Source organism: Drosophila willistoni (genome assembly GCF_018902025.1).
Source record: "Drosophila willistoni isolate 14030-0811.24 chromosome 2R unlocalized genomic scaffold, UCI_dwil_1.1 Seg167, whole genome shotgun sequence".
Taxonomy (NCBI): domain Eukaryota; kingdom Metazoa; phylum Arthropoda; class Insecta; order Diptera; family Drosophilidae; genus Drosophila; species Drosophila willistoni.
The window spans coordinates 5,109,542-5,237,296 of NW_025814050.1; the positions used below are offsets into that span (position 1 = coordinate 5,109,542).

At 35.0% G+C, this 127,755-nt stretch overlaps 1 protein-coding gene across 1 annotated transcript; it reads right to left on the reverse strand.

Moving 5' to 3' along the window:
* Positions 1-19,440: 19,440 nt before the first annotated feature.
* LOC6644256 lies at positions 19,441-68,839 on the reverse strand. Its single transcript, XM_002066765.4, has 4 exons — positions 68,308-68,839; positions 57,590-57,634; positions 36,750-36,791; positions 19,441-23,987 (listed from the first exon to the last, which is right to left on the reverse strand). Exon 4 carries the CDS (start codon positions 23,280-23,282, stop codon positions 20,544-20,546), a length of 2,739 nt encoding a protein of 912 aa, XP_002066801.2. The 5' UTR covers positions 23,283-23,987; positions 36,750-36,791; positions 57,590-57,634; positions 68,308-68,839; the 3' UTR covers positions 19,441-20,543.
* Positions 68,840-127,755: the final 58,916 nt, after the last annotated feature.

Here is a 127,755-nt window from a genome sequence, read left to right on the forward strand (position 1 = left end):
TCTTGTGGAATGTGGAATGTTTGTTGCCCTTGTTGTTGTTATTCTTGCATGTAATTTAAAAAACAAACAAAAACGAGGAAAAAAGGCGAGGCGCTAAAATTAAAGCAACAGCAGCTAATTACAAGGCGACCTAATTTTATGGCAAAGTGCGAAAAAAAATGAAGAAGCAGCAACAAAAAGCGAAAAAAAAAAGAACGGAAATCTCGTAGCACGAGCGCCAATAAATGGCAACGAGGCCAAGCACCTCCGAAATACAAACAGAGAGAACCACAGGGAAATGTAACATTTTCTCTCCTCCCATCGGACGGAGTGTGTACGGGTGTGTATCTGTGTGCTTGTTTTTTGCTAATTAGCGAATAACCGTGTTTAGATTGCAAACACTCATGCCGAGGGAAAGAAATAACAGACGCCGGCAAATTAATTGCCAAACAAGTGAGTGCAGAGTTGGCAACTGGAAATTGCCCCTGTCGACCCCAACTGCCGCCCTTTTGATGGAATCAACCCAACAGGACAGAGGCCTAATGCCATCTCCTGCAAATACATTTACAGAAAACAGGAACAGAAAAAAAAGGGAAGACCAACAAAAAAAAATATAAGCCCAAACGAGGGTCGAAATGCCATTTTAAATTTGTTACAACAAAATGTGAAACTTAAATAATTGATTAAATGAATCTCATATTCTATCAAATGTTCAATTATAGTTAAATACATTTAACTTCAATCTCTTCTCTTTAGTATGGCGTTTAGTATTTTTAATCAGCTCTAAATTAGTCAACAATAGGCTGGGATCTTTGTAGCACATATTCAGTGTAGTTTTACTGTTGACCTAATGTTATCTAACTGTTTATAAAATAGGCTAATTGATTCATAGATAGGCTAACAATTCATTTTCATTTCTGTTTGTGGCTATAATACTAATTACTAGTCACGAAACTAGAGATTTGAAATTCGGAGTTTGAATCTATTCCAGAAAACTGAAGCTTAACCAAATGTCCGACTTATCGGTCGGACTACAGATTCATTTCCCAACTGTTTGGTTGATCTACCCTCGGGCACTTGCATCACGCACTTATAAAAGCGCGACAAAAAAAAAATGAAGTAAGTAAGTCGTCTCGCCGACTTAGGTATACCATACACCAGTAAAGCAAATATTTAAAATTTATTAAAAAAAAGCATTTTCACATGCTTTTTACAAGCATATCTTAGTATCTCGCTCACTCAATTATACGAGCACCCTAGCGCCCCCACCAGCTGACGGCCAACTTCGGCCTTATGGAAAAACGTTTATATGCATAACTCGACTATTTTTTGTCCGATTTTGATCAAATTTGGTATTTTGCTAGATATTAGTATTAAATTTAAGTGTGCCAAATTTGATTGCATAAGGTAAAAAAATACGGGAGATAATCAAGTTTTTCAAATTACGGGGGCGGAAAAGGGCGTGGCAAAATTTTTACACATACAAAATGTGTGCATTTACTAGGCGAATATACATACCAAATATGGTGTCTCTAGCTGGAATAGTTTTGGAGATAAACGCTTTTTTTAAATTGCGGGGGCGGAAAGGGGCGTGGCAAAAATTTGAAATAAACTTGATCACTCTACATACTACACGAGTCTACATACCAAATTTGGTGGCTCTAGCTCTTACAGTCTCCGAGATCTAGGTGTTCATACGGACAGACGGACGGACGGACGGACGGACGGACGGACAGACGGACATGGCTAGATCGACTCGGTTGTTGATCCTGATCAAGAATATATATACTTTGTGGGGTCGGAGATGCTTCCTTCTGCCTGTTACATACATTTTGGCGACTTTAATATACCATTTCACCCTATGGGTGTATGGTATAAAAACCAAAACGAACTCAACCAATTCGGACCCCCTGGCAACTGACATGAATGCGGTTGCCGGCCACGATGCCATGTTGCTGACGACAAGGACTGCGACAACGATGGAAAGAATTAGGAATGAGATGGCAATGGGAATGGGGATGGGGATGAGATCGTTGCCACAGCTGCGCTTAGTTAATTAGTTTAGCAGCATGTTGGGCCTCAATCTCTGTCAGCAGTCGGTGTGCTGTGTGTGTGTGTGTTTCTGTATGAATGTGTGTGCGGCACAGTCTGTGTCTGTCATTTTGCCTTTTGGTTTTGGGACACAACTATGCTTGTTCCTGACATAGAAGCTTTTCGCGGGTTTTTCCTGCCAACGGTCGATCACGAAGATACAGTTTCCTACTTTGGTTTTATTTTTTCTCTGTCATCAGGGCTTTAATTACAGCTAAACAATTGAAGCAAGGTTTGGGACATTAGGACATTTTTGTATGTATAGGTATCTAGTTTAAAGACAGATAATGGCATCGAATAGTGTCGATAAGTGCTAATTAATTAGGAAATATCTGTGGCAGAGACTTTTTATTGGGCCACGGAAATGAAAATTAAAACAATGAATTGTTTTTTGCTTTAAGCATTCTCAATGGGAATGAATAGTTTTATTGTATAAATGTAAGATGTGTGCTGGGTTGCTGGTCGTTATTGTAGCCCTGGCGAATAAGAGAAGAGGCAGAAAGTTGGCGAGAGTCGAGAAGTAGCATCGTCGGTGAAAAGTTGTCTGCGAGTGAAGCCGAAAGTCGTGGGTAAAATAAGTTGAAGAATCAAGTCGGTTTAAACGTTGTATTTAATTAAGCCTAATTTCTGAACCCTATTGAACTAATTTGTTTTTGTAAACTGATATAGCATTAAAACTCTCTATTTGTTTTTATACAAATAAAACCATTACATTCTATTACATAAATAGGTGCTACAAAAATCACACATTCAATTCCGACCAGAATACAATTCGCTACAACAAAAAAAAACCATATGCCACATAACTTCGAGTAATTTCATTTTTCCGAATATAGTTAGTTGGTTTTGGTAGGGTTGTCATTATATATCAATTAATTTTAGGTGCACTTATAAAGCTTTATTAATATATTATTTAAGACATAGAAAATGACTTATTTATTTACTTTTTATTAAATTATCATGAGATTAATTCAAGAAATTACAAAATTTTATTGTTTTAAGAAAACAAAATTGAATTTGAAATAGCGGGCTTTTATTTTGGGCACACGGCAAAAATGTCAAGTGTTTTCCTGTAACAAGTAAACTTTGCCGCTTCAGAGAAATAGTTGTATGTTTTTTTTGTTGGCAAAATGGATGAAAACTACGCGATTTATTAAGAAACTAAAAGCGTCACTAACTTAACAATGCTTATATTTATGTTTTAACACAATAACTTTGGGATTATAACACAATAATTTTGATTTCCCTTTCGAACTGAACTATGTGGCAATCATGTTGTTGCCAGTGAATTTAGGCCTGATACGAATTTCTAGTGGTTTGCTAAAACGTAAAATTAAACAAATAATTGCATCAAAATTATTATTTATTATATTATTTAAATGCAGAATTATCAGTAAGTAACAACTTTTCCTACGACATTCATTTTTTGAATAAAAAATTGTAAGATCCCTGCAATCGACCATCGCTCAAAATGACAGTCAGTGGCACCTAGATTTCAGTTTTCACTAAAATTGCACAGTTCTAGAAAATTTCTGTGTGTCTAGTGATGAAAGCCTTAACACTAATAATCAATATAAATAATTTTCCGATTTCGACATGAAGAACCTAAAGCATCCAGTATATCGAAGGGGTAAAGTTTCGATATAATCTTAGATATTATTGGATATTATTTAAATCGAACTTAGCCGGCTCGAGGTCAATCTTTCTGGAGTTCTTTAGCAATGTCTGCTGATGATAGAACTTGGTAGTAATTGAAATAGCTATACAGACAACCTGCTCACCTTTTTATACCCTTGCAAAAAGGGTATATTAATTTTGGTCAGAAGTGTGCAACGCATAGAAGGATGCATTTCCGACCATATAAAGTATATATATTCTTGATCAGCACGACGAGACGAGTTGAAATAGCCATGTCCGTCCGTCCGTCCGTCCGTCTGTCCGTCCGGATGGATCAACGCAAACTCCTCCTAGACCGTTGGAGCTACAGCGAAATTTTGCATGTGGGCTTGTATATACATACTGCAGGCGTTGTATATCTCGGATTCAGCCGGATCGGATCACTACATCATATAGCTCCCATACAAATGGCAAAGTCACGAACAGTGACTTTTCTTAATAACTTTGTTATTTACTGAGCTATTGTCATGAAATTTAATATGGGTGAGTTAATTACACATATAAACAAATTTGATCAAGATCGGATGACTATATCATATAGCTCCCATAGGAACGATCTTTCGAAAACAGTGACTTTTGTCAATAACTTCGTTACTTTTGACGCGATTGCTTTCGAATTAAACATTTGTTAGTTTAATATATCTGTTAATGACTGTGCCGAATAGGAACGATCGGTGGAAAACAGTGACTTTGATCAATATCTTAGTTTTTATCTAAATCTATGCTAAGATTGTAGGCCGTTCTTTCGTTTTTTCACTTTGATGGCTATAGGTAAGGAAAGAGTTAGAATAAAAGTTGCAAGGGTATTCAAACTTTGACGCGGTCGAAGTTATCCCCGGCCCTCTGGTTGTGTGTTGCCTTTGAAATAATCTTCTTTTGTAAGATTGACCTCGAGCCGGCTAGGTTCGACTTAAATTTCAATAGGTCGTAGTCTAACCAGATTGGATATAATTATTAATTTTATGAGGATATAGTTGTAAACTATCAACCTAACTATATTATATTTTACAATCATCGTTGTTTAGTTGCCTAAATGACTGGGCCACATAGACAACGCATTTACCGAGGACTGCAATCTTGGATATTTTTTTCTCTGTGTCCCCTAAAAATAAGGTCTTTTCCAAACGGCAAATGGTTTCGATGGTTCATTCACAGCATTTCTTAATAATGTGGTAAGATTGGGATTGTTCTCTGTTTGGACGGAAAAATTAGTTTTATGCTTTTTATGCATAAAAAAAATACCTTGGATAATGAGCCACCATACTCAATTAGTTAATGTTTATTATTTATAATAATATTAGGCCGATTCAAATAGTTTCTCTGCTGCTAATTCAAAATCCCATTTTATTTGTGTTGTGTATGCAGCCCTGTCATGCGTAAGCCATCTGGCAACGCTATCTTGGCGCCCCCAATAAGACAGTGCAGCCCTGTCGTTCGCAGCAAACACACGCGTTTTAACTTGCGATATTCATAAGTAACTCTGTATCACTTAATCAATAAACATTCTAAGTACATATTTCAACATTTTTATCCCTGCTTCTCTTACACAACAAAGTCACTTAATTTACTTGCTTGGTAATTTAAATCATTGTTGGCCAGGAGGAAACGAAAAACGGTTTCGGCAATATGCAAAGCAATCTCTTGCCCTCGATATGGACAATAAAAACTAATATGTTATTTAATTGGAAATCAACCATTAAATCAATAAATCATTAACAAAAAGCAATAATGTGCGTCACGACAGGCACATTATGCTACTCATAATTAGCATTTTGCGAGGTACGAACAAAAAATGTCGAATAATAGCCGAGGGAAACTCCGGTGACCTCCCCATTTTAGGTATTGTGAGAACGTAAATAAACCGCATTGTTGTTTGAACTAATTAAATTTGAAAATTAAATGCGGCGGCAAGCTAATTATAAAAATGTTATTGAATGAAAACATAAACTTGCGAAAATTTCGCGAGTTCTCCATAATTAGCACGGGCCAAAGCGTGGACAGTCAATAAAAATTGAAAACAAAATTGTTAATTAAATTTTCAGGATACGGTCAGGTATAAACTGAATACCGATGAGTGAATCCAGAGTGATGCCGCTGGAGGCGAGGATGGTGGAGAGGGATGAATGGTTATCACGTGAAATGCATAAAATCAAATCAAATCAACTGCTGCAACTGCTGGCTGTTAACTATGACCAGTAAATCTAAATCCAAATCCTATTCTGAATACCAAATAGTCGCACCACAAGGCAATCTGTTAAATTTACCTTGTGCACATTTTTGTCATGGATAAAATTGCAAACGTAAAACGTTGTTGGACGAATTTTGACGAAAATTACCATAAATAAATTTTTGTGTTCGGGTTCCCAATTCGCAAATTTGTCGAATGTTGCATGTTAAATGTTCATCTGGTTGTTCTTGCTGTTGTTGTTGTTGGTCTTATTGTTGCTGCTTCTGTTTGCTGTCCTTCACACTGGGACAGGAAAATATTATTGAGTTTTCGAATTTCGACTCCAAAAGGATGCGAATATGGGGATCCATAAATTTTATAACATTTTTGCGACTGCTGCTCGCGGAAATTGCAATTAGAGTCTGCGTTCAGCATAAATAACTTAAAAATGGGTTTTTACAACGAAATGGCAACAAATATAAAGAGTCGACCAGTTGACACTTTATAACACAACATAAGTAAAATATTTAGAAACTGTACTAATAAGTATAAAGAAGAGTTGAAATTGATTCGATGCACTTAAGAGGTAATCACGAAATTAGACATCGTTCCGTCCAGGACGTGAAGCTGTTGGAGGACCTTAGCTTGGATTCTCGAAAATGGATAACCAAGTTTATTTCTAGGCATTTTATTGACTTTCATTGATGATAAAAACAGAGTATGTTGCTGACCCTTAGTTATGGGAGGCGCTGCCCTTCCTTTAGCTTTTAACAACAAATCTGTACATATTCCAGAATACCCTTTTCGCCAAATTCTAAACGGTATGTGAAAACAAAAAAGACAAAAAAATAGAGTGTAGACTATGGACAGTTGGTCCTGGGCATCAGTTAGACACATAAATTATACAAACAAACTGAACGCAAAAGGCAAACAAAATTGTTACGGTCGAGGGCAAACAGCTATTGGATTTGGATATATATATATAACATTATATATATATAAATATACATATACATATATATGTAGGATAGGATAAGAGTAGCAATAGGGAAATGGAAAATTGGAGGGCAGCGCGTAAAATGAAAATCCAAAGCGGCCCTTGTCAGCATGATTAATGATGACGTTTATAAAGGCAACTCACACACACAGACACACACACATACACGCACACCGAAGGGAACTGCCAACGGGCAATATCTACTTGGGCCCTGGCCCATCTCCTTTAGAGTGTTCGTGTTAATCCACATCATGACTGCAAATAATAGAACTTAATCTATTTTCAATATGGCAGCGGCAGCGGAGTTCTCTACACAAATTAAGAACTCATCAATTTTTAATGCTTACTCAGTGGGGGCCAAAAGCAAACAACAAAAGCGAAAAGCAACAACAACAAAAAAAAAAAAGGGGTTGGGTTAAGTCCACTTCAAAATACACCCCAGGGAATTGCTGGAACCTACTTCTACAGAGGATTTCAACTCTCTCTCTCACTTCCTCCTTGTGTTTATGTATGTTGGGTGTGTATGTGTAAGTGTTGGCCGATTCGCTCTCTATTGGCCAGTTGTGAATTCTTGTTAAAATGCTTTAAAAAGCATGGAAAATCTATTAACTTTAGTTAACAAAACACATTTTTTAATCTTTATTTAGTTATAACTTGCTTTCTAGGGCTTAACGCTTCAAATCATATCTTAAATCTCATATAATTGGAAATTGTATATATTGAAGTACTTCAGGTGTTTCCCTAATTCTAAATCATTGGAGTTCCAAATACGAATAAAACAGAAAGTTTGTTTTTGGCATCATAAAAGCAATAAAACTTTCTACTATATGCATTCTCTTCGATGACTTTTAGTATATGATTTTTAAAGGCTATAAGGAATATAAAGAGCTTCTCTAAATAACATTGTTAATCAATGATCATTAACTTGTAGTATTTATGATTGAGGGCCACACATATTTTTGTCATTTATTTTGTTTTGCATAAGCAAATGAGCATAATCCTCTCATGTCACATTGGCAATTCGAAACACATTCTAATTAGTAAGCAGTAGATCTTTCCGCACATCCTTCACCCCCGTCTCCATGTCTTCTCAACGGCCATCCATACCCTCGGCTATGCAATAAACGTTCGTTCAAATGAGAAACAAAAGAGGAACATAGAGGAATATATGTACTTTCAACGCCCGGAATGAGGCATTGCGTATGGTTTAAGCCTTATTTATTTGCGGCCATAAATAACGCTTAACGCATCTAAATCTTTAACTTTGTGCGAATTGGTGCGTTTGTCCGATGGTTGGGTTTTGGATTTAGATTTTTGGGTTCGGGCATGGGTTTGGCTTTGACTTTGGTCCCGGGTTTGAGTTGTTTGGTTTGGTTTCAACCGTAGACCAAGGCTAACTCGACATTGGCTTAAACGCTCTGCCAGACAGTTTTCAAAAAGTTAAAAGTTAGAAAACAATACACGAAAATTGCTCTTGTGTCGAGGTGGATGTTTCCTTTTTCCTTGCTTTAGATTTATGAGCAGAAACCTTTTTATTTTTTGCTTCAATGACCTTTCCAAATGTGAATTGTTTCATACAAATACTTTAAAAATGATATTCTCTAACAGAAACTTTTTCGTTTCTCCATTCTGCTTAACTTATGCCACAAATGGGGCGGTTGTTGGAAAAACAAAGAGATAATACTGAACAATATGTCAGTGGCAATAAGGTGGCAGAAGAAACTTTTGTTGAACTTCAACTGGACTAGCGTTTTCCCATCTTCAAAATGTCAATATATTTTATGCCATTTTGTTAATTGAATAGAGATTGCATAACCTTTTGAAATTCCAGTTGAGTTTTTTCTTCAAGTCAAATTATTAATCTCTTGTATTAATATGTTCTTAAGCAATAATTAATTTATAAGTAAATAGCAGGATTTTGAATTGTAAAATGAATTGAAAAGAATGCTCTTTCCAAATCATTTCCGAAGTTGTATTAAAATTTGTCCATGCAGACGGTTGGGTCTAATAATGGTCTAATGTATTTTACGATTATCGAGTCCTGTGATTAATCGAAGGATCGTGCATATTAATCTCGATAAAAAAACAAAAATGCATGACAGATAAAACGTAAAATATAAAGCTCTTCCAGAAATCATAAATTATCATTGAACTTACAAAGGTCTCCCGGCTTTATTTTTGTTTCTACTTTCTAATATCTTATAGCTTTTTAACTGAATCCATGATAATAGGATCTTAGAAAAAAATTAGAAGTGTGGATGTACAAATATAGAGTACCAAAAGGCGATGTTTATCAATTAATGGATTAACGATTTGATTAATCGAAAGTTATTTTTCGATACAATTAAATCGTAAGGTTGAGAAAAATTGTATTATTTTATTTTTTTAAAAATTTATAATTATCGCACACCTTATAGTCGTTTCTTTACTGAATATGTATATCAAATGAGAACCATTTAAACTCCACAAATTAGTTAAAACACTATATGACATCCGACTGCGGTTTATAGGAATATACTTAGTAATATTCTGTTGAATATTTAGGCAATATTTAAACAATTAGAGAAATACATATTTATACAAACATATAATAAAATTGGGTACACATAAAGCTTCGTTTATATATTTATAGGTTCAACTATATTTTGGGTCTTTAGTTCAAATTTCTTCCATTGTCCTTAATTGAGTTGGTAGTGGGCTGCGAAAGCTTTTACTTTTCAAAGGTGCAATGCACTTGTAATGTAATAAAACGTCCTTAAGCCTCTTAGTGTTGTTTTTTATTTATGTGCAATACTCATATTTCCGAAGGATCCAATATTTATTTCAACCTTGACTGAGTTCAATAAATGAATTGGCAATTTGACCTCAACTAAAGGGAGGCATAAGTTATTTCTACGCTACAAACATCGAGTTAAAGAGTCGTCGGCTGAAATACTGAGTTCTTAAATTTCTCTTAACGATTACAAGTTGAAGTTGTGAAGTTTGTCCTGATATGCAAATGTAGAGAACTGAAACTTAGAGCCAAATATAAAAAGCGTCAATAAATAGTTATTTTAGTCATTATTTCGGTTGTTAAAATTTAGGTTAGAAAAAAATTTTGATTAATTATTTTATCAATGCGCATAGTAATCAGCAAAAAATTAATTTTTGTTGGTAGATATTTCTTAGTAAATGACCTTATACTATTCTTAAACCCATCTTAGACGATCTGCAAACTTATTTTTACTAACAAGTAATGGGTTTTGAATTCAGTTCCAAGAGTTACTATTGTTAAATTTTGGGCGACCTAAAAGCCAAAGACCTACTGCCCTTCTCTTGATTGAGTGCGCCTGAGTCGGTGTCTGTATGTGTGTGCATATGTTTGGGTATTCATGTGTGTTTAGATATGTTTGGGTGTGTGTAGGAGCTGTTGATGGCCTTTCATTGCTGTCATGTTGTTTTGCCAACTGATGGCTTACAGCTGCCAGCTAAAAACTTGTGCCACCCACGCACCAATGCACACACACAACACAACACAAACATACACATACAGATACGCACACATACTTACACACTCGAACACTGTCAGTTTTGGCACCTCGAACGTTTTGTTTTTGGTCTGTTTCAAGGCAGTTTTCACACACTTTTCCCTCGGCGTTTGCGGATTTTTGCTTACAAATTAACATATAAATTGATTTTTCTGGCACAACAAAAAGCTAAAAGTGTTGAGTTTTGTCAATGGTTTTTTTTTTGCTGTTTGAAATTTTGAGACTTAAAGCTCTAAACACAAAAAAATTCATCTACTCGAAATATTTTTACAAAAATTAATATCAATTTGCTCGAAGAGATAATTTTGCAACTTACGACTAGCCAGAAAATATTTGTGGCAAATTGGTTAGCCGGTAAATCTTTTCTTCTCATTTTATATATGCATATATATTTTATTCTTTTTTTTTTTTTTTTGTTTTCTGGAGTTGTCTTGCAACTAGGTCAAACGGAAATTGTATGAAATTAAGGAGCCAGGCAGTGGCTTAGTTTAGGACTCAAGTGAGGAAGACTAAGGACTGAAAGACTGCAATAGTTATCTTTAAAATAAACCATAAAATCCATTTAAATTATACAACAGAAGCGAAATAGGAAACAAAAATAAAGAGAGAGAGAGAAGAGGAGAGAGAGAAACAGAGGAAAGGCAAGATTCTCTCTCTGCTTAGTTTCAAGTTAATTACACTTAATACGCATGGAGAAGTCCTTCGTGTGTGTGTGTGCGGTTTGTCTGTGTGGATGGTCAGTGTGTGACCAGAAAACTGTTTGGTGATTTGTGTCCTATAAGATGCTGCGTAAATTGTTTATAGTCTTAAAGATAATGACCAAAGGCAAAAGATGGGTTAGGGTGACCATAAAGGAAAACCCCGAAACAAATAAATAGAGGAAAACAAATATTTGCCATTAGTAACTATTGAAGTCTTTGCCGAATTATAAGAAGCTCGAAACCTTCCGCAGGCGGATTAGCCCTTTAGAAATTCAAATTTACAAAACCTTTTGTTCATCTATCGTTGACCATGTAGACAAGAGTGTTTGGCCAAGTTTAAGAATTTAATTTAAGTCTGTTTTTAGGGAATTTACAGAGACGCACTTTCTGATTTGGAGGATGATAATTAACAATTAAACTACATCTTGAACCATCTTAAGTAATTGAGTTGTATTTTTGTAGTCTATCTAGTAAAAAAAAGTCAAACTTCAACCTCTTAACCTTGATTAGACGTTCTAAAGGATAATAATTCCATGCTGTAATTTCAAGGCTACAAAACAATGATATTCTTAAAGTAGATAACAGAGTATAGATACAAGAAGTATGTATTTAACTGGTCTATTAATGAGGATGAAAACTTTGAAACTCATCGCCTCAGACTTTTAGATTAGAACCGTATGAAAATCGTATATGTACCTATATATATTTCTAGCCTTTATCACTTAATTAAGGCTACGCATAGAAGCCTTTTCATTACGACCCTGTTTGAGTAATGAATATCAAAGCGTTCAATCGATGTGTAAATGTGTCTTTATCACTTTTAATTGTCTTTCTGTCAAATATTATTCTTTAGTGCCCAAAGAAGACTTAAAACAAAGAGCTAAACCAATTGACAGCAGCAGCTGCTAAAAATTTATTTTAATTGCATGTCAATGGACAATTTCGACTGGCAAAACAAATTTAAAATTCCATCAATTTGTGTAAAATAGTAGAAATAGGTAGCTAAGTGTGAATGTGTGTGTGTGTGGGGGGCGGCGAGAGATGGAGATGATGGGAGTGGCACATTCACATTGCCATTCGAATCAAATTATTCTTAAGACGTTGCCTTGTTTAGTGCGGAGGGAAGAGGGGGCAAGAAGGGAAAGTTTTCCATTTTCCTTTGTTCGGGCTAGCACAAATTGATTTGTCAAGCAGCCACATTAAAAATTGACAACTAGACAAATAGAAGTTGGCACAACACGTGTTGGCAAAAGGTTTGGGCCGGTTTCAGGCCAAGCCTCTGGTTCGATAACGTCTTCTCTTTTTTTTTGGGACGATCCTAATACCCTTTAGTAAGGGGATCATAACAAACCTATTAAAAGAAAACGATTCAGTGACTTCTACAAATCGCAACTTGTTTCTGATAGGCTATAAAAAAAAGAAATGAAAAAATATTACACTTATGTATTTTTCTGATTCGATGCAACAGATTTGACAATTTAAGCATGTTTAGTTATAAATTTTGTAACAAAATTTAGTTTTAAAAACATTTTTTAAAGAAAGCTTTACAATTTTTTTTTAAACCAAGACCTTATAGCTTGAAGTATACTTAAGTTAAAAATTAGTTTTAAGAAATATTAGAATTTTTACTACTTAATGTTTTACATCGAAAAGATTTTTTGATATTTTGGCCACATTGAATCAATCAGAAAGGCAATATATTAATCTTAATATAAATTTATATTTATAGTGCATTTGTGATACATAAAAACACCATTTGGACAGCTTTATTTCAATATTTCGATTAATGTTTTGGCAAGAGAATGAGTAGAAGTTTGACTTTATTAACCAAAACATACATATATATTTCTCTCTCTGTGGTTAATTTGGTAGATGACGGAGACCAGGTTAGGAAAGCCTTACTCACTTCTTATAATAATCCAAAAATATATTACATATCGAAGTGCCATGATATTAATCGGTACAAAACAAAAATAGAATTCCAGAACAAGTTTTAAACTTATTTGTCAGAGGGTATCTTTTAGTTGATACTTGTCTGATATATATTTTTGGTTGTTTTGTTGTATAGCTGGCAGCTGGCAAAATAAAAAGCAAAAGTCTGTTTTATAGTCAATATTTTATGAGTTTGAATTAATTTCGAGAAAACATTTCGTTTCATTTCCTTCTTTTTTCCATGTCTCTCTTTTTTGTTTGTGTTTTCGTTTTTTGGCCCTATTTTTTGTTTTTTTTTTTGTCTGTTCAAGTTCTCTTTTGTTTGTTGTTGTTGTCATCATGAAAAGTTTTGTAGTTAGTTTGACATATTCTTGGGAAGAAAGTTTTTCGTTTGTGGGATAATGAAGTGGGTTTTGTAAGGGAAAGGGGGTAGGGTGATGGCATTTATAAGTTATGCAAATTAATGTGCGTCCATGCATAGATATGTATATGCATATTTGATTTTTCAATATGACCTACAAACAACAGGATGATTTTATAAGGCCTTAGGTCAAGTGGCTATAAAGATTTCGATAATTAAGTTAAAATCTTGCCAGTTGAATATCTAAATATTTAATGCGAGAGATGAAAGTTTATTTATGCATAAATTCCATTCCATCATAGAATGTTTCTTTTGTCCTTATGCTTAGACACTTCCTAAATACATAGACAAATTTTATAACAAACATTAATTTTGGTTAATAACTTTATAAAGGAGACTAAGACATGACCTAACATGCACATATTCATATGAAGATATCAGCACAAACACAGCCACACACACACATACATACGCAGATTTATCCTGCGGCATTAATGCCACAAACTTTGGCTCAACATTTTTCACACAATGTTTCTGCCAACGGGTTTGAGGAGAGAAAATGAGGGAGAGTGTGTGTGTGTGTGTGTGTTTGTGTGTGACTTGGTGAAGGACAAAAGACAGTTGGGCCGAGTTTTAGCATCAAATAGAATTGAAATAACCATACGATAAGCTCAATTTGTGCGCAGCTTTAGTGGCGCATTAGCCATACATAAAGTAAAGATAGACAACGACGACGCCTACTGAACGACGCCGCCCCTGTCTATCCCTCTCCCTTCCCTTTGCCCACCATCGCTGCGTGTGTGCGTTGATGTGCGTCACTTCCGCTTGTAATTGTAGCTACAATGTCACAATCACTAGACCATATAAACGCAGGCAAACAACATCAGCTGGACGAACCCAGTCCAAGTGAACGAAGCCCATGCTCAATTCCAGCACCCACATACAATAAACAACTCACATGCATACACACACATACACTTACACATTGTGTCCTGGCTGGGCTGGTGTTGGCTTTTGTGTGCGCTTTTAAGTGGCTCAGTCCCGTTGTCTTTTGCCTTATGTGTGTGTCTTGGCCAGGCCCACTTGGGCGCGCTTTATTAGCAGAGTGAAACTTAGACTTGGCCACATTGGCCACAAATATCAAAATTACAGTGGGAATATGTTCACGAAGATATTATTGTAGCATTATCTTTCAATACATTGTAAGAAGTCTAGAATTCAATTGGATCTCAACCTATTCGTTTGCAGTATCGATTGTTCAAGTTCTAATCGTATACATTTTTTTTAATTGTTCAATTGACTCTTGGATTCAAAATTTAGACGACGAGTTTCAAAATTGTATTGGAAATTTGCATTACATATTATAAAGTTTTTCTTGGTAATATTTTTAAATGTATGCAGATACTAAGACCGATGAATCTCTTTACCCAAAAATACCAAAATCCTAAAACTTCATCCTTCGCAGCAAGGGCTGAGAGTTCATCTAAAGTTGGTAAAAGTTTCTTAGAATTCTTTGCATAACGGCTTAACCTTTAGTATACTGTTTTAGCTCCATGTCTATTGTAGACGCTTGATACATTTTAAAGATTCACACTTATAGAAACATCTTACAATTAGATTAAGCTGCCAGTAAAACAAATTTCTATATATTTTCTTTATTTGAAACTCCTATTGACTATTAACTACCGATTACTGAAACTGATTAAAGTGCTTATAGATTTAAACGACTAATTAAACTGCTTATAGACTTAAACGACTAATCTATCTGTTGAAAAATAGAGATTACGGAGATAAGCAGATTTGAAATCTACTGCGATTTAAAATATATATTATTTTATATATATGTACGAACCGTAAATATTCAGATTTCAACCACTGTGGTTAGCTCAGTAGCTTCAATGTTGGTATACTTGCAGTCAGTTGCCACTTTGTAAGTAGGCACACTCAATCGCACACACGCGCATACACACATGGACCGCACACACACGCATGGATATCAACTCTTACGCCGATATCCTCCGTCTTTGCAGTGAGAATTGCCTTGGCAATATTTACAAGTCACTTGTTTTTATGCCTACATTAATTATGCGCGCTTCTTCCCCTTGTGAGAGTTGGTTTTTCTGGTAACTTGGAGCTTGTCTTTGATTTTGATGCCAAAGTTGGCGTTGGCGTCGGCGTTGGTGTTGCCATTGCCACCACAATTCCAGCTAGACTGAGTTGGCTTTGGTTTCTCTGGCTTCCATCTTCCTTCATTTACACACATACACACTCAAGCTACGTGGTCATATTTTTCTTGGGTTTAAGGGCGTTCTGTTGTCTCTTCCATAAATTTTTGACACTCATGTGGTGTTGGCTTTCCATTTAAACCTTGATTTTAATTGCTGGGCGTTTAAGTTTTTTCTCTGCCCTCTTCTTTTGTGTTACGTGATGCTGTTCGCTCATAAATGTCAGCTGGGAGGTAGCAACTGGCTGCATTAACTGACCCAGTTCGGCTGCCACAATCTCCCACCAGTCACCGTCTCCTCCGTTTTCGGTCCGCGCTGTGCATCCTCTGCTTTTGCCTACATTGGGCGCTCGTCTTCCCTTTGCGCCTTTTAATGACATTATTGCGCAGTGAGGCGTATAATGCGTCAGTCCGGGTCCGGGTCTTTGTGTGTAAGTTCTCACTGCTGCTTTGAGTTGACTGCAAGTAGTTTGCTGTCATTTGTGGCCTTGCGCCTTGATGTGCACTTGGTTTCATTTTGCTTTCTACATTATTCTTTTCCTGTTTTCGTTTCTTTTTCCTTGCCGTCACACGCTGCGTATGCGTAATCTTCAATCTGCTAAAGGTGGCCGAGTGTGTGTGTGTGTTTGAGCTTCCGAAGGAGCCGCATGTATTCCTGTGAAATGAACATGAACTGGAAGGATAATTTTAAAGAAACACCAAAAACAAAAGCCAAATTGAAAATTTCGTTTGAACAAAAAAAATTTCCCGAGTCTGCAATGGAATGAAAGTCACACTAATTAACTTATTCCCTGTATAAAGATATTTTATATCACGCAAATGAAGTCAGTTGCAATAGGCTATGCCCTTAGATGTGACACATTTCAAAGTATTATTACAATTTTTGAGATGACTAAATGAAAATAACGACAAGAAGAAATTCAATAAATTTTAATTGTTTTCCGAGATATTCTACCTAAAATATACAGCAACTGGGCAATAGTAGGTTAATAAGCATAGTTAGCTTAGTTTTCAATACTTACAGATCTAAACCAGCGGTCCCATACAGTGACAAATGAGGCATTTGCATTTGTGTATGTAGCAATACACAAGAAGTGCGAAAGTAAGGAAGTAGTGTAGCTTAAACAAATAATGCAATGGACATCGTATCGTATATGAAAGAGAAAAATTAAATTTTTCCAATTGTCAGCAAACATTTTTCTGACGTGTACTTTCATTTTTTTCCTGACAAGCACGAGTCGAGATGTTTTCGAATTGTGGTGCATGTGAGACGGCAGCGCTGCGGCAGAGCTAGGCATTAGTCCGGGGTATGAGCAGTGCCGTCCACTGATCTTAAGCTCGGTCAATTGATTGTTCACATATCTGTTTTGATATTTATTAAGACAGTCTTCAAAATCGGTTTTAGGAAAAATTATTATCCACTATTTAAAACCTTAAAAAACAAATAAATTTTGATCTATAATTTAGAGACATTTTGTAACCTAGATTCCATATTATTCGCTAGACCATTGGCAAAATAAGAAGCAGTCAGCATTTTTAGGTTATACTGAGGAAATTTGTTAGGATGACTATCACAAATTTTTGATCAACTTGTACTATGCTTTATTTCGATTGTGCTATATAAAAGTCCAACACTTGTCTTCTTTAGAAATTTATATACCCTTAAACTAATATATCATTAATTCAACATTCAAGCCCGCTTTAAATCTCATTCCATTAGTTTGCCAATTAAATTACTTGAGCCTTTTTTTTTAGTTTCGCTCTCAATTCCAGTACTTTTCAATGCTCATCCTACTTATATTTCAACTTTCGTTACGTCTCATCTCACTTAGTTCTACTGCCTTGCCTACTTAGTAAAGAATTTGCATTTCTCTAGATTCCTCCGCACCTCCCAGGCCCAAAGGCATAGACAATGATGACGGCGACGTCATGGACCATTAACATTTCTTCTTTTCTTTCCTCAGAGCAGTGCATTTGAAATGTCTTTATTGGAAGGATGAGAAAAGCTGCAAGTTAGAAATGTTTTAGCTTTCCTTTAATATTCAATCGCTTGAATTGTTCTTCTTGGGATGTGCTTTGCCACCAAATCTCCCTGCCATCTGTATGAAAATGCATAATTTAATTTTTATTAAATTCTTCAGTGTAATGCGTTTTATTTGGTTTTAATTTTCTTCATTCTCCATCGTCATGTCTTATTCTTTTTACAATTCTTCTTTAGTTTTTCTCATTATTTTATTATCATACTGCATTTCCATTTTTCATTTGTTTTTCTCTTTTTGTTGCTGTTGTTGTTTTGTTATTCTGTACTTAGAATGTATAGATTACAACTAAGTTAGATGCTGTACTTTTCCATTACTTCCAATCTCTCTATCCCACATTTTGTTAGTAATACTCTGTGTTTGTTTCTTTGTTTTTCTTTCTCGTATTTTCAAATGTTTCGTAGCCGTTTTAATAGCATTTTGTATTCATTCATATTAATATTCATATTCATATTAAATGTATTCATAAATGGTATATTTCTTGCATTTACCTAAGGACTAACTTATTCTTAAACTTTTCTTTTTTTTTAATATTATACAGCTAAAAGTATTTATATGTTTTGTTTTTCTTTCTTGTTGTAATTTGTTGGTTTTGTTGTTGTTGTGATACAATATTTAAAATTACTTTAGTTAAACAGTTTTTCCTTTTGCTATGCTAAAATGTTTTTGTTTTCATTATTTCTGCTATTTTTTAATGCCTTTTGGTGTGGGTGCATATGTTTTTTAGTTTTTGGTTTGTTTTATTTTTTATGTTTTTGTTATTTTTTATTTTTTTTTTTTTGTTTTTGTTTTCTGCCAACTAACTCACTTGGTGAAATTAAAACATAAACATTTTAATTCTTACTTATGTTGTTTGTGTTGGGGTTTTTTTTTTTTTAGTTTTTTGATTTTTACAACTAATGATTTCTTTATGCAATTTACATATATACCATAGAGTGCTTAAATGATTGCTTCTGCCTATGCAGTAACTCAGTTTTTTCCATCTATTGCTAATTGTTGATTTCTCGTACATCTTTCTCGCTTGCTTTTCACCTTCTTTCAAATTTTTCAATTGCTTATATTTACATCAACACAGAGATCCTTCTCCCTTATCGCCCTTTGCTTCTAGTACAACATTTTACATAAACTTAAAACTTATTGTTCGAACATTAGTGCTAGTATCTAGTTTAATTAATACTCTAGATCTATGTTATTTGCCATATCTACTTGTTGTTGTATGTTAGCCGGAAACTCTTGTTCTCGAATGTCCGTTGTTACTTTCATTCACATTTTTGTAACATTAAAATCAAAAATTTACTCAAGTCTTTGTTGTAAATTATTTAAATGCAAATAGTAAAGAAACAAAAGACAAAACCCCAACTGTTCGAAAGTGGAGCGCATAGCTAGGAAAGAGGAAAAACCCTTAATGCCCAGCCACTCGCAACATTTGGGCGGAACTCTTTACTTGCCCAGGGCAAGCAGGAGAGTGAGAGTCAACCCACTAGGAGAAGGCCACTTCAACTAGGCCAGATCTGGGAGGAGTTCTTTGTGTCAGCGAGCAGGTGTCGTCATGGCGAAAACACATGCCACTTGAATCCTAAAGAGCAGCACCACTGGGCCAAAGGCGTGGCGGGAAGAGGCGGGGGCGTTGACACTGAGAATGAGGTTTGGGGCCGGGTCGAGTCAATTGTCAACTAACAACGCCGCCGAGAGCAACTCAATCGGCAAACAAACAAACAGAAAAAAAATATACTTAGTAAAACCCACACACACAGACACACACACACACACACCCACAGCATACACACAAGTACAAATAGGCCCAAGATTTCCTTTTTGCCTTACAGCTTTCTTCTAGAAAAAAAAAAACATTTTTTTCGTTTCCTTTTTTGTTTCTTGCCTTTTTTATGGTCTGCGCCCAAGCAAAGACGCTGAAAAGTTTATATTAAATGAAAAACTTTTTCAATTACATCAACGGAAATAAAATGCTGCCAGCTTGCCACTCGAGGCACGCATTCTAGGAGGCTCGAGAAGGAAAAAAATGTGAAACACTGCTAGAAAATGAAAGGGGAAAGGCAGGAGAAGAGTTGGGGGCTGGGAGGACGCACAGTGGGGAAGAGACCAGAAACAACAAACAGGAGAAAAGAGCCTTTTGTTTAGCGACGCGTCTTTGTTTTTTGGCTTTTATTAGGTTAGGCCCCCCAACGACTGGCCGATGACGACGACGACGACGACGACAACAACGGCGGCTACGACTATTGTTTTCCACTCTTCTACTCTTTCCCACAAAAACAGCGTACAAAGTGTACAATTGTTTTCCAATGAAGCTTGAGATTTTTGCTTTAAAATGTTTACTGGGAAACTAGAAACCAGATTGCCATTTTTATGAAGTAGAAGGCGTTCCAAGAAAAACAAATTTCCGAATTTTACCAAAACCTTTTGAACTCTCTAATAAGTTAGTAACCAATTTAAGAAGACCGCCGCCTATGATTTCCCATTAGGAAAGGAAGAAAGGATACTGAATTGAACAAGAGTATTTTCAATTCGTATATATGAAAATTTCCTGTTTATAAAGTTGTGTGTTCCATCTTGTTGCCCCTTTTTTCTTTTGTTATCTTCCACTTCCACCAATTATTGGGTTTCACTTTGGTCTACCTTTTGTTAGTCTGTTTGTTTGCTTGTTTATTGGAGCAGTGAAACAAAGAAATACTCACTTTAACATAACCACATACACACACACAAACACATATACATACAAAACAATAAATGAATCTAAGTCTAGTATGTCATCAGCTGAGCCAATTTACAGAGCCACTGAATCATCTAAGGCAGCATCAACCTGGTCCTGACTATTGTTGTTAGGTCCTTGTCATATATCGCTAGTCTCCTGACCATCTCCCACATAACCCTCATCAGGACTATCGGCCAAAGGGCCATTCAGTTGCTTCAGTTTGGAGGAGTCACCATTTGCAGTTGTATGCTGCTCGTCTGTGGTATTAGATGTGGTGGATCCCGTTGTCGCTGTCGCTGTCGCTGCCGCTGCTTCCGCTTCATCGGCTCTAGGCTTGGGTGAAGTGCCTGCTGCTGCCGCCTCTGTTTCATCCAGTTCGGGTATGGTGCTGGAGCCAGTTGATGGAGGTGGAGGTGGAGCTGTCAGCTGGGTGGGTGATTGGCTAGCCGTTGCCTGGGTGGTGGGTGATTGAACAAAGCGCATGGGCTGAGCATGATACCCCGGCAAACAGCTAGGCCACTGCTGGAAAGGAGCAGACAAGGCTTGAAGATCGCTAGTTTTGTAACCTTCTGGTGGAGAGGGGAACTGCTGTTGCAATTGAAGTTGCTGCTGCTGTTGTTGGGGATAGCCCTCGGCAGTGAAACGGACATTGGGCAACTGATATTTCTCATAGCTTACAGGAGGAGCGGTCCTTTGGATGAACTCCGCCTCCAGACTATAACGTAGACTGGAGTTTGGCGGGATGGCTCCTTGGAATTGCTGATGCTTCTGCAAACGATTGTGGGGCAGTGTTCGATAGAAATTCGTATTTGGTGGCAGCTGTTGTTGCTGCAACTGTTGTTGGTGCTGCTGTTGCTGTTGTTGTTGTTGCTGCTGCTGCTGCTGCTGCTGTGGTGTCTGCTGTATCAAATGGGCACTGCTATAGTCATATGCGAAGCCATCTTGACCCAGGAAACATACAGGATTCAAATGAACATCCACCTGATGAGGGGAGGCAGCACCAGAGGCTGCAGCTATCGATTTCAGCTGCATACCCCTAGGCAAGGTGGTCATGGCCTGGGTAAAACGTCCCATGAGAGGATGATGCGGCTGAGCTGGATGCAATTGATAGCAGCCTTCGTATTGGCCGCAATCACTTGAGGTCTCATAGACATCTGCTGCATCTAAGGAGACGGCAGTCTTTAGTTTATGCTTGACACTTTCCGCATCATTGACCAGATCTGGATTCTTCTCTTGGTAATTTCGCAATGAGGCCGGCGGCGAGCAATATGCCGATGCGTTGCCAATGAGTAAAGGTGGGGAACCAGCTCCTCCATTGCCCATGAGATTTACATTCAATTGTAGTTGCTGTGGTTGATTGGAAGCAGGATTGGGTGTGGCATAGAGCAGAAGATTCTGCTTCATCTGTCCACCGAGTATAATGCCACCACCTGCACCGCCATTTGTGACCTTGGTTGGAGTCAAAGTGTCAGCCAGTAGAAGACCCGCATTGCCATTGAGACTCTCGGAGTTGTCATTCAATATCGAAGCGCATTTCATCATACCCAGGCCGGTGTCTTGTGAACTAGTTGTATTGGAATCTGATCCACCTCCAGCTATGCTTGTGACCTGATCACATTTCTTGCCCTGCTTGGCCGGCTCTGAGGTGCGCTTACACTTGACCACAATTGTGCAGAGGAGGACCACAAAGATGATGCCGCCACCCGCACTGCTGGCCACAATATAATTCATGTAGTCCCTGGGAAAGGACACCTCATTGACCACTGGAGGCTCCTTGATGATCACCCTTAATGTGTAGTTGCTAAATGTGGTTCCAGCTATGTTTTGACCCACACACGAGAAGGTGCCATTATCTTCGGCTCCCACATTATAGATGAAGATCTCACTGCGCTTCTCCTCCGCTCCACTGCCTCCAATGCTCTCGTCAATGTAGTAGTACATGTGCAGGTTATCCATCAAACTGTCATTGCTCATCACCTGACCATTGAAGAGCCACAGGACCTTTGGTTCTGGTATGGCCCTAACCAAGCATGTGATGGACATATTTCTGCCCTCACTCACCTCAGTGTAGCTAGACTGAGGACTCACCTCCGGCAGACAGGCCAATTGGGGCCGCTGCAATTGCTTGATCACTTGGCCCTTCAGTCTCGCCGGCTCCATGCACTTGGGCTCCTCGGCCAATGGAATATTATAATTGGTTAGCCATGAATGGACGTCCAGCAATCGGCAATCACAATTCCAGCGATTGCTGTGCAGGCTAATGCCATGCAGAGACTTGGGCAATATATGATTTCCCTGAATAAAGCTAATGCGATTGCCATCCAAACGCAACCACTCTAAATTATCCATGCCCACAAATGCCTCGTTCTCGATGCGCTCCACCTGGCAATTGGACAACTCCAGGGTAGTCAGAAATGACAAGTGGCGAAAGGCTGAGGTTTTGAGCTCTCTGATGGGATTCCCACTCAACGAGAGACGCATCAGGGAACTGTAGTCCTGAAATGTTTCGCTCGGCACATGCTGCAGAGCATTTTCACTGAGATCAAGTTCCACAAGATTTGTAAGACCTCGAAAAGCCTTCTCGTGGATGCGTATCAATTGATTGCGCGACAAATGGATCTTTTGCAGATTGAGTAAGTCCATGCGTAGAAATCTCTCCGATTGCAGAACCTGCAAGGAATTGCCACTAAAGTTCAGAACTTGTGTGCCAGGATCCATGCCCTCTGGTATGGTCGATAATTGCTGGCCACCGCACTCGACTGTCTGCTTGCCGCCCTTCCACTTACAAACGCACACCTCTGGGGGGCACGCCAGGCAAGGGCAGAGCAAATATACCAAAGGTAAAAGCACTACAACAAGTTGTTTTAAGCCGACCATGGTTAAGAATATTCTTTTTCCTTTTAAATGAATCGTTCCTTTTTTTTTGTTTTTTTGTTGTTTTGTTTTGTGAGATAACCTAGACCCTCTTCTTCTGGTGCCTTCGGTCACGTTTGCATGTCAAAATTATAGAATTTTTTTCCTTTTTTCAACAACAACTTCCTTTCCTTCGTTTTGGGTTCTTCCGCTGCTACTTATTATTATTATTTTTACGTTGATCGGCCACAGACGAGAGGAGAGTTACTCTTCTTGCTTGTCACGTTCCCTTTAGTCAAGTGTCAGGCCATAAAAATGCTTCGCCCGTTGTGGGCCAGCCATTATTATCAAAGTCCTGCTGCTGCTGCTGTTACTCATCATCATTGTGCTATTGTTGCTGCTGTTGTTGTTGTTGTTGTTTTTGTCATGGCTGCGCCACATCTCCCACTTCTTGTTCTTTTGTATTAATTTCATAAAAATGCCAAGAGCTTGATTCTTTTCGTTTTTTTTTTTTTGCTTTTGCTGCGGCTGCTTGACAGTGCCTAGAAGTAGGCAATGCTTTTGTTAATGTCGCCTTTTGCGGCTTACTCCTCTCTGCGAGACTTGGCAAAGAAAAAAGGCTTATGTCCTTAATGAAATTATAACATAATGCATTTGATGCCTCGAACGATGCTGATAATAATGTCGCTGTTTCTGATGGACATTTTGTTGTGATATTCAAACATCAGTCTGCAAGTAAAAGAAAGTAAAGAAAGTTTAATGATTAGAAGGTAGCCAAATACTTATAGACCTACATACATATATAGTAGAATAGCTAACTATGATCATAACTTTTCTCACCACTTGCAAAATCTGAGCTTCAATTACAAGCTAAGCACTAGACATTTGACTAAAAAAGCCAGCTGCGCCTCACATTATGCCCATAGACAGAACATTTGGCCAAGATTAATGTTTGGTTATTAATAATGTCCCACTGCCGAACAGAGAATAGAGCACTTAGAGTAGAGGGAGCCAAGAGTTCAGGTGGATGATGGCAACAAAATCAAGTCAATTTGTTTGCCCATGACTAGAATAAGTATCCATTACATAAGAATTTGCATGAGAATGGCCAAATGGATGGTAGGACTAATAAAGCTCGTCTTTTGTTTTCGCCTTCGTTTGTTTTATTACACAATTGCCATTGTTTTTTCCTTAGACCAGACATTGCATTTAGCTTAATTTTCATGTAATTTATTTCTTATTTACCTCAAGTTTCAGTCATGGGCAATATGTTGCATGATTTATTCTTTGACAAATTCAATTTACATTTCTCCAAAATTATTTTGATTAATTTGCAAATAAATGCAATTCTATTTTCAAATAATTTAATGAACTCGACTCAACACAACATCTGTGCTTGAGAGTTAATGAAAATTATTGCCTTCAATTACTTTAACTTTCTTATTAAAGAAACTTCAGCATTCAGGCTAAATATAAATACGGAATGTATGTATGTGTGTATAAACATTGTACATATTGCACAATGAAAGAGGATTCCATTTGGCATTCGCCATATCGAAAGCTTATTTGCATATCTCGTCATTATTTCTGATTTTACTCTTAAGTTGAAAAAAGCCGTTGAATCAGCGAGTCAGCTGATTCATTATGCATAAATTACTGTGGAGATATGGCTCGATTGTTTTCACTGAAAAGTTATTAAAAATAAATCAAGAGTTCATGTACTGCACAAAAAAAAGGCAATATAAATATTACACGTAAATTGGTTCGAGTTGATTATCGTAAAATAAATTACTTGGAGTTATGAGCATTCTTTTAGCTGTAACAGAAATTTCCCATTACAATGTAAAATACGAATAAATGGTAAATGATTTTCATTTGTTTGCTTTAGACAATTATTTTGTTTTTAAATATACATTTATCTATGCTTTTGTTGATTTGTCTTTGATAAATTGAACGTTTCAATTATTTTGTGGAAGATATTTAAAAACAATTTCTCATTGTGGTAGAGTTTGAGAACAAAAATTCTAATTAAATTCTAAAAATACTTTTGCACCCATTGCCAAATGACAGCAGCAGAAAAAAGGAGACAGCAGACATTCTCATTTGAGAACAATTTTTTGACATTTTCATTTGTCAGTTATGAAGCACACACACACACATACATGCACACAAATTCTCGCACACACACACACACTCACATCGACATGCAGGGAGAAACGAGCTTATAGAGCTCAGGATGTGTGCGTGCTTAGACACTTTTGTGTCCTTATCCTTATCACAAAATGATTTGACAGACGAGACCAACAGGCATTTGAACCTCTAAAATGTATGTCTAGAACTTTATTTTTCTACTTGTCTTGGTTTTTCTAGTGTTTTTTTTGTTCGTTTCGTTTTTGTTTTGTTTTTTCCCCCTCATTTTTTGGTGATTTAATAAGATCCCAGCAAGAGATGAGAGAAGGCATAAAAAGGAGAAAAAAATAGCCCTGGGGCTCTTGTAGAGATTTGTACGTTTTCATAAATTGTCACTTTAGACAAGCGAGAGACAGAGAGCAAGAGAAATGTTCTCTAATAAATAAACCTTATTTTTTCGTATCCGTGAGATACATTTTCTAGCTGGTGATGGTGAACATTGACATGTCTCCTTTAACTGGGTGTCATTGGAAATGTTTTCAATTTCAATTCGTACGTTCGAAATAGAAAAAGAAAATCAATAACCTTGCAAATATTTTATAGAATAATCCTGGCATAAAGCTTTTTGTATGCAGCAGATAAACTTTCTCACAGAATCTCCGTGTAACATCTTGCGGCTAGTGGCTAAGTAAATGAACTTTCGCTTGTTTTGTGTTTTAAAGAAGAAGTCAAAGTAAAACTTGAAGTAGAAGCAACAGCTGCTTATGGAGCTAAAATAACATTAAGGAGGGGCTGGCTAACCATATACTCCATAATGATAATCATAATATAAAGCTGAGTGCCTAAAAGTATGCTTAATTTTGTGCAACTTTAGTGCCTTTAAGTTGAGTTTGAGCTGAGCAAAGGACTCAGAATGTTGGGTCTGGACTATGGTAAAGTTTTTTGCTCTTTCCTTTAAGTGCACACACGCCTCAAACAACTTAAGCTGCTAGGCAAATAACAACATCAACACACACATACGCAGATACACACACACACACACAAGCATATACAGATATAAATGCTCAGTAAAAGCAGCAAGCAAAGTGCTCAAAGGAATGTACGGAAAATGATGGTGGAAATAAGGCTATAGAGGCTGCTGTTGGCGTTTATTTGCGTTTATAATGTGTGAGCTATTAAAATTTTTTAGGGTCTGTTAGTGTGTATGTGTGTGTGAATTAAAATTGTACTTAGATTTCATTTTTGCTTTTTATTTTTTTTTGTTTTGCCTGCATAAAATGAAAATTAGTTGATTTTTTTAAAGCTTTTAGCAGCAGCTGCCAAAGTTGTAAAACGACAGACGTTTGTTTCTTCGTACGTTTGTTTACTCTATGTGTGCTGAAATGTTTGCTCCGCTGACGCATTCAAAAACGTTTTCATTTTCTTATTCAAATTTATGTTTCGGTGCACTGCAACATCGAAGGATCGAGGCTAAGGTGGAGGCAAAGAATCAAAAACGTGTAAAAAATTAACATAGATAAATACCTTGCATGAGAAATTTAGAATGCAAAGAAACCGACTTGGTGATTTAGAATATTAGTTCTTATAGTTTTAGTCGAAATTAACTAGAAAAACTTAGTTTGAAATAGTATTTCTCGCTGGCTCACAATAAATATCTTAATAGTATAAGTGAATACAAATTCACATGTTCAAGTAAATTCATTTCGTATTCCAATATAAACTAATGGACTAGTCGCACAACTGCAGTATCAGAAACCAGTAAGAATTCCATTAGCGAGTGGTAGTAGCGAATTCCATTAGAGTTAGGTAATTTTAAATTCTAAAATATAAAATTTTAAAACCCACATAGAACACCCTTAAAAGGACAACTTAATTGCATGGACGATTCTCTTGCATGGAAAAATTCACTGCGATTATCATCTTTAGAGAAAGGCAGAAAAGTCTAGAATTTTTGACAAATAGAGCAGATTTCTCTATGAAATTGCATAATTATGCAATTATAATATATTAGGATTGTTTAAATTGAATCATAATATATTATAATTGCATAATCATATTCTATATTTTGTTGTCGTTCTTAAATTGTTTCTTATTTTCCAGTAACATGGCCTACGAGTATACTGCCCAAATGAAATACATTTTATTTTAAATTTAATTTTTTGAGAGTATTAAGCTAGAATTAAGTATCATGGAAATTAGGCATGAAATGAAATAAATTTGTTTGGGATTTTTTGTCTCGCAATCTCTACCATCTCTATAAATACTTTTGCTATACTTTAGTAAAGTTATGGTATTACATTAAAAGGTAATAAATAAAAAAAAAATGTTATGATATGATATTTAGAATTGAAATAACAGTTAAATAATTTATTTTTATAACAAAAAAGTATCAAATTTTTCAAGGCCAAACTAAATTATTTGTTTATCGACCTACATACATACAAAGATGAACATTTTTTATGTCCATTTATGAAATATTTATAAAAATTTTTACTTCAAATTTTTACATATTCAGCTTACAATCTTGCGAGTTCCATATAGCCTAGGCATAAGCTCGTAATGAACACAAGACGTGGCATTTTTATTTGCGTTTTAATGGCGCCGTTTTGTATGCTATAGTTTTTGCTGTTGCTGTTTCATTTTTTTTTACTCTCTCTCTCTCTCTCTCTCTCTCTCTTTATCTCTCTCTGTGTTTGTTCAGATTTTGCTGCAGCTTATTTTTTATGCATATTTTATTTTTTTGCCATTGCATGCGTAATGTTATTTGCTGCCACGCCCTTAATTTTCAGTTTTTCTTTTTGTGTGTGTGTGTGTGTGTGGTTTTTTTTGTCTAGTTGCTGCCTCGTAATTCGTTGTTGTAGAAAGTATAAGTTTTATGGCCATGGCTGAGGTTATTTTTTCTGCTGTGTTCGGCGGTAAAAAATTTATGCATACTACAAGAGAATGCCACTTGTCGTGGTTGTCCTTTTTTCTGGTCCTGCTAGTCCTGCTGTCGCCACTGTGGGTCCACCTGAGCGAATTGTTGTTGTGGCTGCCGTCTCGGTACCTTAGCCACGGCAATGTGCCAAATTAAGTGGTTTGCCAGCCAAAAAGAGCAGCAAACGAGAAGGTGCATAGGGCGGACTGCCCCGCCCACCCAGACCCAATGAAAACCTGCGCCAGGTCGTCGCTTAAGTTGTCATGTAAATTTTAATTTTCACATGTTATGACATGTCTGCAACGCCGCTTTCAAGTTTTGTCTGTTGCCCTCCTGCCTGCCTGTTCCCCCATAAATATCATGTCTATATACGTGAATCATGCGACAAAGGGAAATACCTTACGACTGCAGATGAGAATCAATACAGAGTTACATGTTGTGTTAACTATGATGCCTACTTGACATTGCAACTTAGTTTCAACTTATTTAAAAGGTAAACATTATGAGTGCGTGTTACGTGAGGTGCTCTCTTTGAAATACTCTTTAATTGGGCATGAATTAATTTCACTTAATCAGTTGTCAGTTGTTGCAAAGCTGTGTCCTTTGAATCATGTATAACTCTGTGAGCAAACTAAAAACTTTAACATTTTGTTCTTCTTTATTAAGAAAAAGGTACATTAATTCTACAAATAGTTAGAGAGCATATAATACAGACTGACCTCGGCAAGCTTGTCAATAGTTAGCATGACTTTAACGATTGCAAAAACTATCCAAAAATAATGTTATATAAAACAGTTTTATCGATTTCAAATGAATTGTGTCATGGACTGCGAAGACCTAAGTTCCTTAAACTCCCAATACTTCAATAAATAATCCTACAATTTTGCACCACATATACTAGTCGTTAGTTATTTGTCTGCTGCTTTGCAGTCTATATACATAGATATATCACAATCTTGCTATAATCAAACTCTCTCTTTAGCTATAAAAAGCTCACTTTGTTGCCATAAAAAATAAGCTTAAAAAAGTAGTTCACTGTGTGCAATGTGGTCTCGTTGTTGGTCTGCGGATCTTGGTTTGAGCTAGTCAGTGGGGGCTTCTTGCTTGTTTCTGTGGTCTAACTTCGAGAGCTAGTTGGAGTTATTTACTGGTTGTTGTTTTGTTGCCAACAGGAGAACTATACACACAAACATACATAGACCGATAAGAGAGGAATTGAGCGAGAGGGAAGAAATAAAATGCCAGCCAAATTGTTTGGCTCAGCTGTTGATAAGTTTTTAATTAAGTTTAAGCGTATTAGCAGAAGGCACTTTAGTTAGTTAGAGTTGGCTGCAGAGCCAAGTACCCAAGTATACCACAAAAGTCTATAAAATTGTGCAGCCGCAAAGAAAGTGTCATTATATACGCGAAGATGTTAAGAAAGAGAGAATAATAGGGGGCGGAGGGGTGTAAATTAAGTGCCACAGCCTAAGGCTTACAAAATAAAAAATAAATTAAGCAAAAGCTGTGCCACGTGTTGAAGCTTTCATTAATTTTCCTTCTTATGTTTCGTTTTTTTTTTTTGGTTCTTTTTTGACTGAGATTTGAAGCCTTGAAGGCGTTGAGCTTTTCAGCGGAAGTAAGAACAAAACCGAGGAGTTTTTCCTCAATACATTTGCATGTGTGTGTGTGTGTGTGTGTGTGTGTGTGGTCGTGTGACAAATGAAAATTGTTACGTTTTTGTTGCTGCTGCATTTTCATTTATCATCAAATTATTTGCCAATTTTCACCATAAAGAATTGTTTCCCTCAACATCAATTCTCAAATTTATATAGACCGACTTTTTTATTGCCCTTTTGCCTAATGTTTAATTATATGTATGATGGCCTTTGCCATCTTCTACGTTCTCTTCATCTGTGTGTGTCGCATAAACATAACGCAGTTTATATTTTATTTATTTTGCTCTTCCTTTTCCCTGTTTGCCCCTTTTGGCTACTCAAAATACAACAACAAAAAAACCAATCATAAAAAAATGAAAAGGAGATACTCCAAAATAAAAACCCGCCCAAAACGCAGTCTAGCAAATGTTTTTATGACATTTTTACCCCAACCCCAATAGGCCATCATACAGAAACACACACACACACATGTGGCCTGGGTAATTTGCCATAAAAAATTGGAGCATACACACACACACACACACACACACACACACATAGGCGGCTTGTGTCGTATTTGTGCAATTTCACAGAAATTGTCAATTTGCGCCCTCAAGCCCGTAAGTCTAAGCCGAGAAGCAGAATGACAAGGCGAAGAATGGGCAGAAGCAGAACGACAACGAGGACATAAGTAGATAAGAAAGGAGCACGCAAATACGCGTTGATATTTTTATGTGTGCTGCAAAATCGACTGTTAACATTTAACGCTGCAAATTTAACCGCATTTATGTGGTCTCGGTCTTTTCTACTTATTTTACTTTTGGTTTTTGGCTCTTTATTTGATTTTCATTTAATTTCGCATACAAACAGAAAACTGCCTTAAAAATTGGCATAACAATTACGACGGAAACAGAAGGTGGTCTGCGGGTGGTAAAAAGTACGGATGTAAGGACAAAAGGTGGATAGAACATTCAGACGGACTCTGACTCTGTAGTTGCTTCTCTCCTATCTTGTTGTTGTATTGCACTGACAATGAAACTTCAATGGCTCGTAATTGCAGTTCCATCCAACTGGCGGGGGATGCATCTCTAATGCACAGTGGGCAAAAAGTTTGATGAAACAGACGAAAAGAACAATAAATGTAACGTTATACCGTCACGATTGTCATAGAATAAGGAAAGTGACTGCTTGTAACTCTGTTGAGAATTATAACTGAATTATTTACAAATTATTGACTTTAATTTTCCATCACCCTTAGTATTGACTCAAAGTCCTGTATCGACATGATATCTAGAGATAGCTAAAATAGTTTTCATCATTTTTGTCCCATAGTACTTAGGATGTGCCAACTGCATTGTGCGCAATTGCAACATATCCTTGCAACTAACGCTTCCGTTTCCGTATGTCAAGGAGACGTTACTTCCTTTTCTCCTTACGTCTGCCTCTACCTCTACCTTTACGTCTCTCTCTCTGTCTCTCTCTCTCTTTGTTTTCCCCTCTCACCACATCGGTCTGTTCTTGGCGTTGGTGCTGTTGTTGGGTATCCACTTTGGAGCCAGCTTTGTTGTTCGCTTTTGGCGTGTGAATGAGTGCAATTAGCACTGCCACTTTCTCTCAACGATGCCGTTCAGTTTTGTTCACTTGTCCAGGCTGCCGCCTGCCCCTTCCTCCCTGCCACTATACTTTAGATCTCAATGTTACTCTGGTCGTGAGAGGCGCATTAAAAATTAATTGTCTTGTGTCTGCGTACATTTAGCATTATTATTCTTCTTGTTCTTGCTGCTGTTGTTGTTATTCTTGATTGTCAAGCACAAAAGTTGATTATATTCCGAAAATGCTTGCTAACTTTTAAGAAGAAAGGGGAAATAATCTTTCTCCCAGTGGAAATATTTGAGTTTTGGGCATTGTGTGGGAGTTAAAACATGTCATTTGACTTCATTTAGGGCTTTGGTATGGAGTTTTAATTGCCTTTTTCTCATAGATGCAAGTGACTAATCAGACCTTTAAGGTTTAATCCCCTCTTTCAATTTGATTCAGCTCACCGAATTTTAACCACTTTAAATCCAAAATTTATTCCTTCAGGCTCCTTGTCTTGTTTACATTTTCACAATGTATTGGAATTTTTCCATTTTTTACCTTTTCTTTTCTTTCGTTTTTCCTGAACTTTTTTTTTTTTTCTTTTTTAAGCTTGGCAAATTTTTGATTAAAATTACATTTTGTTGCGGCAAATTGAGTCCTTTGAAGTGTCCGAAAAGTGCTTCAAGGATTTCGTCAATATTTGCTCAACTTAAGTATCTATTCCAGAGAGAAAGTAGAGAGCACGTGAGTAAATCAAATTGTCGATGGACACGTTCATTTCATCAACATTGCTGTAAAATCTTTTCAAGACTTTAAGTTTCAGTTAATTTGGCTCAGTTATGCCTTATTATGGCAATTATCCACGGGTTGCTTAACATTTCGTATCGTTTTTTTTTTTTAGTGAATAAAATTAGTGTAAAATAATACTTGAATCTTTCGAGAACGATCAGTATCTACATGATGATTGATTAAATCAAACGAGAAAACAACAGAATTCCCTTGATTCGCTGTAATTTAAGTGTAGACTCCGCGTCCCTTCGGAGATGTGGCGCTGCTTTTTGCTTTGATCTCTATGAAACGTTGTGTTTTTCATTTAAATTTCACTTGAAAACTTGAATGCAAGGGCCGCAGCCAAAGTCATCAAAAATTATGCGTCCCTTTGGAGAAAGAGGGAGGCAGCCATTAAAAAAAAAAAGCCAAACAAAATATGAGAAAACTCAAAAAGTGTACGCGAAAGTCAAGCGTTTGATCTGAGCCCAGGGATTGGCAGACCCAGAGACTAATTAGTGCTTATGTCAAGCAAATCGCACAAAATGCAAAAACAGCCTTCGCTCTTTCTCCTCTCACTCGATGCCAACCGTGGTCTCCACTGTGCCGGAGCACTTTGTTCTCCTGCTTTTTGTCATGCGGGTCAAATGCACATGCGTTTAATTAGTCAACAATATGCTAAACTGTCAAACTGTAGAGACACTATGCGATTTTGATAGAATTTGCTTGCTAACAAGACAGAGGCAAACACTGCAGAGAAACGACAACAAAGTACACACACCCAGAGAATTCGAGAACGAGAGAGGGACGAGAACTGAAGAGATTTAGCGGGAGAAATGCTTCATTTCATTCCATTTGATTTGATTTAATGCCACCTTCTTGTTTCTCCTTCCATTTTATCTGTTCCTTCATTTTCTGTACATACAAAATCGTAATTTGCAATTGTAGAGAGAGAGAGACAATGGAAGAGGGAGACAGCCAATTCAGATTGCCGAAAAATGAATGTCGGAAATGTATACATGTGTGTACATACATACATCTACCATACATATGTATCTCTATATCTGTGTATGTGTGCGCTTGATTTTGTTTGCACAAAAATTTATTTCCTCTTCTTTACTTCTTTATGGGTATAACTGATTTCTGACAAGTTTTGCTTATCCAAAACTTATAACAAAAAACTCGAAGAACTTTTTCGGAGATGAAAACATAATTTCTAACATCTCTAAAGAACTTAACTATCACAATATTGGAATTGGATATTTAATATTTGGAATATTTTCTTTTTACTATCAGAATATTGAAACAGAATTTTTAATATTAAATTATGAAAGTTGTAATTACAAAAAGTTCCTAGAATCAGTTTTAAATGAATAACAAAAGAATAATTGAGTATCAATTTAAAAATTTCAGAATATGGAAACAAATCATAATAGAAAAAGCCAAACATTTCTTTTACCAACTTGAAGAAGAAAATTCAAATGCTTAGAATCTTCTTTTAAAAGTAATGTGCTTAAGTTAAACTAAATCGTGAGATACTAATAAAATAATTAGCAAAACTTTGAAAAGATTTCTGATATGGAAATGGATAAGCTAACATGGTATTCCAAAATTGTCAATAACTTCCGTAAAAACGGTGAAAACAAGATGGAAAACAACATTATTAAGTAAAGTAACTCATGGTCGGTGTGTTTTCAGTTTCCGTCAATTCTACTGCCTTTGCCGCGGTGGTTTGTTTACCCAGCAGCTAGAGTTTCATTCTGCGGTCTGTGCTCTAATTGCGCCTTGGCAATATATCAGGGAAAACGCTGCACACACACACACACACACATAGGCGCACATATACACCAGCAATACATACATAGATGGCCAAATGTGAATGTAGATACTTATATTGGTATGTCTTTCCACCTTCACGGTATTCGCCTCTTATTTTTTGCCATTTGGTTACGCGTTTAAGCTGACAGGTAAAATGGATTTGTTACGGCAATAGAACAACTTGTCGTCTCAGTGGTAAGGGCACAAAAAAGCATTTCAAGGCGGACAAGTGCTGAAGACAACCCAGAACCTGATGTGAAGATTTGAATAGAAAAAGTAAGTCCAAGTTCTTATATAAAATTGAATAATTTGCGTGAATGAAATATTTTTTTTTTGTCTTTTTCTGCCAGAAACTTCTAAATTTTTGATGATTTGCCGGTGGATTTGGTTAACAATTGGACTATTAATTTGTCCAGCAGTGATATGTACAGAGATAAAAATACATTGCCCACCCTGGCCAAGATGTCATAAAATGCATGTCTGCTGTCAGTGAAAGATAGTTGCAACACCATTTAAGGAGTGCAAGTGCTCAATTGGTCCTTATAAATTCAGTTTGTATCCTATATACATATGTATATCTACAGCTCAACCTATGTGATTGCAATTTTAAGTAAATGAAATGTTAGATTTCCGTCGTGTCAGCTAATTTTTGGTTTGGTGATGACATCCTCTACACACATAAATCTTTCAAAAGTCAAGAGCAACAACAGTAAATATTCACGTATTGCACGCACGTGACACATCAATTCGCATTCATGTCCAACTGCCTGTCTCCCCCTGACTCTGTCACAGAATTTTCATATTCATCATCATTGCAATCGTCAGTTTGTGTCACTGTCACCGCCACCGCATGCAACGTCGCTTATCGCACTCAGCTCTATAATGATTGCAGTACCCCCAAACCCAAGCCCAAACTCGAATGTCAACCCCTACCCCAGTCCTACCACCAACTGCAACTCATTCTTTCTTTCGTTTTTCCAAGATTCAGATTTTGTTCACACTAACATCCCTCAACTCCCTCAAAAAGCAGCATGTCTGCTATACATTTTTTATAAAGCAATTCATGTTATTCATATGCAGGCGACAATACATACATATGTATGTACATGTATAGTATATATTTTATATAAATGTGATAACCACAGTGGCACCAGATATTAGGAATACTTGTCACAATCTTCTTGGAGTCGTCGACAAGGCCTGCTAGACATTTGATTAGTTATATGGGTTGTCTCTTCCGTTAAAAAATTTATATAGTCGACAATAGACAAAATTTTTTAGATGTTTTCTTAAATAATTTTAACAGAAACGACAACAAAACGATTACAACAAAAAGTCTTCTTAAAATTGCCGAAAAGTATTTCAAAAACTTTGAAAAATTTTTAAGCAATGAAAATGAATATCAAGACTTGCAAGAATCTGTTTATTGGTTATATAATTTAAGAGTTTGATAATTTTCAATTTAATATTTCGACAATGTGGTGCACCACGGTGCCTTGTCATAAAAAATTGTCTCATTAATCATCACGCCACATGCCGTTCATGTTTTCCCCCCACTCCCCTCACTCGCTGCTCTTTACCATAATTTTCCTCCCCCTTTTTTGTGCTGCTTGTGTTTGGTGTGTTATTTTTATGCTGTTTGCAGGAAACATGGACTTAGTATGAAAATCCAGCGAGCAATTAAATTGGCTGGTCTTGGGTTTTGGTCGCTTCGCCGAGGACAAGTGCAGGCAGCATAAATCAAAGGCGTGCGGCCCGACCCATTCCATCCCATGTTGGGGGGAAAGAATCCAACAGACTTTGGCTGGCAGATATTAGGCAAACTCTCACGCACTTTCCAATCAATTTGAAGTTTTATTTTTATTCCCATTCGACGGCCCCTACACAGATGTGATGTTAAATTGTCTGCGCCGAATTTAAAATAGCAACTAATTAATTTCTTTTTTCACACCCAACAACAAGAGCCCGACTCGTGCTCGAGAGGGAAGTGCGCATTAATAAACAATTAAGCGCTCTTAATTGCATTTCCATTCTGACGCAAAAAATTCTCAGAAATCATAAACTACTTTTCGTTGCTAAGCTGCTTACCGTTTTTCTCATATGAGTGGCTGGGGGTTAACTAGGCCGTAAGTTAATGCTATAAGCAGTTTCTTGTATCCCATTTGATTGGGTGGTTATTAATCAAGTTGGCTTTGTTGAACTGACAAGCTTAAAATTGACTCTAAGGTTTCATTTGACTTGGGGGAGGAAAACAGTTTTCCACATAATTTTTAACGCATTCTGGGGAAATGAAAACTCTCAAACCCCATCTAGAGGCTAATTTTTATAAAAATTTGTTATGATAAAAGGAAAACGATAACTTAAAAAATTTAATAAAAATATGTATCAACTAGAGGGATCAAAATTGGCGAATCATAGAGCAGAAGGATGTGGGTTATAGAAAAACTAATCAATATAATGATTATTTATTGTTCTACTGAGTACTTTATTTGAGTTTTATGTACAGAGCCTGTCTCAAAAAGAATTCAATTCTAGAACATAGAGCAAATGAGCTTTAAATCTCTACTATTATTCACATAATTTTAATATTCCCCATAATTTGTATTTTTATGGAAAAACAATTCGTAGAATTATATTACACACCTGCTGAAGCCACCATTTGGTATATCCATTACGTGGAAAAATCTGTAAAATAAAAGAGAAATACATAAATCAATAAATTTTTCTTGCTTAAAGATTCAAGTATAGAATTCTCAGAACTTATTTCTCACACCCATGTATTTGTGTCTGCGATGACAATTCTGTATAGCAAAATTCATAAAAGGGCAAACAAAAACCATTCACAGGAATCGTGAAGAAAGTTAATAAAGAAGGAAACGTTAAGCAGGCTTGAATGATGTCTATCAAGAAAGAGAAAAAGGCAACAAAAAGCAAAACAAAATGTTGCCAACTGTGTTGGAATAAGTAAACCAACACCAAAAACATCAACCACTCTCTATATGTATGCAATATGGTCTAGTGATGGGAGAGAAGACAGAAAAAAAAGGAAGGAAAATGGAAATGACGATAGACATTGAACACAAAAAAGGAAACTGGAGCGAAGACATTAGCCTGAAATGACAGCAACAAGATGCAAGATAGACACTTGGCTTATAGCTACATAGTTGGTTGAATTCATGTTTTTTTTTTTTTTTTGTTGCATGGATCTCTCTCTCTCTCTTTCTCTGTTTTCCATCTTGTTTTCCTTCATTTGAAAAGGCGTTGAAAATGCGTGCAACAAAATGAACAAACAAACAAATACCCAATGACAGACACTACCATAAGATTATGCATAGATGTAGGAGCAAAAAAAAAATAAGAAATTTAAGATATGCATTGGAAGATTATGTTTCTCGTCATTAAGACATAGGATGTTGACTGAAACAAGAATTAAGCCAAAGGGTTTTTGGCCACAATAGGCTTTTCTCTAGGTAATGGAAACTCGACGTACATCAGCTAGGATTTTTCACAATTTATTTCTTTAATCTGTCATTGGTTTCCCCTCCTTTTCTTAAGGATCATCTCTGTTTTAAATGAAAGTTCATCACAAGATTTAGTAAGACGCAAAAAAACTGTAAACGGTAACAATTTGTTCGAGTTCATGTTTAAATAATTCATTTTGAATTCATCAGTTCCTTTGTGTCACTTCGTGACAATTTACGCATTTCGAACAAATGTCCATTTGGATTGGTAGTGTGAGTGAGCTGTAAACTGGGCTAGTGCCAACAAGTTTTTTGCATGTTTTTTGCTTATTGAAAAGCGCTTTACTAGAGCAAGGACAGCAAGACCCAGAGCCTAAGTTGGCCCACATCCTTTTTCTCACACATACGCACAAACAAACATACTTATTCATCACTCACTCTATGTATGCATGGAATAAGCACGGACAGAGAGAAATGGATTGAGCTAGATGCACCAGGACCAAGAAAATGGCGATGAACGTTTTCCTTTCTTCTCCTTCTTGTATTTTCTTTTCGTTGTTCTTATGGGTCTGTGGCAAATACTAGAGCGCTAGCTGCTGTGGCATAGAGCTTTTATTTTTCGTTTCTATCAACGGAGAAGAAGGAGTCTGAAGTGCAAAACGAAAGAGAGAAAATACTTTTCATGCCTGCTCTTGCCTTTGCCTTTAGTTTAAATATTTATGTAAGCGCGGGTATTTTATGAGAAATATTTTTCAATTGCTTCTAAGGCCTGCCTGCTGAATGCTGCTCTCTTCAAGTATTTCTCCTTTTATTATTATTGAAATAGGCCAGGCCAAAAATGAGTTTATGCTAAGCATTTTCATCCAGCTGCTAAAGATGCTCCAGATCTAGATCCTACTCCTACTCCTGCTGCTGCTGCACTCTGGCAATGAAATGGCATTGAAAGTTGTTTTCTCTCCTAACTGAGAGTTCAGGCATTCAGCAGCAATACACACAGCTGAGCTCCTAAGCAGGCCATTTGCTATGGAATTTATGAGATTGCTTATGGCAGTTTTGTTGTGAAGGTTCAACAATAATGGAAATGGCGATGTTGATGATGATGATGAGGAGGAAACAGATGATGAAGGTGGTAAAGATAAAGATGTAATGTTGATAATGACGCTAATCAGGTAAAGATTTGGCTACAGTACAACTTACACTTTTAAGCTTTGAATCCAGAGTGACCAATTTATTTTTCATAACAATTAAGTTTAAAAAAGTGAATATCAATTGAAAAGCCTCAGGAACTTATTCTGATTAAGCTATTATTAGCTTTGGTACTTAATACCTTGTGTTATTTATTTTGGTAAAAGAAGGACCAAAAAGGACAGACTTTTTTCTTGGATGTTACGTTAAAGCTCAGTTCATGGACTCAAAGATATGAATTTACCAACTATTTTTTACTGTAATATTCTGAAGTCACATTTCTAAGTAACAACTTTAAAATTTATTCAAGAGTTTTATTTTGCTTTAAACATAAATTATTTGGGTTATAGGTAAATAAATAAATTAAAATAACCTTGGTCTAATTGTTGGTCTAATATACATCTAACACACATTCCAAAGAGTTTTTTCTTTACCCTTTTTTAAGAAAACAACTGATCTAAATAAGGAGTATACCTACTCGATATAGTAAAACTCTTTTAGTTGTTTTAGGCGTTTTTAAAGTCACCATTTTATTTCAAACTTCTAACACAAATGAGATATGAAATGGAATATAAATTAAAATGAAAAACCAAATTATATCTTTGCCTCAATTTATTTCTTCATTTAGCCTTGGTTAGAATGACACGTCATAAAGTTTACTTTTGAAAATTTTGTATAAAAATCATCTAATTATCACTTTGTTTTGTTTAAGTTCTGTTGAAATTGAATTTCGGCTCATCTCGCTTTCGGCTATTAAAGTCAAACAACTTTGTCCCAATATGGCGCCCTTTAGGAAACATTTGTTAACTTTCAAACAAAAACTTTCAACTTAGAATAACAATTAATTAATTCCGAAAAAGTTGCGCCTTAAGCCAAAAATTTTTTGGTCTCAGCATATAGATACAATCGTAAGCCCATTGTATATAAATTGAATGACTTTAATTTTTGGTTGAATAAATCATTTCGTATTAGGTCCAACGATTCAGCAATCACAAATATTTATTTCGCTCATGCCAACGCCTTTTCGCATATTTTTTTTCTTTTTATTTCCTGCAAAACAATTTACAAAGTCATATTTTATGCCATCAAAGGCATTTGTCATTTATGCACAAAATGTGTGGCAATTTGGCCAGAATAGCCTACACGTCCCTCATGTCCTTCCGTCCGAAACTATGTGACGAGCACTTGATGTAGCAGAGACTGAAGGCTTGTCATAAATATGTGTAAAAAGATGGAAAAATATAGGAAAAGGGTACAAAAATATATTATGTGGAGTGGGGCGGCGGGATATATGGATATTCGTTTTGTTGGGGCCAAGAAACGAGGCCACCACCAGCAGCCGTAAAATTGCTAGTGGTAGAAGTAGTAACAGCAGCTGACAATTTAGCAAACTTGTGTTATTTATCTCGCTATGCTAAAATGAAATAAAAAGAACATTTTGTTACGCAAAAAAATAAAAGAAATGAAAGAAAGTTGACAGGACGGGCAATTTGATTTTGCCTTTCAGCCTTCAGCCTGAACTGTACTGAACTAAACTGAACTCAACTCAACTCAACTGACTGTCTGACAAATTCCTGCTTCTGGCTAATAGTAAAAAATATGCGAGCTTCAACGTTTTTTGTTTTTTTTTTTTTTTGTTTTGGCTCTGGTTTGTGACAGCTCTCGAGATTGCCATGAATATATACATACATATAAGCTCTTATATAGATAGATGCTGTACAGAGAATACAAATATGTGTAGAGTTTCGGTAGAAACAAGCTAACAGATAACTAACAAAAAAAAAAAAAACCGAAGCATGTCAAGCATTTGAATATACAAATGTAAACTGAATAGGCGTTTGACAGATTGGATGCGTTGAGGTCACAAGCTTTGAGACATTCAGGATAAAAGGAAAAGCTATAGAAGTGATCGAGGATAGTAAAGGAAAAATTGTAATGCACAATATCAGTACATAAAGCCCAAGAAATTCCAAGATTTTTATTAATAACAGCTATGATGTTCAATGACTTATTAATCTGGAACCAGAATCGCAAAAGAAATGGCACAAGTTTTCGAAAAATGTGAAAGATTCTGAGTCTAGGGTATTCGAAATTTCCAACAGCTTATACTTTTCTGGTCTTCAAGTCTCATCAAGTTATGTTTTGAATAAACCATAAGTATAAACAAACTAAAGAGCATTTAGACTCTAGGATAAATATTTAATAACTCTCAAATCAATCAATTTATTCTTAGGGTCAATATTTACTACAAGTATTATAATTACTTATTGTTTATAATAGCTTCAAATGAACTGCCGCAAAATATTTCAACTCTTTATGATATTTTATGATTATTAACTTACATATTAGAAACTTTAGTACAAATACATAAATTAGTCGTTGGTGTTTATAGATTTTGCTTCCTGTTAAGAAGTAAATTTTATTCGACTACCTTAAAATTGTATGTTTTGTTTATGTCGTTGTTTTTGAAGGCTGTTTGCCAGTTGAAATGTTCCCTGTTACTGTTGTTGCTGAAGGAGTTGTTGGTACTCTGCCAAAGTGTATAGTAAGTATTGTCATAGACGACGTAAACTCACACACAGAGCAATACACTCACTCGAACACACAGACACACACACACACCACATACCATTGCAGTTTTTGTGTGTTTGTTTATTGTATGGCAATAAATTCGTTGGATAATAATTTCAGTCTGGCGTCATAGCAATGATAAACTGTAGATGATATATTATTGCGTTTTTAGTAGAATAAATAGCTACGACGACGCGACTCTACCGCATAAGTAAGCCACCCCTTGCCCCCCATATCTCTCACAATGCCAGTATATCTCTCGTATAGTCTCTCTCCCTCTCCCTCTCTCTCTGTCTGTCCTCCCCAAAAGTATGCAGATGTTTGTGTAGGCAGTGAGAAGCACTTAAGTGCGTGGTTGGATTTTTGGTGGCAACTCGCTTATTTACCACAAAATCCAGCACCAGAATCTAGAAGCAGAACCAAAGCCATACCCAGATCCCGATCCCGAACCCGACCAGCACCGACTTAGACCTTTTGTCTAGTCCAAGCCCATGGCACCCGTTAAGCTTTTTAAGAGTACATAAATCTCATTGGTGGGCCCTTTCTTAGCATGCAAAGTGTGTTGTCTTGTCTTGTCTGTCTCTCGTGTTGGCTTGCCTTTAAAATTTCTGCTTTATAGTATGCCAGAATTTCATTTTTTATGAGTTAGTGCCATAAATTGCGATGACAAGAACAAAAGTAAGCAGGCATCAAGTCCTGCCCTTCCTCCTTTCTTGTCCTACGGCAAATAAACCAGAAAGAGTAGTAGTAAAAATTGCCAAGTAGGTACTTTGATGTAAGTGTAAGTATATTCAAAATTGAGGACCGTGATGGGTAGAAATTTAAAGCCAATTAAAAAGACAAATTTCACGATTCTTTTGCCAATTTTCTTCATTTCCCATTTTCCATTTTCAGTTTTCACCTATGTGAAAAGCGACAAAGTGCTTGGCAAACAATACCAGGCAAGATGCAGAAGGCTGACAACGAAATTTGGCTGGCTGTCAATGTCAGGCACATGCCAAGGCATACCAAAAGTATTAAATAAAAAAAAGAAAAGAAAAAGAGACGACAAAGAGAAAAAAATGAAAAAATATTTCATTGAATATGCAAAAATTGCGGAAGTGGAAAAGTGGATAGGAAAAACGAGTTCGATATGCGTAGCTATCGATTTACGCGAAGTGCCCGAAAAAAAAGAAGGAAAATCATTCAAACCCAGCCGCACCCTTTTCCTTTTCCCTTTTGGTGCTTTTTTTTTGTGTCAACATCTTGAATAAGTATCCTTTGTTGTACTGTTGTGATGTGATGAGATTGACTTTAAGTTGTATGTGAGTGTGTCGGTGTGTGGATGTGTGTGTGTGTGAGAGTTATATGCCCGAAACGTAAAAAATTAAAAAGCTCTCGAGCTTGGTAAATAAGCAAGAGATTTTCCTTCTTTTTTTTTTTTTTTGTTACATCTTGTGCTTGGATTTTGGTTTTCTTCTTTTCTCATTCGCGTTTGGTCAATGGAGCGTTCAGCTGACTTATCCGGCAGCCTCTCCCGTCGTCTGATGACTACGGACGTAACCTGAAATGAAAGCACGTAGCATTTTCATTTCGGTCAGTGTGCGGAATGCCAATTACATGATGTGGCGGCCACAGAGGGACTAACAGAGACAGAGAAAGAGACCGAAAACAGAAAGAGAACGAGCTGAGCTGAATTTGAGGCACCGACAGTATTTTGGCATAAAAATGCGTCACCGGGCCGAAACTGAGACTCATTGAAATGAGTCCCGCGCACTCACATACGGCGGATGCGAGTCGTTGTTGCCCATAACCTGATGGATGCCTCGGGGCGAAATTTTTAATAATCTTACATAGGTGCAAGGGTGGAGCTGTAGGTATGCCAAAAATAAGGGTATGTTTGTGTGTATGTTGTGGATATTAGATCGACCCGAAATGAGACCAGTATTGGTATCGGGCTTGGCCAGTCTTAGCTCAGGTGCACAGTGGTCGGAATGTAATAAGAAATCTATGACAAACATTTTTTTAAACGACAAACAGTGCTTTTCTTAACATTAATCCACATTTAATTAACATAACTCAGTTTTGTATGAAAAGTTTATTTGACCACATATATTGCAATATTGAACCACTGTAACTTCTGCCTGCAAGCGAAATAAGAAAAAGAATGTAAAGGTCTCTCAGTGGCAGCATCAAAAGTGGCACCGGTGCGGCACTTAAAAGTGTTTTATTATTGAGGTTTGCAATTGGAATTTTAATTTTTATTTTATAAGTTATGCGGTTGGAATTTTAAGCATCTCCTAGAGGAAGAAAAACAAAGATCTAACACAGGAGCAACACAAGAAAAAGGAACTTGTCCCAGACTGTCTGGCTTTGACTTGATTTCTGCAAGTTGAATTCAAGTTCGAGTTTTTCGGGTTGAGTGTTTGTTGGTTTTGCTTTTGTTGTTGTGCGTCTGTGTGTGTATGTGTGTTTGTATGAAATTTATTATGTTTGTACGTGCATTTATATAGCTAAATCTGACTGGTCTACTTTGCCTTGTGCAGGAGATGCCCCAAAAAGCAGGCTACACTTTGACTTTCCTTTTTCTTAGCATTCTTTACATAGTCTAAGCATACGCGGCGGCTACTTAATATGCACACCTGGCCAAACAAAAACAAAAGCGAATGAGTGCTAAAGAAAATTTAAAGCCCAACACGCACTTGAAGCCAACTAAAATGAGAAAATAAAAAACATAAAACAGAAGTACTACAGACAAAAACAAAAGTAAGCATCTTTTGAATACACTATGGATACAATCGTAAAAGAGACACCTGCGAGAATATTATGATACTGTAAATTTTAGACAAGGTTTAACTTTTGGTTGGCAATTCAATGAACCTAAATTTGATTCGACAACTGAAATTTTCTTTAATGAGTAAAGGGAAAAAGTACATTGTAAACATTATTTACTTATTAACTTATTGTTATTAATATTATTACATTACTTATTGATCATATCATTGTGGCATAAAGCATGGAATATTCATTGTATACGTTTTTTTCGCTGCTTAGAAGGGTAAAAGGAAAAAGACTATAATATATCACAATGTCAACGCACTTAACATAGTTTATCCTTATGTTCGAGCCCTACATAGTGGCAGGGTTTGCCACCTTAACCATTATGCACACGTCTCGCATAACCATAACGATTATGTTAATGCTCTATGGGAGAGGGAGGTAACTGGTAAAAAAAAAAAGCAAAGGTAGGTGCCACCATCTCAGCAGGTGAGCACGGTGGGAGTGGGTGTAGCTTCTCTGCCAACGCTCTTATGATTTGCCTTGGCTTATTTTGAGCGCTCGCGTACATAGCATTATTTACATACCATAAGTAGTTGTAATGGGCTACCCACCCCCCTTTCGTTCTCTTTGTCTGCTGTATAGTCTCTCATTTGGTGTGAGAGCACGACAAAGTGTGCTTGGTAATAAAGGCGACGCATCCTTGGTGTCCTTGGTGGCTAAAGACAAATGCTCTAGTTGTCAGCTAGAGCACAAGAACAGAAACATGTGAATAGAATAAGCTACAACCACACGTAGTAACATACTTGCTAATATTTTTTAGACTTTACTTTCTTCTCGAAAGGGAAAATTAAAAGAAATAGTTTACAACTCAATTCACATTGAAGCTCTCATTTAATTTCCACACTGGGCACAAAAATATCATAAAATCTCAACGGCAAAGTCAATTGCGCATGCAATGGACAGAAGGCAGAAAAAGGCTGAGAAGCGTAAAACTTTCAATTTGCGTTAATGGCATTAAATAAAGTCACCCACACACACACACACACACACACACACACACACAGACGAACATATACGCACCCACACACGACTGAATGCACATCCCCTGACATAAGCCTAAAAAAGAAGAAGGAAAATAGCAACAGAAAAAACCTTTCATTGGCCTGGCCACTTAAAAAAGGTTTCGCCATGCGTTCGTGTTTGGTGTTGGTATTGGAATCTTAAGCCGCTCAAATGGCAACTATATATACTACCACCATCCGATATACATTACAGGGATCTAAGAAAAATATATACATTCAATCTGCTCTTGATGTTGTTTTTGCTGTTTTCGCTGTAAATCGCATTAAAAATCATTGGCGCCAGAGCTGAACATGAGAAGCAAACATGCAGGAGAAAAAACAACTGTTTCATTTGCCATTTTAAATACCCTGTAATAGTAAAAGCAAGGGATATGCACCGACTTTAAGCTTCGGACTTTACAACAAATCGATGATCAAATAATGTCGGGAAGTTTTAAAAGTGTAAGACCGAATTACTGATAAATTAGATGGTCTGGAAATATACCCACACTTTCTAAAACTATATCAGCGTTAAAACTTTTGAAAGATTGTGATGAAGACAGTTTAAGAATAAATTCGTGTAGGTCTTTCGAAAATTATAATGGGATTAGGTAAGAACATATAGAGGAAAGTAATGAAAAAACATATTATATATATTGATTGCGAAGAAAAGAACAATTTATAGAGATACGATGCTTAAATTTGTTGCTGAAAAAGATTTCCAACTATAACAAAGTATATGAAATAACTATAAATTAGGCCTCTAGGCTTAAGCATAAATATATGTAGGTACACAAGGAAAACCTTTCACTAATTATTATACAATTTTGAAGAGTTCATAACCATTTTGGTAGTAGGTATCTGAAATGTCGGCACTTAAACTTTTTTAACGTATGGGAAATTTTAAAGCAGGTAACAAACTTAAAAAAAAAGAACAGGTAAAAGAGAGGCAACAAAAAAGTTTATACTTTAGATAAAGTTGCCTCTGGTATGTTATACAGTTGTGTTTTATTCTACTTGTTTTTCCTTTTTTGTTTTTACAAAACATTCGACATGCAATGCACGTAACGCCACACACGCAAACACACACCTGACAGGAAAGTTTCTTCTTGTTGTTTTGATATTTTTTGGCCTGATTTCTTTGCCTGCATACAGAGCATGGGAGCAAAATTATATGGGTGCGAGGCTGGATGTGGAAGGAAGAGGAAGGCCCAAAGAGTCCCCTGTGTAAGCGTTGAAGGCCATATCGAACATGATTTGTATTTTACTTACACTTATTGTAAATCACACATTCAAATAAAATAAAACTCACACACACACACACACACCCGCTTCAGAGATACAGAAGAACAAAACAAAACTTTTTTTTGTGGGCACTTAGTCAAGAAGAAAAAGCTGAATAAAATAAAAATACAAGAACAAATCGAATCTCTTCCTTTTTTCTGTCTATAGCTCTGTTTTTCTCTCTATCTCTCTCTCTCTCTGTCTCTCTTTCCCTCTACGGACTGAGGCTAAAACTGAGTCTGAGCCAAGTCTCACTGCAGTAATAATAATAAAGGGAATTGTTATTGTTTTCTATTAATTTGAGTTTTGTTGTTTGTTTCTTTCGTTTGTCTGGCATTAGATTTGATTTGCCATGTGTGCGTATGTGTTCGTGTGTATGTGAAGGAGTGTATGTGTGTTGGTTGGTCGTGATTTTTATCTTTTTACAAAAATTATCTAAGCTTTAAATAGATTTTATGAGTCTTATGAGAGAAGAAAAAGTATTTATGTTTACCTAAACCCACAATATCTTTATGTGGGTTAAGCAATTAAAACGAAATATATTTAATTAGAAAACAGAAGCGAAATAATAGTTTAACATAGAGTTTTGGAATTTAATCTAAACAATATTAAAGTCATACTCCCCGACTTTAATAAAAATGGCTTATTTAAAGACTTTATATTGCCCAAGGTTTAATTTTAAGCGAGGAAATTGCCATTTGAAATTAGCGCAAGTATCAATAATTGATCTAATTCCATTTGCCAATTATAATATATGGTTAGTCTAAAAAGCAATACAATATATTAGATATAATTTCATCATACGATAGTGGTTGACTTTTCAGATAAAATTGCTTGTCAATTGAACGTAAAGAAAAACGATTTAAGCGGAAAGCAGCTTTTCCAATTAGATACAGAGCTTATGCTGTCAATCCTCATTTAAAACTAATTTAATATTATTTCCTCACATATCAGTGACTGTCCTCCGCCTCCGGTACCAACCCACGCCCATAATTTTTCCTCTTTCTCTGATTTTCACACTTCTCAATTAGCTGACAATTGACTTGTCAAGATATCAATTATAACTGACTGACAGCCAAAGTTTCCCCGCCCCAATCACATTTGCATTTACAACAACATGGCCAATAAAGCCCAAATGTAACTTTCTTGTTGAAGATGGGTCTCACACCCCCATTGCTTCTTGATTTCTCCTATATTCAATTTCTTCATGCATATTGAATTTATACGCAATAAATGTGGCATGTTAAATATTCAAAAGGAACAACAAAATAATGTTGCCTTCTAATCATTTATTGAATGCAAAATTCATTAGCAAAGCAATCTTTATGCGTGTGTGCGTATTTGTATATCTGTGTATGGTGTGTGCTTGTGGGGTGTGTCGATGTGAGTGTGTGTGGGTATGGGGATGACTGTTTTCAACGCAATCTGTCAACATGCAAAACCTCAAAAACCTCCAAAAACTAAAATCCTCAACCGCCATGTGCCACGTGCAACCAACCTTCCCTTCTTTGAACCGAAAACCCTGTCCTTCAGCTGGTGCTGGCACTCTGTAAGCAAACATTACACAATTTTGATTGTATTTCCGTTTCGTATGCGGCAAAAGGCAACAAACAAACACACAAAACAACAGCAACAACAGGCGGTGACAGCAACAGGAAGTTTCGCTTATTTCCGTTTGTTTACCTTTACGCTGTGCCTTGATTAAATGTCAGGTTATGAGGTTGGTTGGCTGGTTGGTTGGGTGGCCATTTAGATGGGGGAAGCCAAAGTGGAAGCCAAATGCGGCTTGGTAGGGTTTTGGATTTGGTTGAGTTATGTAAGTGAAATGGTTGGAGTAACAGTCTGGTTCAGGCTCGCTTAAATGAAGGTACAACTTTTTTGTTCGATGATTTTCAACATTTTGGGTTTTCGTTTTTTGCACCTGTGCCAATTTGGGAAATTTAGATAACTTTTTGTTGCCTCTATTTTTTTAAATCTTTGCGATATTTAAGCTTTTGTTTGTATAGTTTTGAAAATAACCAAAACATTTCAAAAGAAGTACATTTTTGGAGTAAGAAAGTAACCAACCAATTTTAAAATATTGAGAGATATCCTTGACAGACATTGAATTTCTCCGCTTCCTCCTGTTCCCATTGAAAGAACTTTTAAGTTTTGATTCATTGGTAATAAACGCTACCTATGTACGTTTAAAAAATTGTTTATTTTTATTCGGCATAATAATATTTCACATTTAAATTGAATTTTCAGTTGCCAGTTTCTGAATTGGTTTATTAAACAAAGGAAAAGTTGAACTAATCCATTCAATTGACCCTGAAGCCAAATAAAAACTAAACTTCTAATTTGCATTTACTGGAGCATGGCAGATTAAGTGAATTGATTACTTAATATTAAAATACCCAAATGTAAATTTATTACGTCGGGCATATCTCCTTGGTCAGTCGCAATCAAAAATCGAACAAATTTATTTTCATAATTGAAAATGTATATGTTCATTTATAGCTGGGCAAAGTCCTGAACAAGCTCTCCCATTTATCATTTGCTGGTGGCTTAACAATGGCCACATGAAAGAATCAAATTGAATTCGAATTCCCCTCACAAAAGGCGAGAAACCACAGCAACAGCAGCAGCAGCAGAAGCAGCAGCAGCAACAATGACATTCCCTTTATGAAATATGAATGCCCAAACACTTGGTCAATTATATATATAGACATATATATACTCGTTTATATACAATACTCGTATATTTATTATTAAGAGCACTTTGTTGTTGGCTGATGCTGTATTTGTTGCTGTTAAATCTGTGGTGGGAAATTGGTGTGACAATTTAAGCCATGTGAACAAATTCTTAAAGCGACGAATGGATTTTAAATTACATTAACAGGACACAACGAGCGGTCGACGCGTCTTTGTTGCAGCTAATTAATGGCCGGCAATTTGTGTGTGGGCGTGCGCCAAAAAAGTATGCTATGGAAAATTTGTAGGTCAGCCAAGGAACTGCTCTCCTACGTGTACGTGTGTATGTATGTATACCTAACATCGTAGCTACTCTTTCTCTTTCCATTCGGTGTTGATTGTTTTTCTAGCTGTTTACTTTTGGCTGCCTGGCGCATGCTTTGGCATAATTTATGTCACCAATGTTGCAAATAATTTGTTATTTGCTTGTTGATTTGTTTTTACATATTTCATTTCTTAAAAGCGTTCGCAGAATTTGTTTTATTTACTTCCAGCATCTATTTGCATAATTGTTAAACACACACATTTGCACACACACACATACACACACACAGCCGCATAGATACAAAGATAAATGAGTACATTGACTTTTCATTTCAGTATTAGAGAATAATTGAAATTTCACATACATTTTGATTTATTACTGTGAGCTCAATAAAACATTTAAATTTTTGGACAGCAACTATTAAATATTTATTTTATTGAAGCTGTAAACCAATCGGCATATATTAGCCAGAACCAGCACGGGTCATACCACATAGTACATGTATTTATGTATGTATATGTATATAAAAACTCATTCAAGCATTTCATAATGGAGAAAAAACGAAAAAAAAAAAACGAGATGAGAAAAAATCGCAAAAACCCAACACATTGCCTCAACTCATTTTCGCATAAAAGGACGCCAATGTGTCGGGCTGGCAAAAGGCCAAAAATGAGCGCACATGTTCACACACAGAACCACATATACAAACTAATACATACACATATACATATATAAGTGGATATGTGTTTTGGTAGTATATAGAACCATTGCTATATAGCAAACAATAAATGTATGCTGCCTTAGCACAAGGGACCAACTAAATTATCACTAATATTGAAGCCGCCGCCGCTGTTCAGGAGAGGCCTAGTATGTATTGCTTGCGATGGCTACCAATGGGTAAATGTGTATATGTATAAGTCTGTGGGGGTTGTCAGAGTGTATGTGTGCACATGTATATGTATGTGAGAGAGAGCTTGGCAAATAAACACATCAGCTAAAATGCTTTTTACTTAAATTAACACAACACATCGAGACATACAACAGCTTGCCTTCGATTTTTTGGTATACCCAAACTAACGGCAAGTCATTAACTTTCATGCGAATCTCTTTCAGTGTGTGTGTGTGTGGGACTGAGTACTGGTAAGTGTGTGTGTGAGTGTGTGTGCAGCATAAGCCGCTTGCATATTGAAAAACGCAAATCGCCTGGCTAAAAGAGATGAGACAGAAAATCAATGAAATGCTCGTACAAGCAAATAAAATACAAACAAGCCAAGGACGACATTTAAATGCTCTTGGCAAATTGAAAGTTTTTTCTATTCTATATTCTACAATACAACTGTCTAAAACAGATAGAGCACAAACAATACAATTGGAAGTACGGTGACCATATGTATTTGAATAAGGACAATTTCTAAACAATTTCTTTTTTACTATGGTCAATACAATTTTTTAAACCTCTGCTTCAGTTATTTCACAGTTGTCGTTTATTCCAGTTCAGTTCTATATGATACATATATACAGATTCGAGTTTCTTTCAATTATCCATCTGACTTCAGCTAACTATTAAATTGTCTTTGACTCACAAAACTTTTATCTTTTTAAATCATTTTTGTTATAGTTTAAGTTTAGTCATTTATCGGTAGTTTCAATTAGATATCCAGCATTTTCAATTCATTGTGTTTTTTTCCTTTTACAACAAAAAGTCTTATATTACATAATGACACCATTTTACCCTACTCGCTAGGGTATAGGAATAAGTGGAATGCTGTCTCCCGTTGGCTTCATCTCCTTCCACTTCAGGCGTCTTTTACTCGTCACTCCCTACTTATGCTCCGCACTCACCATTCTCCCGGCATACTTAAGCAATCGAGGCAAATGTTTTATCGTCACTTTACTACACACACACACAGACACACACACACTTATACGCACATACATATATTCTCATATGTGTGCTTGGCATACAAAATGGCGCCAAGTCCCCTTTTATTTTTTTTTGCTTTGGCTCAATCTCCAATCTCTTCTTTCGGCAATGTCTATCAATGGGAAAATGGAGAGAACTTGTCAGAGGCGGGTGAAGGGTTTGCTGAATGGGAAAACTTAGGCAAATGTTTAATAACATTTCACAAATTACGTATACGACAAGCTGTACAAGAGCCATTGTAAATTTAATAAAGCTTTTCTACACCAAAATCAAGAAGCCAACAATTAATTCGGTTACGCAATTACCACCACCAACAAAATCCAACGGAAACCAGTAGCAACAACAACAATAACAGGTTCAATGGGCTTAAATAATTTTCTCAAGGCACAAAACAAACAAATAAATTCAATGCAAAAGAGCAAAAACTTTTGCTCCTTCCATCAGAAGGCAAAATACCAATGGCAAATAGTGAAAACTTTTCGAAGGCAAAGCGAAATGAAATTGAAGCCGCCAGCGAACATGTAATGACACGAGGGGCATTTGCTTAGGTGCGGAGGAGAAGACATGGGAGTCCCAAACAAGAATATTGTCTAAATTAATGCTAAATTATTGTTTTATAGAAAGAGACAAAGCAAAGAACACAAAGAAATTTGATTGATGGCATCCCGAAGTTTTGCAATTTCTCTATTTATCTATATTAAAAGAAATTTGGTGAAATTTTAGATGAAGATCTAAAGAGATGAAGAACTATAGCAACTATTTCAGTATTTATTATCTACATCGATCTTTTTAATAGTCTTTAACTAGGATTTGGGTTGTCGTCTCTGGGACGTTATACTTAGAACTTTTGTATCACTATTCAATGTCTTGTAAACTAAATAATATGAATGTTTATTTTAAAATAGAATAAAAGAAAGGCCAATAACAATCTTTTCCTCATAAAAAATACCAAAACTTTTATTGTGGCAATTCAAATTTCAAAATGTGAAAAACATGGCAGGCGCTCATTAATTGTAACATGTTGTATAAATCATTTTTGTATTTTAGATAAGATCAGAGTTGCGGCTTGTAACCAATATTTAATTTTGCCTATCCTACTACCACCTGGTGAAGTACACGAAAAACAAACTAGTATGCATAAGGCACACGAATGGAGAAACTTATCAACTAAAGTCTGAGGTGGAGAACTTTGTTTGCATTTAACTTATATATATTCGATTTCAATGAAACTTTGTTCAAGTAACTACATATGCTCACTTTACAAAGCTCTGCGCACTTATTTTTCGTTTGTTTGATAATTTTTGTACTCATTTACTTAATTTTCGAAGAAGAAACCACCTTAAAACTCATTAGCCAGAGCAAATTCTATGAGGTTACCAAGGTGGATATAAAATGGAAACGTTTTAATTTCTTTTTAATGCAGCACCCACTCAGAGAGACTTAACTTTTTGTTGGCGACAAAAAGGAAAGAAACGAAAGAAATTAATTATCATAGACAAACAGACACACAGCCAACCCACAAAAGATGGAGGGAGAGGACACGACGAAGGGAGTGATAGAGATGGGAATGGATGATGGGGAAAATCATTGCAAGTAAAATTGTAAGCCGCTCGCTTTAGGCCTTGAGTATTTCATTATATGAGGGCACAAAAACTCGGGCGTTGTTAAGCTAAAAATAAATTGCTTATTAAAAAGCAGCAGTAGCAATGGCAGGAGTCATGGCATGGCACATGGTTCAGAGGAGTCGAAGCAAGTGGAGCCACTCATTTACACTCGAAGAGGCAGCAAAAGCGAGAATTAAGTGAGAGAGAGAGTCAGAGGCAGGCAGACATAGAGACAGAAGTAAGAAGAGACAATGCCGCCTGGGTCCTGGTCCTGGTTCTCTGGTCCTTGAAGCAATCGACTTAATGCGTGGCTCTGCCTACTTTTTTGGTGTATATATTTAGTTTGCATTTACATTACACGCAACAACAGGGACATCACACATACATACACTCATGGGTTTCATCCTAGCACATTTAATTTTCTACACATTGCTCCATGTCCTGATAGATTAACTAAGTATTGGGGGATGCTTTTGCTCATATGGTAATGTGTGTGAGGATGTGTGTGTGTGTTAGCGCTTTATAAATATGTCCTTGTCAGCGTCCGAGGTGCAGACAATTTGCCATTACCATGACTTTTAGTCCTTGCTGGCTCTATGCCTCTATGGCTGATTGGATAGAACCAACCAAACATATAAGCAGTTCAAAAGTCAAGGTAGTATCAGCCTGGACAGCCTCCTGTGAGTTCCTATTTATGTTAGTATACGCTCTATGTATATGTGTGTATATGCGGGTGACTGTGTGTATCCTGCATGCTTCAATGAATTTTTGTCAACGTGATTCGCATTAGAATGTTTATTCAAATGAGCACATAATTTGTTTGTCTGTGGCCCTCTGTATGTAACGACTTGATCGCATGCTAACTGAAATGGTTGCAGATATTACAAATAGGAGGCAAAACCAGCTTATAGTAACCTTGTATGATTAGAATGTGAACTAAATTACGGCATAGAGGGTATCAGGTTGGTAGTTTAGTTTGCTTATGCTACATGAATCTAACTAGCAAAATGAGTTCTTTAAAGAAAGTAAGTGTATGGCTTTATTTGATTACCTAGAAAAACTTATGAATAAATACCAAAACTAAAGTGAGAAAAAAGCTACAGAAACAATCATTAAATGATATAAATTCATTCATTTTTAAAATATAAAAAACAACCTGAATTCTAAAGTCATAACAAAGATATAAGCTATGCCGATTCTAAATTTTAACGACCTCTATTTTACACTGCTTTGAAATCGTTATCGTCCCTTTTGCCCTTATTATCACTTGTAATCTTGCAATTTTTCTAAGAGATTTCTCAATTTGTCACAAGTTTGATGTGAAACTGATCAAATCCTTATCAAGCTAATGGGTATTTCGCATAAATATCGATGTGTGCAAAAGGAAAATGAGGCCTGAGCTCTTGGCATTTTATGAGTGCAATTATGTGTGCGTCTGTTGGTGTTTGTGTGAGGCTGTATGTGTGTGTGTATAGCCTTGTGTATATGTGCGGTTTGGGAATTGCTCTTGAGGGAGTTAAGAACAGAGAGTCGGAGCGAATGAGAGTTCCTTTTGATATAAATTTCAAACAAATTACAAATAAATTGGAGTTGTCTTGGCGTCGCTATTGTCAACCATTCCTCCACTGTCAATGGCCGCTCGGTCGCCTAGTGAGGGCCCCACAAGTTATTTAAAATATGCAAATTTCCACTCTGGTTGTCTGCCACGCCCTTTGCCAGCATCACACTCCTTTTTGGCATTTATTGCTTTTCGCTTTTTGTCGACAGTTTAAAGAGACATTTACCGCATCTTCCATTCCACTTAAACTCCCTCATCGAATCCCTGACATTTAATTTGCCCAAGTTCCCTAAGCTTTCAAAAGCCAATCACATTTGCTTTAGCTTTTTTTATTATTATCCTTTTAATTAAATAAATTTGTACATACACATAAAGTCATGTTAAATTTATATAGAATATACGCACTATATATAGAACCATCTGAGATGAGTAGGATGGTTAAGCCTTTTGTCCGGCTTCCCCTCGATTTGCCCGCTTTTTGTGGCATCTTATATTTGATTGATGTGTTGCGTGTCCAGTGGACAGTCATGCCACATGGCGCATGCCACCCAGCAGCCGCGTTCAGAGAGTAATTCGCTGGGTTTTTTTTCACTTTTTGAAAGTCAAAGCGAGTTGATTTAATGTGAAATGGGATATTTTATTTTATTTTTTTTACCCCTTTCCCGGATTTATTTATATATTGTATTGGTATGTTTGAGTGGTTTTCTTTTTGTCTACTTTTATGCGGGCAATGAATATCAATTGTTTGAAGTGTTCCAATTTTACATACAGCAAATATTGTAAATGCTGTCATATTGTGTTTTTCATATGGGTAAATAAATCAAGGATACCCCGAGACCTTTTGCAGTTGACATATTGCAACAAAACAACAAGAATTTATCCGTTTCATTTAAGAAGAATAAATGTTTTTTAGTGTTTTTAAGGGTAATTTGTTGGTTTTTCTTTTTGGGAAATATTGGGACTAGTTTATTAGCTTCATGTTTAGATAAACCCGGCTGAATCAACATTAGTCAAAGAATTTATGGTAATAAATAACTCATAACTATTAATATATATGTAAGTATATATTTATGGGAGTTAAAAACAAACTAACCAGTGTATTTGCTAACCAACACTGGTGCCTTAAAGTTTAAGTTTTACAATACTACATTTGAAACAAAGCATGAAACAATATGACATGCAGGAGAGGTACTTTGAAAGTTAACACACTGAATGCCCTGCGAAATCAAGGACCAAGATAAATGTCCTGTTGTGTTATTAGGAAAAAATATAAAGTTGAGATCCGAAGATTGATTAATGTCGTTAAGTTATGTTGACTATCCTAATGTTAAGTCCTTCATAGTTTTAAATAAAATCTCTGATCAAGGATAACCATCACGAGACAAGAAAAGCCTTCATCTATGTATTCTAAGAAAATTTACTTTATTCCCAGAAAAAAGGCACAAATATTTACGTTTATTTTAAAAGCTGATAACCAAAGAATAGTTTTTAGTACCATAAGTTTACTGAACTAAAAAGTCCTCCTTTTTTTTTGAATTTCAAAATTTGCTGGCAAATGAAGAAGAAAGAGAATATATATTCATAGACCAAAAGGATACAACAAAACCAAAGCCATTGGAAACTACGATTTAAATGGAAAATTTCATTGCACACTTTATGACACATTTTCCCATTTTGGAATAAAGCGCCGACTACCGACAACCTCATATGGGAGCATTTAATAACTTTGGTTAACTAGGCTTAATAAAGTGTATGAAACCGTTTTAACCAATACAAATTGCCCAGTTAAAATTGTTGTGTTTATCTTTGGGGCGATGAGAAGGGTTATGGTTATGGAGTGGGATGTGCTCATGGATGGTAGGTACTAAAATCCTGACCACACGCACCACCTGTTCCTGGTCGACACTTGTCAAAAAGTGTTGACAAAAACTCTGCTTCATTTTTACCCATTTGTCCGGTTCACCCTTATACCCTTACCCTCTTCTTCCCTTGAACATAAATCAATTTCGTTTTTATTGCGTATGCCGTTTGTATCTCTATCTCCCTCTCTGTCCCCTCTTTCCCGCACCGACACTATGCTGGCAACTTTTATATGGCCATTGCCAACCATTTTTTGTGGCAATTTTTATGTCGTTGAGTTAATAAACCAAAAAGGAAAACCAAAACCATTCAAATAGTTGAATGGTAAACAAAAAAAAAAAAGAATACTTTGAAATATTTTTATAATATTTTTAAGCCCCCTATGAAATATTGCTTGCCATATTTGATGAATAAATATAAATAAATAAATATATTGCGACAATGAAAAAATTAAAAGTTATTTTAAAAGCTGCCTTTGATTTGCATATTTAATGCCATTTGCATAAAATTGAAACCCTTTCATCCACACCTTTATGCAAAGCGGAAGGGCATGTGGCAGTAGAAGGAAAACGTATTCCAAGAAATTTTTTTCAACAAAAACACCGCTGGAAATCAAATTAATAAACTGAAAAAAACATTTTCTTTTTAATAAAAATTAACATAATTTTCAAACAATTTTTGCAAGCGATTTTTGAAAGAGTGAAAATCGTATTTAATTATTGTAACAAGCATAATAACATGAACATTTCGTAAACCCATTTTTCAGAGGTGCAAATAATTGCTCATACTCATATTTATAGGGTTCAATACCTTTATTTGAGCAATCTAAGAAAAACGTTGTTACTTAATAATTTTACTTGATTTTTTACACAAATTGTCAAGTGGTAATTAAGTCAGTAAGTACTAAACACCCTTGAATCTACTTAAGGCAATTTCTCAATGTTTATCATCTTGAATTATCTTAAAAAACGATTTTCCACAAAGAATATCCGGTACTATCACCAATTCATTTAATATTTTTCTTATAACAAAACTTTAAAATTATTTTTCAGTTCATTAAGTTGACAAATATCCTCCAGCCCATGACTTAAACTACATTATACCGTAAAGTTTGTTTATTTGTTGTGATAATGCAATGTGCATTATTATACTTTAAATTATTATTAAGAATGTTTATGGGAAATTTTTGCATTGTGTATTAAACTTTAAGAACATACCTTTTATCATTTTAATCAGCCGCAAATGCCATTGCCCACAGTGAGCTGCAAAAAAATGTGGAAAAAAAGAAAGGAAAATGCAAAAACGTTAAAGGGTTTCCATATTAGAAATGTATAAAAAGTTGCTCTCCTTTTATTTTTATGCTTTTTTCTGGTCTGCGTGTCTGTCTTTTTTTTTGTTCTTTTTGTTTTTTAATAAAAAATGGCTTTGGACTTAAAAATTTGGTTGGTTTCTGCTGCTCAACAACAATATGTAAATATGGAACCTAGATGCTGGCCATGGACAAGGGTCATGGGTGTGGACGGGGGGGATGAAGAGGGATTGAGAACTGGCCATGGGCATGTTTGGAATTTAAATTTGTTGTAGAGACTAAGCCTGGAAAAATGCGCGTCGCTTCATTTTGCGACCCAGAGTGACCCTTTTTTCTTCTGTATGTATTTCGCCTTTGTTTTTCAGTGTGACGTATCTTTTGGGCGAAGGCTAAACAATAAAATTAAATATTCTATTTAATGGCGTCGTAGTAGCACGGCCAGACGAAGCTCACTCTATTCTCTTTGTGTCTTTGGTCTGGCCTTTTCAAGGCGTTGCATTCTTTTTTGGCAGACATGGGCGTAGCTATAGGGATAGATGTACAAAGATTGGTAACCTTTCAAAATTGCATTTGCCATTATATCAATTTTATGATGTCAGTTTTACTGCCTTCAGGTTTGTTTCTCGGTCCTGGCCGAAGGCACACAAATAAAAGAGATTTTATTGACACAAAAAAAGCAGAGGGTTCACATCCTTTTATATTATATATATGTAAGTATATATCTTTTTCTCTTTTTTTTTGGTTTTATTCTAATTTTGTTCTCGCATTTCGCTTTCCTTTTTTGTGGTGGGTAAGCTTATCTTGCTGGTTTTGTTTTTTTTTCTTTTTGTGAACCCAATTTTCTTTTTATACCCTTGCCAAAAGGGTATAATTATTTAGACCATACGCTTGACACAAATAAAATACAAGTCATTGCTATCATTGATGTACCCCAGAATATTGCATTTTCATTTATATGCTATAGTACTGTATTTATCAGATAAGTTTCAGAATAAGAGACTTGAAGCATTCAAATGTGTGCTGTTGCCAAAGGAAAAACTCTGCATTTAAGGGAAGGTAAATAAATTAAGCAGCTAAGAGGGTTTAAGCCGCATTTAAATTACAGCAAGTCGTTGGTTAAAATAGTTTCAACTTAGTATATTTATAAAGGCTCTATATAGTTTATTACTATCACGAATTAAGTTGGCATGGCCATAGCTATGTTCTATTTTATTTTTCCACTACTAAAACTAATTATTTCTGGTTCTATTCTTTTCCCTCCTAACCACGTTAGTCTTTCAAATTCTTCCTTTCTATAAAAAGACTTTGGCAAGGGTTTTTGGGTATGCTCAACACACATTTCAAACTCTTTTGGATTGGTTGAATATATTATATAACTTGTTTAGAATCAAAATTTACACATATGACTTTAAATTTAAAGTGGTAGTATTTAAGATAACATAATAAAGTGCAATATATGTTTCATTATATATACAATTACTTTAAATGTTATATGTAATTCAAAAAAAGACCACTATATTACATTTAGTTAAATCAAGTCTCATCAAAAGTTACTATACTAAAGTAAAAAGGTATCTTGGCAAGAGCAAAGGGTAACAATAGTTCACTGTAACCGAAATTGGACCAGAACATTGGTTACACTTATACTAAATGTATATAATTTAAGCAGATTATTTAAATTGCATATGTGATCAAAAGGTACTATCGAAATTTGTAGAAAATCAAAAACAAAATGCGATGACACAGATAATGCCTCAATTAAGGTACAGAAGAAAATCGAAAAAGTAAAAGTTCTAGGGCATATTGAGCAACAGCATTCACAAGGATGCTTCAATTTATGCCACAATATTCTTCTACTCAATAGATATTTAATACTCAGCAAATTTCGTTCATTTTTTTTCCTGTTTGTTAATGCGCCCTTAGACTCGCCCCCCACCCGGCCACACTCCGCACTCACCCACGCTCAGACCACGAGTCCTGACGACCGCAGCGCAGGCCGCGCAAATATTGCCTGAAAATGTTCTTCCTTCTTTTTGCTTTTTTGTTTGTTTCATCGACATCGTTGAAGGTCGTAATGAGTGCGGCTCGTGGGGGTTGAGGCTACTTTGGTCTTTGGAGGGGATGTGGCTGGGGGTTCATTTTGTTTACCGAATATTTTTCATGTATATTTTGCAGATTTTACATATTTTTTAATGATTCGCCGTACATCAATTGAAAACAACGGCGTATTCATATCAACTTTTGCCACTAAATATTGTATACTAAATTTTATTACATTGTTCGTTTCGTGGTACTTAAAATTTAAAATCATTTTATATATAAATTTTATAACCATATTTCTTGATAGTCAACTTTTGAGTAGGTACTACACATTTAATAGTTTTTATTAATATCTTTTTGCTTTATTTTAAAAATGTCTCTATTCTTTATGAACTTTTAGGTAGGTACTAGACTTTTGAGTATCCAAATTATAAATATTTACTTCTTTGACTTTTTTTTTGACAACTTTCTCAATTCTTTTCTGTGATTTTCTTTTTCATTACTGAATTATAATGCAAAGTCTACGTTTTATTGACATTTTTATAAATGGGGGAAATTTTTGAATAAGCAAATCATCTCCTATGTAAAAGAGGTAACTTCTTGGTCGATTCTTTTGTCAACTTTTTGTTTTAAAAGGGAAACTTTTCTCAATCCCTCATCATTTTTGGTTCATTCTTAGCGTATTACAACTCACTTTCCACTTCTCTCTTTCTATCTCTCTCGCCGTTCTTGGTTGGGGTCAGGTTCTGGGGTTATAACTTGGGGTTGCCTGGTTGCTGGTGGCTGAACGACCATGTCTGTGGCAAGAGGGTGAAAGCGCGTAGAAAGTGTGGCTGCTGGAGAAAGGGGCTTGTTTTTGGGGGAGAGCGAGCGCTACATAATTGCGCCTTCGCGCTGGCAAATGAAAAATGCTCAACAATATTTGAAAACTGGGCGAGAGGAACTTTTCAAGTGTAAGAAATTTAATTTCGAAATGTAGGTTTAACGAACGGAAATTGCTCTCGCGCTTGTGGAGTAAACCCATAACCATGGCCATGGTTATTCTTGTTCTCCGTTATTGTTGTTGATTCGGTTTTCTTGGTATTTTACACCCAACAACATTCAAAATAATGCAGAAAAGGAAGAAATTGTATACATGTATATCTACTATATATGTATGATTATATATACATTTATATATTTAAATTTTGCCCTTATTTTTCAGTTGGCAATTTGTTTGCTTAACTTTCTGATTGAGTGCTCATGGCTCTGACACAGGAGGGGAAATTGAAATTAAAGAGAAAAAAAAAATTACAAACACGACAATAAACATTCATTTCATAGCCAAGTATGGGCTATAGAATCTCACTTGACTTATTTCTTAAGCACTTTTCCCTATTCTGTATATAACAGGCTCTGCATAGAGGGGAATGAATGTAAATGGTAAAATTTCTTTTGAAAATAATTAAAAGAAAAGTAGAAAGTATCTAGTTACACACGTACATGCAAAAATATAACTCCCTAACTGGATCCTCACACTATCAAACCATAATACTCTCATTGTTCCCTCCTCTAATCTAGAATAATGGATCTACTCATCTCAGTTGTTTATACATACATAAGTAAGTGTAAGTGTAGTAAATACCTAGAGTAAGCTAGAATAAACAGAGAATAACATTTTAAAATAAGGGGAAGTGAAATTAAATTCCATATTTAAAAATAATATTACTCCGATTGAAGATTAAGCAAAAATTGATGTCTCCATAAAACTATGCTCCATTTTCCAAACCAACATATCCAATTATATTATCGAAACTACATTATTCTTTATTTGTGTAAATATTTATGAGTCAGGACTAGCTGTTCCTAAAACTATAATAAGCAAGAGAAAAGTTATAAATTTTTAATGGAATTCATACAACTTTCTAAAAGATTTGCATGAATCTGCAATAGTTTTCACTCTATACTCTAATTTGGCGTTAATAATGCAGAATGTGGAGACGTAGCCAGGCTTTTGTACACATGGGAATAAGCCAAAGTCATGGAACCTCAGCCAAGGTTAAAGTCATGAACTTTCTCTTTACATTTTGACTTATTACCCCCTTAAGTTTAGTTCACGCAAAAACCCGCTCCACTGTCAAAGTGCAGTTTAAACAAACCAACAAAAAAAATGTTGGTAGAAAATGGAAAATTTTCGAACTAATGCAAAAAGGCCAAAAAGCCATTTGAGTTGGCTCAGTCTCTATGCAAAAACGAGTGGTATGATTTAAGGCTTAACAAATTTTCGTGGTCTGTGAGTAGGGACAGAGCATCTAACACATGCACACCCAAACACGCAGCTGAAAATTGAGCAAAACTTTTCCAACTTCCCTCTCACTATTTGAAATTCCCCGTAACAAAAAGAAAAAACAGAAAACTTTTTACCAAATATGTTGCAAGTAAGCTTTCCAGTTTAGCTACGTTCAATAAGCTTTGTATACCCCAACCAGCATATAGAATAAACATTAATAACATTAGTTCCATACAAACACACACACACACACTCTTAGAGAGGGGAAATATAAACTAATAAAAGTTTAGTGCTTGAAAAATACTCGAAATAAATTACTTTATTTTCCGAACAAGCAGTTGGAAATTTTTCAAAAATCAATTTTTGTTAATGTGTCTTTGGCCCCCACACACACACACACACACACACACACACACACACACTCGCACCCACACAGATTCATAAGACATACGCACACATGGTTCCATTTTCCGCCCACTATTTTCTCCTGCTGCTGCTGTTGCGTCTCTCTTTCACTCTGGCCTGCTCCTTGGCTTCCTCTAGTCTCTGGCATATTTTTGCATAAAAAGTTTTTATGCAAACATTTTTACTCCGAAACCCGCATAAATTATGGCATGTTCAACACTTTTTGTGCCCACTGCCACTTCCACTTCTCACTTGGCCCACCCTTTGGCAACGCTTCTGTCCCAATAATAAACCGTATCGCTGCCCCTGGTAGCTGCGCCCAAAGTAAGTGGCCCGTTTGGCTGTTGCTTATTTTGCATGTCATTTGAGAAGATGCCACTGACTAGCTGGAGACTGAGAATTTGGTCAAAAGCATAAGAAATGTTCTAGCCTGAAGAAGTGCTCCAATGCGAAATAAATCATAGAAATTCTTGGATATATTTATGGTATAAATAAATTTCAATTCTCATAACATAGTAAGCCATGCCTAAATCTGTCTGTTTCGTTGATTTTAAGGTATGCTCTAACCCCTCACTTTCATTTTACGTTCGGAGCACGTCTAACAAAAAGATAAAAAATATATATTTTTATTAATTTTTTCCAACCTGCTCTAGTCTTCTTTTCACAAGAATCCTTGGAAGTATAAATATACTCAGACATTTTATTAGTTTTCTCTTTCAAAATTTGCACAATTTTACAACATAATGCCTAAAGTATCCAAAGCACAAGCAACTCAGGGGAAATTACTAAAGGACCCGTTTCGCGTCTTCAAGACCTGCTTCAAGAGACAGAATCCCAAGCTGTCCAAGCGTTGTTTGAAATCCAAAGCTTATGAACTTTGGGCAGCTTTGGATGATTGTGAGCGTGCAGAATTCAAAGTCCCCATCAGAAAGAATCGTACCCGGCAATTGGAATTGGCAAGCTTGGAGCCAGAAATTACTAAAACTGAATCGAAAGAACGTGCAGTCAATGTCGACAATACGGGCATTGGCGCCATTGTAGATCTAAGCGAGGACACGCCGACTGACACCCCGTCTAATTTGTCCAAGGAGCCCTCGTCTCAAACTTTGGCGAATAGTTCATCAATGGGTTTTTTTAATTCTTTTGCTGAGCCTGCGGATCAGGATATACCTGATAATAGTATCATAGATTTGGATGAAGAAAATTCATCGGTGGAGTGCCAAACTGATGAAAATTCTGACGACAAATGTTCGATTCGCAGTGATCCTTACTTAAACTTTTTGAATGATTTCAACAGGAACAACTCAGTGGATGCGGTTATGCGTGAAGCCACCAATGTTTGGTCATTAATGTCACCAAATGAACGTGGCGCATATAATCCAGAGAACTACAGTATAAACGACGATATGGGTAATAGAAATAGGCCATCAGGTTGGATGACTCAAGCTTCAGAGAGAATCAAAATCATTCAACCAAGACGTATTAAAGAGCGACCGAAAACTTTGCGACTTCCAGGACGCTTCCGCCGTCCTCCGGTACCGCTAGCTGCTGCGGGACGACATCGACAGCAGCCTGTTGTGCAACGTGGACGTTCGGCTTATATGAACTTCTTGAGATGCTTTAGAGAATCCAACCGTGGTCGAGCAGCAGTCGATTTGGTGACTCGTGGCGCAGCAATGTGGAAGCGCATGACGTTGCATGAGAAGAATCAATTTAGATCACCAAGTAATATGACGTATATCGGAGTACCTGAGGCAGCCAAAAGATCCATCGATAAACTTAATATCGAGCTAAGCAAGGAGTTAAACGCCCAAGTAAACAATAACAATCAACAATTGAAAAAAGATGGTGCCAAAACAGCTGTGACAAAAAAGGAATCAAGTGATATGCAAATCCAGACTGACTTTACAGATGCCGAAGCTTCGTACCAGCCAGAAGAGAATGGAACCCCAGCCAAAGCAGAGAATTGCTGGACCAAAGCAATGAAGTATTTTAAAAATCCCTAGATATCAACTATTGAATCTGCTTGTGTATTAGAAATGTTCAAATCTGTTGTATAAGTGTTAAATTATTTTTTTGGCCAATTTTAATCAATAGAAATAACTAATAATCGTTATCCGTAGAAGAAATTGTACATTTTCTTAGGAATAGGGTTCTCCGCATGATAAAAAGTTTAAACTTCAATGGAGTTTCAGCTTTCAAGCTACAGATACCTTTCACATACGGCAACCACAGAGACGTGGGCCTTTTCTTTGACTGTTGAGCAGAGCTAGTGAGTTACTGAATTAATTATTGGAATTGTCTTAAGCATTTCATAAAGGTTGAGTTGCATTCAAAAGCTAAATTTTCTCTATTGTCTACATTTGGAGTGTGCATTGAGTTATTTCAGCCGTCTGAACTCTCATAGCTTCTTCCGTTTCCGGCATTGTTTTCATACGCCCTTTTGGCACACTTTTATACTCATTCCCATTTCCATTTTCCCAACCCATTTCCACCTTCCACCTCACCCCATCTTGATTTCACTGCCATAGCCGAAAAACCCATTCGCTACTGGCAACCTTTAGGGGGTTGGACCTGGGCTCTCTCTCTGGCTTCGGCTCCATCTCACATTTGGTGTTTATTTTATTGTACATTTGCCGGGAGGCACCGCTGAGCCGTGAATTGAGTGTGGCATGTCATCAGCAGGAACTGAACCATCATCATCATCATCATCACCATCATAATCATTAACATTCCCATCTCTGCATCATCCCGTCGTCATTATCATCATCTTCATATAAGAAAAGCTAAAATTTACACGCAAACGGCAGTCAAACAGAGAGACAGCCATTTGTTGGTGGTTGTTGTTGTTGTTATTGTTGTTGGTGTTATTGCTGTTTTGGTTGCTTTTCATGTTATTTACTTAACAATTTACTGAATAATTTAAACACCTTTTTGTGCATGCAGCACCAACATCAGAGCCAACAGTCGAGCAACAACATCAGATTCTACATATCCACAAGTAGAGCAAACTGTGGCGATATTTGTTCAGAGAGGAGGTACATATATGGGGTTAGTTGATAAGCAAATATTCAATTTTTGCGAATTTCAAATAAAACTAACTGCTAAATAAAATATTGAAAATTTGAAAATAAACAACAAAACCAACGATTCACTTGCGGCATTTAGTGTGTATATTTCACATAAAAATGTTCTTTATGTTTTTATTTTCGCAAAGTTTTATAAAGGTAAAGAAATTCTCAAATAGATGAAAAATTTGTTTAATAGCATCAATACTTGATTATTGTTTTCCTTAACTTGTCACCTTTATTCGGCAATATTTTAGTGTAAAATAAATTTAAAAAATTTTGAAGTCATTTAGTTTATAAAAATTAATTACAAATGACTTTGAATCGTGCTTTAAAGAATTTATAGCATACGAACGTATCTTTAAATGAAGTAATCAACATAAATTAGTTAAATTCGCTTTGTATTCATTAAAATTTATAATTGCAAAAGATTTCTATGTCAACACTTTAAAGTGAATAATTTTTCGAAATAATTCTTTTTTAGAATCTAAATTCTTGGGATGATATTAGAAGACATTTCGATTGTTGCAAAACTATACCAATTTTAAAGCAAGTCTTCAGTAGTTGCCATTTATCTTACTACTATATACTATCCTAAAATTAAAACAATTATGCATAATTTATTTGGCAGCTTAAATAGCCAGAAAAACTTTTTGATTGTAGAAAGCCGATTACTTGGAGATATATACTGCCTATTGTTTGAAACTTATCTTATTCCAAGATCGGGGGAAAAATATAGTATAAAGTTTCTAGTACGATACATAGACTTGGTGCTCATATTATCTACAAGGACTTAAAACAATACTTTGTATTAGAGTTTCACCAAATGTTGTAATGATATAATAGATTTATAACTTAATAATAAAAATAACGTTTGATTTTTCTATATTTAGCAAGGGTATAGAAAGTTCGGCATAGGCTAAAGCAGTGAATACGTTTTCCTCTTGATTTTTTTTTTGTTTTGTTCCTGCTTTCGTTGTCTTCTATTGCTATTCCACTTCCTGTTTGTGTTTTTGCTTTGTCCTGCTCAATGGGCGTTAAATTATGAACAGGTTTCGCTTCTATGCCTACACTTCCCTTCTGGGGGACTTGGTAAGTAGTGCTCTAACAAGGATGTGGGTGATAGTTGTCTACAAACACACATACACACATACAAGTACACATATACACCCACAGGTACATGTGATACACTCGTTACCTAAGCAAAGTCTCTGACTGACATTTAATGTGGTTAACATATGGGTGTTCATGTGTTTGTGTGTGTGTTAGTCGGTGTCTCTTTCTATCTATATCTCTGTCTCTCTCTCTTTTCTCTGTGTTTTTCTGTATCTCCATCCTTTTCTGGTGCTTGTATCTCTGCGTTGATAATGTGCATAATAAGCCTTAATTAATGTTAAATAATGAATTTTCTCATTTACACGCCGTCAGCGTTGAAAAGGCAATATGCCTTCCAACCAGACAGACCGCCCGACAGCCCGCCCAACTGACTGAGTGACTGCTACCTTTACCTTTACTTACTTGTAATATGCTCTTACCATGAAAACAAACATACGCAAAAATACATCAGCGTGTATACGTGTGGGTGTTTGTTCACGTATGTATGCATGTATGTGGGTAGAAATCCCCAAAAACATATTTACAGGTGCAAACAAAAAAAAAATGTATCTTCAAACAAACGTCGCACAGAAGTTTTTTCAGTAATTTCGGTTGTGGTTAAAAGGATTCCTACCTTGCCAAACAAACAGAGTTAAGTTTTTTTGTTCAAAGTTTAATTTAAAACAATCATACGATTCTGAGTTACTCTGGAGTTCAGGAGTTACAAAAGAAAATTATTTTTTAAGAGCTTATTTTCTTACAAGATCTTTCATCTTATTCCAAAGATTTCGTGTCAAATAAAGCTTTTATACATATTTACATAGATTTTTAGATGCGAATTTAGTCCGAAAAATTTCATAAAACTTAAATAAATATTTATGCATTATCTTTTCTATTATTATTCCCTCGTGGTGCATAATATTTTCCGTTCCGGATCATAAATAAACATGGATCTTTAGAATTGTTATCGAGTCTTATTATTATCTTAAACGTATAAAATGTATTATCAATTTCGAACTCCTTTAAAGCCAAAAATATATGAAGTTTCTTCTTACTAACATACAAACGACAAAAAAAGGAAAAATTTATTTAAAAGAACGAGAAACCCCAATCAAGCATCAATAAAATGTATATATGTAGATTGTTTTTCAAAGAATTAATATTGAAAACGGCAAAATGTTTAAAAAAAAGTTAAATTTGTATTTTAATATACATAGTTTAGTTATCAAATGCGTTTCAAAAGTGGCTTTAGATTCCATATTATATATTTGTATTGACAAACTAGAAGATGTAATTTCAATATAAAAAATTAACAAATCTAAACTTTCTAACTCATTTTGAGAATTTCTTATATAAAGATGTATAAATTATATAAAATATAAACCAATTAAAGAGAGTCTCTTAAGTTTTCCTGCTCAACTATTTGAAGGTTGGCTTGTAATTAAATAGGAAATTAAAATGCTTTACAATTAATTGAGCAAAATCAAGAAACTACTGAAAAGCAACAGTTTGTTAACTTTTCTTATCGATTTATGCAACATACATAAATGCTATACTCTAGACCTACACAAACATATTGCATAAGTATAATAAAAGTTCAGAACTGTCAGAGAACTTTGACAGCAATATTGTTGAGTTTTATGTACTACAAGGATGAGCAAACCAAGGGAGAGAGAGGTAGGGTGGGTGGGAGTGAGAGGGAGAAGAAAAGTCTAACTAAAACAGTGGAAAAATTAGAAGCAAACATACCCGAAATAAATGTCAGCCAGGATAAGCAACAACACACAAAAAAATGAGTAAAGAAAAAGTTTGTTTTGCGTGTTTCTTTCTTCTTTATTTTTTTTTAAGTGAACTGATGGCTCAACTTTTCCTGTTGTCGATATTTTTGTTGTTCTTGTGCCGATGTCCTGTTGTTCCGTTGTTCTGCCTGCTGCCTCTGCTATGCTCCTTGTTGTTGTTGTTGGTGTTGTTGTCACATCAGCGAGAGAAAAATCAATGCTGATATATTTTATCCTTTTTTATATGTCGCCCACTCACACACTCACAAACATGCCCACACACTCAAATACTTAGACATGTTACACTAAGACACTCTCACATATATGTGTTTGTGTGTGTGTGTGTGTGTGTGTACATCTAATACACATGAAGAATGATGGCCGGCAATGAAAAGGAAGAAGAAATGTTGCTTATCTCAGCGGTTTTCTTTTTTTGGTAGTTGATTAGCCTCGACTTTCGTCTCTAGATTTTTGTTTTTATTATTTCAATTTTTTTTTTGCTCCTTTCAGCGCGTTTCTTTTTCTTTTTGCGGCAAATTTTATGGACTTTGATTTGATTGCATTTCGGTTTCTTGTTTTTTTTGTTTTTTTTTTTTGTTATTGTGGTCGTATTTAATGGATTTTGGTTTATTTCTTTTCAGCTGCCAGCACTTGTTTGTTTTTTTTTTCTTTCTTTTTTTTGTTGCTTTGGCTTAAAGCAGTTTCAGGGGTTTTATCTAGATTTGTATACAAATTTGTTTGTTTCTGCCCTTAAGGCTGTGTCTATAAACTTTTGGGCAACTTTGTAACATTTGATCAGATTTCCAGATATTTCACTTTGCCTATAATCCTAATGAACTGTTGCCGCATTTCAGTTGCCAGTTGGGTGGCCCCTTAAACGTTGAGTGGCATGTCAATCAAAATCAATCAAAAAAAATGTATTTTTTTTACTTCTTAGCACTCTTTTAAGTGCCACCCATTCCTCTATCTCACTCTTACTCTGTCGCTCTCACTTTTTGTTTTCTCTTTTCCTTATTTTTTTTTTTTGCTTTTCTTTCTTGTGGTATTCACACTTTTCGTTTTAGCACTCTTACGTTTACACGGTCGTTAGCATTTTACACATGTTTCCTGTCTCAATTTGCGGCAAATGGTTTACACTTTTACGTGTTAAATGCACACCGTAAAATGGCAACGTCGTTTTGGCTCTCCGTCACTATTTCTTGCCACGGTTCTTAAGCGGTTAACCGGCAAAAATAAGCAACACCGAGTATTTTGGTTAGCTTCTTCTCGGGTTTGACCTACTGGCCTCACTTTTTGCACGTTTAGAGAAGGATTCTAATTTGTTTAGGTTGTTTTTTTTTTTTATTTTGGTTTTTTTTTTAGATCGTTTGAATTTCGCGTCGCACTCCACCGTGGGGTGTTTGATTGAGTAAGCATGTGCGTGTGTGTGTGTATACAGTTAAAGGTGTACGGCGGCGGGGGTGTATCTACCGTATATACCGTTATGTCTGACGTTTACGGCGTACGCTTTAAGACTGCCAACTGGGTCTGCCATGGTCGGGCGACTTTCCGTTAGGCAGCAGCAGCGGTCCTTTGACGCTGCATCGGCAGCGAAATCTTCTTCGTTAAACTGTTATACAAGCATGGCAAACTGTTATACATTCACGACCAACACTAAGAGCGAGACAGAGAGAGAGAGAGAGACCGAACACCCAGAGAGTAGCAATCTCTTTGTCTTTGGGCGTCTCTCTCCTGCTCGCGCTCTCTCTCTCGCTCTGTATAGCTTTGTCTTGTTTTATTTTTAGTTTGATTTATTTAAGTGTCTGCACAATGCATAATTTAAAAAAGTTATAATTTTTGATAAGAATTTTTAAAATAATACCATATTTTAAAACAAAAGCAAGTATCAAATATTAAATCAAGGTAAAAATATCTTTCACTATTTTTAAACTGCTGCAACGGTATTTTTATTGACTTCCCAAATTGATATTAATTGCTAGAAATTTACAAATATTTCTAAATAAAATTCTACATTTTTTATCTGCCAAATTATAGTAGGCGACTGTGTATTTATGCTTCAAGACATTAAATTTTTATGATATGTAATTAACAATTTTTATTGATGAACACAACAGACAAAATTTGAAACTGGGCTAAGAATGTTGTTTCCGAAGATCAGAATAAAAAAAGTTAATCAGAAGTATAAATAAATCATTTAAAAATGCAGTTTTATGATTAAATTTACAAATAACTTAAAAATTTAGTAAGAAACAGATTTGACTTTTATTAATACACAACTGATATAGACAATAGACAACTTAATAGACAACCGATATAATTACCAATGTCCCAATGTTCCATTTTTCCGTAACGCATTTAACTGATAGTCCTTATTAAATACTACTGAAAGTTTCGTATTTTTCTTTAATATCATTAATTCCTGTACTTTGAACTGATAAAAAGTAGTTGTAATTATTATCAGTAAATTAAAGAAGTCAAATTTCTTCTTTACCTGGTTTAATCGATTCATTTTCTTTGGACTTTTGAAGTTGCTAAGAGGCTTCCTAACTTCTTGAGCAAATTTCTAAAAGGCATTTTGTATTTTCGTGTTAATCAATGTAAAAATCAAGTTAGTCTACCTTTAAATAAACAAAAAGTTTTAACGCTTGAGATTAAGATAAGTCATTGATTCGATTACTAGCAAATCGAAATCCTGCACTTTCAAACTAATGTAATTTATTTTTTTTATAATTTAATTAAGGTTGACTTACTTATATTAGTCTTTATATACTTTATATACGAAGAAACAGATGTTCTGCATAAATTTAGGAAGCTTTTATTTTTTTAAATAAATAAACGCCACCTGTCCTAGCCTTCTCCCGCCATATTCATAAATTCATACATCATATATCAAAGTTTCTTTTGTCCGAACGTTTGTTTTTTTAAGATTGTCAAATTTATTTTCTTTATTTATTCCATGTTGCTCCAAAGGATAAATTTGAATGTAATTTTTATCGTTATTTTGATAAGCCCTATCAATGCCTTGTTTACCTTGATTTCTACTTTTCTCCCAAGCCACTTTCCTGCCAGAAAGTATAAGAGTTTCCACACCACTAAACTGTTCCCAATCGAACCGGAGAGAATTTCCCTAACCAGACTGTGCTACACGCTCTTCTCTTCTATTGCCCGAACTTTCGCTCAGTGAGTCGGCGCCCAAGATGTCCAGCTGAGACGCCACAACAAGACAAGCACTAAGGAAGGAATATGAAAAAGAAAACCTTTCACCGCAAACTCAAGTTGTAGCTGAGCGTAACCTGTCAGAAAGTGCAGGATATGCTTGGAAACAGGACTTGATTAGTATTTTAAGTTAAAAGAGGGGGAAAAAAAGATTGCCAAAGTCTCGAATTAACCCCAAGGCAAGTCATACCCAAAGCCATAAGAAAAAGTCACAAGGCAAGAAAAGAAAAGATTGAAACGCGATGGGGGAAACAAAACCAGCGAAAAAATATCGATTCAGTTCGATTGGATATTGCCCGCCTCCAGCGTTTTGTATATATTGCTTTATAAGCAGCGTCTGTCCCGCCAATACCATTTGTCCCTCCATCACACCTTCTCCTCCAGCTCCTCCGTCTATCGGTGCGGTTACTCACAATATTTGGCTGCTGCTGCTTTAGTTTGCCGAAATTTCTTTTTCATTTTTTTTTGTTTAAAAACCAAAGTTTTCCCGGTTTTTCTTTTATTTTGTATACTCTACAGCAAGGAAAGACAAGATACATCAACATTGTCAACATGTTTGTGACGTAATACGAAGATATATTCATATGAAATTCCAAACAATCAGTTCATACTAACAAGACTAGTATATATATTATGAGAGGAATAGGAAGGACATTAAGACAAAGTATACTTTGATTCACTTTTATTAGAGTTTTTAAGTTTTAACTTGGAATATTGTCTTGATTTTGGTTCCACTCATTGTGTCATTTTTAGGGTATTATCTCTTCGTTGCCTTCATTCAAACTCATTGACTGGTTTTCTTAGCTGTTTTTCTTGTTTGCTGCCTTCGAATTTCGTTTCTGTTGGCCAATCCCGAAATAAGTAAATAACCAATGAAGCAGATAGCAATGTTTATTGTTATTCTTGCTCGCTCGGCCCCTCCCCCCCATTTTCCCTCTCTAAGGCCGTTCAAATCAATTCCCGAGCATTTTGTATTTTTATTTAAATTTTTGTATTTTTCCGTTTCTGTTTTTTTTTTGTTTTTTGTCCGGTTTCCTTTTTATTTTTGACAAAGACAAGATTGTCGCTGAATAAATGAAGCATAGAATATTATTAAGGTGGCATAGACCATAGAAAAAAACTCAAACACACAAAGCTATGCACTGAAGAGGGAGATGAAGAGATACAGGAAGAGTAGATAGGTTCCTGCCTAATCATAGTTGAGGTGGAAAATGATGATTGATTGGCATCTCTTGGTAGAAATAACATCTTCCAGCCATTGAAAATATTTTCTCAAGTTTAATCATTATTAAAGCATTTTTGCAATTGTTTGTAAGCAACCCAAGCAGAACTTTATGAAATGTTTACACTTTACATTTTTTGTGCAGAAAGGAATATACTTAGAATAAGGTCTTTATTTTTAATCACTCTGTCTTATCTGCCTTCAGCTGGGTTTGACCTCTGCCCAATATCTTGTTTTATTAGGTTATGCATATATGAAGTTGTGTATTCATCCACTGAAGACTATTCATTTTGTAAACCATCGTAATTTGTATACTATCACAACAATAATCTCTAACAAGTCAAAAAGAACTTTCAATCCTTCTTGTGCTAGCTAATACAATGGATTATCAAATGGAAATCAATCCACTAAAAATTCTAATCATTGAAGGATTTAATTCATCGCTTTCAACTAATAAAATTCACAGATTTCCATTTTGTTTTATTAGCAAAATATGGCAAGATGGTAGCTAAGCTCCAAAATGAAAGTGGTATAAAACCTTATCATAGGCACAATTAGCCGGTCTTGTTGGCTATTATGTAATCCCTTATCCTTTAATTATTACGCAGCTTAAGCTTCACCTTTTTCCGCATATTTTGTCCTTTCATTCTCTTTGTGTTATGTCGCATTAAAACTATTTTAAGTTTTTAATGCCCTAACAACGTTGATCTTGTGCTTGGCATATAAATTACTAACTAAAAACTGCAACTTCAAAGGCCTTCACAGTGCCTTGTGGCGCTACTTCCGCACGTCGTCCTTGTCAAGGATGAGACGGTGTCGCCGTCGCTGCTTCCTAGGAAGCAAGAGACCAGTCACCGAATACACGCGAGAGAGAGAGATAGGGTGATGAAAAGAGGAGGGGAAAGAGATACTGTGAGAGAAACGCGTTGAGCACTTTGCCAAAGTTTTTACACTTGGCTCGTTGGCAATTTTTTACTTTGTTGCTTTATAGGGATTTATGTTTAATCGGCCAAAGGTTGCCTCAACTCTCTCGCACACAACGCCACTCGCAACTTCTGCGCCCCCAGTTGGTAAGTGAGTAAAACGTGGTGGGTTGTGGTAAAATATTTTGGTTGCATATCGCGACGAACGCATTGTATGTCTGTCTGTGTGTTAGTGAGTGTGAATTGTTGATAAACATTTGGCAGACTTAAATGGATTGGCCAGACTAAGGAAAACTTCTTAAGAAATTGTCGACACGCACAGAAAAGACATAGGAAAAGATTTCTCACAAATAACACTGGCCAAATTAAATACATCGAACTGATAAGAGAATTCTATGTTCCAGGTAAATTAGTTATTGACATGACACATGGTTTCAATTAACGATTGTTGAGCTCATCAAACTGGTGCAAACAGATGTAAGTTTTGGTTTAAATAAAAGTTACAAGTTAAATGTGGCAACCAAACTTTCAGGGATATGTTTTCAGATGACTATAATAACTTTGGGATAGTATTAGTTACAAATTTTTCATATATTCTGTGACAGAAATACTTTTAGGTGGTAAAAAGTTTATATACTTAAGTCTTAAGTATTTAATTTTAAAAACATTTTGAATTTCTTATATGCAGTTCTCAGAACTTTTTTTTAGGCTTAAAATTTCAGCTTATCATATTTCTAGCAAATTTTTAAGGGGAAACTTCTAATGAATTCTTTATGGAAAGTTATTTTCATTTCTAGAGTTTCTAAGAAATTCGCAATGAACATTTGAGATCCAATTGCATTTTGTTGGAAAATGTACATTGTTGAGTTTCAGCTGATTTTCATTTTGTGTAACTCGACTATTTGCTACAATTAGTAAGTATTTTGCCAACTAAAAGTCGGAAGTTTTTAGCAACTGCTCAGGTTCAGTAAATACACGGAACTTGTCGAGGACTTTAATTGTAAGCCTCCAGTTGGACCCAATAGAAAACTAGAGACAGAGAGAGAGAGAGACGAAGAGAAAGAGAGGGCGACAAAGATAAGTGGAGAGTGAAATATATTTCAGTCCTGTCAAACCAATCTAAGGCCATGTGCCTTACCTCCCCTTTGGCCAAAAAAGCAGCAAACTGTGTTAATTAAAGTCGCCTCTAGCTATGATCTACTATGCAGCGCTCGTCTAACAAACGGTTAACTCACTCAACTCACTCAAACATACAAATGGCCAAAGCACACACACACACATACACATACATATATATATATATGTATATAAACAGTCTGCCATTGAATGCTTTTTCGGCATGCACAAAGTGTAGCATACCTTTTGGCGCAGCTCTTTGATTTGTGTCTAGACTTTTGAGCTCGTGGAAATTGTAAAAATAAACTCAGATATAACTCAAAATACATCTTCTTCTTAGATTTCAGTGAAGACGAAACTTTATTAGATGTCTGCCATTGTTTTCCTACTTCTGTTATTTTTTTTGTGTTCTTTTTGCCATTTTGACGCAGTTGGAATTTTAATTTCCGCAAAGTGTATGATAGAGATAGACAGAGAAAGATAGAATGAAAGCGAGATAGAGGGGTACAAGAAAGGAGCAGAGGAGTGAGACGCACGTGTCCTGCCCGTGCCCGCCTTGTTGAGGCGTTCACCAAAAAACTAAACTTATCCTTGTAATTTTGCCATTTGATAATTAAAAGCCAAGTTGACCTTGATCTGTCACGATAACAACCACAACAGCAACAACAACAACTGCAGCAACAAAAACGGCTACAAATAATTACAATAATGTAAAAAGTTTGTGAATATTCATTTGAATAGTTTTCAATTGTTTCTCCACCATCTCACTCCCTTCCCCTCTCCATTTTTGACGTGCACTCAAGCGTTCAATGCACTTCAAATATTTGTTAACGCTATTGTTATACAACTTTTCACTATATATGTATGTATGTATATGTGTGTGTGTGTGTAAAAATATTTTACACTTCACACAATATCCTGGGGAATTTTTAGGCTCACACACAAACATTTATGGACTAGAGGCTTGTGCCTGGTCCTGGGCATGGGCATTACAGCTATTGGCATCAAGCCATGGCCCAAAGCTCTGATGCAGTTTTATTCTTTCGAATTTTTATTTTTTTTTTTTTTGGAAGTATGTTTTTTTGTGTTTTTGTGTTTTTGTCTATCTCTTACTCCCATTTGTATGTTTTTCCAGCTTTTACAATATTTCGAATTGTAGACGAATGGTTTTCTATTATCAGAAAAGACTTTTCGTTATACATGTAGCTAAAAAGAGTTCTTGGGATTTTGTAGGAGAATGTAATGCAATTCAAAAAAGTTTTAGTTAGTTAAAGTCAATCTTTAGTTACATACACATACATATGTATTAGTCCAGTAAAAATATGTGCTAAAAACTTTTATTCAATTCAAATAACACAAATTTGTGCATAATATATATCACATAAATTTATTTCTTATTGGGAAGGCAAACTAACCCAAATATCATGAATACAAAGAATGGTTTACATTGTTAGAACATAATTAATAAAAGTAATAAATGCAAAAAGCAATTATGAAAACTTTATTTAATCATCCAGCGCAACAGAAGACTTCATAAATTATTTATCACTAAATAAAACAATAGTAAGGACACTGCAACATTTTTAATTTTAAGTCTATTTAGATTTTTAGTATTTAGACAAACTTAACAATTTACCGGGGGCAATATTAGATGTCGATCGCTTAACCCCGTTTCCTGTTTGTTTTCGACAGTTGAGGTTTTTTAACTAGGAGACAAGGATTCAATGATAGTAAATTCAACAAAAATAATACTATACAGAACAAAGTTGTTAAGTCAGTAAGAATTCACATCTCTTTGAAGAATCTTTTGAGACTAATTACTACATAATCATCTTGTAAACAGTTTCAATTAGATTCATTTGACTGGAATTTAAAATTTGTAATAACAAATAATCTATATTTGTACCTCTACTTAATATTTTAAAATTCCTTTAAACCAAATCCTAAGCTTATAAAAAAGTTGTTCCTCTATGCAGGGTATTCATGTAGTCGCATTAAACTAATGCATATGTATTGCTAGTTTCTCCTTATTAATACTTAAAATGCGCTGCGTTGTCAGGCTGGGATTTTGTCTGTCTGGCTGCTGACTGCTGCTGCTGCTGCTGCTGCTATGTTCTCCTGCCAAATGGAAAAAAATGTGAACTCTAACTCCATTTTTGTTTCTACATTTTCCATTTTTAGTGAACATTCGGTGCAATTTTTTGGCACCGCTTGCATAGTGAATGAGCAAGCGGAGCCAAAGTATAGGGATAGCAGAATCTCAGATTTAAGCTGTGCAAAGCCATGGAGAAGAGCTGAAAGGATGCGGCAATGGCAAAGTGAGCAATGATGCGTGAAGTTATGGCATAATCAAGTCATTACTATAGAAATGAAATTTAAATTATACTCAGAAATACTTAACAAATTGCATACATATGTACATATAAGCCAAACAAAACAGAAAACTAATACAGTTTTCTTGAATTACATTCAAGGACCCTTTTGGATATGTATGTGTGTATGCAGTATGTATGTGTATGAAACTTAAGCTTATTTATAAACTTGAAGTATGCAATTAGAAGCCCTTTTTGGGTAGAAATGAGAAAATTGTAGCTAATTGCCAGCCATTGAGACATTTGAATCAGGCTTAAACTTCAATGGACTAGAAAGAAAAATCATAGAGAAACTGAAAGGATTTTCTAAAATGAATGCAGACATTTACAGCAGACACTTAAAAGACTGATACATATAATATTCAAGATACTTTTACTCGTATCTATATCTATGACTGTGTATGTGTATGTTAACTTACTTCACAAGTGGGCCACAACTGCCAAAAAGACATGAAGGTTAATTGCATTGCACCATGCCATGCTCTAGGCATCTGCATTTCAGTATCTTTGTGTGTGTGTCTGTTGGAGGGGGTGGTGTGTGCGAGTAGAGGTAAAAAAATAAATTACATTTGTGCTGGCTGCCAAGAAAATTGAAAAATTCTGCATGGCTGGCAAGGATGCATTTGTAGCCTTTGTTATTGCCCTGCAGCAGCTTTTCACAGTAGTCACAGTTTCCAGTTTTCCAGACATCACAAATACAATTACCTGACTACACATGCACATATAAAGACATACCTTAGTACCTACATACATATAAACGAGGTGTACAAATTTAGTAATGAGAATGGCAATCGACAAAGAAACTTTGTTAAACGTTGGTGTTAATCTCTTACGATTATTTTTCTATAACTTTGTAATGTATACTTCAATTTTCAGATTGAGTATAAGTCCTAAGTAGAAACCTAAGTAGAAACTTAGGACTTAACTAAGTAATTTAACTTAGTAGAAATAAATTGTCTAAAAATGGTAGTTTTAATACAATATTTCTTTAGAAAGAATTAATATCACTGGTTTGGTTGATTTTGTTCTTGGTTCTTAGATCTTAATTGACCACAATCCTAATTTTTATCAGTACATAATAGGTTTGGTTAGTAGGGCTAAGAGTTTTCAAAGCTGTGTAAAGCGATGGACGAAGGAGTTCACAGATTCATCCATTACTAGAATACTATACACCTCTTTAGTCCGCCCCATATTGGAGTATGGATCTTGTGTTTGGTCTTCTCAATACACAGACTAGAGTCAATCCAAAAACAGTTTCAAATTTTTGCCCTTCCTTCTTTAACTATTAACCATTATACACAGCTTACTCTTTCTACTTGATTTTATCGGATCAGAAATATTTGTTGCGGTTACTTACTTTATTATAACACTGTCTCTCTTGATTGTTTATATATTAAACAATAAGTATTTGCCTCTTAGATCGGGTGAGTACAGGCTGTAAAGAATATTTTTACTTAGGGTCATTCTTAAAGAGCCCAGGCCTTTTCATATGTCATGGAAGTAGTTCGACTACGTCCAACATAAAAGATTACGTATGAATGTTATGTATGTATATAGTATTAATTAATACATAATATCTTGGACATTAAATTTATCAAGGAAGTAACAGAAACTACAAAGTTTATCTAAATTTTTCTTAAGTTTTTAAAAATGTATCCATTAAACTGATTAGAACGTAAATATTATTTAATTCATTAAAATAATTCCATTTAAATAAGTGTTAATAATGTGTGTCCTTCCTCTTATCATTGTCAAAAAAAAAGAAATAAAAATGGACTTCATTAGTCTCATTTGTTTCAGTTTTACCAAGAAGTACAAAATTATTCCAAAGAAAATTCTTTCAAAGTAGACATTACTAAACTGAAAGTTTCTATTACTTATCATCCACACCTCGCACACAAAGTTATGCGCAAAATTTGTAAGGAAAAATCAACTGCAATATCACTGTAATGAATAATTTCAAAAGAGTTTTTCATTGTGTGTAAATGTGTGTGACAACTTGCTTAGCTTCCATTGGGAGAAATGAATGTTAATAAATTATTTACAAATTAATTAGTAATTAATCCATGGCAGTACATACATATATGAGGAATTAGCAAGTTGAGTAAACAAATGAAATTTATGTCGGTGCCAAAAGTTACAAACTTATTTTATGTCCTTAATATCAGATGAAAAATGTCTTTGCCTGTAACCATTATTAAGTCAAATGTACTTATATATTCGTATGAAGAGTTTTATCTATTCTACCATTTATCGGCACATGCCAAACGACACTCTGGGGGACTATCCCGACTAGATAGTAGGACTCAAGGACTCAGTTGCTGGTATTGGTTAATTAATTATGTCACCAACATGAATTTATGTTTATATTGTCATGTATTGACACATATTATTATTATTATTAGTCAATTTGTTTAGCAATTGCCAATTGGGCCGAATCACTCCCCATGGACTCTTTAGAGTAGCGATTTGTGGCACGTGTGGCCTAAGAAAAACTTTTTTCCACGCACCAAATTGACAAACATTTCCCTAACACGAATTTTCCAATTAAATTCATTGCACCTTCTTCCGCTCTCCCTCATTCCATTGCTGTTGTTGTTTAATTTCCAGCCAAAACACTAAGTCATTTCCGCCTACACCTACCAAAGAGGCAAAAAAGAAAAAAATATGACCTGGCCATTACCTAGATTATCATTTCAACTTTTGGGGAAGGCATGGAAATTTCATCCCCAATCGTCTGACAGTGCACACGTGGCAAGTGCTAGACGCAGATGAATACAAATTACATCCAATTTATGGATTCGATGTAACAAATACCCTGTACTTGGCAATAGCAAGAAAACGATTTGACGTCAATGTAGTCTTCGCTTGGTATGCAAAACTCTAAACAAGTTTTATTATTGTATTTCATTTGTAATCGATCCTCATTGTTTTGGAAATTATATTGAATATATTTTTATGATTGCACAAAACATTTCTTTAAAACTCTTCCCTGAGAAAACACAATATTAAGTCATTTGTTATCAGAAATCAGTATTATATTCGCATTTTGTTTAAAAGTCTTATTGATGACTGTATTATTATAGTCTACTTTATTATTTGTTTTAATCATTCAATTTACAATTTGTTTGGATAATGCTGTCAATAAAAATTTTGTACATTTCTGTAGTTTTCGAATATAGAAATTCCTTTAGAATACGTTTAGACTTTTTAGCTTTCGTGTGGTTTGATTACTCAGTAAGGGCTGATTGAATTCCAAACATGCCGAAGCCGCATATATGTTCCTCAAAAATTAAACAAACAATAGAAAAGAATGCTGGAATACTTATTTGTTCAATGACAATTCTTTTCTTAAGATATATTACGAATTTTTTCATACATTGACATATCTTTTCAAGCATTTCAATGTCGGACATTCTATGTTAAAACCCTCGTCTTGGAGTAAATGTGAAACATTGGCAACATTTCTAGCATTTTTTATGAAAGGATTGTAGAGAACTGATCGTAGTTTCTTGTGTACGATAAGAAAGATTGTCACCTAAAAACTACATGGCAAAATTCTGTCGAAATGCTTTATCTATTTTTTTGTTATGTATGATCTTTAAATTGCCAAAATTATGTCTATAAAGGAACTTGTTAATGCAACATGGCAATAAGATAATTAAATCTGTGTGAGCTATCAAAAAAATTGCATAAAATGGAATCTATCAATCTATATTAATCAAAAATTCAGTAAAGGTGTTGAGTCTTTTCCTCGTCCAGCAGCTTAAGCCTTAAACTCAACACTACTCTATCGATAAATTTAGCTTTAATACCGTTATGGGTAGTAGTAATACTTAGTTAGTTGTTAAGTAAGTAATAACTTCGGAGTCTTCTTGGATTTCTTCCTACATTTTTATATCACTTTAGTCCTTCAGTTGTTCGTATATACCCTTAATATCCCTAGATAGTGTTAGGTGAGATTTTTGTTGTTATTGTTGAACTTGCACGCGCCACAACAAGGTTTAACAAAACAAAAAAAAAAAATAAAAAAAAAAGAAAACAGAAAATGTTGACAAAACAGTCAAAAAAAAGGTAAAAATTCTTACGAAGACGAGAAGCCGGTTAGTAGGTTAACAACAGCGGGAGATCTAAATTGTGGAACAGGATAGGACGAATGACTGTGGGCCAGCAGCTGCGCCCAGTGAATTATTTTTTACGTAAATTGGGTGTGTTTTTCTATTATTGCCCCAACAGAGTTCCGGCATGACACAGCAGCTCGGTGGCTGCTGCCTGCCGCCTGTCAGCGACCACCTCCTGGCCAACTTGTTTCAAGTCGTTAAAGTATTTTAAATTTGAAAACGTGGCTGGGAGTTGGAGGATACCACAAGGACGAAAATGAAGAACAGCGGGCAAGACTTCACTATGAAATATTTTTTGACCGTCCAACATTCTTTTTGTCAATTCATTTTCACCTTACACGAGAAAAGTGACGGAAAAGGAAGTACTTCTTCTGCCAGCTCGAGGAAAATCTTAAGGAAATTAAATGTATTTAAGTCTTGTGCAAATGAAAATGGAAATTTCCCAGCAAATGATTGATCCTTCAAACGGCTTAGAACTCACTTTCACGTTAGTAACAATTGTTCGCGGCTGCTTCTAATGGCCAAGTTTTTGACCTAAAATTCACCATTAGTAAATGTCACTGCTTACTTTAGTAATTAGACTTTCGCTAATTAATAAATTTATACATTTCAGACCAACTTTTTGGCCACCTTCCCCCTTTATATTTACACTGGCCTGTCAAAACTTGTACAATTTATATTAAATTTACGGTTTCAATTTGATGCCAATAAGAGCGGCTTGCCACAATTTCGATTTCAATGCTGAGTAAATTGTTTTTATATTGTTTCATTTTTGGAGTTTCTTGCTTTGGCCAAGGTAAAGCATTTCTGTTGCAAATTTTTCATAATTTACACTTGGCCACACAATGAGGTGGCAAAAGCAGGACCAACCAAGTGAGCGAGGGAAGTAATGAGAGGAAGGGTGCAGGATGAGGAAAAAAAAATGTTCCAGAAGACGGCTGTGTGTCGACAACGTCGCCGCCCAACAATATAAATAGTTGTGCAGGTGGTGTTAATTGAAAAACTTTTGCAACACTAATTAAAAGTTTCTAAACAAAATGCCATGGCTATACACTGAAAGTGAGGAGGTTCGTAGAGTTAGGTGGATTTATATGAGCCGTTGTAAGTCCCGGGGATCAGTAGCCAAAGGCTGTTGCAACACCCACTCTCAATTGGTCACAGGGAATGTGTGACAAGTCGAATTGATTACACACCAAGTATGTGGCAGATAATTAAAAATCAAATGAAATACATAATTGATTAGGTGTACAAAGAAAAAGCAAAATATACAGATAATTGCAAAGAAAAGTTGAGCATCTAAATGTTGGCCATAAACAAGTTTATGCTATGTTTATTTATTACAAAATGGAAAAAAATCATTTTTATTGACTCTAAGCGTTTAAAAAGCAAACTTGAAATGATATTTGTGAAAACCTTTCCTCTAAGCAGCCCAAAATGTGTCTTTAGCCAACGTCAATCTCAACTCTCCTGCTTTAAAGTTCTGATGCGTCATGATCCATCATTTCCATATGAACAAAAATTCTCTTTTTCACCAAAAATTCTGTTGCATCGTGAAGATGTAAGCACGAGTCCAAAAAAAAAAAAATGATGTGGCTTCAATTGCTGTAGCCTTCAAAATTTAACAAGATGCAAAGACATATACATATAGATATGATAATACTATATATGACAAATGTATATAAACTCTTATGAATTATGCCTGTAACATAAATTTTGGCGACTTTATATACAAATGTATATTTCTCCTTGCTATAACATCAAAGTTGGCGAACTCCATCCGAACGATTTATTCATGACTATTCCAACCCAATACAAATGGGAATTTTTTTTAGAGGTTTTATACATTTTGGTAGGGATAACTCTAAAACCACGTGTTATTCCTGGCAGCTGTGTGAGACCTTTGGTTCGCGATCACCATTAACGGACTAAATCCTGAACAACGCTTACGAATAAGGAAAACTTACTTTCATAATCTGAAATTTGTTCGCCAAATTTATGCAGTTCTTCAACCAAATTTAACTGTTCGGCGTCGTTCGCAGCAAATCTGTTTGATTTGTTATTGGGCCATCAAGTGCAAGTGGTGCAGAAGTCGATTAAAATGACCGGAAAAAATTTGGAACAATAAAATTACCTTTAGTAAAATTTTAGGGTTGGGTGGGTATTTGTGTAAACACACCTTTTTTCTGAATTTTTTTTTAAATGTGGTCTAAGAAAATTTTAGTAAAACCTTTTGTACATTAATTTAACAATATTTTCTAATTTATTCATAACACAAATTTTGAAAAATTAGCCGGTGACAGAGCTTTTTCCAGAACGTCTTAAAAAAACAACTTGTGGTGTTCACTATATCTCGTTCGAAAATTATCTGAAATCAAAAACCATTAAAATTTAGTTAGACTATTATCAAATCCTCCCCCTTCTAATAAAAAAAATTAAAAAAAAAAAATAGAAAAAATGTAAACTATAAGTTAGGTATTTTATATATAGAAAATTTCTACCAAGTTTGAAATGAATCTGTCAAGTAGTTTTTAAATGACAGTGAACACGGACTTTGTAAAAGTCGTTTTGAGGAAAATGCGTTTGAATGTTTTTATACCCTTGCAGAGGGTACTATAAAATTGGTCAGATGTTTGTAACGCACAGAAGGAGACGTTTCCGACCCCATAAAGTGTATATATTCTTGATCAGCATGAGAAGCTGAGTCGATATAGCCATGTCTCTGTCCGTCCGTCCGTCTGTCCGTCCGTCCGTCTGTGCAAATCAACTTCACGCCGCCATCTTAAGAGCTATCGGGATGAAACTTGATATTTGAGCTACTTATAGCCCGGAGCAGATAAAGTATGAAAATTGTCGGGATCGGACCACTATATCATATAGCTCTAGAGGAAACATTTTCATAAAAATTGGAGTATCCCCATGAAATTTAGATATAAAACATCAGATCCCGAAATTTCGATCAGATCGGATAATTATAACACAAGTTACAGCCAATATAAATCGGCTCTACTGCGTCATTGCTTGAAATCCACAAAGCAGATAAGCACACGCATACACACACAGACGCAACGCTACGTAAACTGTATGTGTGTGCGTGTCAGTCGCAGAATGCAGCATGAGGAAGAAGAAGAAAAAGAAATGGAAATAATATTTGGAATGTTTTGTCTGTGTATTGATGAATTGATGGTACTGACAAAGAGTTAGCTTCTTTGATATTTTAAACTCAAAAGCAGTTGAAGCGCTAAATCTTTGTCTGTTTTACTTCAATTTACTTCAAATTTTCATACAACATTCTTAAAAAAAAACTTGCAAAACCTTACCCACCTCTTAAGCCCACCTGTTTTTTTTTTTTTTTTTGAATTTCTAAAGATACTTTATTTCAATTTTGAATTATTAAATTTCACCAATTTCACCATAAAAATTTTAATTCAGAAAAAGTAAAATTTATATTAGATTCAACTAGTTGGCATTCATGTTAGTTTGTAAAGTATTTTTACTGGAATGCTTTTTAATTTGAGTAGCTCTTAAATAAATCAAAAAAAATTAATTTATTTAATTATTTTTTTTCTTTTGAACTTTCTATAAGCATATTGAAAAGAAAATATTTCATAACTTAGCTTAATTATTTTTAAAATAAAAGAAGGACCTTTTACCCCCCCAAAGGTATGCAATTAATGCTGTCATATGCAAATTTCATATAAATTCCTAAGCCAAACTATTTTTAGAAGTTGAAACTTGCCAAAAACTTGAAGAGTAAATTGCAAAACTTCTTTTAGATACACATTTTTATGTACATATATATTTATACATATATTAAGGGCAAACATTGATTTCAGCTTGACCTCTCATATATATATACACACACACACACATGTACGTGTATGCATATAGGGATATTTTCGACTTTCCTAGCAATTTTTATTATATACTTAATGAAATTTCTGCTTATGCGAATTTGCTTGTTGTTGACACATAACAAGACATACGTAATAAAGGACACCCACTCCCCGTCACACACACACATGCACACATCTAGTCACAGCAGCAAGATGAAGTCATTGAACTGGCTTTCTAGAGAAAAGAAGAGGAGTTGGGGTAGAAAAAAAGGGACAATGGTTACTAGGCGGATTAATAATAATAATAAATATTAAATGCCATTACAGACTGCTTTGAATTTATCTCTGGGATATTATCTAAACGACGTAATCTCGAATTCAATTGCGTATCCGCAGCAAAACGAAAAAACGAAAACGAAGACGGAAACTTCAACGGAAAGGCATGAATGAAGATACTTTGCTTGAACAAACTAATCCATGGACCCATGGAACAGCAAGAATATACGTAAATAAAAGCGTAAAACTGTTTAGAAAAAGCTTTATTTATGTTAAGACATAAATTTAAGGCTAACAAGTACCAAGCAGAAACAGCAACACCAACAGACGTGAACCCGCCAAAAGTGCCAGGTAAAATTTATTTGGCTGATTTTCCACCATTTTCAGCAATTTTCGTTCCCTTCTGCTCATTTTTTCTTTCTGCTCACACTTGACGAAATGCTCTTGCAAGTTGCAGTTTGCAGGTTGCTGCCAGCCAGTCAGCTAACAGGCAACATTGGCCAAGGGTATAAAATTAAATTTCAACTTTTAACGAATATTTACGCGTTGCCAGATAAAAGTGGCATAAAAACTTTCGCGCAAAGTGCAAAATAGTTGCCACTCCCCGTCCACCACGCCTCCTATCCTCTAGCCAATAAAAAAAAACGACGTGCCTCGAGTCGGCAAATAGTTTGTGCAACCGTAAGAAAAAGCGGAAAACATCTACAAGATAAATAAAAATTGTATGTGTTAAGTATAATTTATTGTGTGGCATGTGGCTAGGTACTTAAGCACAATACTCTTCACTTGAATCCCCAACAACAGAAAAAAAAAAAACCAAAAAAAAACACAACAAAACTCAAAAAATTAAAACATTTAAAATGTAGACACAAAAAAATAACCACAAATGTAGCAAACCAAAAAACACACCAAAAAGAGGGAGTTGAATATGTTGAATATTTTTATATTAAGTTAGAGTTTTCATGATCCGATTGGAACAACAAATATTCATAAATAATTAAAATCATTTTACAGAAAATTTTAACAAGTATTTACGTAAAAATACATTTTATGCCTAATATTTGATTATCTGACTCGGAGAATTGATAGATGACAGATTTAATTTTATTTAAAATTATGCATATATCAATAATTTGCGTTTGTTATATTTTTTCGAAGGGTTAGGTAATTTGATTTCTTGTACTTTTCTTTTTTCATTTTGAGACACCAGTTTAAAAATAATTATCGTTTTTAATTTTTAACAATCATACAACAATAATTCATTATTAAATAGGAATTAATTTAAGTCAATAATTACACTTCATGTTCTTCTTCAGTTTGAAATATTTTCTCGGGGTATAAAGTAATTTAGAATATTTCTTACTTTTATGGAAATTTCTTTGAGCTTGGGATTGCAAAATAAAAATAGGTAAAAAAAAACGTCAATTGTAACTTTGACAGAGTTGGTGAAGTATTTGAACAATGTTTGTTAAGAAAATGTCAGTAAAATTTTGAATTATCCATGCTTGTGCCCGATTTGAAGAAGTATAGTTGCGAGTACATCGACGTCAGTAATATTTTGATAAGGGACGATGGATTCAAAAACTCTTTCCTAATTGTATTGCAATTTGATTATCAGTTTATGATACTAATGATTTCTGTTGTCAATGAAATTTTTTATACTATTAAAAATAGAAAAATTAGCATTCGCAATTTAGAGGAATGATTGAAACCATATTCAATCTTTTATATTGCAAATTCGAATAACTGAAATGCTTTATTAAGTGCTTAATTGTATCATGTTACCATTTGGGAATAAAGTCCGTTTATCGATCTTATGAGAATATTTTAAGTTTGTATTGTCTTGACATTTGAGAACATCTAATTTAGCAATTTAATCAAAGACTAACCTTATGAAATGTTATCAAGGTTGCTATTTGCTGGCTTGAAAATCTTCAATCTCGTAGTATTTAAACATGTCAGTATATGTTAGCCTTATTCTAAAATTCTTCTTAACTTAGAAGTAAGTTACAAAATCTCATAATATCTCCAATTTGAACAGTGTGATTTCGGATTTAAAACCTCATAATTCCATGTTCAATATTCATGCTATATGTACTTATATACATATTAGAGCCAAACAACATCGGGTGACTTCTTTTGGCCCGTATGACTTCTTTTGGCCCACCCTGTATAAGAATATTTAGCATTATCGAAGTCTTAATATATAAAAGTTATATAAAAGTTATTTCAGTAGATTTACTTTATTTCAATGTATGCTTTATTTCCAATAACATTCATGTTTAATTTAAAGCCATTGTTTAAGTAGTAAAGTGTAGTGAAGTGCTTAAGCGTATGCTTATCATCTGTGACATTTAATATTAATAGCAATTAGTTGCATTTGCTTATAGATGACTTATTCAAAATGTGAAAGGAAGCAACAGTTATTTGAGTTGAAAACAGAAATAATTTGTTAAAATTATTTTTTTCTTAAAACTTAAGTATTGTTTGGTAGAAGTAATTTCTGTGGCATACTTTAAGGCTAATTTGCCACTCAACCCATTTCTAGGGTGCTTTCCGTGGTCTGCGGCCACAAGTGGCAAATTAAGCCAAAACCCGTGGGCGCAGCCCAAACCAAGACATAAAAATTAGAACGATATTTATGCATATAGAAATGCCACTACAGAAGGTAATTGAAACTCATAATCGCATAAGAGGAAAAGCGCGGAAAAAAGCACACATACACTCACACAGCAAAAAAATATATGAAAATAAAAATAACGAAAGGAGAACTTTACCATGGCAAAACATAAATTCAGCCATAAAAGAGCATTTAAGATAAGCTTGCATTTATGGTCGTTAAAATTCAAAATGCCATTTAAAAAACAGCATGACTTCGTCGTTCTCATCGTTTCCAATGTTGTCGTCCTTTCGTACTAGTGGGTGCAAGCCAAATAAAATACAAAAAAAGTACCACACGGTTGCAACGGATGCGCCAAGTAAAAAAGCGAGCCATTTAGCTAATACGCTAAATATTCAAAATCACATTGAAGGATGAAAGTGGCAAAAGATGCGGGGCAAAAGGGCCACTGGGGACTTCGCTTTGGCTGCCACTACGAGAGGGAAGAAGCATTAAACAAAATATAATGTTGTCTAGCTGGTTAGACATCATCTATCCCCACACACACATACACACACACACACACACTTACATAGGACACCCTGCTAACTGTACCTGTATGTTTGCCTCTCTCAGCGATAGCAGCAGTTTTGCTTGTGGCTGATGTTAATTTCTGGCGCCTCCCAAAACACTGCACACATCCCGCTTCAACACACATAGAAGAGAAAACATCATCATAACCATTGCACATCCTCTTATGGGGGTGTGGCTCGTGGCAAGCTATGTGTGGGGGGAAGGGGTGGGGCAACCTCAATTTTTGTGCTGACTTTTCGTTCATCGTTACGCTCGATTGAGTGCACAATTTCATTAACCGTATGTGTCTGTGTGTGGAGGAGCAAATTCGAGGTGGTCGCTGCCTTGAAGGGAATTTGAACTCCGTACGCTTTTTGAATCTACTCCGATAGATTCCCTTCAGGGAGTTGCAAATGCAGTTTGGTTGACAGCTGCTTCTACTCCTGCTCCTGTGAGCTTCTCCTGCCAGTCACTTGAGGCATTTAAGCTGTGGTTTCATTTGCGTTGTTGCCTATATCCATATTTTAACTGTATATTGACATGAGTATTTTCTCTGTACATGTAGACACTGCACGGTTGGCCAGTTTATACTAAACGAATTTTAGAATTTTTCCATAATTTGTACCAAAGGTTGAATTGCAAAGGCGGGTAGCGGTCTCATGTCAGAGAAAAGTTTATTTGTTGAGAAACGCTGAAGATAGGTTAATTTAATTGTTAATTTAAAGCAAAAAAAGACGTATACGCAAGAGGTTACCAGCCATATTAATCTTCTTCAGAATAAGCATTACGATAACTGTAACAATGGTCCCAAAAATATTTCAAATATAAATGAGCCAAACTTCATTGGCTTTAAACTTCAATTCACAAATCATAAATATTGCTGCAAACGCTTTTCAATCATCGTTAATAATGTCTCATACTTCCAATCATCTAGGAGATTCCTTCTACCCGGAGAGTTTATATAATAATAGTTCCCATAGCTTTTGATAACCCAAGTCTTTTGATAACGTTCCCTTCGTTGAATATTTACTAAGTCCTCGAACACATGGACAAAATCAGATTCCACATGTCTGAAAGTGTTTAGGAAAATCCAATACACTCTAGCACGCAACCGATTGGTCGAATTCTGAAAAATTTGTTACGAACATCAACAGACATAAGACTATCTTTTGGCTATGCCGAATTTTCCTTTTTTTCAGATTTTCAAGCTTTATCTAATGTCGGTAATGAAATGGTCAAATACCAAGTTTCTTCCCAACAGCTTTTGAATTGGCTGAGTAAAGTGCATACGCAACAACGGACAGATGGGCATGGCTATATCAACTCAGCTCTCATGCTGATCAAGATTAAATATACTTTATGAGGTCGGAAACGTCTCCATCTGTGCGCAAACTCTACAAGAGTTTAAAAAGGTTGTATGGTCTGAAGTTACAATATATTACGGGTTATATAATCCATTCTCTGTGTTGTTTCGAAACCTTTTTCTGAATGCATTCTTTAAAAAGGTTCTAATTCAATAATATTGCTAAATAAGAGGCTGATAAAGCTATTATCCAAGCGCACTACTTTGGCACTCGATTTGACCTATACTACTATGACGCGGGTCCTCTAAAAATTCTAGATTTTTTGAAGCACAAAAACCAACTCCCTTCTCCTCAACATCTTGCTCTCATGGGTTTGACTTTCTATTATCTCTTTAATCGACTTCTCTTGTCTATATTGGTCTTTATAAACATCCCAAATGCACAATCCATAAAAACCTATACGAACTTTTATAAGTCGAAAAACTTAAATGCTTATCCATGTGAACTTCTCACATCCATTTTAAGCTATTGAATTTAAACCTTTCTATATTAAGACTTAGGTATTTAAAATTTGTGGTTTTAGTTTTGACTTTTAAATCAAAAACCAATCACATAATCATAAAAAATATGACATATTTTTGTGTTTGCGATTTGTGGCTTTTGTGGTTATGCTTGCTTCTCCGGAATTGGTTTAGTAATTAGTTTTAAGTCAAAGAGTTCAATGACCCAAGTGACAAGTGTCTATGTGTGTGTTTGTTTGTGTTTCAGACGTATAAAAAATAAACAACCAACGACGACAACATTGAACATTCAATGTTGAGTTCCCTTTTTTTTTATGTATTTGAGTGCGCACAAAAGTATGCCACACGCAGATACACACATGTCTTTGAAGTGTCTTTGTGTGTGTGTGTTGTACGTTTGTATATGTGCGCGTGCGAATGTGTGCGTTATTCATGACTGCAATGCTTTTGCTTTTTGTGGCTTTTGGCATGCCACAAAAGTTATGCTTGAACCAATGCTACCACTTTACAAATTTATATGCCATACATACGTCTGCCTGTCTGGCCAACTCTTTTACGATCCTCTCTCTTGTTCGGTTTTGGCAGAGCAATTGAAAAGTTCCAGCAGCAGCTTCAAACAGCTTCAACCAGCGTCTTGGCCAATAACTTTTTAAACGCTTTTTTGGCCCGAAACAAAGTTCTGGCTTAAAAGCGAGCATACATGTGTCCAAAATAAATAATCTCTGACTGGGGCTACATCAACACCATTTGTCGTTTGTCAAGTGACAATTGAATGCAATGACTTTTGCCAAATTGATTCTCGACAACACCAACAAAAAAAGCAGCAGTAGCTGGAAATGGCGACAATGAAATCAACTATCGAACGGCAAATAAATGTAAGAAGCTTCTTCTTTCAAATCTTTTTTTGAGGAAAAAACTCTTTTGCCTGGGCAACATCTGTGCTTGTGTGGGTCTCAAAGTTTATTCTTGTCTGTATGTGCGAGACTCAATGTGTGTGAGTTTGAGAAAGCTTAGCCTTGCCCTCATCTTGGCACTAAATAAATGGCATATTAAGTATACGCTCAGTGACACCTGTGTAATATGAAGATAGCATTGGATTGCCTTTCGAGGTCATCAAAGTAATATGGAATACTTATTATTGCTTCTAGAATTTATAGCTTACTTAAAGAAATTAATGAAGAAATGCTTCTGCATATTTGTAATATATATTGATATATATTGGTTTCCTATATGTTTGTCATTCTATGTAAGGAAAGTAACACATTATGCAGATACGCTTTTTAGTTTCATCTTCGTCTACAGTGTTTAAGTAAATGCAATTTAATATACAGGAAGACATTAATTGAGTATATAAAATGCAAAAAAAAAGTAATGGCCAGATGGTAAATTCTTATTTAAGTTAGAGATTTAAGTACTAATTTTAAGTGTTTTTATCTGTTTTAAAGCAAACACTATTTCTATGTCATAATTTCAAAATATTAGCAAAACGAAATAGCTTTTTAAAGAACATTGTCTTTCTTACTTAAAACCTATTACTTTTTTCTCATTGTCAAAATTATAGTACTGAATCATTGTAAAATTAAATGTATTCTGTGTTCAATTTGGTTCAAGACCATAAGTTTTTAAAATGCCCAAAGCACCTCAAATCCCCCTTACAAAGGCAAAACTCTATTTTCGAGACGTTGTTGCTGTTCAATTTAAGTTATATCTTGAAAATAACTGTTCGAGTTTTAATAATCACACCAATTTGTATTTAGTATTTACAAGAAATACATCTTTTGACGTCAAAGTAACAGTATTTTCCTAATTTGTACATAGTAAATACAGTTTGTTGTCGTGCAAAATAGTACATTTTTGGTAAGGGGGAAAAATGTATCCATTGGATCCAACCCAAAATTGTTAAAACGATTTTCAAAATATGACTTATTATTATATTATGGAATGTATTTAAAAAAATATACATTTTCATTTGAAAGCTTCTTAGTACCGTCCTAAAACTTTTTTTGAGTTTAATCACACCTACAAACTCTCTTGTCACTGAGTGTATTAATGTGTATTAATGCTTTTCATATTCTGTTTGAATTACAGCTAAAATATACTTTTGTGCCAATTTTCTATATTGTGCAATGCCGCAAAGTCACAAATAGATTACTACAGATTTAAAATACAAATACATTATAAAAAAGACCATCATTAAATCCGACAAATGTCCTTTGTTTTCCTTTTAACCATTTGCTTTGCTGGTACTCTGAGCATCCCAGTAATTATTTTTGAATTAGGAATTAAAAATTTATTGTTAAGCTGCTTGGGTAAAGATGAAACAAGGATAGCGAAGAAAAATCAAATGTTTTACAACCAGAGAGAACATATCGTAAGACATAAATGCATAGATCCAACAACAGGCAACACAAGCATTTGTCACGCCCAATGGGCAATTGCTTCAGACACTCATACATACCACTCGAACAACCCGGACAAACCGTCATGACAACAGCAGCCACAACAAAAACAACAACAAAAGCAACAACAACTTGAAAGGTAGAATAGGAAGTGGAGTATCCTGTGATGGTGTTGAGGAGGCAACATACAAATGCCATTAACTAGTTGGTACCAACAACTTTTCACATTGTAGCCGCCGGGCGCCGCAGGACACCAGAGAGCAAGGCACACACACACACACACACACCTCATACCGAAACCAAAACAACAACAACAACAGCAGCAGCAGCAACACCAGCCAAAAGCAACAACACCATGAATACCATAAACAGTGCCAGTGGAATGGGAGTAACAGTAGAAGTAGTGGAATGAGAAGCGCAGGACGTAAAACCACCATCATCCTCGCGCTATTATCAACATCATCAGCTATTGTCAAAGTTTGGCGCATTTATTTTGGTTGCTCAATCAGCGCCCAAAGCGCTTTCGCTTTTGCTTTTGCCTTTGCTCTTCTTTTATACTTTTGGTTTTTGCCAAGGTTTTTATCAAAGCGCCAAAAACTCCACTTCCACCTGGTTTTTCGTTAGAATCGTAGAGCAGCAGAAGCAGCAACAGCCACCCATTTACAATAATTACCATCAAATGAACAAACAAAGTTTTGTGCCTCGCCTGTCGACGGTCGTCGTCCGCGTCGCCGTTGCTGCCATCGTTGACTCTAGCAAAAAGCGACTCCCCGTCATTGACCTCCGCACCCAACTAAACCCCCCAGAGAATGCCAGCGACTTTAGAAGTTACTCTAATAACACTAAGCTACAATGCTTTTGTCTTAAATCAGATTTTGGATGGTTTCAGTATTATTTTCTCATCCATTTATTAAAGATGAATAACCATTAATCCGACCAAGCAATCAATTCCCTGGATCTTCTCTGAAAAGGAGAAGTTATAAATTCGCTCTATTGTTCTCTGGTAATAAAGGTAACAGTTTGGCTATGTTTAATAAGGTTTTTAGGGAATTGATCACGATGTTTGAATAAAATGTTGATAGTTAAATCAAACCTTGATCTAGAGTTACCAATATATTGCTTGGATTGCTCTGCAATTTAGGACCGTTTTGTTTGGAAAAATTAAACTAAAAACAAACCAAATGCGATAATTACATTATAGCCCTATATGTTTATATTCTTCCTATAACCCCAATTAGTTTATTCCTCTCCCAAGTCAATATGAACCATATAACGTGGACTTAAAATGCACATTTAGTTGTATTTCAATTGAAATAGTTAAATAAAAAGTTCGTTATAGGAAAACTATTTAAAAACCAAATAAATAACGAATCAACAAACTATAAGAAAATGGTATCAAGTACGTGAGTATACACATTTTTCTTAATACTCTCGTAAGTCCTTATATTTAATAAAAGAACAATATAATAAATACGAGAGGAATACTGTACGGAATGAGAAGCTTGAAATATCAAGCAATGTTAATATTAATGATGCGCTGATCGCAAATTTGTTTAAATCATAAATATCGCAAATGGATAAAAAAAATTTAAACTACAATCTGTGAAGTCGAGAGTTAAGTCTCTACATCAACGTCGTTCCCCAATCATTTGAATCAAAAAAAACACAGAATTAATATACCAGCATTTCTCGTCAGTTTTATTTCGAACTGAAATAAAGATTTTCTTTTGAGAAGAATATATTTTCATGGTCCTTGAGAAACTGCATCTAGTGATCCAATCTTGACGAAATAACTAAACATCAGCGGTATGAAAATTTGAGTTATATTACCTACTATTAACTGCTTTCGATACTTTTAGCAATCATTTTGGCGATATGATACTGTCAGATACACACATTGCTTCCTACCATATTATTACACAAATAATATAAATATTTTTATAGCCTTATTCATTGCAGTAATTAAAAGTTTAGAATTTTTAAAGCAACCAAATCTAAAACAAATTGAGTTATTTGAAATAAGAATTCATTCGGCGCTTTCACTTGAATTTAAATAATTAATAATAATATAATGTTACCAAACAATCATCCGTTTTCCTTTCGTAGAGTCACTAGTTTTTGACATATGTACCTACCTTCTGTCGTTAGGTGACAGATTCTAGTTGCCAGCTACACTATTAGTATGATGCTAGTTCTTGGATTCGCGTGATAACGAGGTGGGCGGGAGGAACCATTTTGAGTATAAGAAAAGCCTCGTTCGTTTGGAATTGCCTCCTGAAATAGACCCCAAGGGGATTCGTTATCCCATGACAACAGATGCAAGTCTACGCCACAAATAAAAGTTCAAAGTACAATACTTTTCTAGTGTTCTACCAGTAAAAATATAAGTGAAAAGTCTTAAGTAGTGTTTAAATTTAGTGTAAAGTGGAAAACGACAAGCTGAATCACATATTTAAAAGAAATTTAATATTTTCTTTGTATCTATTTATAAGGAAAAGATGCATAACTACCAATATAAATTACAGAATAATTTCATGAAAAATGATCTCTTCTATGCAAAATAGTTGTGGCCTTAGATTGATGACAAATAGTATTTTCTATATGTATTTAGATTTATTCAAATGGGATGACTTTTGATTTAAGTAGAAAACTACTAAAATATCAATTATTTGCAATACACGTTCCATATTTTGGATTGTGTAAAACAAAAACATCATATTTTGGTACCGTTTATTGTAGTGTATTCCAATTTGTTTTCAGTGACTTGTAGTCAAGTGTAGTTCATGTCAAAGGCAACTCTGGAATTTGGATAGCTTATCGCACTGTAAGCATCACTCAAAAGTTATTTTTTTCTCCACTCACGCTCCTATGCGGCGTCTATCTCTCTCGCTCACTCCCTGCTGCTGTCTCTGTCTTTCTGTCGGCTCAATTTTCCAACATTTGAACATTAGGCCGCTGAGGATTAACAATAAGTGGACGCGGTTAAAGCCAAGTTGAGGGCAAGAGAGTCGGAGTAAGGGAGAACCAGCTACTCGTAGCTGACTGTCGCCTGCCTTATGCTTCGGGCTAAGTGAAGTTAATGAGTGCTTCAAGGACGGATGGTGGCTATGTTAGTGTGGGGGCCAAGTGGCGTATATAAATGCTGCAGCTTGTCAACTCTTGTTAATGTCGGAGGCCACTTTAAGTTTTTCGCTTCTTCTTCTTCTGCTGCTGGTTGTTGGTGGAAAACTCAGCCCAAAAAAAAGCAACGATTCAATAATTGATGCGTAAGCAACTGTGAAACATTTTCACACGCTGCTCGAATAAGTATGAGAGAATGACTTAAACCACAAATTAATTAATAAATTCAATTGAAATAAAAACAGAGACAGAGCAGTGGACGAAGAAGTTGCAATTAAAATTCACCATGAGAAAGTCAACAAGACTGTGCCCTAATTGCGAATTAAATTACTTCAATGCCACTGAAATAGACAGTCGAAAACTGTAGCGGCAAAAACCGCTGCAATTAAACCAAAAGTCAAAATTTTCTTCTACGACAGTATTTAGTTTACTCGAGTCGCTGTCAAGGTAACAAGTTGTTTAATTAACGCGATTAGAACTGGATGATAAGTCATGCTGAAATTAAAATCTCAAAGGTTTTCCAACTTGTTGTCGGAGGCAACGACAACGTCTCCAACTTGGGATGCATGTGAGATGGATGTCAACTCATGTGTTTATGTTTGGGCAACGCCTTGGCACTCGCTCAATTTATGACCCTCACAAGATTGCCGCACCCTCCTCTTCTTCCCTCCTTCATCAACTGGCAGATGTGCTCTAACACTAGCCCAACAACATGTAAAGGGGGAGTGTGTGTCTGTGTGGGTGTGTGTGTGTGTGTATGTGGGGGGGTTTTATATGCCTTGTAAATATTTATGCAACCGCGGTAATGACGAGGCAACTCCTGCTTCTCCCACTTGAGATGGCAACTGCCAAGTGGCTGCGCCTGAAGGTCATGAAACGCTGCCAACTGCAGTTCAGTTTGTTGCCATTTAAAATGCCAAGTGTTTATTTTAGGAATCTTAAGGCGTTTACTACCGTTGTGCAACTGCGAAAAGCACCTGCTCATTGGCAAGTATATTGCACGAAATATCAGTAAATAGACAAACAGATAAGGTATTTTGCTATATAATGATTGGAAAAAGTCAGAAATTGCGATTTTCTATTGCTATTCGATTGTAAAATTTGTAAATTTGTATTTCCAATAGCCAGAAAACGATTAAATTGGGTTTTTCTAATGTCAGGTGATAAGCATGGCTGTTTTCTGAGTTAGATTAACGCTTTTATAACTTGTGAAAACTTATCTAAATGGCAATATATCGTAATATATACAACGTCGCGCAATAAAATTGAAGATCGGATGAGATTGGATGTTTTGAGAGATTGGAGAGATTTTAAAAAAATTTGCAACAAAATGTTTAGGTTTTTAAACATTTTTTCTATATCATGAATTGGGAAGATCGATAGATGCTAGTGTGCAACTTTCAGGTCCCAGGATAGAGCTGGAAAAGTATCGATACATATCTTTAATTTTTTAAGAGCAAGACGTGTGTGTAAACGACGAAACGAAGCTAGAACATTTCATTTAAATCAATACATACATACATAATTTGTGAAAAATTGTGCACATATTCTTCCTATAATAAATTAACTTTACAGATAAATAATATACTTAATATAACAACAATTCAAATTCTTGTGGGCACAAATCCCACATGAATCAAAAAATAACAGCAGAGCTTGCCACTGCAGATTACACTTTTTTATGTGCATACCCTGGGATAGCTATTGTTACAGTGTTATTCGAATTTCTTATTTTACTCTTTGGAAGTGTCTCATGAGATCTGTCATATAACTTAGCTACAGTGTCAAAAAATTGTATTGATAGACTCCAATAATCTATGAAAGATGTTTATGAGATGACGGCCTTAAGGTCAGTTTTCATGAAATCGTTTTTGTTATAATGGATTCGAAATATCGCAAATTTTCGAATGATTGTCAATTTCAAATAGTTTTTATTCAAATTTCACTCCTAAGCATTAACCAACAGTAAAGCGAGACCTTCGACGGACCGGGAGGATGGGTATGATCTTATAATATTAAATACCCACAACAAAATATGCACAAATTAAAAATAAAAAGAAAAATTGCTTAGCAAAATAATATGTACATTTTTGAGGCAAATAAATAATTTTTCAATTGCCTTTTTAAATTTTAAAGAGAAAAGCTTCTCCTTCAGTTAAAAAATTTGCCTGCAAGCAAATTCCTAGGACGAAGTTCTATTAGATTAGTTCAAGTAAATTACAAAATACCTTTAACAAAGTCTTCCTAGTGATAATAAAGAACGGGAGTCGGGGCAATAGAAAAGAAAATTCCATAATTAAATAAGCAAACAAATTAACAGACTGACCACACACAGGAAAATTGATTACAATCCCTCTTTTTTGCCCTCTTGGAATGCAAAAGAGAATATGTGTATATTGTGTCGTGTGTGCGGGGTGGGTTATATGAAAAAATGTTTTTCTAATTTTGCCTTGAGCCTTGAGGGCTAGCCGGCCAAGATTGAAGAATAAGAAGGAGGACATCGAACAACGTCGTACGACAAATTGGACCTCACATATGCAAAGTAAATAGCTGGAAAATCATGTTAACATTTCACATTATCGAACCTGAATAAGAAAACTCATTCAATTTTTGTTGCAAAATGAAAGAAAGAAAAGAAAAACTCTGTCCCTGTTCGTCCGTTTTGCTGGGCACATTATTATTTTATAAGAAAATTGCAGCAGACGGGAAAAACGAATAAAGTTGAAAGTCAAAAGGACAACAACAAGATATTGAAAGGCAATTCAAACGGCTCGTTATGTGTGTTGTTCTGTCTGCATGGGGCAGATCCTATATGGTCCTGTTCCATTTTTATGGTTTTATATTTTCATTTCCGCTACACTCGTTCATAAATGAAATATATGACTTTCCGTTTGCCGCTTTTCACCCGCTAAATGCAAAAATTTCTCATTGCTTTTCTTTTTGTTCTTGGATGTGAAGGTGAAATGAAAGTTTCGCAAGCCATGAAGTCGGTCATTGCATTGCAGTTTCTCTTGTCCCCAAACCGAGAGAAAAAAGTCAGACACATCATTTTGGATTAGCCTTAAAATACTCAACGAAATGCGTATAGGTCCTTTCTCTATGTGTGTGAGCAGGTATTTTTTTTGGTGGGGTTGTGTGTGTGTGCCGTATATGCATTGTCTGCGTTCATTTTCCAAGCTGTTAGCTTTTGTGGCCACTTCGTTTCTTTTTGCCACTGATGACGCTTGACCAACTATAGCAGCCAAAATAGAAAAGTCTCCTTCATTGAAGTTGTAATACCCTTCATTTCAATAAAGGGGAATATCTTTTTATCAGATCATATGTAAAAATCTAATTTTATTTGACTTGGAATTGTTATGTAGTAAATTTAAAAAAAACAATTGTGGGGTTTGTATCGATTTGTTGGTTGATGGTAAGGCAAAGTCTGATTCTTATAGGAATTTTCAATCTAATTTGCAGATGGTCTTCAACAAACTACACACAAACAAAATATGGATAGTGTTTTCTGGCTGTAGTCACGACTTCACCTAGTAATATTTCTGTCATCTTTGATAATTTGCTTTCCCAAAATGCTTTGGAAAAATAATTTTATCTTTGGCTTTTTGGACGCTTGTAAATAGAAATCTTTCTTGGAATTTGTCAAAAGGAACCCCGATACATTTTAAATTCAGAGAAAATTCAATCACCTGTTGAACAGCAAAGACTTGTTTTTTGAATATGGATAAAGAAAACCAGACAGTTTTAAAGTCGGAGAATTATCTGTACCTGGTTGAGAAGACGTCGAACGAAGATGAACTTTAAACTCAGGAAAAATGTTTATTGCCATAGATGTGCTTAACTTTGTTTACAAGGGCATATTTGCCGAAAGTACAACCTTGAGCATTACGAATTTCTGTCATATTTTTAAAAAAAGGATAAGATCTGTCGAATAAAGTTTTTCCATAGCAAAATCCAAAACGGTTATTCGATTTTCAGTACAATTATACTTTTGATTTAATACGAAATTTATATTTCTCGGAACAAAACCGTATATAGAAAGGGCTTGAAATTTTCGTACCAATTTCGGCATATATGGCGAACTCCAACTCCAATTGCAAATGTAAGGTTCTCTATATACATTTTGAAAAAATGATTGTAGTAGGATATTTTCTGGTAGATATTTTCTATCTAAAACTATTTATGGTAAAAAATTTCTCCTCCATAGATTGCACAACTTTTTTCATTGGACCAACTGCATTGAGTCAGCGTTTCTTATTCAAGTTAGGGTATTAAAATTTAGTTGGGATCTAAAGCAATGTTTATGGTATTAAGTGCATAAAGCTAAAATATATGGACCACTCCATAAGGTGAATGGCATTCCCACTAAGCTGAGTTGAGTGGAGTTCAGATGACCAAAATTGACTGAGCAACATAATGAGAAGCGCTTCGGTGGATTTAAGTGCAAGCGATTCTTTTGATTGCAAATGAAAAGAAAAGCCAAAAGAAAAGAATTATTTAAAAACGAAAATGCTCAAACCTTTAAGATAAAAACCCAAGAGAGAAATCTTTAGGAATTGTTTGCAAAAATCGAAAAGAAATGTTTTTGCTCAAAATATAACTAAACGTGCAAAGTATAAATGAAAGTCAACAGACAGTTCCTAAATCTTTTGCCTTCACCACCTGCGGCATTGTCGCCTACACTCTACCACCAAACCCCAATGACATGTCCCTTGGCCCGCTATCCACATAGTATAAAGCACACAAAACAACTGTCAAGACTCTAAATACTTTTGTATACTTCTTTCAAAAGTTGAAACGAGGGGAAGCAAAGCAAAGCAAAGTAAAGTAAAAAAATAAGAAAGGAAAACAATAAATAATATAAATATGTAAAGAATTCGAAAGAAATTAGCATATTTTTGTAGAGCATCGCAATATGGGGGCCCGAGACCTGACCTGATCTTAAGTACTTGACTGGGTATTAATGTCCGGTAATGTTGGCATTGTGTTTCAAAAAAACTTTCTTTGACCATTGTGCATTTTGATTCCAAGTATGTTTTGGCATAAAGTTTTCTCTCTTTTATTTTTATGAATACCCAGTGGTAATTAAGTGAGTATGGCATATGCATACGTACATACATACGTAAGCAGCTATACATAAGACAAAAGTGTGGCTGTATTCTGCTAAATGTAGAATACCAACTTTAAACTACTTTTAGCAATGAGGACTACAAATTAAAATCTGAGTTTCTTAGATCTAGCATACTCTTTAGTCGAATAATTTTCTTAAAATGAATCAAAAGTTGTTTAAACTTTTCGCTTCTGCCCTTGTGCATAAGTCAAACACGTGCCATGCACTGGCAGAAGAAGTTGCCAAAGTTTTTCTCACTTTTCTTGCTTGCCCCTCTTTTGTCATAGAATAAACAGGAACAGGAAGAAGACCAGCAGCCAGAAGGAGCCAAGTAATAGAGGTGTGGTCTGCATACACACCTGCTAACTGGTCAAGGAAAAATTTAAATTCTTCACTTGCAACAGGGAAAGGAGAATTTCACTTTGTTGAAATGAATGGCTAATCTTTAGAATAAATGAAATGAAATGAAATTTCCTTCCTCTATTCAATCCCTACCTCCTGTAACATTTCTTTATCATATATACATATATATGTATACATAGTATATGTATTCTGGTTGTAGAAGTAAATCGCATTAATTTGGTATGCTGACCACAAAACTGGGATTTATTAAATAGTCAACTGAAACTATCTCTCTCTCACACACACTCACACAGAGAGTGAGCAACAAAAGGGCTGCCTGTCTGGTAGGAAGCATGTGTGATTGGGTGTGTGTGACTGAAATGTGCGTGACACACACACAAATGGGTAAAGCTCTTAGTTAAATATATATATATATATATATATATATACACATATATTTATATAGAACATATAGAGTAATCTGTATGTACATATGTATAGTAGAGAATTCATTGCATGTGAAAAAGTTACATCAATGCTTACCATGACACCCCGCCCATTGGCCTTTTCTTTTCGCCACAGGGCTAAGGGTTGTGCGAATAAGTGACTCTGTGTGTGGGTGTGGGTATGTGTGCATAAGTGTGAGCCACTGAGTTCACTTTTCCGCTTGCCATTCAATTACACACAGGCACCAACAGTGGGTTTAATGCAACAAAACCGCCTTTAACAGATGTATTGAACAATTTATGCTTTGTTCGTTGACAATAAATAATTTTCACTAAAGTAAATCCCAAAACCTCTTTTAACACTCTAAGAACTTGTCTACTATTTAAAACGAAGAGAGATTGACTCCTAGGTTGAATGGGTTCCATCAGACTGGGATTCCTCTTGGAAGCCTCAAATGTTGTTTAAATTGAAGAAAGTAGATAAAATTGGCTATGAAAGCGAATTTTGGAATAGAACCAAACAAGATAGACGTATTTATTTGTCTTAATTATATTAAATAAATAATAATAGCTTCATTGGGCAAGATGGCGGCTTAAAAACTTAACCCTCTAAGCCTCGTGAGTTTTTAATCGATTACCATATAATTTAACAAATAATAAAAACTAACTTGTTTAAAGGTAAAAAATAAACAAATGAAAGTTTTTATCATAAATTAATTTAACAAATGATTTAAAAAACTGTAATTAAATATTGATATGAGACTTGAGGTGTGTTAGATATGTGGCTCTTATATGTTAAAGATCTGCTTAAGATGGAGGCAGTTGGACTCAGGATGGCGGCTTTAGAACGCATCCTGTACCTTGTGGGGCCGCAATCAAGATGGTGGTTATAAAAAGAATATAGAATAGATGGTTATTCTAAAATTATGAAATAGTTTCATTAATAAAAGAAAAATAACTACTATACGGGATATTATATTATAAAAACCAGAGGGCCGAGGCTAACTTCGACCGCGTCAAAGTTTGTATACCCTTGCAACTTTTTTGGTAACTCTTTCCTTACCTATAGCCATCAAAGTGGAAAAACGTTTTATCTAAAAAGGCTAATGTTTGCAAAAGAACGGCCAACAATCGTAGCATAGGAAATAACAAAGTTATTGGACAAAGTCACAGTTTTCCACCGATCGTTCCTATGGGAGCTATATTATATAGTTAAATTTGGCACAGTCATTAACAGATATATTAAACTAACAAATGTTTAATTTGAAAGCAATCGCGTCAAAAGTAACGAAGTTATTGACAAAAGTCACTGTTTTCGAAAGATCGTTCCTATGGGAGCTATATGATATAGTCACCCGATCTTGATCAAATTTAGCATAGTCGTTTATATGTGTAATTACCAAAATTAAATTTCACGACGATAGCTCAGAAAATAACGAAGTTATTAAGAAAAGTCACTGTTCGTGACTTTGCCATTTGTATGGGAGCTATATGATATAGTGATCCGATCCGGCTGAATCCGAGATATACAACGCCTGCAGTATATACAAGCCTACATGCAAAATTTCAGCTCTGTAGCTCTTACGGTCTAGGAGGAGTTTGCGTTGATCCAGACGGACGGACGGACGACGGACGGACGGACGGACGGACATGGCTATTTGAACTCGTCTCGTCGTGCTGATCAAGAATATATATACTTTATGTGGTCGGAGATGCTTCCTTCTATGCGTTGCACACTTTTGACCAAAATTAATATACCCTTTTTGCAAGGGTATAATAAAAGGTGGCTTCCAATTGCAATTAACAATTTGTTGGATTGATATAAAATCCGTTTATTAACATTGAATAACTATACAAAAGAAAGCTAATTTTATTTTTAATAAACCATTTTGCATTTGATTCCACTGTTGAGCATTCGTTGCAACACTTTGCCTTTCATTATGCAGGCCAAAGGCAAGAGAGATCTTACACATCCGGCACCCTGCGTCACTTCCGCACTTTATTTGCCCCTCTTTTTCCTTTTCGCCAAAGACTGTGAGAAGGCACTGTGAGTGAGTCCAAAAAGTCTCGCAGCTGGAATGCAAATTCCGTTCCTCCGGCAAGTCAATAAATAAATTCAAACAATTTGACAACTTGCTCAATGGTGTCCCAAAAATTGTAAAAAGAAACCGAGGGTGGACGGTGGAGTAGTTGTCTCCCTTTTGATTGTCAGGACGCGGCAGTAGGAAAATGCGTATACCAGAATAGAACAGGACAGGCCAGGCTAGCAATTGCTGCGTTTGAACGAATTTAAATTAAAGTGTCATTGAAATTGGCATACCCTCAACAAAAATAAAATTTATAGTTTCGACATTTCCATAGAAAAGTGTAGACATATACTTACATATACTTGCTCTCCTTACTGCTGTCCCTTTTTCAATTCAAGTCAACACACTCACACACACACACCATACACGTTCATTTTAGATTTATCACTTTTGATTTCGAGTCCAACACAGAAAAAAAACCTAAAGAAAAGCGAAAGAACTTCCCTTAAAACTTGTATTGATTTAATACGTTTATTTGCTTCCGTCTCCGTTTCTTCTATTTTCTTTCTATGTCAATTTGGACAAAAAAAAAAAGTTTTAATTTAATTTTAGATGTTTTTGGATGTTTATTTGTTTCTTTCTTTCTCGACATTTTATCAGATTAGAAACTTCTCTAAAACATTGAGCAAGGAAGAAATGCTCTGAAAAGTAGGCAATGGAAAATGTTTTAATATTAGAGCAATTTTATTTCACTCTTAATTTTATATTTCTAGCAGAATATCTTGTTTTTTGTAAGTTGTTACATTTTCAAACAACCAGTTACACCTAAACACACACATACAAAGCACGTAGTTGTGTGTAGTATAACCGCCGATGGTTCTCATCAAGTCGACTAACTAATTCACTTAACCATTCGTCTGCGGCTGAGGCACTTGTAGTGAAGCCTGTCTGAAGTCTTTGAACTTGCCACTGTTAGCCAAATGTTATTTGGTTGGGTTCTAGGGAGCAAAATCCTGAGAAAACAAATCAATTAAAAGGCCACACACACACACACATACACTTAGAGTTATAGTATGTATTGGACCTATGCAAACAGGAGTAGAGGCAGTCAGCTTAGGCAAAAGTCCGCATTAAGTCCACTTCAATCAAACTATTACATAATTAAATCACGGCTCACGAACACACGTACACTCTCTCTTTCTACACACAATCAATACACACACACGCACCCCGACACACACATACACACAAACTTATAATAAATGGTGGCTTATGTTAATCAAGCAGAAAAAGAGAGAGGAAAATTACCAAATAGACTAAGCGACAGAAAAAGAGAAGAAGAAATCATGGCCAAATAAATGAAACATTTTATTAATGGTTTTATTTTCTTCTGCCCGTACCAAGAATATACAAAAAACTTTCTACAAAAAAATACTTAAAAAATAAGTTAGGCAAAAGACACACAACAAACAGCAACAACAAATTCCAATAAGAAAACAAAAGTTATAAGCATTTAGCTTTTGTTTCTCTTTCTTTTCCGTCTTTGACTTTGCTTAAATAATTCATTAAATTAAGTATACAAAACAATCAATCACAGAGCATTTAGTTTTTCCGTTTTCTTTTTTTGTTTTAATGATAATGAAATTCAGAGATTTTGCTTATTTTTTCCCCGTTATACTTTTCACAAGCAATTTAAAGCCCATCTCTTCAAATACTTTATAAGTTTGCATCTACATATATACCCATACATACACATACGTATGTATGTAAATATTATAGCCCGAAGTAAAATATTTCGCATCTGCCGACAGCTGGTGGAATTTTTGTTTAGTTAAGTTCCTCAAACATTGTCTGCAAATACCGCGACAAAGTTGAGGCATTTATGTCGAAAAGGCTACAAAAAGGTTTTAAAAAAAAAATTACTTAAAAACAAAATATTTGAGATAATTTTATCAATACATTAAAGATTTTATTGTGGGAAAACTGTCACGTTGGCATTTTTAAATGCGTCTTCGATTTAAATGCCTTTCATCATTATTTGATAGCTTCCCTACAATATCAAGGATTAGTCCTATTTTGTAGATGTCCTTGGAGTAGGTCGCTCCGACTTTGCATCATCAAGGAGGTATATATCGAGAAAGGTACACACTGTTATCACAAATAGTTTTTTCGTTTATTTAAAAGTGTTAATAAATAATAATAAAGTCGATTGTTAACCAATCTGCTGAAATCTCTTTATTTACATTGAAATCTACACACAAAAGTAGATGTCAACCAATCGAATCAAATCGCCAAGCATTTGGCATAATGTCGAAAACTTTATGGAAGGAAATAGACTGTAGAATTTCAAGGAAAGTCAGCTCGGAACTCGAAACGTCAGCTGATACGTAAGGTTTTTTTTGTGTCAAAATTTACGTAAAATTTTTGTTTACTTTATGCGTTTGGTACGGTGCGATCGAAAATATGAGTACACTAGCACCAAATGACCAAATGGCCAACTCCGGCGTTATCTATTTATAATCTATGCATAATCTCGCTCGTTTAAATCAATCCGACTTAAATCAATTTGGTATGTTGCTTAGTATTAATATCAAATTTATGTTGGTATGCCAAGTTTGATTGCATTTCGATTCTTATTCAGTTTTTACCATTTCTTTCAAAACTTAAATGTAAGATTGCGCATACGCTCTGTTGCCATAAATGGTAGGTCAAAAAGGTCAGTAAGCCAAAAAAAATATGTCGTTTATACCAAGTTTTAGATTAATATGCGCAATACTGGTCAATACTCTATGCCAAATATTTGGGATTTATACTTTATATTAATAACAATCAAAATGTAAGCTAAACACATGTCATCACTTCTTACAAGTTGCAAGGTGATGACATGTAGTAGAGTGCCTTGGTTCATTCTTTTAAATATCATCTGAATAACATTCAATTCAAACGTATTTACTTGGGTTTCCACTTTCATGCTAATGAATTAAGAATTATTTATAATTATTTTTGTGTATGTAAATGTAAATGAACTAGACTTTTATTTGGTTCACATTCCTGTCTTGGTTTTTTCAGCGTGTGCAGCATCGGTCAGACAGATAGATTGTCTGACTGACAGCTGAGTCCCAATTTGACAACTGGCTGCTGGTCCTTAAGCTGCAGATAAGCTCAGATGGCGCAAAGCTGAGCAGGCAGGATAAAAATTGCTCATAAAAACTTGCATTTCGATTTCATTTTTTTCCTTTTTTTTTTAAAGTCCACATTCTTGGGGGCAAAAGATACATAGAGCCAAACCACTCACCATCATTCCCACATATGCGATAAAGTGGCTCGAGTTTTTTTTTTTACGTATTCCTTTTTTTTCTCGAAACTAGTTCTCTTTGGGTTGTCGCGACGATGTTGCTGGACGGTTGGTCGTATGGTTAGTTGGTTGGTTGTTTGGTTGCTCCTCTCGTCTCATAAGCAGTTGCAAGTTATTGGCACGAGATTTCCCCTGACATCTCTTTCTCTCTGTCTCTGTGTATGTGCGTGTATGTGTGTATGCAGCGCCGACGGCTGCAACATAGTTTAGTTCTTCATCAGAAGGCCAACGAAAATATGTGGCTCAAATGTTTGCCTTGTGCTGCTTCTGCTGAATTTTTAGCAACATTTTTATAAAAATAAATGTTTACAACTACATTTTTACTTTGCTTTACGCTTTTAGTTAAACATTTATATATGTATGTAGAAAAATATGTTTATACATATATACATAAGTTGAACTTTAGTTTATATAAAAGCGTAGAAAAAGGAAACCGGTTAACAAATAGTTGGCCATGGTCCATGGTGCATGGTTTTTGGTGATATTTCAACAAACTTATTTACTGTTCAAATAGTTCAAGTCTTTATATAGTTAGTAAGTTGGTTAGTTAGTTAGTCAGAGTGCCAAATAAAATGCCAAGCTTTGGTTTCTTTATCCCTCGGAACAACATATTTTTGTTTCGTTGTTGGCCAAGGCAAAAAGAGAGACTAAAATTAAGATTGTTAAACAATGAATTTAAGGCCACAATTTTCATTTCTTTTCTCTTTTGGCCAACTTTCTGAGCCAATGGCTAGCCCAGAAGGCAGCACGTATTTAAATGCCTGGCAGTCAGGCCTTTCAATTATGTAAACGGGTCTTTATAATCGAATAATTAAAAATGAAAAATTAACGCATGAAAAATGCATTTTCAACTCAACTCAAATTTACAATGTTGGTATGTGTATACATATATATGCGTGTGTGTGTGTGTGTGTGTGTGTGTGGTGCAGGGGCAGGTGCAGTTGCGAAACGATTCCGGGCAATTGCCAGGCAGCATTTTTATTATTTGCCTGGCCGGCGTTTTTCCATCTCCATCATCATTATTTTGTTTTATTTTTCACGATTTCCCCTTACATGTTTTCATTTTCTTTTTTTTATGTTGTTGTTGTTGTTGTTGTTTTTTGTTGGCCAAACACTTTGAGCTCACATGCAAATATAATTGCAAGATATTTTCGCCTGCTTTATGGTTAGCCAGAAGACCAGCAGAAACAGCAGCTGCAGGAGCAGAAGCAAACGCAGGATTCAGTTTCCAGGATGCAGCCTCCTGGATGCAGCATCCTGGATACTGGTTTCAGGATGCTGGATCCTGGCAATGGACCAGAAGTATGGCGGAGCCCAAGAGCCAACCAATTTAATGAAAACTGTCGGAGTAATTAAATACATGAGGACAAAAATGTACAAACGATGCGGAATTTATGTTCAATATTTATAATAGTAATGACATTTCCTTATACTCTTTATTCCTTCGAAGGTAGTAAGTGGTTAATTGCCTTAAATAAACACCATGGAGTAAAAAAAATATATTGAGCAATAATCATTTCGTATAAAAAAACCAAAAAAATCAAAAGGTTACATGAAATATGTTAATTAACTTCTGTAAACATAAAAAGTTCTTGTGGAATGGTCACACATTTTGAGTGTTGAGATTATAAAGAGAGATTATTATAAATTGAGATTATAAAGATGTGGGGATGGTATGGTAACGCTGTAAGGCCAGACCTACTCCCGAAGCAACTGATCGACAAGGTGGCAAGGAAAGTAGACAAGACGAAGTGGCAAGGCAGAGTTCAAAGCGAGGAGTCTAGAGAAAACGACGAACGACGTGTGTGTTATCGACGAAACGAAGCTAGAACATTCCATTTAAATCAATACATAATTTGTCAAAAATTGTGCACATATTCGTCTTATAAAAATTATCTTAATATATTAATAAATTACTAAATATAACAACAAATTCTAATTCTTGTGGGAACAAATTCCAAATGTATACTACTTGTACAAACAATAAGAAGTCTTTAATAGATTGTATAAATAAGGATATTATTAAGATATTTCAAGTAATTGAAATACCGCTTACGTCATGCGTGGGGCTTTCAGAAGTCAAAAACCAGTGGGTTTTCACTTCACTTTTCTATACACATTACAAATAAATCAGTAAAAAAGTAATCTGTTTTTGTGCAATCTGTCTTTTTTCTTCATGGTGTATTTTCATAAATTTGTAACTGAATTTCAAAAGTTTTATTTCATTTGTTGAATTTCTTTTAAGAAAATTACAATACATTTTAAATTTGAATTTTAAATTTTTAAAAAGACGTATTACCTCCAAAAATCGCTAAAGTTTGAGAAATTTTGGGGAATTTTTAAATTCTATTTTTTGTCAAATTACCTTTTCTGTTCAGAACGTATTTTGACTATGAAAGAAACAGCTTTATCTCTTTTTACAGTGCTCTTAAAATCAATTGAGGTGTACTTCTCTTCGCATGATCTACATAGATCCAATTTTCAAGGTGATGATGCATAAAATAACTCTGCTGGTTCGTTTTTAATTATAATTAGCTTTATTTCACTTCACGTGTTGACCAAAAACCAATTAACTGAACTCAACATACATTTTCATTTTCACCATACGATTGATATTGCATAAGCCAAAAAAGGTGTGACCATGCAACTTAAAGATCAGAATAATAAAATACAAAAGATCGTTTACATTCAAATTTAAATTAAAGTTTTAGAATTCATCAACCGTTCCTCAACACAAGGTAAAACTAAAATAAGCGACGATTCGTTGCCGAAGTAATGTGAGAGACTAATTCCAGTTTTTCTCTCTGAAATATTTTGTGTGAGGCCTTCGGAGTCTATTCGGGCCCTGAAAGTTTTCGACACTTAATAACTTTTGTATACCCACAACGTTCGGTATTGCCGAACTCTACACTAACAGATTAACTTTCAAAATAACTGGTAAGGTTATTTTAAAATGAATTATTTGTTTTCGAATCCAAACGCAACATTGAATTAGAGTTTAAAATAAGTAAAAACTTATCTTAAATATACTTTTTTGAGTGTTCTTCCGTAGAGTGAAGAGTAACATTATTAAACCTTCGATTCCACAATTATTTAATTTAACAATGTAAATTACACACTCTTTAATAGAGTATTACCGTTTCGTTTGACTATATCAGTGAAATTTATTTTGAATTCACCGAAGTATGTGAATAATTTATGGCATGTATTTTGTATGCGCAAACGAACCTGAACCCGAAGTTCTACCCCACAAAGCCATTGACTTTCCAACACTTTTGTCGCAGCTTTTCACGCTTATTTTCGCAGAAATAAGGGAACGCAAAATGGAGGTAAATGATGGTAGGGATTCGAATAAGGGAATGCGATTTTAATTTAAGAGCATTTTCTCTTCACTGATCGGCAATTGTTGCTATTGCAGTATCTGTAATTGATGTTATTTGTTGTTGCAAGTAATGCGTTAAGGAGGGAATGGAAAGAGAAGAAAGAGAATGCGAGCAAAATGTGAAGAAAAGATTTTCATTTTACAAAACCTTTCCACTCTTCTTTTCATTTCGTTTAGTTTCTTTTCTTTTGTGTTTGTATTTTAGTTCAAATAAATGACGGAAATGTAAAACAGAAAATAAAATAAAAAGAAAACCGAGAGAGAACCGAAAATGTACTCCCCTCTTAAGTAGTGTCCGGCACAAAAGCATAAGTACAAAAATTTCAAACAAAACTTAATTACTTTACCCAAAGGGTAAGCGATGGCGGTAAAGGTCCAAGGGGTTGCGGGGGTCGTAGAAAGTCTAACAAATTGGCCAAATTTGCTTGACTTTTTTTTAGCAAGTTTGCATTTGTTGTATTTGTTGTTTTTCTTTGTTTATATTAACTGAGCAAGGGTGACATTTATATATATTTTTTTTTTCAACTCTGTTCATACCCTTTACAGTAAAAGAGGAAAGAGTATATTTTTGCACAACAAAATGTGTGAAACGTGTTGTGGCAAAATATGAAAAACATGCATATACTATCAATTTTCAATCAATTTTTTTTATCTTCTCTGGAGTTCTTCTAAAATGGTTGTAAATGTTATAAAATATAAAATGTTCTAAAGCTAGTTTGACTTAAGTGTCTCTATATTCATAGTTCAAAATTTGGTAATCTTATTTGTAAATATGATATATGCCCAAAAACACTATTGCTTAACAAATGAGTTAATCGAGCCATCAATCGCTTATATGTAGGTTTTATTAGGACATTCTCATGCTTGATGTTGTATAGATTCGAAGGTCGACTTCAAAATTTTAAAGTATCTTTTAACTAAGCAACTCAGAAGTCTTTGAATTCTACATTTTTGAGTCACTTTTGTTACCAGTCCTATTTTTTGTTGTTTTGCTAGCTTTCTAACTACATAAACTATTATGTTTACTTATAAGTTTCGTCAATTTTCCTTAAGAGCCCATACAAATCTATGAGATGTCTACCTAACTAGATCACAAGATAGAACACTCAACTAAAAGTTACATCAGATTCTCAAAATATGTGTATGATTGTTGGTCGACGGGTTAGTCATACTTATTGATATAATTAAGTTCCAATAAAATTTAAAATATTTGTTATTTCCATACAGAATTACCAATCTTATGGAGAGAAATCAGTGTTATTGTTTCTTCAGTTCGGACAAAACTTCTAAACATTTAAAATGTTTGGAAGTCGGGTATGCTAAAGGACGAATGATTCCTCCTTTATAACCTGTTCAATCCCTATGATTTCACAAGGCATAAGGATAAGGTATTTGCATAGATTCTCAAACGCATGGATGATGAAATGATATTTCTTAAGCTCTAATTAAGGATCAAAAAAGGAATCGGAGGACAACAGTTCTAAAAAGGCGTTTAGAGAACACGTTAGTAAAGATAATAAAGTATAAGTCTCAACCATTTTCAAAAATTTATTTGGCCGTAATAGGTATTTCAAAGTCGTCACTGTAATTTTATGTAAGTACAAACTGCGATTTTTTCTTCTTTGGTTTGACTTCCCGCGTGCTTTTCAGTTACTTTAATGAGGGTTTAAGTATTATTTGCTCAAGGGTTGCCTTTGGCCTTTGTCTAACTGTTTTGTCTAAGGGGTTGGGGGTCGGGTACCACAGTAAGTACTAGGTACCTATGTATACCTTGTCACCGAAGCCAAATAAGAGAAAGCCAACTGACAAAGGGAAGCAACGACAAAAAAAAAATGAAAAGGAAACTCCTTCAGGATGAAATGAGGTTCCTTGAATGGCGTGTAATAATTTTTAATTTTAATTTTTAGTTCGCTGCGGCGAACAAGAAAAACAACGACAGAAAAAAAGTTTCGCTTTTTTAGCCACTTAAGCGGGTTGAATTGGGTTTCTACTCTTTTTTTTCTGAAGAAGGACAACAAAAAATAAATAAATTAAAACCAAAAAAAAAAAAATGCTAGAAAACAAAAGTTGTTGGGCCTTTGCTGAGGTTCAAGATAAGCTCAAATAGGTTGTTGTCTTGGGGTGAGAAGTTAATTTTCAAAATATTCCTGGAACCATTTGCGATATGTATGTGGTGCAATTAACTGGATAACAAAGGACAAAGGAAATGAGAACCATTCGTATAATAGTCTCCAGAGATCAGGTATAATTTTAAATTATATGACAAATTGTCTTAAATTATGTCTTAAATACAACTGGCTAAGTAAGTAAAAAACGAAGAGTGAGAAAATTTTCAAACTAAAAGGAAATTCCACGAGACATAGGGTCTTATCCTTTAAATGACATTCGATTGCCTTTATGATTATTTGTCACATTAAACTTTTATGGCAATTACCAAAATATTAATCAACTTCTTGTATCAATTTACCAAAAAATAATCCTCGTTTGGATTTATACTTGACTTTTTCATTGTCTATTTATTAGCATACTTCAACTTGAGCTTTCGCATCGTATTTTTCGTTTTTTGCTCCGTCAGATTATCTAATTTGTAGGCATAGTAAAATTTAATTAAATCCACTTTTGTGTCAATCTAATTTCATATGCTTTGTTGTTTCAAGCCCATTAGAAATTTTATTGTCAGCTATAAAATTGACTTTAGCCAAAACAAACCCAAACCCAAATTCAAACCAAGGCAATGCCAAAAACAAAAGATCAACAAATTTCTACTTCATTGTTTCAATTTATTATTAACTTTTATACCTGCTACGAAACTTTATTTACCAATAAATGTGTTCTCCCTATCTATCTCTCTCTCTCTCTCTCTCGCTTTATCTCTCTCTCGCTTGCTGCATATCTATCTGTCTGCCTTGAACATTTTGGGTCCTGGGCATTTTTATAGCATTTTAAGCCAATTTCCTTTAACGCTCCGTTGGTGTTGTTACTGTTTCTGATGTTGTTGTTGGGTCATTAAAATTGTCTGTTGCTTGTTTATAAAACTTTTCCTCATCTCGCATTTGCTTTTTTTTCTGTTTTTCCATTTCTTTTTTTCATTTTTCCTTCTTTTTCTGTATCCGATTTATGGGTTTAAGCAAATTTCGAAAAGCTCTGCTAATTGGGCTTCAGTTCGAAGGAATAGAGCAAAACTGCCTTTTCGCCTCATCCTTCAGATAATATAGTTTTATATAGTATGTTGATGATATTTAGCTTCCTGACATAAGAAAAATGTTTCACATTTTACGACGAACCAAAAAAAAAAAAAGAAAAACAAAGCAAAAGGGAAGTGAATTCTGGTTTTACTCACATGGCAAGGTCTTTGATTTTTGTCATCTTTTTCTCAACCCAAGGCCCGGGGCGGTGTTTGGGCTGCAGACACTGAAAGACAGTGAAATAAAAATGAGCTACCGGATTGTGAAGGCAACTACTAGCTACAATTTGTAAGTAAGTAAATATAAAGCCAAATTTATACCCTTAAAAATTATGTTTGATTCATTTGTTTTACCTTTACTGGAAACCCACCGTGGTAGTCTGAATCACTGATCGAATGATGGAACTTAATGAAGCTGCAATTAGCACCAATTGGTCCTGATTTTATTAAAAATTTAAAACCAAGGTACTCAAATTTCTGAATATTTTTTTGCTTATTGATGGAAAGAACAATTAATTATTTAATATGCAAGAATTGACTCATGCCTACCATTTAATTGTTTGGAAAAATCTCTTTCGACCAATTGAATCTTTAATCGATTAATGGCTAAAAATATTCCTCTAACTCAACAATTTTATACCCACTACTAATCAAGTTTTATTTCGAAGACCCTACTATCTTATTTAGACTAGTACAAATGCTACTAAATGTCCGTTATAATTTGAAATAATAAAAAAAATTTGAAAAATCATTTGATGAATCAATTATATTAATTTTGCCTCGTGGCAAATCGTCACACTTTCGATCAATTTTATGACTGCAAAATCGATTAATAATTTTATTTGACATCACTAATAAAAGTCAGTTATATTGTATCAACTTTTTTTTGGTCAAAAACTAAATCATTTTTTGACCATACCTTTTATATTTATATATCTAGCTTATTTTAGTTTTGAATATAAATTTACCTAACTTGGTTTATTACAAACTTAAGATCAAAATCCACATACCCCTTTTCTTTGAAGGGTAGACAAAATTACTAGCATAATAACGCAAATATTTTACGATACACAACCAGCACACTACTACACACACTGGCACAACCACACACACATACATGCACACAGAGGGACAACAACAAGCCAAGAACTTAAGTTGCTGCGGGCTAGCAAAGAAACAACGTAAATAAAAATATTCTTTTATTATTATTATATTTTTTGTTTTTTTTAATACAAATGTTTCTCTTTTTTATTTTGATATCAAGGTAGGTATAACGAATTTATTAGATATTTTGCTAGCAAATACAAAATTCGAAATTTTAAATTCATGAAAATTTTATCAGAAATCAAAAATGATTTAGTTAAGAGACTTTATTTTTGATATGGAATATAGTTGCTTAACTGTGATTTGCTAAGATACGCCATAAAAATTAATTTTTCGTCATCATATCTTCTAAATATTTAATTCCAAATGTTTTCAGTTCACTTTTCGTAATCATAACTATTTTGTTGATCAAAAAACTTTTATTTAGCTTTTGAAGTTAGTTGCAGTTTTGAAAGAGTATTTCATATTTTTGATTGTTTCTTTTTCTGAAGCGAAATAAAAATCATTTCACTTTGGTCGTTTGTCCTTATTTATACGCTGCTGGCACACGCATAACTTGCATTGAGGTTAATTTTTTGTTTGGGGTTGTGATTGGGAATTTTTATTCGATGGGTGAGCCAAGAGCGGGTGGATTATTGCAGCTGATTGTGAATCGGCTTGCTGAGGGGAAGGGGGTAGAGACCAAAAGGAAGTCAGGACCTTGCCAGGATGAATGGGTGAGGCAATCAGCATGCTTTCGCTTGGGGCCAATGACGCTTCATTTAAAAAGCAAATAAAATTAAAATACGCGCATATTTTTTCGTCAGATCAAACAGACGAATTATGGGCAAATACATACTTACTACATATACATACTCATACAAATGTATATACTTATTGGATATATAGGATGTATGTGGTACAGCAGCAGCTGAGAAAAACTGTAGAGAATCAAGGATTGTATGATGGCAAATTAAAAACAAATATCGACGGTCGAAAAAAATCAATTAAAATCAAATAAGGCTTTGTGTAAATATGCAGCTGATTTAAATTTTAATTTCTTCACATAATGCACATGTGCTCTATCCTGGACCAAAACCAGAAGCAGAGCCAGACGAGGGATCACCCTTCGACCTCTTTAAAGAGACTGAACACAGCAGGGCTACTCGAAAATTTTTCAATGGCCACGGCACTTGACATCATCCTGTTGCAGCGGGGGTGTTGGTGGCACCGATGAAGTAGGCTGGAACGGCCAGAAGCCTTTACTGAGCCCCATTGTCGGCTTCATCATCAGTCAAGTGCAATTGCAATCGCAATCATCGTCATTGATGGACAAATAACAGAAGAAACAAACAAAAAAAAAGAAAAAAACGAAGGAAAAGTAAATAAATGGAAAATAACAGAAAAACAAGCTCCCATTTAATAAAAATCGAATTTCCTTTTTTTCCTTCTTGTTTGTTGCAATGACTGCATTCGACAATGTCAAACAGGCTTCATTTCGCTCTTTGAAGTCCTTCCTTCAGCTCTTCGGCTCGTTGGCAAATTATGCGGCTGGAATATTTCTTTGCATTTCTCATGATAATTACGATTATGGCCAAGTGAGTGTCAGTCGAGTACAACTCAACATGGCAATAAGTTGAATAAGTGCGAATGCGAATGCGAGTGCAAGGAAGAACACTCAAGAGAAAATGTTCTTGCAAATTAATTACGATTCTTTGGCAGAGAATTGGAATGCAATTATACATAGTATAACAGATGAAAACTACAATTTAAAGCCAAAACAAAAGGAATACCTAAGAGGTGCCTTACTTAGGTATTTGTGGTCAGATTTTAACCATCCCAATAAGAGTCATTTGACTTGGGTGGTATCCTTGGACTCAAAGACGAGTATAAAATTAAATTTATTATACAATTTGTGTGTATAATAAAATGAACAAAACAAGACTATTTTTTAAATTGTTTAGAAATTGCACAAAATGCAGAGGCACTCCTAACCCTACCACCCCTATAAGAGCACATTGCGTGTACGTAATGTTAAACTTGCATTGCAGATCGTTTGGTATGACCAAATCCGTAACGTTTTGAAAAAAAAACAAATAAATATTTATATTTATAATTATGGCCGCTATTATTCCTATTATATATTTACTTTCAATCCACGCGTTACGAAAAGTACAAACAAAGTAAACAATATTTTTGGGTAATTTCGTATACAAAATATCAAAGAAGCTAACATCGGCTATGCCGAAGTTTATATACCCTTGCAGTCCTTGGTAATAATAATTTTACATGTTCAAAATTTGTTTTCTGCAACTCAATTCATCAATATACGAACAAAACAATGATATGATATAGTGGTCCGATCCTGATGGTTTTCATCCCGGGTAATAAAAAACGCCGAAAAAAAATTTCAGCCCGATAGCTCTTAAGACGGCTGAGTAAAACTCATACGCACAGACGGACGGACGGACGGACAGACGGACATGGCTATATCAACTCAGCTTCTCATGCTAATCAAGAATATATATACTTTATGGGGTCGGAAACGTCTCCTTCTGTGCGTTACAAACATCTGACCAATTTTAGAATACCCTCTGCAAGGGTATAAAAAAGAGCTGGCTTTGAAATTCGATCAAAATTATAGGGCTAAATTGATTTATAGCATTAAAACTACGTTTTGTTTCGATGAATTTATCGACATTATGCCAAACAAACAACAATAAGTTGCTAAATGTAAAATCGACAAAACAAAAAAAAAAAATAATAATAACACATAACGATTCCCCACTGAATCGAAACTCAAACGGTTTTTTCTAATATTTCTTTATTTTTCATATTATCACAATAACATTTTCAAATTTAGCTCTGCTCTGCTACACTGAGTATAACTTGAGGTGAGCAAGTGTCCCTTTATACAAATTTTACATACCGATCTTAGAAAATTTAGATCTCATCGTGTAAAGAATCTAGATCAAAAATTTAAAACTATAAAAACTTGTCCGAGAGAATATTTTTAAATAAATGATTAGGCAAATTTATGTGAAGTGAAAGAATATGTTAAACGACATTTCTTAGCATAAATATATGCAATTTTTTATCCGAAAAGAGTTTTCTAAATAGATAAATTTGCTAGATTTTCTATAAGGCTCTTCGTGTATCTAAAAAGAGACAAAAGCATCGATTTAAAATTCATCATAGGCAAAAAATAGATTCGCTTTAATTCAAAGTGATGTTTTTATTGCCCTTTTTTGTCTCGTATTAACTTTATAAATAAAATGTATTAAACAGCAATTGAACTATATATACATCAACAAATATGTATGCACATTTTATAGCCAAAACAAAAACGTAAATTTTTTCCACAAAATTTCATTGTAAAAAACCAAACCGCAAAAAAATGACGAAAAAAATCTACGACGTTCTGTAAAGTTAAAACGTCGACTTTATATATACCTTGTAATAAGTAATAATTATCCTTATGCTTTACGCCTAACATACAAGTTATAATTATCCTTGCAAATAAAGCATAAATTTATTTAAGCCAATGATATTATGTATCTTCTTTGTTTTTAAGTCAAAATCTTTTAACAAAACTAATAGAAATATAAAATTTTCGTATTAGTAAGTAATAAGTAAGTACTTTACTTTCGATTTTCTTAACTGTCAAAGAATTTTTATTGATTTGAGGTAATTATAGTAATAAATTTAAACATCTTGACTTTGGTCGTGAGACAACTCATTGAAAAATTGAAAGTGGTTAATAACTAGATGAAATTTAGCCAGATGACATTGTGATCTTAAATCTGCCTATAACATTTTCTGTAATTAATATTTACTCAAATATATAGTAATTACTTATGAAAATGTTTCTGAAAAAAGTAAGTACTTACCAAAAAAGTAAAACTGTTAGAAGCGCGAATATTTTAAAAGTCTTAAAGTATTTTTTTAAAACAGCTTAATGCAAAATTATAAAAAAAAGTAATACAAATAAAACATTTATATTTTTTGTATGAATTATAAAGATGTCCATCCAAAAATTGAGAAGGCATAGTCTCTTATCTTAAAAAGGAAATCGATCAAAACTTTAGAGTAATGCTCCGTAATCGCGACATGTTAATGCTGATTTAGAATACAGTTTAAGTTGAGTTCACCTTTTACCTACAGGGTATGAAAACTGTACATTGCTTATACGACAGGTATGACTGTGGGACAGGTTGTATGTAGTTCTTTTTTGTTGTTGTTTTTGTTGTTGTCTGCGCTGATTTACAATATTTTTTCCACAATTTTCGCATTGTGTTTTCTCGTGACGTCTTTTTTTTTTCTTTTTCGTTCTTTTTACACTTTTTTACACCTCACATGTTTTACGACTCACGTGCAGCTATAAAATGGCAAAACATTTGTTTGTCCTCGTGTATGAATTTATATGTATGTGTGTGTGTGTCTTCCTGTGTACGTGTGAGTGTGTGGATATGTGTTAATTATGCTTTTAAGCAAATTAGCAGCTGCATTGATAAAAGTGAATAATGTGAAATCGATTTTTGACTATAATAAACCTTATACTAAAATTATTTCTTTTGTTCTTAAACATTTTATGCCCTAACAGGAAAGGCATGCAGAACTTTTACAGAAGTTTGATATACGTATGTATACTTATATATCTTTTCTATTCGTACTTAGATATAGCCAAGTGTTTTTGCTAGGTAATCGAGTTGTCTTACTTCTGTATCTATAGGGTATAGGGTTTTTTATTATCTCACAATCCACAAATCCCACAGAAGCTCCTTTATATTTTTAGTTACATAAGTAAGTTGATTTATGAAATTAAATTTTTGATTACACGAACTAACCAATATTACAATAATGCAGATTTATTAGGATTACAACATTTTTACTACATTTATTTTAGCAACCTATTTATTTCAATCGTTCGAATGAACAGGCTCGTTGTCAATTTCGGGTAAACAAAGATTGAGCAGGTTGTCTGTGTAGCGCTATTTCAAGAACTACCAAGTTCTCTCATCAGCAGACTTTGTTAACCACTCAAGAATTGTGAGGCCATTCCAATACTTCGACACTAAAACCAGTTGTGAATTGTAACTGGTTAAGGCGAAAGAAGGCAAGCATAGCTTACTTTGCCAAAGTTCATTTTTTGTTTTCATAGTCCGACAAGCGTCAACAGATTAGTGGAAGGAGCATCGTTCAAACAAACTAAGGATCACACTGTAATATTACTGGAAATTTCCATCAAGATCTTTCTAATAAGTTTTTTTTGGCCGTCAAACACTCTTTAAAAAACAATCTGAAATATACATTTTGATTTTTTTAAATTATGATAAAACGCACAAAATTATTTTGATTTTGGATGAAATGCCATGCATATTTAAGGAAGATAGATCGGTTGTTTTTCAGGTGGGAAGATACAGTCAATAGTTTCCATCATTTTTAACAACTTTTTAGCTAGTATCTGTCTGTAGATTGATAGGTATGCCTCATCAAAAAAGATCCTGTTTTCGTTTTTTCAAAATTAATATGTGTTGTCAAACTTATTAAATCTAGTGAAAAGTACTTACTTATAATCCAGACTTCAGTTCCGCAAAAAAAACGTAAATAATTATTTCTTAGTAGCTTAAAGCGATAATTTGCTATTTAGAGAAGTGTTTTTAAAAAGAAGCAACCTTTATCTTCATTATTCTAAACATTTTTCGTTGAATTTAACATTTTGGTTCTGGTTTGGTTTGGTGATTTATATATTTCGCTATTTTGGTTGTTTCTTCATCTGGATTTATGGTAGATCTGCCTCTCAGTGTAATTATTATGATTTCCATATTTGATTTATAGTATAAGTACATAACTGATCATTGTGATTAAAAACTCGCAGAGAGTATATAAAATGCATGGTTAACAAAACAAAACTTGGTTCCAAAACTTTTATCGAACATTTTTTCAATGCCTGGCAATTTAATAATTACAAACGAAATCCTATTAGCAGCGCTTATTTATGCTAATTTCATTATTTTCGTTAAAATTCTCTACATATTTTTACTCGCTTTTGTTGTTTGCGTTTTTTTTTTTTTGGGAATCGTGTAGATGTATGTACGAGTATCTTGAAGTGGCAGCAGGCAAGAGCGGCAGCTGCCGTTAATTTCATTTCGCCAGGTGACACACGCACCATTCAAATTAAGCAATGCGTACATTATAATCTTCTATCGGAAGGCGGGCAGACAGACAGAGAAACAGACAGACAGACAGAGAGACAGAAAGAGGGGCAGACAGGAAAAGTTAAATGTACACCTACCTTCTCACACCAATGCCGACCTAATCATCTCTTCCAGGCATGGTCGCCATGTCGCTTTCAATTATGTCACATGCTCGACTCAGGCAATGGCTATACAGAACGCAGCATCTTCATCAGCGTCGTATGCAGAGAATAAGAGAACGACCGAGTGAGTGACTGCCAGTGCGTGTGTGTTCGAGTCAAGCATAACAATCACGATACACGACATACAACAAGATTGCCATCTATTAGGGTAAATGGGTAGACAAGGTACACCTCATAGCCCCATACATCGCCCCCATCTGCCGCCAACATCCCACCCCATAGGCACCGCCTTCATTATACTCCAATTCACTCAGATTTCGCTTGAATTTTTACCTTTGTCACTTTATGAGAAAGAATTCTGTGACATGCATAAAAAATTACCTAGTATAACACACCAAAATATGTTGACTTGCCCCTCTCACCATCCCTCTGACACTCCCTTTCGCTCTTTTTTTTCGGCGTCTAATTGACAAATGTTATTAATTATTAATTATGTAAATTTTAATCTTGAAAACTTTTTTTTTATATGATGTATTAAAAATTCCATTTAATATGCCAAACCCTTTTGAAGAAAAACAAAAAATTTAAAGAAAATCCACAAATTTTTTAAGCAAATATCATTTTTCTGGCAAGTAGTACATTTTGCTTTAAATTTTCTAATGTCGTCAAAAACTTGAAATGCTAAAGTTAATTTCTTATACTTTGCACCCAAAGATTGGCGAAATGTACATAACATACAGAAAGGAATAATTGCACATACCCTTTATATTTTGTTATTATACCCTTGCAAAAAGGGTATATTAATTTTGGTCAGAAGTGTGCAACGCATAGAAGGAAGCATTTACGACCATATAAATTATATATATTCTTGATCATCAGAGTTCAAATAGCCATGTCCGTCCGTCTGGATCAACGCAAACTCCTCCTAGACCGTAAGAGCTACAGAGTTGAAATTTTGCATATAGGCTTGTATATACTGCAGGGGTTGTATATTCAGCCGGATCGGACCACTATATCATATAGCTCCCATACAAACCGCAAAATCACGAACAGTGACTTTTCTCAATAACTTCGTTATTTTCTGAGCTATTGTCGTGAAATTTAATATTGGTGAGTTTATTATACATATAAACAACTATGCTAAATTTGATAAAGATTGGGTGACTATATCAGCTACCTCCCATAGGAACGATCGGTCGAAAACAGTGACTTTCTTCAATAACTTCGTTACTTTTGACGCGATTGCTTTCAAATTAAATATTTGTTAGTTTAGTATATCTGTTAATGACTGTACCGAATTTGATAAATATCGGGTTACTATATCATATAGCTCCCATAGGAACGATCGGTGGAAAACAGTGACTTTGATCAATATCTTCGTTATTTCCTATGCTAAGATTGTTGGCCGTTCTTTCGCAAACATTAGCCTTTTTAGATAAAACGTTTTTCCACTTTGAAAAGGAATGAGTTACCAAAAAAGTTGTAAGGGTATACAAACTTTGATGCGGTCGAAGTTAGCCCCGGCCCTCTGGTTATTAATGTTTTAGGTACCTCAAACTTACAAGATGTGCAGGTAAAAGTTATAGTTAAACGGAAAAAATAAACCGTTTTTTGCCAGAAATGCATTGTTAATACTATGTATTTATTTGTTGCATTAACTGAATATAAACAATAAAGTGCACGAACTTCATGTTCTCAAGTTCACGTTCTCAAGACACGTTTTATCGTTATCCAATTGCAATAATATTTTTTACGTTAACTTTTAGAGTCAAATTAAAAATAAATCGAGCATATGCGTTCCTAAATGTTTTGCAGGTGTCCCAAAAGTTGAAAATATTCTTGCTGGTAGAGCCATGTCAATGTATGTGCATCTATTTCGAAGTCTGTAAAAGTCAGAATCAAATTTTTATTGTAAAATATTATGGAATGAAAATATTGGAAAAGACTCATTTTATAGTGATATATTTCAACTAGCCTAAATCAGTTATATTAACTATCTATGTCCATGGAATTTGTTAACGTAAGCGTTGGTAACTCCATTTCAGCCATTTTTGGCTAGGTGCATTTACATGTATGTATATGTATGTCATCTTACACTAGGACAATCTAAATAACCTTATTAAACAATATTATTACCAACTTTTGATTATTTTTGATTATATAGTTACGAGTCTTAAGTCTGATCCCTAGATATGAGTCTGGTCCCTGCTCGGGAGCCAGGTACGAGTCTATCATTCGTATCTCAATGTCAGCCTGTGGCATTACCATGATCCTTCGGATACACATGGGAGGTGATACAGAAGACTCTTTCTTAAAGCACTACTTTACCATGAAACTAATTATACAGAAGCTTTGATTTAACGTTATAATTTGTTTATTAATCACTCTAATCTAAGACTAACATTACTCCAGAGAGCGGGGCCTTAGATATACCCCAAGAGGGCTGATCAACGTCTATTGATCGTACTGTGGCAGATGTTGAGAGTAGGTCGCTCTTACGGTCAAGTCAGCAGAAACGGGTTGGTTATAAAGATAGGAAGGATAGATAGGAAGTTAGTATTGGGTGCTTACTCTAGGTATAGGAAGTCATTAATTTAACAAGTGGATAGTGTGGATTAAAATGGGTCACAATGTACTTAAGGTTATCGGATGTGTGTATTGTCAACGTGACTTTCAATGAGGGAGGGTATAGTACCCGGAACTCATTCAGCGGTTTTTTGGTATTGCGTTCCATTTTTGTCTTGCTGCAACATAGTTGGTCGGGGTGCAGAGCATGGTTCTACTTGTTCAGAAGGAGTCGACGTATCGTGGAGAGACGCAAGTGCTAACTTATATATTAAGAGTCTTGGAATTACATTATCCAATCAAAAGCCTATGGACTAAAAAATAAATTTATTAAATTTAATATTTGAAAGAGATTTTTTTTTTATTTGCCATCTATCCTAAATGAACATTAAGCAAATGTTGTCAAAGGTATTCCATACTTCCGTATCTCGCACTTAACTGACGGGATGTTAAAGTCTCTGGGGATGATTGAGTTACGAGGCGCTTCAACAATCGATCGATCTTGTACTGGAATCGTTGGAGAATTTCAATGTTTGAGTTAGTCGCTGTGCCCCAGAGTTGTAATCCAGAAGTCCATAAGTCCATATAGGCTTCAGAAGTGTCTTATAGACCAGCAATTTGTTGCAGGTGCTGAGCTCACATTTCGTGTAGAATAACTACTGTATCTTAGACAGGTTTTAGTTTAAGTAATTTGTCAATATAATAATAAAAATTTCTTCTTAGTAGTTTTAGAAATTTTCGATTCCTCGCACACTCCTTGGCCCCGTACTTTACAGATATAGATTAAAGTAAACCATCTCGATGGAGATGTTGTTAGCAGCAACGTTAAGTTAAAGCATTAATTTGTGGTTATACTTATTTTAATACTCACTATGGTAAACTACTACTACTACTATTCCTGTAAAGTTTTCTATCTTCCCAGTTCAATTCACTAGCTAAATGTCTTTTGTTTTAGGTTAAGGACCTTAACTTGGGCATTTATTTTGTCTATTGTCCATTTAACTTGAAGTTAAAGTTTCACCAACAACTATTATTGGTTTCTCTGTTAAATGAACCAAAAGAGTTAGGTTCAGTCTAAATGATTTTATTCACTTTGTCGATCTCCTAAATCAGTTTTATGACTTAAAACTTTCTCCGCAGACAATGGCGAAGAAAAAAAAAACAATAGTAAAATGAGAAACTTCTTGAAGCCAGTACAATTTAATATTTTAATAGCCCAACATAACTTCTTTCAGACCGTAATTTCAGGACCGCCAACAACAAAACAAAATACTGGAAAAAAAAAACAACAAAAAAAATATGAGTGAGAACCGAAAAAGGTTTCATTTGCTGGGTTTTTGCCTTTTCTCTCCATAATTTCCATAATTTGCTTTGTGCACCAATTAAAAGTGATTAGTTTCATATTGCGCTCCATTTATATAATTCTTATTTCTTATTGCGAATTTTGTTTTGTGCCGTTCGCTGTTGCGAGGTAATGCGATGCCAGGCAATCGTCGGGGGCGGGGGAAAATTGGAGGCATGCCCGATGGTTGTGCTGGGGCTGGAGATGGGGCTGGGAGAACCTTTTAAATTCTGTGGTAATTAATTAGTGGGCTATGCAAATTGCCCTTAGTCGAAAATCCCAAAAAGGTGGATACGTTAGATACCATCCACTCTCATCCTCATCATCTCTCAGCCATCGTCTTTGTCGCCATCCTCATCGTTGTCGTTGTCGTCTAAACAAATACACGTAAACGTTTACCTATAATTTTATGACTTTATGGCGGAGACGTGTTTCGGTGTTGGTTTGGTATGGAAAGTTTTTGTTTTCAGTCTCTACCTTAGTGAGAACCAAACTTCCTTCAACTCCGCCACCGCCTTCAACGTGGAAAAAAACACTCCTGGACAAAAAACTTTTCTAATTATAATCTACATAACTTAAAATGCGAGAAGGCAAAAAGTTTACCGCCATGTGAAATTAAATTATGTCTGCATATATGTTTGAGCGTTGTTTTGCAAAAAAAAAAAAGTTAACATAAACAACAACAAACAAAAACAACAAAACAGCTGTTAAAATAAGAATTAAATATACAAAAAATTAGAAACCAAAACCAAAAAAGTTCAACGATTTCTTAGCAACCCATACACACGGAATATACATTTTTGAACATTTTTATTGATGGCTTTATATTGCACTTAGTCCCCATTCTCACTCACACACACACACACATGTATACACACAGACACGTCTTATCTCAAGCCTCTTAGATGGTTTTTCCTTCCCGCCAACTGGCCCAACAACTTTCGTTACGTTTATCTTGAAAAATCATCTAATCTTAGCCAGACTTCATATTTTTCTTAACGCTAAGCTACGCCTGCCATATGAATATGTATTCACTCTAGTTTCAAGTTCCGCGAAACGTATTCTCTCAAATTTTGTCAGAAATTGGTTTGAAAAACGTTTAATTTCTTTAAGACAGTTTATTAAAATAAATTTAAAGGTTTTAAAACATTTTTTGACTTTGTATAATAGAGATTACAGATGAAACGGCATTTTACAGTTTACCTTTATATCCTTGCAAAAAGGGTATCTAAATTTTAAGTAGAAAGCATTTTCGACAAAGCAAATTATAATAAATTAATCTCGTGACTTACAACATTTAAAGTTGTCTTATTTTGAAGAGAATTTACTGAATTATATTATATAAAATTGGAGTTAATTATTCCAAACGGCTTCGAAAATATTTAACATTTATGGTGAGTGTGAGGGGGTCGCTAAGCTGATGACGCGCAGTGTATATACTCGTAATGCACACAAGAAGACGAGTTAATATAGCCATGTCCGTACATCTGGATCAATACAAACTCATCCTAAGCTGTTAAGGCTTCTAGACACTGCAGCCGTTGTACATCTGGGACTATTTTGAATCGGACCACTAAATCATCAAACTCCTATATTGAGTTTTTTTATAGTTATGACGAATAAGGAATGATCGGTCGAAAATATATTTCATGAAAAACAAAGTAGATCTTAATAATCTATAATTCTCAAAGTTTTTGGCAAATTTGGAAAATCTATATCATGTAGCTATCATACAAATTTGTAGGGTATTACAACATCGGTTAGCCGAAGTATCTCCTCCTTTGCTTTTTTTGAAAATTGGAACTAATCTAATCTAACATAAGAGTTATTAGGGCCCGACTAAAGATAAATGATCAATGAATACTAAGCCTCGTGAATCGTACTAAAAAAACTTAAATTTAAGTGCATATTAAAACTAAAGAATTAATTAACAACTTTCTCACCATTCCTTCTCAAATTTATTTTGATTAAAATAAGACTTTTTATAAGTAGAGCCTAATAAATTTTTTAATTCAATAATTTTATTATTTAAAGGCAAAAAATTATATTTGTACCTATATTTTTCTACGAGTTATTCTTTAGTTATTAAACGAAGCCAACTTTCCTTAAAACCAATTTTTTTCTAATTTTAAAATTAACCGTTTTCATTATTCCTCCGATTTAAAAGAAACCACAAAAGGACTTCACGTTTTAATAAAATATTATAGTGTTTTCTTAAACGTGGGGTTGCTCTTTTTCGATTGATTTTCAAAGAGTAACTAACCGATATTCAAATCGTGTAAGTTATTTAAAATAAACGTATTTAAATAACAAAATAAATAGACACAAAATATTGTAAAATGGTTACATTCATGATAAAGTAAGTAAAGGTTGTAAAAAGGATAAAAAGTCTGTTTCAATAAATTCAGTATATAATCGGAAATTTACAATATATATTGTGTATGTTTATAAAAAAAATATTATAAAATGAAGTGATATGAACAACTCATTCCGTTGATAAAATCACAGAGAAACTGATTTTGGAAACCGTCAAACTAATATATGGCTACATGTCTACTCCTGCCTGTGGGTGTGTGTGTGTGTGTGTGTGTGTGTGTGTGTGTGCAGCTAATGTTTTTTCACTTTGGTCATGTGGAGCTCCCAAATAGGTGGGAACAGTGGTGATACAAGTA

What these genes read in the sequence shown, in the direction of transcription:
- LOC6644256 (XM_002066765.4), bottom strand. Translation starts at nt 23,282, where the DNA reads ATGGTCGGCTTAAAACAACTTGTTGTAGTGCTTTTACCTTTGGTATAT.